The sequence below is a fragment of the Rhinolophus sinicus genome, chromosome 3 (genome assembly GCF_057876585.1).
Source record: "Rhinolophus sinicus isolate RSI-liver-muscle chromosome 3, RSI-T2T, whole genome shotgun sequence".
NCBI classification, from domain to species: Eukaryota; Metazoa; Chordata; class Mammalia; order Chiroptera; family Rhinolophidae; genus Rhinolophus; species Rhinolophus sinicus.
Window position 1 is genome coordinate 93,727,408 of NC_142503.1, and position 126,637 is coordinate 93,854,044.

The window sequence follows — 126,637 nt, forward strand, 5'->3', positions numbered from 1 at the left end:
GTGGAACAGCTGCGCTGCGGTGGGCAGCGCGCACGCGGCTGGCGGAGTGGGAGCGTGCTGCCGGTGCAGGGAGGAGCGGTGGCCTGTGCTCATTCCACCCAAATGCAGGACCCAGCGGCGTACACGGACAAGGACTGACGTCCAGCGGTGCTGGGTGGCGGAAATCCGACATCTGGAACCTGCCGGGGCCCAGTTTTCCGATTGCTCAGAATGTTCCAATGCAATATCAGCTCCCATTGGGTGGGCTCCTGCGCCCTGGAACCTGACGTTTATTATCAGGGAATTCTAACAATGCTGCAAGACGTTAATTACTCCCATTTTGCAGAGGAGACAATTGTCCCTCTATAAGATGTGACTCAATTTCATTTCAGAGAAATAGATACTTCAGATTCACAAGAGTTTTCAGCATTCTTTTGGGCTGGTTTTCTACCTATTGAACTAATCTTTTCTCCCATAGCCCAAATGTCATAATAGTAATACGAGGTGGATATTCATATTATTCTCGTTTTACAGATGAAGAAACAGGCTTGAGAATCATTAAGCAATTTGTCCAGTGTCATTTAGATTGCAAGTGGTGGAGCCAGGGTTCATTACCCACAATGCTGCCAAAGCAATTCGAATAAGATTATATTTTATTGCACTTACCACATTGCATTACAGTTTTGGGGTAAAAACTGGCTTTAATGCCTGAATTGAAGGCAAGGATTGGGACCTATTTATCTCTATCCTCATTGCTTAGCACAAGGCCTGGTGCACTGTAAATGTTGAATTGCAGGGTCTGTAATCAACAGTGAGGATCCACGTTTCCTGAACAGTTTGGGTGAGCTGTGAGGAACTGGGGTGCTTTCACTAGAGGACTGATCAAAGCCCCATGACTGTTTTCCTTCCATCAGCAATTAAAATCTGTATATTGTTAACATAAACTGCCAAATCTGTAATTTTTATGAATTTATTTGAGCCAAACTGGGGACAATTGCTGAGAAGCAAAATCTCAATGGAGAATTTGAGAAAATGCTCCAGAGAATGGCAGTTTTACAGCTTATTTTATACATTAGAATCAAAGGAGGAAGGTTATAGGAAATCTATTGGTGGTCCATTTAAAGGGGCGGGAAAAGCAAAGCAGGGAAATCTCTGGGATTGGATCAAAAGGCAAAATAGAGAAACATACTTCTTTATATTGGTGGGTACAGGCTAGTTAATAATTAACGTTTAAAGCATAGAGATGGCAACAAGATAACAATGAGGGGCTCTGTGGTCTCCTGCTCTGGTGCCAGCAGCTGTGCCTTGAGGGGTCTGGTAAAGAAGATTATGCTGACATTTCAAAGGTATGTTATCTTAGATGCAAAAAGACAACAGACAGGCTCACTTGAGGTAAAGAGTGACCTTTGTCAAGGAAGCTACAGGCCTGGGATGTGACCACCCAGCATGGCCTGCTTTCAGTTAGATATTTTTATGTTTAAACCATCCCGTGTGGTTAACTTTCGGTCTCAGTTTGTAAGGCCCACCATGTGGGCCTCTCCTGAGCTTGTTAAGTTTAGTATGTGACCCCTTTTTCATCCTCAATATATAACAGATGGAAGACCTTATCTTCTACCTGATTGATTAGTCATTCAAATAAATATGGGCCCCAGAATCTATGTTTGTTGTGATTGTCTTTCTATTTTTATCTTTTAGTTCCCTCCTGTCTTCCCCACCCCAAGAAGACTTGCCTGTTATGACAATTTATTGGGGAAGACAATATTGCTGTTATATTCATTTTTCATTTGTAAATTCTGTGCTTCGTCTTGAATGACATGGTACCTACGCTCTGATTCCTAGTTTCTTCCTTTATACATTGTAGGCTTGGAGCTGATGTGTGCCGATTGCTCATTCCAGTTACGCAGCCAGGCCAGCAAGGTCCCAGCAGCAGGCACAATTCACAATTGTGTTCCATGAAATGAGATGAAAACATGTGCTTCCTCATTCTTTTCAAGTTATTGCCAGTCGGGCAGGAACCTCAAATGACTCAAATTCTGAAGCAGTTTGTTTTAATAATGGTAATTTAAAAAGTCTCCAGGTTCAGAACTTACTCGGTGTTTTTTTTTTCCTTTTACATGATTTGGAAAAAATGCTTGAGGTTGGCAGTCTCTCTTCCATTCCCCTTTGAACTGATGGAGCCATCGCATATAGTTTTTAAATCACAATTCACAGATCCTTCATTTCTCTGAAGGAGAAAATGTAAGTTTTTCTTGAAATAATGAACTTTTCTTGAAAGTCTCTTTGCCCTCTTGGGATCGTTCCCATGTGGTAATAGTCATACTTTCCTTATAGTCAGCTGTGACACACACACACCTCCCACCACATACACTGGTTGTTTGTGACTAGAAACTAAACATTTTCAATAAATGTCGAAAACTGTGTGCCATTCTTTCCCCTTTCATGGTTCTTCTCCAAAATCCCCTCTCTACAAGAGGTCTGTTGGTGTTCCTGAGACTCTGCTTTCACTGATGTGCTTCGGATGCCAGGAGAATCAGAGAAGGAGGTGACCTTTGGGGCAGAACTGCACTATCAGGGCATTTTTCTTTTCTCTAGATCCAGCGTTCTGTGACCTGTTGGACTTGCGCCCAGACAAAGCTTACAGCTTAAGAACTCCAGCACCCCCTAGGGCCACACAGAGTTAGTGAGTGTTGGGAAACCACAGGCTCTTGTGAAAGCAAGGATGAGCCAAAGTGAATTCCTATTCTTCCCACCAAACAAATCTGAAATCCCAGGAAATTGAATTCACTGCTAGGCTTAGCTCCCAGACTGTCTTCTCACAGAGGGCAGTTAGTTGTACAAAGGAGGAAAGACTAGAAAGGAGATGCAATTGAAAACAAAATCCTTTACCTAAAGCCAGAGCCTTCCAATGAAATTATCAAATAAGACAGGCAACAAATCTTGGTTAAAATGACACCTTGACTAAAATGACATCGTTAGATTATAGCTTAATAATCTAATTCCACTGTTGCTGGATGGGGTTGAAAATCTGGTGGCATCCCCAGATCAGGAAAACCGGACATGCCTGCTTTCCACCCACCGGCAGCCTCCATGGGCCCAGAAAGTTAAACCTGCTTGATGCTGTTTGCCTTGTTTACACTGAATTTTTAAAAATTCATTTGTTGTTTTCCAGTAGATTTCTTTATGAATTTTAACTATTTTTTTTAAATGGTGATACTATCAGTGAAATAATTGTTTTTTTTTTCAGGCACTTCAGTGTTCCATCCCGTTAGTTTTTCTGACATTCTTACTAGCATTTTCAATATTAAAAAGTTATTGTTGTCGTGAAAAAGCATATATCCTAAATATATCTGGTATAAGAATTTGTCATTTGGGTAACATTTGCTCTCAGGAATCACTCTGATTAGATTTGTAGAATTTGGAAGCTGGTAATCATTTAGCCTGATTTTTGGTCTCTGTCTTTGATAAATACAGACTCAGTGCCTATAGCTACCAGGGCAAGCTTCTGGCCCTCAAGGAGCTCCCACTACAGGAGGGAAACACACACCTAGCAGCCAATCACATGTTTACTTAATTATAAGTGTTAGAAAAGGCATTGATTAGTTGTTAGGATATCAGCAATGCGATACCACCCCACCTGGGAGATCAAGAAGGGCTTTGCTGGGGACTGTCCTTTGACCTAAGATCTGAACCCTGAATCTGAGATCCGAGCACCTGTTGACTTTGCCTGGGTGGTACCTCCTAATACCCTCCCTGTCTCCCACCACTCTCTCTCTTATAAGCCATCTGGCACTGGCCCATGTGGGAATCGAACCAACAGCCTTCAGCATTAGGAGCACGGAGCTCCAACCATCTGAGCCACGGGGCCGGCCCCTGTTTATTTCTTTATTGAACTTATCCACAATCTGTAATTATCTGGGTTTATTACCTTGTTTATTGTCCCCACCCGAATGGCAGCTCTTTGAGAACAGGAACTCTCTGTCCTGGTCACCACTGTACCCCTTTGCCTGTGGCTGGCCCAGAGCAGGTGTGCCATATGTCCTGAAGGGATGAATGACCCAATGACGGCAAGAGTGGAGCACACAGTGGCCAGAAGGAACTGGGATGAGTGGGAGTCGGGCTTGCAGAGATGAGTCTCATGCAGGACTAGAGCAGTGAGCCCCTGGAGGAGGCCAGGTAAAAGCTACACCACCTAGTTAATCCTTTAGATCGCTCTGGTGCCATGAGGTAAAGGGTCTGAGGGGCGACAAGGAGCACATGGAGGAAATGTGTGTAGAAGTGTTTGTTTTTGTTTTATGATCTTTTAATCTCTAAATTTTAAATTATAAAACATTTCAAACATACTGAAAATAATATCAACATTCACACACTCACCATCAAGATAGATGTTAAAGTTTTGCCTCCTTTAAAAAAAAAATTATGTATACTGCTAAGCTCTTCCCCCTGTTCTTTCCTCTTCCCTTTTCCACTCCCACTCTACAGAAGAGGAAACTGAGGCATAGAAAGGTCAAGCTGTGGTCTCCAGCGTCTATTGGTGAGTAGGGGGTAGGTAGAGTCTGGATCTAGACTAGGTGGTCAGAACTCAGGGCCTGTATGTTTTATATACTTTTGTATTTTGATGAGACATAGATTATCTGTGACCGTGATGTACTATTGTTTGGTGGGTTTTAAATTTTTTCATAAATTAAATCATTCCATGAATAACTTTCAGTTTGTTTCACTTAGCATTATGCTTTTGAGATTTATCTATATAGGTCTATTTTATCCTTTAAAATGTAAACTTCAAGAGAATAAAAATTATCTCTTTTGTTCACTGCCTGGCACAGAGTAGGTACTCAATAAAAACTTGCTGAGTGAATTCGTTTGTTTTCTGTCATACAGTATTGTCATTGTTTCTGAGACAGTTTCTCTAGGATAGATACCTAGAAGTGGAACTGCTTGGTCCCAGGTAAGGGCGTCTTCAATTTAATTAGGGTCATTAGAATGATTTTCTGGAGGTCTCCAGATAAATCCTCACAGAATATTCCGGGTCAAGGTAGCGTAAAAAACCCAAGTCCTACAAGGCCTCTTACGTTTTACCTTCATGCAGCTGTCTCTCTGATCGCCCTTCCCACCATCCTCACCCTCATATACTCGATTCCAGCCACACGGGCCTCCTTGCTTTAAATGAGAAGGCCCAAGCATAGCCTCACCTCAGGACCTTTGCACTCGCTCTCCCCTCAGATGTCCACATGGCTTTCCCCTTGTCTCATTCTGGTTTCTGCTTGGTGTCACCTCTTCATTGAGGCTTCCCTGCTCCCCTCCTCCCATCATTTCCTTTCCTCCCTACCCTGCTTTCCTTTTTCTATAACATATAACTTAGCTGATCATGTATTATGTGTGTATTGTGTGGACATGCCCCTTGGAATAAGTTTCATGATGGCAAGGAGTATCTCCATTGTAGCCACCGCTGGTGCCTTGCATTGTGAGTACTTGGCACTTTGCAGATATTGATAAATATTTTTCAAATGAATGAATAATCTCAGGGAGTTTCAGGAGTACAGATATGATGAAGGAAATCAAAATTTTATACTGGTATTTTTTTGTAGTACTCAATCATTATATATTTGATATGTGGAGGATTTGAAATGCTTATGAGAACTTGGCATACTAATGTTTAACGGGAACTGTATGATTCTAATTTAAAATTGAATTTAAGCAAGTGATTTTAGGTTGAAATCTTACTAAACTTAAAAATAGTATTAGGATATCTAAGAGAACTTGAGAGTCAACATATTACAAGTTTAATTTATTAGATTTATAAGATATATTTAAGTACTTGGAAGGTTTGTCAGATAAATGATATTCTTAAAAAGGAAATCAAATGTGTTAAATTTGTAAACATAGCTTAACATGTTTCAGAAAATTTAATTATATTGTATGTAAAAAGACTTTAAAGATTATTGTCAAAATTTGCCAGAGTTATAAAAAGAAAAATTAGATTTATAAAGTGAACTTGAAAGCTTGAGGAAAAACAAAGTTTTTCAAATTTGTAAACTTCACAAGTTAAAACAAAGTTTTAAAGTATCATTCCAAATAAACTTTGCAATGCACAAAAGTTGTCTCAGGGCCCACCAGAAAGCTGACATTCTCACAGGGTGGGTGTTCCATTTGTGTCCCAAAGGGTTGTGCTAGCATACACTCCTACCAGCAATACCAGGAGGTAATTTTTGAAAGTGCTATTCAGTGGTCCAGTACTATTATTACTATTATTATGGATGAGGAAACCATGGCCGCTGAGATTCACTGAGGCCATGCTGTAAATGAGTCAGGTGGGCCTCAAGCCCCCAGCTCCCCACCTCAGGTCTGCTCCTTCCACCTTGGACAGCTGCCTCTCTGCCTGCTGTCCCGTGTCCCCTTAATGAATCTGGGGCTGGTGACAGGCCTGTAGAGGATCAGTAATAGTAACTAACAACTGGCCCTGGTAAAGGGGCTTTATGCTTTTCCTCGCAACCCCTCTGTGAGGTTGTTATTGTGCCCATTACAGATGTGGAAACTGAGGCACATGCTACCCCAGGTCTCTCAATTAGTAGGAGGTGTAGCCTGGATCCAGCCTAAACATCCAATCCTGGCTCTGTGCCCCTCGCTGTGTCTGAGCAACTGTTCTCACGTCTGCTTCTTTAGGGATATTTGGCCTCTCCAGGAGCTTCCTGGGGCCTTAGTGGCCTGAGGTTAAGGTCACGGTGTCCACAGAGGAGCCATACCTGCCACCAGAAATGTCCTCCCTCCATGTCTATGTCTGTCTGTCTGAGTCTCTCCCTGAGTATGGTGTGTGTCTCTGAGTAAGGATGTGTCTTGTTCCTGTCACCCCAGTGAACAAGGTCACAGGGGGACCTCCGGCTGGCTATCTCCACAGGCATCCCAAGGAAGGCAGCCCTTCCAACGAGGACAGGCCTTGCTATAGAGACCTGGATGTGACGCTCGCAAGGTCAGTCCACAAAGGACCAGCCCTGTGTGAGCGCTGTCCTGGGAACACTGCTCAGATCATGGTAGGAGATGCAAAAATTAGTTTGACGACAAATTCATAGTCTGAGAATCCTGGCAGGTGTTCAGCTGTCCCATGCAGCAGGGGTGACACCTGGAGAGCACAGGGAGAAAAGGGTCACTTGTGGCTGGAGTGGCTCGGGCTACACGGGGAGATGACCCGTGAGATAGGCAGGCCTTAGAAGGAAGCACAGCTCAAGTTTAAACCCAGAGCTCCCGAGCCAATGTGTCCAATAGGACGCTTGTTTTTTAAAGGTTTACACCCCTCAGCAGAAAAGCTCCAGTCCTGTCCCCCAACACCTCCTTGTTGAGGGGTAGGGCAGATGTCTCTACACATGACCCTAAGATGCATCTTTTAGAAGACATTGATTTTTCGTCACAAGGTGGCATTTTAGAGTGGGTGAGCCTGTTGATTTCAAAGACAGCCTGCCTGCTCTAAGCCAATCCTGATTAATAATACTTTACTAACCTCCCAGAGAACAAGCTATTCTACATACGCATAAATAACGTGTTCGGTTAAGTGCCCTCTGTATGCCAAGTTTTTCATTTTAACTATTCTGTTAAATTTTAACAACTGGGAAACTTTGAAAATAATTTTACACACTTCCTTGCCCTCTTAAGAAAAAGGGCACAGAATGTTTCATCATGCTTTAGGGTTATCACTGCAGAGGCCTCTTGATTTGTGTGTTGTGATGTGGGGATGACCTCAGGCTACGGGCGGGTGTGGGAGGGATTCTTTGCCCTACACTCTAGAGCCTGGATCATGGGACTGTTGGATTCTTTACTTCTAATTTTGTTCTGTTTGTTTATTCATCCACACTCTCCCTGCTTCCTGTTCTCAGTCAGCATTTCTGCCCTGGCCTCCCTGTGTCCACTTCTAAATCTGCTGAGTGATGGGGGATCAGAGCACAGAGCTCATTGCAGGTATGGTCAGTTATCCCTCCATCAATGGCAGATGAGCGACGGGAGTGCACATTTTTCTTTGTTTGCCAATCTGGTTTGGAAACTACACACACACACACACACACACACACACACACACACACACACGGTGCCAAAGAAATGTATACACATTTTAAGAAAGGAAAAAACTATATTAAAATTACGCTGATGGTAACCACTTTGAGCATCTCTTGTAATCGTAGAAGTCAAATGTGATTTGTACTCATTTTTTGTTATCAGTATATATTATTACAATTTTAGTAGTTTTTTCCTTTCTTAAAATGTGCATACATTTTTTGGCACCCTCTGTGTGTATATATACATATATATACACACTTATTACATGTTATATACACATTACATGTAATACATAACATGCATGTATATATAATTGCTGTTTTCATTTTCTTGATAAGCACATTAACGTGTGTTGACCTTTTGCATTTAATGTGTGTCATACTCTTCTGTGACTTGTTCATATGCCCATTTTTCTGTTCTGCACAAATTGTAAAGCTCTTTTGGAAAGTAATTTGTCAGTTTCTAGCAATGCTTCATAAGTATATATTCTTTGACCCAGAATTTGCTTCTAGAAACTTGTCTTACAGAAATGTTTACACATGTGCACAAAGATATCTGTACTAAGATATTTATTGCAGCTATTTAGAATGGGAGAAAACAAGGAATGAGACAAAAGTCCATCAGTAGTGGAATTGGTGGGTTATTTATGATGCGTTCCTACTGTACAATCACTAAAAACTGAAGGTCATCAATGTACACTGACTCCTGCAAACAAACAAAAAATCGCAGAGAAAACATAAGCCAAAGTATCTGAAAAGAAACTGTATGTCTGCCTGAAGCCCCGGATGTTAGCTGCGTCTCCCTCTGGGAGGACCACGCTCTGGAGGGGGCACTGGTAAATGGGAGGAGGTAAACTTGCATGGTTCACTCCGTGCATTTCTGTTAGTTTCAGTCTGCTACGAGAGGAATTACTTGTGAACTACTCGTGTCCTAAAATTTTTATCTCAAGTAAAAATTGTTCTGTCTAAAGTCTTGTACGTCAAGTGTGGTCCAGGGAGCAGCAGCAGCAGCAGCATCTGCTGGGAGCGGGTTAGAAACGCAGAGTCTCAGGAAGCACCAGTCAAGGAGTCGCAAGCCTGGCTGCACAGAATCACCTAGACAGTTTTACACCAATGCTGAGGCCCAGGTCCACCAAAGAGGTTCTGGTGTAGAAGGTCTGGAGGCCCGCGTGCACAGCAGGGCTGAACCTCTGCTCTAAGACGTCGATAAATGCAGGGACGGCAGTGTGAATGTGGGTCGGGGCACTGTCCCACCGTGGGGGCCAGGACAGGCCCTCCAGGCTTCTCTGCAGGTCTTTTTTTTTTCCCTTTCTGTTGGGCTCTCTGTTGCATGGGATATTTCAAGTGCTAGATCAGGGAGCCCATTTAAGCTAAGAAGTCTTATATACTGAAAAAAACTACATGTTTACACAGGATCAATTAAGAGGTTGATTAATTGCACTTAAAAAAAACCTCACCTAAGCAGTTTGACATTTCTTTCAATAGCAATCTCCCCAGGATATTATTTCTCAGCGTGAGATCATACCTACCATTTCAGCACCTCCACTGGGAATGGGGCAGTTCACCTGGATCCAGTCTGGCCAGGTGGTGCTGCAATATTGGGGTGTAGTTGGTGTTTTTCCTAATCCCAGAAATAGCCAAGCTTGGGTCTCAGGATCTGAAGAAGATGCAATAAACATTTTAGGGCCGGCCCGGTGGCTCAGGCGGTTAGAGCTCCATGCTCCTAACTCTGAAGGCTGCTGGTTCTATTCCCACATGGGCCAGTGGGCTCTCAACCACAAGGTTGCTGGCTCAACTCCTGGAGTCCCGCAAGGGATGGCGGGCTCCGTCCCCTGCAACTAAAATTGAACACAGCACCTTGAGCTGAGCTGCCTCCTGGATGGCTCAGTTGGTTGGAGCACGGGCTCTCAACCACAAGGTTGCCAGTTCGATTCCTCGAGTCCTGCAAGGGATGGTGGGCAGCGCCCCCTGCAACTAAAATTGAACACGGCACCTTGAACTGAGCTGCCGCTAAGCTCCCGGTTGGCTCAGTTGGTTGGAGTGCGTCCTCTCAACCACAGGGTTGCCTGTTCGACTCCCGCAAGGGATGGTGGGCTATGCCCCCTGCAACTAGCAACGGCAACTGGACCTGGAGCTGAGCTGCGCCCTCCACAGCTAAGACTGAAAGGACAACTTGAAGCTGAACGGCACCCTCCACAACTAAGATTGAAAGGACAACAACTTGACTTGGAAAAAAAGGACTGGAAGTACACACTATTCCCCAATAAAGTCCTGTTTCCCTTCCCCAATAAAAAAAAACCACACACAAAAAAAACATTTTAAACAAAGCTTAGTCCCAGCATGCCCACTCATGCGCACACACACCACATTCTTTGGGAAGCCTCCAGGTTGTCAATTCCAAGAAGGTTATATCTCACAGACAGAAATGTTTTTCTCATATCTGAGGCTGTTGGTTTCAGGGTGTAACTTTGAAAGTCCTCCCTACCCTGTGAGATTCCACCAAGACTGCCGCTTATTATGCTCCAGGACATATCCTATGGGCACTAATGTACGCGCAGGCTGTGGGGTGAGGACGTGGGGGGACACGGAAGAAACGAGTGGTGTACAGTGTGAGTAAGTACGGCATTAAAAGAGCGGGGTATGACATCTAGGGAGCAGATGCTTGAAAGTGAAGCATTCCATGGGCAGGGGAGAATCAGAGATGGCCACAGACACAGGTGGTAATTGAGCTATGTCTCCATCCATCCATCCATCCATCCATTCTTTTATTCAACAAGTGTTTACTTAGTGAACAGGACAAGAGTCTCAGTCCTATCAGAGTGTGAGATATGGACAAGGAAGGGCTTCAGCACTGCAGGTACTAAAATAGGAGCAATCCCAGGCTGTGGGTAGGGGGAAGAGGGACTCCGAACCCAGATTTGGAGGGAAAGCATCAGGGACAGTTCTTGGAGGGCCTGATAACTGAGCGGGAGCTATTCTCCTGAAGGGAGCCAAGAGATGGGGTGGCCCTGGGTTCCAGGAAAGGGTGCAGTCCATGCAAACATCTGGAGGGGTCTGATTGACCAGTGAAAGCCCACAGGGCTAAATTCATACCAGGTGGAGCAGCTGGACTAAACAAAGGGACAGTACCATGAAAAGGTACAGTTTGGGGACCGGCGGAGACTCCACAAAGCTGAAACAAGGGGTGCCCAGAAGCAGGAAGGGCAGTTGAGGAGGTGGAGAGGAGGCCGGGCACTTCTGCAAGTGCCAGGAATCTAGTCCTAAATCTCAAGCTGAGGAAGGGACCAGGATGATTAGGAAAATGGCATGCAGCAAAAGGGGAAGGAACATCCCCACTCGCTTGGAGGGCGGGAGTTCCAAATCCGGTCTTTAATCAGGGGTACAGGCTCTCATAACACCCCCGCCCCCGCCCCCCCCCACCAACCTATAGAGGAGATGGAGGTGGGCGGGTCCCAAGCAAGCATTGTCCTGGAGGTCCCCACTTTGGACAGCCCCTGGTCAAATACCACCTCTCTCCCACCACCCGCAAATATTTACATCCTGTTTATGCCGAGGCCTCCCAGGGCCTCAGTTTTCATGAATAAAATATGAGTTTTTAGGCCGAGCCAAGAAGGGAAGAAACACAGCCAGCTGCTAGGGACTAGAAGCAGTTTAGTGTTTTGGTTGCTGTCGCCGCCCGCGTGGTATTTGGAAGACATTTCAATTGGCTGGTCAAGGTGACCAGAGCGGGAGAATTGGCGTTTTCTACACTACCGGAGGGGGGGGGGGGGGGGTTGTCCCTGGAACTAAATTGCTTGCAGCATACATTCACATTCCTTGGGCTGTTTCCTGAGAAACTCAGACTTTCACTCGTTTATCCTTCCAAAATGTTGTTGCAGTAAAGTCAGGGTACCTCATAGCCAGAGGAGGATGTTCAAGCCCAATGCCTCACTTTAAAGATGAGAAAACAAGGTCAGAGGGTAAGGGGCTTGCCCAGGGCCACTCAGCTAATCAGTGATTTTCTGTCAGGGTTCCCATCACCTCATCCCAAGTTCTTTCCACCCTATCACACTTCCTGCAAGTACACAATTCTTAAATTAATAGACTGTATTTTTCAGAACAGTTTTAGATTTATAGAAAATCAAGCAGATAGTACAGAGAGGTCCTGTATACCCCTTGTCAAGCACACAGTTTCCCCTATTATTATATTCTTGCATTAACGTGGTACATTTATTACAATTAATGAACAGTGACACATTATTATTATTAATTAAAACTCAGAGTTTACATGAAGGTTGTCTGTTTATGTTCATCAATTTTATGGGTTTTCACAGATGTATAATATCAAGTATCTACAATTACAGTATCATACAGAATAGTTTCACCACCCTAAAAATCACCCCTGCTCCACCGATTCAATCCTCCCTACCACCTCTCCCAGCCTCTGGTAACCACTGATCTTTATACTGTCTTCATAGTTCAGCCTTTTCCAGAATGTCACGTACCTGGAATCATACAGTATATGGTCTTTTCAGACTGGCTCCTCTCACTTGGCAATATGCATTACATACATATATTTAAAGTGCCCATAGAAACTTCTTCATGAGTAATGGAGACCTTATGGGTTGGTTGAATACCTGACATTCTTTGTCCAAGTTGTGCTCTTTCCAAAGATGTGGAAATTCTTGGAAAATGACACAAAATTCTTCCTTAATTATAATTGGAGAAGGATTCAGGTTTGTGCCTTGACTTACTTCTTTGAGTTTCAGAGTTTTTTCTCCCTTGTCTCACTGATGCCTTCTTTTAAATTTTTTTTTCAACATAAATTTCTTCTCATGATTTTTTACCTCTCCCTTCGTCTTGTTCTCTGTTCCAACCACCCTATAAAACCTCGATTGGGAGTAAGTTAGGGAGAAGTTTTGTTTCCTTGGACATGGAGTGTTTTTCCCATACCAAGCTCTGTGCTAGAAGCCATTTACTGTGACATTTTATCTAATGTCTACAAGTCTACAGTGAAGAAATTCTGCAGGTACAGGAGAGAACTGATTGAGGCCCTGAGCAATTTGTCCAAAGCCAGGCAGCCAAGTGCCTCAGGGGGGTTTGAACCCAGGCCATCAGGCCAAACCACGGCTTTAAACCTCCACTGTTTCCTTGGGCAGTCCTGCATTTTAATTTTAATCCAAATAAAAAGTGTCCCAAATTTCCTTTGTCTTCAGAGTGAGGCGTCAGTAACCTAAAGAAATATTTTCTATGGGAAAGTTCTGGTTGGGAACTGCTGGTGGAAAACAAAACAGGAAGTCAAGCATTCCAGCTTAAATGGATCATCTGGGAATCACTGGATTAGTCCTGCCATAGGCTAGGACTTCACCTTGGGCTCAGGGGAGAGAGGAGACGGGCTAGAGTCTGCAAAGATCCCTGGGCTGGATCTGCCTTCCTGGGGAGGGGGGGGTCAAAGCTGGGGGCATGAGAGAGAAGAAAGGAAGGCAGGAGCACAGGATGCCACCTCCTAATGGGATGCAGTGTGTGTGGAGGGGGGACAGACACAGGGCTGGCTGGGGTGGATGGATCAATCTCAGGGCATTTGGAGAGTCTGTCTCTCTGTCTGGGCCTGGGAAGGCCCTTGCAATGCGCTGGAGTCATTCTCTCCCAGGGACCCCTGCCCCTGTGTTTCCCTAGTCTCTGGTGCAAACCCTCGCAATCCCTGCTCGGTGAGTGTGTAATCATTTGCTCCCACAGAGTACTTACAGCATACCAGGTGCTGTGTGAAGAGCCCTACAGAAAATGCTGTCTCAGAGAGGGAAACTGAGGCACAGAGCAGTGAAGTTTGTCCTGCAAGGTCACACAGACAGTACGTGACAGGACCAGACTTCTAACGGGGGTGGGGTGGGGGGGGTGGAGGCTGATGGTCCCAGAGGATGCATTACCTAGCCCTATAGCCTCTGTGTTTGCAAAGACACCCTCGACCTCCTGTGTTTTCCCAGAAAGTACACCAGGACCTGGGTCTGAGGTGTCATCTCATCTCCTACCTGAGGCAAGAAGGAGGGAACAGGGTTAAGGGGTTCCAGATGTCTGTGGCCTCAGTCTGGTTGGTTGGTGGGAAGGAGCAGGAAGGGGTGTTCCAGAGAACCAGCTGCAACCATGAGAGGGGGTCCTCCTAGGGAAACAGGATTCATGGATCCCATCCCTGGGATCCTTGGGCTGGGGTCTCCAGGCTGAAAAGCTGGGAGGGTCCACGGGGCAGTACCCTCCCCACCCCAGTCCACACCTGGCTGCTGACACCTGGAAGCTGAGCCATCCAACTGGAAGACAAATGGCCGTATCCACATTGTAACAGACAGCCAGGTGGGAAGAAAGTCTAGGTGGAGTTGGCAGGGACCCTTACCTCCCTGCTAAAGGCGGTGCCACTGCAGGCAGGGCTAAAGAGGTGAGGGAGACCAGACCCAAAGGGCACCTTGGTGACCTGTCATGCCAGGCCCAGTGGCAGGGCCCAGGGTGGGCAGGAGGTCAGACACCCCACAGGGACCAGTCCTTGGATGCAGGTCCCAGGCTGAGGTGGCCGCGACCTGTGCCAGCTCACAATCAGTTTCACGTAGGCCACAGGAGGACAAATCGCCATTTAGGTTTGAGGAGCCCGTGTAAGGGGAGAGAATTCCCTTAGTGCCCCCTCTGCTTCCAGGCAGCTCTTCATCTTCCCGGGGCCCGGCTGTGGGATTCTTGCATCTCAAGAGCTCCAGAAAATGGATCTTAGTCTCCTATTTCATAAAATGAGGAAATTCGGTCAAAATGTTCCAGGATCCCATAACATTCCAAAATACCGTGATTTTGTGTCATTTATACATTTGCTGTTTAAAACTAATACTAAGCTTTACTCAGTTACTTTCCCTGGAAACTTGGATTAAACATATACCTATATTTTAAATGCAGAACCAGAGCTTGTTATAACATTTACCAATGTTCTGAAATTATTTCACAAAGCAAAGAATCATTTTGTAAAGTGAATTAATTACTTTTAACTGAAAAAAAAAAAAAGTGACCAAAGAGGAGAGCACCCTGGAGCCTGGCCTGGTTTGTGATCTGAGCCCTGGGTGACCCTGCGCTGCATTTGCAGAACTTCCATTGATTTCTTCTTCTGCTTTTCTGAGTTTCATTGTTGTAGTTGTTGTTGCAATAAAGATTCAAGTATTTAAACACTGAGCATTACATGTTTACTTTGTTAACTATTGAAAAATGTGTAATGTTAGTCTCCATGGCAGGTAGGTCTTTGATTTATGATAGTTTGTCCAGAAAATTTTCTTTAAGGAAAGAACTGGCCCTGTAAGGGGTGGGCATTCTGTGTGGGGATCCATAGGTGGCTTCTTTTGAACAAAGAGCCGTGTTGCTAAAAAGTTAACTGAAAATCTCTGATTTAAACAAGGTCCCAAAAACTTAAACTGTGAGAAAAAAAAGAAGATGGTAAATTTTACTATATTCGTATTAAAAACTTGCCCTTTCATAGACATACAATAAACAAAGTTATATGGCAAGCCACAAATTCTTCCAAGCAATACAGAAAAGTTGTCTAGGATATATAAGTAATCCTACAAATAGTTAAGAAAAAAGGTAAACTACCCAAAAGAAAATGGACAAATGCACAGACAACTATTTCACAGAAGAGGAGACTCGTATGACCTACGAACTTTTGAAAGATGCTCGGCTCCATTTGTAATCAGGTTTTGTTGGTTTGTTTTGCTTTTTCTGTTTTTTACAACAATCAGACCAACAAAAATGAAAAGGTCTGATTATACATAATGTCATCATGGATATTGGACAAAAAGAACTTACATGCTGCTGTGAAAATGTAAATTGGTCCAACTACGTGGAAAAACAATTCGACGTTACCGTGTAAAGGTGAAGGCGCACGTTCCCCAAGACTGTCATTTCCCCCCAGCTGTGCACCTGAGAGACACCTGTGCAATGAGCACCGTGAGGCAGGGGCAAACTGCAAACACAGAACAAAACTAAACAAGACCCCAAACTGGAAACAACCTAAAGCTCGGTCAATAGGAGAATGAGTACATTGCGGGATAGCATACAAGGGGACACGCTGTGGCCACCCTCATCGGTGTGGCCGAATCCCAAACACTTTGCAGCACAAGAGAAACTGCAGGGGAATAGCTACAGCATGCTGCCATTTACGCGTAGGCTGAAAGCATGCAAAACGAACACAGCATTGTTTGAGGGGTATATACATGCGAAGAAAAACAAAGCAAAGGAGGAACCCAAAATTCAAGAAAGCAGGTACCTTTGGCGAGGGGAAGGGATGGAACTGTGCTTGTAGAGGATTCCAAGTTCCTGGGAAAGTTTTATTTCTTAAGCCAGGTGTTCTTAACATAGGCATTCAGTTTATTATCTATAAGTCATGCCTACAAATGTATTTCATATGATTTTATAAGACCAAAAGCAATTTACCATGTACCTCCCCCATTTTTGAACCAAAGACCATGATGTGGGGAGGAGAAACCTGCCCAAAGTGACACAGTGAGTTGGGGGTGGAGCCCAGGATTCCATCCTGATCTAGAGACCCCCCATCCCACCTGGACCCTGACCCACAGACTCCCCCAGTACAGGAAAACTCCCGGTGTGTCTCCTTACTCACACGATGCTTCACTTCTGACAGCAGATGTGTGGATTTCCCACACCAAGCAATTCTCTGCAACACTAGCTGCGTGTCCTACAATTTCATTCAATTCTGACACCATCTATCTGGAGTTAGTGCAGACCGTGTAGATTAAGGGCTCAATCTCACAAGACTGCCCCTGTCCCCAACCTCAGATGCCAGTCACTGTCCAGTTTGTCACCTCTGCTTCTGATCCACTGGCTGTAAAATCAGAGGTTCCCATGACCTCTTTCTTGGGTTCAATCATTTGCTACAATGGCTCACAGGACTCAGGAAAATATTCACTTATGATAACTGGTTTACTAGGTAATAAAGGATATGATAAAAGATACAGATGAACAGCCAGACAAAGAAATGCAAAGGGTGAGCTCCAGAAGCGTCTAGAACACAGGCATTTCTGTTCTTGTGAAGTTGGGGTACACCATCCCCCTGTCATGTGGATGTGTTCTCTGAACCCCAAACTTTCGGAGTTTTATGGAGGCTCCATCACATAGGCGTGATCAATCATTAACTCATCTCCAGTCCTCCCTTCCTGGAGGATGGGGGTGGGGGGGTTTAGGGGCTCTGCCACGAACCAGGGTCAAAGACCAAGTATGAGAACAAAAGATGCCCCAGTGCTCTTATCACCTAGGAAATTACAAGAGTTTTAGGGGCTCTGTGCCAGGAACTGGGGACAGAGACTAAACGTATGTTTTCTATTATTTCACACCCACCCATCCCCACCCTGATCTAGAGACTACTCCACCCCCCACCTAAAGCTCCCCTGCTCCATTCCTATCCCCAGCCTGACCTATAGGCCCTGCTGTGACTCTGATCTCCGGTTTCAGGAGGCTCCAGTAAGAAGACCAGGGTCAGCATGCTGATTCCAAACCCAGGGCAAAGATGCCAGTCGGTCTTTGGCCGGTGAGCTGTCCCCAATGCACCCTTATTTGTGGGGAGCTGTTCAGACACGACAGTGGGGAAAGGTGGCCCAGAGCAACACACTGGCTTTCTTCTCTGGGCCACAGCAGAGATCCTTGTGGACAAGAAACGTGAGAAGACAGCAGCTGCAGGCTAGGTATGGGCAGGCTGGCGCCCTGTGATTTGGGAGACAGGGGTCCTTTGGTAGACAATGTTGAGTGGCCTTTGGTAGATAGCACCCTCTTAATTTGTGCAGTCCCTCTGACTTCCTCCAGGGCTCTGGGGACTTCAGTTGGGACTCAGGGTTGGCTGGGAGGCTGGAGTTGTAGAGAGGAAAAGGAGAGTGTGGGGGGAGGTGTGGGACCTGGGCTCCACGCCAGCTCTTCCCCTCGGCTGCACAGGCCACCAGCCCCAGGACCTCATGGGGAAGACAGGGTGGAGCTGACTGAAAGAGAAGGAGGGTGGTGGCGTGGTGGGGAAACTGAGGCACATGGCAATTACATGTATTCCGTATGGATCCCCTGGAGGGTTCGTGCAGAGGTTGCTTTCAGCTCCCCAGCCTGAGGGAGGAGAAGAACCAGCTCACTGATGACATTTGCAGACACCCTCCCTGCTGCCAAAGGCAAAAAATGTTCCTCTTGGCCCCATCCTCCTCTCACCCTTGGGAAAGCTTTGACCAGAATGGACCATTCTGGACTAACATCTCTGCTTCTGCCTCTCCTTGCCCCAGCAACACAAAGGGACAGGTGTGGCAATGCTTTGTACAGAAATAGCCCGACTGCCATAAGTCTCCTGGCACACGTGCCGTCTTCTTAGCCTCACCATTGAGAATTAGATGTGGCCCCAAGCACCCCAGCCACGCTCCCATCAGAGTGCTTACGGCTTGGACTGAGTCTCTCTGTCCTTGTGTGTGGAGATAGAGCCTGTCATTCCCATTTACCAGACAAGGAGACTGAGGCTGGGACCTGAGTCCCTTGTCCAGGGGTCACGTAGCTGGGGCATCACATGCATTGAACGAAGCTCAAGGTTTGCAGCTTCCCAAGCCTGTGCCTCCTTTTCCACCACGTACCCCTCCCAGCGCTGCTTCTCCAAAGTGAAAGGCACATTAGCATCATTGTAACCCCAGCTCCAGAGCGATGGGCAGCCAGGTGCTCCCCACACCTGATCAGGACCCCTTGGAATCAGCCCTGTCTGTGGCATGACTTTTCTTTGGATTCAGCCCCTATTCCTGAGGGTCACAGGGAGCTCTGTCCTCAGAGTGGACACAACAGCCCTTCCGGGGCACGTGGAGGAGGCAAACTTTCACGGTAGGGCAGCAGGCTTGCAAAGCAAGTGTGCTCTTGTCCCTGGCCCTGCTTTCTTAAACAGGCAGGTGAGGTGCACCCTTCCCCCCAACCATAGGCAGCAAACCTCCCCTCCGCCTCAGAGGCGGCAGGGGCTGGGCTCCTCCTCTCACCTGGAGGAGCTGGGAGCCCGTGTGGAGGTCCCATCCTCTAGGCTTGCTCTTTCTCAGCCCACACCCGCCAGGCGTTGAGGCTGGTGTGGCTGAGCAGCCATGCTCCTCATCTCTGTCCACAGCGCCCCCTCCCTGACTGCCCTGCTCCTCCAATCTGTCACCACACTGCTCCTGCAGAGCCGAGGGAGCCAGGTTCCAGGTCTAATTTGCATGCCCCTCCCCTGCCTGGAGCCCTCCAGGGCTCCCCACCTCCCATAGAGGAAAGCTCCACTCCACAGCCCAGCCTTTGAGGCCGTCCCTGACTGATGCCTGCTGCCCCTCTGCCTTCACCCTAGCCCCATTCCCTCGTGTCCCGGTCGCCTGAGTTCCTCAAGGTTCCTCCCAACATCACCTTCGGGCACTCACTCTGCCTGCCGCACACTTATCCTTTGAGACACATCTAGGCTATGACTGCCAAGTGACACACATTGGCCCCACACACTGAATTAGATGTGGCCCAAAGCACTCTGCCCATAAGTCCATCAGAGTTCTCATCACTTTATACTGTGTATCTGTCTTTTCAAAGTAATTTTGTAGCCACACACTGGGCAGAAATAGGGCTAAAGGATTTAAAAGCAGTAAAAGGGATTTTGTTGTTGGGACACCAGCAGTTTGAATATGAGCTCTAACTTTTATATAGTATACACACATGTACCACATCTGTGGGATGACGCTACAGGGATAAGCTGTAGAGACAGGATGCTGTGGTTTTTAAGAGGGCTGGTGGCTTTCCTAATGGTGCTTAAATCTAATGGTACTTTATCTTTCCTGCTGAAAAGCAACAGGGATTGGACAAATGACCTCCTAGCTTTTCTCCAAACATCTGGCTCACAGACACTGAAGCCACATCCAAGGCTCGGGGGCCACATGCAGAAGGGGTGTGTGTGGGGGGCGGGGGCGGGGGGGGGGCGATGGAAAGGCATATGGATTCGTCAAAGAAGAGCCAGACCAGGCAGTGCAATTAGGACATTGGTTCCCAAACGTTCCAGGAACAGCTGCCAACCTTGACCAAGAGCTCTTCCATCAGCAGCAAAGTGAAAAAGACTTTTCCAGAAAGCCAGATTTACTTAATTTAAAGAGCTGCCCTGTACTCCAAAATGAGGTTCTTTCCTTTATCTGGTGCTAAAACATCCTTTCTTGTAGGACATGATGGCAACAGAACCGTTATTTTTTCCAGTGTTATTTCTGGTAAAATAACAAACTGGTAACATTCTGTTAGTCTCTAATTTTTGTGTTTTTGGTGGGGTGACTGTTGATTCGTGTGACTTCTCAGAAGGATCCAAAAAGACCCAGAAGAGATGTCCCCGTAGGCCTGTGTTGCAGAGAACGTGTAGCCTGGTGAGGGGCAGGCAGCCTTGGAAGGAGCAGAGGTCAGCGGGCAGTGTCCTGGGGAGAAAGACACTGGCAGTGTCCCCAGGCAAAAGGCTCACAGTAACACAAAACAAACCCGCCTCCAGGGTGAGTCACCACCTCAGCTGAGTGATGCAATATACAGATGGGCAAACTTGGGGGATAAATGAGGAATAACCCTGGAAGGAAGGCCTTGGAGGGACTGAGAGAAGCCCTGCGGCCAGCACCTTCTAGAGACTTTCCTTGTCAAAAGCAGACTTTCCTTGTCAAAAGGGTGCCTGCAGACCAGCTCAGGACCCATGGAGGAAGGAACCCAGGGGCAGGGTAGTGGAGGCCCTGGGGATTGAGGCAGATTTCCACCCCAGTGGCAAAGTCCTTAAACGTGTATCCACCTGACCCTTAGTGACTGAGTATTGTCCACGCAAGCAGGGGGTGGCATCCCCCCATTTCCAGGGCCCCAGTTGAAGCCCATTTAGGAGTTACTCCAAAAGAAGCAACCCATCTTATCAGACCTCAGCTGAGCGTTTATACCACCTGAACTACTGCAGGCGCCCACCTGTTGCCCATTCACAGCCACTGCTTCATCTGAGAGGCAGTTCTGGCCCCAGGCAGCCTGGATTCCACATGGCGCCACTCCCTACCTGCTATGTGAACATGGACGAGTTTCAGACCCGCATCTGTAGATGAGGCAGGTAATGGACCCTCCTCATTGGTGTCCTGAGGAGTTTACAGAAACTCAGGTGCTTAGAACCATCCCTGTAATAAGTCAGCTTAGAAATGCCAGCTTTTGTTCAGCAGCCCTTAGGAAATTGGTGGGGCTGCATGGAAAAAGGCCCCCAAGACTTTGGCAAGTCCCAACAGGAAATGCCCATACCACCCCGTAGCTTAGACCTTCTGCTACTGCTGGGCTCCCTCCACCATAGTCTATATTGATTGAATGGATCAACCCTTAGAAGGTGCCCAGAGAAGGCAGAACAGGACTCTGGAAAAGTCCCCAGGTTTGAGAGTGGGGTGTGGCCTGCAGAGTGATGGCCTCAGCTGATGTCTCCATGGTGATGTTGTTCCCAGCCCCAGGCCACTTACAACATCCAAACAATCATTTTTTGTGCTTTCAACAGAAAGGGGCTTGGGTTTACATTTCTTTTGTTTGTTCTAAAAGTAACACATGCTTGTTTAGGAAAATCCAGAAAGGGGGAGGAAATAAATCCCGTGGGTCCCCACCACCCAAAACCCACCAGGGTGATCAGTTTTTACCCTGTATAGTTTACAAGGGTGAGATTCTACCGTATCCACAATTTTATGACATGTGTTTCATTTGACATAAATACAGAAGTGTTTTTCCATTTATTACAAATTCCTTCTAAACAGAGATTCAGAGACTATAAAATAGCCCATCAGATGGGTGTTCTTTCAGTCCTAAAAAATGAAATCAAACAACAGTCTATGAGAGAGGCAGCAACCTTCAGGCCAGGCCTTACCTGTGGCTGCCCCACCACAGGCCTCCGGGACCTCTGCCTTGGCACCCAGTTATTTCCCATAAATCTCCCCTCTTGTAGGGCTGCTGGTCATGGCCAGGGTCAGCAAGAAAATGGCCAAATCAGCACTTTTTGTAGAGACAAAAGCCCTGAGTGAGAGGTCTACTGGGCGACAGCCCTCCCCCAGTCCTCTTCAGCCCCCACCCTCCCATCCCCAGGGCTGACACCCTGGGCATCATGCCCAGCTCCACCTTCCATGTCTATACCATTTGTTCAGCTGCAGGAAGCAGAAAACCCAAATCCAAGCTTCAACAAGCTAGAAGTGTATCTTCTCTCACCTAGAACAAGCCCAACAACAGGAAGGGCAACCGATGCTCCTCTCAAGGTGAGTCATGCCTTTGCCGCTCCACCTACCCAGTCCGGTAAGGGGAAGCTACCCAGTCCACCTAAGTACTCTGAGAGAACTGAGGGCTGTCAGTGAGGGAAGGGGCCGGTGGGTTTTCTGCCCACCTCCTGAGGGCAGGAGGGGTTGGTTGAACCTGCTGGGTGGACACAGGTGAGCTCAGGTGCCTCATGGCAGAATCTGTGTGACCTGAAATCCCTGCTTCTCTTTAGACCTCATTTCCCTACCTATGCAACGACCTATGCAACGAGGGGCCGGGACGAAATAATGGTTTAGTTTCTAACTAGGAAACTTCTTAGTCCATCCCTGATGGGCTGATGTCCTGGGAACTTTGGCTACTTTCCTGGTTCCAGAAGCCTCAGATATGAAAGAAGGGAGAGGTGCCCTTAGGACCCACATGCCATTTGGTCTGGGTCAGGAACCCACCCATTTGGGCAAGTCGCTCTCTCTGCTACATCCCACCTGCCCTGTCTTTTCTGAGCTCTCTCTCCTGCCCTAGAACCTGTATGTACAGACCAGGTGGGGCTACAAGGGGTCTGAGTACTGCCTGAACCTGTCTGCAAAACTCTGTGTGTGTGTGTGTGTGTGTGTGTGTGTGTGTGTGTGTGTGCATATCACATGTTTCTGGAGAGTCTCCATGGATTTCGGTCTCAAAGGGGTGTATGACCCTAAAATCTGACCTGGACTGGCCTCTCCCTGTTTTCTTTACTGCTCCTGCTCCCTTACAGTGTCCCATCCCCCCACCTTTGGCTGGACCCCCACAGCCTTCCAGCTGGTCTCTCAGGGTCTCAGCCTGCCCCCATGAGTTGCCAGGAGAACTTTCGAAATGGTTTCTGATTGGGCCTCACCTGCTTTCTGTCATCAGGACCCTCATGCCTTTGCGGCCAGCCTGGGCTCCCTTCCCTCCACTAATTTCCAGGAGAGCCACCTGAAAAGTACTGTCCTTCACTCTTTGTGCTTCTTCCTCTCCATGGTGAGAGAAGTCCCTGTTAGAAATCTCCCGCTCACAGGAGAAAACCCAAACTCCTAATATGCACTCAAGCCCTTTGACGACCTTGCACTTTGAAAAGAAGTTCACATTTCTTGAATGCTAACTCCCTACTAGGTGCTCATTGTTCTAAGCCCTTCCCATAGATTAATGTGTTCAACCTTGACAACAACCCTAGGAGGCAGTCTAATACCAGCTCCATTTCGTAGATGCAGAAACAGAGGCCCAGAGAATTGCCCATCAGCTAGAGGTGATGGAGCTGGATTCTTACCAGTGCACTATGCCTTGGACCACCCGTCCCAACCACGTGGAACGATTTTCTCCCTGGCTCCTGAACACAGCTCTTTCCACCTCAAATGCCATCCCTTCCCATGGGGTTGACACATTCTCCAGAAGGCTGCTCTCCTGGGGGCTCACTCTGCACCCTCCTCCCCACATGGTCTCATGTCTGGCACTGCTCACCAGTGGGGGCCAACTAGGGCTGGCCAGTGCCCAGCCTCCATTACACGTTTGCTGTGTGAAGCGAAACACCATCCCCAATTTACAGTTGGGGAAACTAAGTTCCAGAAGTTAATTCATTTCTCAAACATGGACACCAGGGCCGTAGAGGGATGGTTGGTGGCAGCTTAGCAAATTTATTCATTCAACAATCGTCATTGAATGTCTGCCCTTGACCAGGCACTGTGCTGGGTGCCTTAGTAGATATAAACAAGACTGTGCCTGGTACCTGCCCTCTGGAGTGAGTCCCACTCTCACTGTACAGACCATAACCTCCCCCAACATAAGCAATTCCCACGCTCAAGGAAATGGAGGTGAATTGGAGCTGGGCTTTGCAGGGGAAGGCTGATCTGTGAAACAGAAAAGGGAGAGAGCACTACTGGTAGAAGAACCAGCAAGATAGAGGCTCGAAGAACCAGCCAGGGGAAAGAGGACAGAAAGGCAGAGGACAACCACAGCCAGGCACCCATGGGTGTTGGGATTTATTTACTTCTCGTCCCTGGGCTGCCACTTAGCCTCTGTCCCACCACTCAGGGGGGTGGCCCAGGCAGCTGTGTCAGCACCTCTAATATTGCAGGAGAGAGATACTGTCCCAGGGAGGAGGGTGCAAGTTTCATCTGTGTCTTGGATACCATGTTTTGCAAAGACATGTTGGGAACAAATCACTAAGAAAACCGTGCCATTTATCCGCAACTCCTTGGCTTTGGGACAGCTAAGTAAGACCTGGAGTTCACACCTCGATCACACCATCCCCTCCTCATCTCTTCCTGTCCAGTCCAACGTCACCTCCTCTGTGAAGCCTTCCGGGAACCTCCCCATTCCTCCCCCTGCCTCACGATTTTACATCACTTCCAAGGTCTGGGACACCCTTGTGAGCGGAGCAAGGCTGGAGGATGCTCTTTCACCAAACACGACTGAAGCGCCAATAGGTGCCCAGCGCCAAGGTGGGTGTAGGCGCACCCCGGACACCCTCAACTGACGAGGTTACGCCGCGTTTTCCTCCCGCCCGCCCACTGGCGGCTGGGAGCCGCGGCCGGACAACCGCGAGGCCGCGCGCGGCGTGCCCGCCCCCGCCGCGCCAGGCCCCGCCCTCGGGCGCCCGCCCCAGCGCCAGCCCCTTTTGTTCCCTCCCGGAGCCGGGGCGCTCGCTCCGCTCCTCTCCTCTCGCTCTGCTCGGCCGCGGGGCGCGCAGGCGGCGGCCGGTCTTCCTCGGTCAGCGCCTCCTGCTTTCCCACCGGCTGCCGGCCGCACACGCGCGGCCCGAGACCCGAGCCCGGAGCGCGAACGCGGAGTCCCGGCGCCAGGAGGTGCTCCATCGGAGGGCTGCGGGGAGCGGCCGCAGCATCCTCTCCCCCCGCGGCGGCCGGGCCGGCAGAGGAGGAGGCCGGCTCCGGGCTGCCGCCGCCGCTCGGCCTGAAGCTGGAGGGGCGAAGGTAGGAGCAGCGGGGCGACCCCGAGAGAGGGGGCTCGCTGGGCAACAAAGGACCGAGGGATGCGGGAGGCGGCGGTGGCCACGGCCTGGGCAGAAGCGGGCCGGCCCGGGGGCATTGTCGCGCGTGGGAGAGGCCCTAGGGTTGGGACTGGCGGGTGGGCGTGAGCACAGACAGTCCTGGGGTGCACCCCAACTTCCCCCAGCCTGCAGGCGCGGAGGGGACGCTGCTGGCGTTGGGGGGCGCTTCTTGGGCTTCATGTCCCGGTGGTGAGGGCATCCCCAGCACCCCCTGTTCCCCTCCCCACAGACAGGGGTTCAGCACATCTGCTGAGGGCCCGCCCGTCCCCTCTCCCAAGGGCAGTGCCTGGCCGCTGGACACGCCACAGGGCTGTGGGCTCACAGGCCGGGCGGGGGCACAGCCTGGTGGGCGAGGCGCCCCAGCTCCCTTCTCCAGACCCGGGATCTGGGAGAACAGGGATCCCCCGCCCGCAGGCTGGAGTCGCCTGGCCTATGCCCTTTGCAAAACTTGGTTGAAGTGCATGGTGGAGAAATTTGGAGGAGACTGGGGCAGGGGTGCCCCCGCAAGCTGGCGCTGGTGGCTGGTGAGGCAGCAGATTTTCTGCCCTCCCCATAGGGAGGGGCCGCGGCCTTGGAGGATGCTTCGCTGGGCCTGCAGGACCCGCCCGTTTGGGCCCTTCAGGCGGGGCCTGCGCAGGGCGGGTGCCCGTGGGCACTGCCACGCAGACCCCGGCCCCACCCGCACTATGGGAGGATGGGCAGAGGGGCACCTTGAGAGCAGTCTCACATCCCCCTGCGCATCCCCCAGTCTCTAAGACCCTACCTCTCCTTTCTGGGTGAGAAATGGGATTCTAAATAAGGGGTGCAGCCCTCACCCTTGTAAGATGCCCAGGGGAGGCTGGTGGGGTGGGGCTGTCCTAGGGCTGCTGGCAGAGGAGGAGGAGGGTGCAGGGAGCACCACGTGGGGGCCGACTCATGTTGTCTGTGTGTGTGTGTGTGTGTGTGTGTGTGTGTGTGTGTGTGGCAGACTCCCCACCAGTTGTAATGTAAACAACGAGCCCTTCATTCATCCAGCTGCTGTCACCTGGGCCAGCACTGCCAGGGGCTGGCAGATACACAGGGCGGGGCACTACTGCCCCCAGGGAGCACTGCTGACCCCAGTGCAGTGGTGGGGGAGGAGGGACACCTGGAGGTCGGGGTGGAGAGGAGGCTTGATGGAGCCCTGTGCAGAAATGTGCTGCCAGTATGCCAAAGGGGCTTCAAGCAGGGAAATAGCATGGGCAGGGGGGCCAGGGCTCAGAGAAGGGGACAGGAGGCCTGGTGGCTGTTGGGTTAGAAGAGCAGCGAAGGATTTAGGTGATGGGGCTTGGGATTTAAAGCAGGGAGTTCTGTTGAGGGAAGGGATTGTCCTGTCCTTCCTACTTTCCCACTTGGGGCCCTGCAAACATCCTCCTCCATGAGTTATGAGCCCAGGATGCATTGAGTCTGCAGCACCTGGCCTGCAAGTGATGTTGGGGTGTAGGCTCTGAGACAGGTGGAGGGGGTTGAGATGGAGAGGAGTTTCACAGGAAGAAGAGCCTGGAAGTTTGGGCCTGGGGGGAGCCTCAAGCCCACGAGTGTGCACCTGTAAGCTCCCAAGTGCACCCGGCAGGCTGCGGAGGTGGTGCCTGGACTTCTGCACCCGGAGCCTGACATCCCAAGTGGGGGATTCACCCTTGGACACCAATCCATTGTCAGCATCTCCTGTCCACTTTGGCGACTGAGAGTTCAGATGCGGGACCCTGATAGCCTGGGTTCAAATCCCAGCTTTGCCACCTACTAGCTGTGTGACCTCAGATGAGTCACTACACGTTTCTCTGTCGCGAATTTCCCATCTGTGAAATGAGGATACTTATGATATCTACCTGTTAGGGTTGTTGAGAGAATTGAATGAATGAATGTGTTTGAAGCGTGTGCGCTGTGACGGAGGGAAAGCCTAGGGTTTGTTATTGAGGCTGTGCCAGATGGCCCTCCAGCCTACACCCCCCCACACACACACACGAGTGGCTCATCCCCTCCCCAGCTGTTTGTCCACTGTTAGACAGTCCTGCCTATTAGGCCCACCCAAGCCCTGCTGGTCTCTCCCTCACGCAGCGTCCTCCCTCGGCTTCCCCCTCTGCTCTGGCTGCGACCTCTGCCATTGATCAGTCGTGTCACCCTGGGCAAGTGGCTGGACCTCTTCATGCCTCAGTTGCCCTTGGTGATGGGAAAGCCACCATCCCCACAGCCTCAGCCATCCCTGCTCCCTCCACTCTGGCCCATGGTGTGGGGGACAGTTGCCTTGTGGCCTCCCCTCCCTGGCCCTGCCACCCTAAGTATTGGCCTTGCCCTCTTGATGCCATCTCCAGACCTTTGCTTCCCTGCCCAGAGGGGAGCTGCATTCTGGACCCTCCTGGTTCCCTGCCGTCTTAGGCCAGGCTGTTTTAACAAAATACTACAGACTTATTATCAATAACAGGAATTTATTTCTCACAGTTCTGGAGGCTGGAGCTCTGAGATCAGGGTGTCAGCATGGTCGGGGGAAGGCCCTCTTTCAGGTTGCAGACATCTCCTTGTTCGGTCACACGGCTGACGGGGCTAGGGAGCTCCATGGGGGGTCTATTATAAGGGCACCAATCCTTTCGTGAGGTCCCCACCCTCATGACCTGAGCAACTCTCCAGGACCCCACCTCCTGATACCATCACACTGGGGATTAGGTTTCAACATATGAATTTGGGGGGACACATTCAGACCATAGCACCTGCCCAGTGGTTCTTGGGGAGAACATCAGCCTTTGTGTAGTTTAAAAACAACAACACATACTGAGTGCTTACGGTATGCCAGGAACTGTTTTTAGCTCTTTAAATGCATGTGTTAGTTCGTGGATGTCTTAATAACATCCCCTATGTTTTGCAGAGGAGGAAATGAAGGCACAGAGAGATTTCCCTGTTTGCCCTGCATGCATTTGTTAAGCGCCTACTGTGTGCCTGGGGGACACGCCCCCTTCCTACATGCCATCTGACTCACGTACCATATTCATTTCCCTAAAGCACCATTTTGGCCGTGCCTCCCTCAGACACCTGCACCCATTTGTTCACGTACAAAGTCCAAATGCTCTCTGGCTCTAAGGGCACCACTGCCTGTGCCTTGCCTTCCCAGCACCGCTCTCCAGTGCCGGCTCTACCCAGACCCGTCTCACCTTATAAACTGAGTAGTGGGCATGGCTTCATGAGCGGGCCTGCCCTTGAGGGGAAGGGGGAAGGGCTCTGACCATGTATCTGGGATAATTTTGTTGCAGGGGACAGGAACTTCCTCCAATTAGGTTAAGTGAAAGGGGAGTTAAGAGGAGGGAAAGGGAACTTGTGCAGCAAACAATTGCAGGCGGCCGGCTCCCCCAGGACAAGGGAAGCTGGCAGGCAGCCCCTCCTCCAGCTTTCCTCTTTGGACTGTGGTTTCATTTTCTCTGCCTGTCCCAGTGCATCTGTCCCTTCTCTTCTCCCTTCAGACTGGCTCTCTCTGGGTTGTTGGCATGGCTGTCCCAAATGGTGGCTTCAGCTTGAGGCCACAGGACCTCCCAGAGGCGCTCCCCTCCCTCTCGGGGTGCCAACAAGACCAGTGGGCCTGGCCTGGGTGAGGGTGCCCACCCCATCCACTCAGCTGGTCTCTGGGGCTGGGGGTGGGAGACAGTGCTGGGCACAGCTTGTACAATGTCGGCTGCATTTATGATGCATGGTATATGCTGGGGGAGGACGGGAGAATGGGGGCATCACCATCCTTGAGAGCTCTCGATCTGCTGGGAGAGGCAGACCCATGGCCAATTTACCATGGTGCCACAGGATACGGAGTGTGGGTCTCCACCATTCAGCAGGATGATTCATTGGGAGAAACTGGTGCACTGATTTGGCCAGTTTAGGGGAAAGACGGCATGGCTGGAGCTGTGCCCCATGGGCCTCCCCCAGCTCTAGCTCAGGAGCCTACTCTGCTCCTGGAGACTGGGTGTCGCATTGCCAGCATGGGACCTACCTTGTCCCACCATTCCCTTTTCTGGCCTGCACTGCCAGTGTGCACAGAAACAGTAATACAAAACTCATGTTTTCCAAAGAAATGCTTCAAAATGATAGTGAAATATTTCCCTTCTGAATAGAAAGCAGAGCAGGTCAGGTGGTTTTGATTGACAAGGGCCTTGTCCACTTACCTACCAGCTTCCGATTTTGCTGAGCAGCCCTTGCTCCGTTCCTGGAATCAGACCTTTGACTCCAGCTGCAGCTGAAAAGACACCCACTCCCCTTCCACTTCCTTATTTGCCCTTTTGGCCTCTATGCCATGAGAGGGTGGAATTTTAGGCTCACGAGGAGTGCCTGGTGTTCCAACCTCCCTTCCCTAAGGAGGCGATCCCGTGGATGTCCAGGGCCGATCTGCTCCTGCTGCACCTAGCCTGGCCCCAGCTCTTCCCTGGGAAGCCCCAGGCCCTGCTGTCCCAACATTTGACGTTGAGGGTGGCAGTGGGTGATGGCTTCAAAGGAGCACAGTGCACTTGAGTTTCGGAATTGCCTTCGAGAAACTTTTACTGAGTTAGGATGACATCAGCCCCCTTCCTGAAAATATAAACAAGAGCAGTACCTTTGAGAAACATTTTAAGGCCAGAGTAGAAGAGATGCCTCAATGCCCAATGGGGTCATTGCCCTGACAAGGGGTGCAAGTCCTTCTAAGTGTCACTCAGGCAGGCAGGGCCCTAGGTGGGTGGGATGGCCTCAGGGGCTTCCTGGAGGACTAGGTCTGGGGCTGCATCTTGAAGGGTGGGTGAACTTGGGGCGGTTAAGGAGGGCCTTCCTGATGGGCTCAAAGGGAGAAAAATGAGGGAGAACTTTGGGCGCAGGAGGAGAGTGGGTGGGTGGGAGCTCAGCATGGAGCTCCCATTCTTCCAAGTGGAGTGTCTGGTTGTGGGACCCAGTGATGAGGGAAGGAAAGACATTTGGCGTCTTTGGATTTGTTGCTACCTTGTGTCCTGATTCTGCTCGGGTCCTTTCTAACATAGACTGTTCCCTTATAAATTTGTTTGTAGGTTCAGTCACTCAGCTCACATTTAGCTTCTTTCAGAGTAGCGGCAGTGCTGGGCTCAGGGGAAGCAGATGAGAGAAGACATCCGAGGGGGCCTTGTGTGTTCTTTGTATGATTCCAGAAAGGACTTGAGGTGATTTGCAAAGATAAACGCAGTAAAATGAGATGAAAAAGACATGGGAAAATTGCGGTGAGAGGAAACCCAGGGTAGAAAAGTCAGATGAAGCTGGTGGGAGTGCTGCAACTCCGGTGGAGGTAATCTGACTCCGAGCTTTCTAGCAGCCGGGTCGAGAGGGAAACAGGAGTTTAGAGTGGCTTTGTATCATCACATTGTCTCGTGTAAGCCCATGCTGTACGCAACGCAACAGCCTAAGTGAGAGACAGACAGCAGCTCCAGGGAGGAGCCGGTCTGTGTGGTCCTGGGGCAAATGGACATCCCGGATGGGGGGCGGGGGCGGCAGACCCTCTTATCCTTCTCATCCTCCTCGCGGAGGGTCCTGGCCAGCAGCTGATGCTTGCAGCCAGCCCCCTCCACAGGTATGTAATGGGCTGTAGGGGTGGGTGAGACCCGGTGAACCAGGAGCCAGGCTGGTCCCCGCCCCGAGAATCCCTGTCCCTCGAGGACGTGTGGGAGACTGGGATTCAGGCTGTGCAGACAGCTCTGGGCACACCTGCTCAGCTCCAGGAGTTGGCTAAGGGGTAGAAGAAGGGGGTAGGCATTCCTGGCAGGACAAGCGACGGGGTAGGTGTCTCCGTGAGCAATGAGAAGTTCAGGGAGGCTGGGATGCAGGGTGCTGCGGGGAAGGGGGCCCAGGAAACAAGGCCGGGACAAGTGAGGACCGGGTCCCTGGGCAGAGGTGCTGTACACTGGCCTGGGCACCGAGGGCTATGGGGTCACCTCCAAACTCTTACCTAAATCTCTGTCCTTTCCCCCGCAACCTGGTGCCTGGAGGAGAGTTGGTTCTGAGGAAGTAAAGAGAAGTGGGTAGGCACACAGGCTCTGTGGCCGGAGGGCCCGAGTTCCAATGCGACCTCTGCCATTGATCAGTCAAGTCACCCTGGACCTCTCCGGCCTCGTTGCCCCATTAGTAAGGTGGAGCTCATAGTAGCATCTTCTCCACAGGGCTGATGTGAAGATTAAATGAGTTAATATTTATGAAGCGCTTAGACTGCTGCCTGGAGCAGAACAAATGTTACAGATCTGTGGCCCCTTAGGCTGGAGCAGCTCAGCCGAGGGGGGTCTTGTCCCACTCCTCTCACTAAGTATGCCCACACGGGTTCAGAGCGAAGCACAGTGAAGAAGCACAGAGAGGTGTGGACATGGGGTCGCCCTTCCCCCTGCGGTGGGCCAGCCCTGGGGTGGGGGGCACTCAGCAGCTTCCTGTTGATGTTGTTTTTGACAGTAGTAATAGCTGCACAAGCTCCGGAGAGCTTCTCAAGGCAACTGTGTCAACTGAAGCAGAAACCTGCTCTGAGAGCAGGCCTCAGTTTCTGCTTAATCTCCTCTGGTGATGGGGGCTCACTGCCTGCTTTGCTCAGTGGACCCACAGCCAGTGAGCATCCACTGTGTGCGTGGAGCGTGCTTGGTGCTGGGTTTCCACCAGGATGTGAGTCATTCAGAAGCTGAGCTGCTTCTCTCTGTCTTCCCCAGACATTGCCTGAAGCCAGCCGGGTGAGTGCGTTGATGGGGTGTGAGCAAGCTGCTATGGGCCTCCCACTGGGCTTGGGAAGGATGAGGGTGGCTGAGGAGGGCATTTTCATTCATTCATGTGTTTATTAAACATATTTTGAGCTCCTGAGTGTGCTAGGCGCTGTCCTAGGTACCCAGAGCCCAACAGTGAACAAGATGTGCGAAGAACCTGCCCTCTTAAGCTGCTCTCAGTGAGAGCTGAGGGAGTTTGCCAGCAGCCGAGAGGAAGGGCATTCTAGGCAGAGGGAACAGCATGTGTAAAGGCCTGAAGATGTGCCAGTGTGTATGGGTATGGGTGGGTGTCGGCATTCTGCCAGAATTTGGTGGCTGGGGGCCGTGGGGAGTGGGGGTTGCCTTTCTGAAAGCAGTAAAAGAAACTACTGATTTTGAGGTCTTCTTAGTGACGGCCCTACTCCTGGGGCCACCAAATTCCGCCCTCCTCTACCCTCCAGCAGCCCTAAGTTGCCTTTCAGAGGTGTAGATGGTACCCCTGGCCCCCTGGCTGGTGCATCCTTTTTGCAGGCTGCTGCACTGTGGCCCTGCCCCGTGGGCCCTGGGTTGCATCTGCTCCCCTCTGTCTGGGCCTCTCATGCTGCGGGGGGGCCAGGCCTGGACCTCAGTGGGCTTTGCCTCCTACCTGCCCCCTGCAGGGGACGGGTCAAGTGAGAGGAAGCCCCGGAAGAAGGTTGGTGCCCAGGAAGGTTGTTCTGTGAGCACAGTACCACTGTGTGCCAGACCCTGGGCACTTGAACTCCCTGGGGGCTTGGGCCTTCCTGCCTGGAGCTCCCAGAACCAGGGGAAGACAGAACTCCCGTAGGTCCACATGCTTAGGGGCCACCGGCTGAGGCAGTCTGATGGGTGGGAAGGCCTCAGGGCAGCAGGGACCACCCTTGCTTCTTATTTTTAAACTTGTTTTTTGAAGTATAACATCCATTCAGAAAAGTGCTCATGTCATACGTGTACCACTTGGAGAATTTTCTCAGCGTGAAATGCTGTGCACCAGCACCCAAATCCAGACTCAGAAGCCGCAGCTCCCCACAAGTCCCTCCTGTTTTCACTTCTGGTCAGTACCCCCTGACATAAGGGTGACCGCGTCCCTGATTTCTAACACCATCCATAAATAAGTGTTGCCTGCCCTTGAACTGAATTTTAAATGGAAGCATACAATCATACTCCAGCTTTTATATCCGGCTTCTTTCACTCAAGATTATAATTGCAAGGTTCATACACGTTACTTGTAGTTGTAGTTCTTTCATTCTCGTTGCTGTACTTTATTCCATTGTGTGCATCTATTTACACACATGACTAAATGACAACTTATTTAGTCATTCTAATGGTGACGGGTGTGTGGGTTACTTTCAGTTTGGGAGTCATTTCCCCTCTGTGGCGTGCCCCCCTCCCCCACTCTCAGTGGTATCATTTGATGCACAGACGCTCTTAATCTTACTCTTGTCCAATTTATCCATCTTTTTCCTTGTTTTTAGCACTTTCTGTGTCCTGTTTAAGAAATCTTTGCCTACTCTAATGTTATGAAGATATTCCGTGTCTCCTTCTAAAGACTATTGTTTTACCTTTCATGTTTAGACCTGCTATCAGGAATTGATGATGTGTGATGTGAAATAAGTGTATTAGTTTCCGTTTGCTGCTATAACAAATGACCACACACTTAATGGTTTCAAATAACATAAATGTATCATCTTAGGATCCTGGAGGTCAGAAATCTGAAATGGGTCTCACCAGGCTAAAGTCAGGATGTCAGCAGGTCCATGTTCCTTGTAGAGGCTCCGGGGAAGATTCTGTTTCTTTACCTGTCCCAGTTTCTAGAGACTGCCCACATTCTTTGGCTGGTGGCCCCCGCTTCCATCTTCAAAGCCAGCAATGAGTCCTTTGCACACTGCCTTCTCTGATTCTTTCACTCCTGCCTCCCTCTTCCACTTATAAGGACCGTTGTGGTTACATCGGGCCTGCCTGGATAATCCAGGATACTCTTCCCATTTCAAGGTCAGCTCTTTAGCAACCCTAATTCCATCTGTAACCTTAATTCCCCTTTGCCATGTAAACTAACGTGTTCACTAGTTATATGAGGCCATCAATGGGGGGCATTATTCTGCCAATCACCGGAGGGCATGTGGCTATCCAGTTGAGTCAGCACCACTTACTGTAAAGACTGTCCTTTGCTCAGGGGTAATTTTTAGCTGCTTGTGCAGATTCTGACCCTAGGGAGGAGGCCTGACAGGCTGGGCTGGGGAGGAAAGCCCAGGAGATGGGGTGGCTTTCCTGCAGCTGCCTGGCCTAGATGTGTTGGATGGAGCTGCCACAGAAAGCACAAGTGGAGAAGGCAATAGTGAAAGACGACAGGGTCAGTATCGTGGCCTGGGAGGCAGGATGCTGGAGCCGGTCCTTCCTGTGTGTCCTGCTCGCTGGATGACCGCAGCAAGCCCCTCTTCTCCCTGGACACAGACTCTGTCTGGTCTCGGGGACCCTCTTGCCCAGCACAGGTTTTCTTCATTGGAGCACTTGAATCTTAATATCCTGTTCACTTGCTCTGTGACCTCGGGTGAATCACTTCTCTGACTTGGGCCTTCGTTTTCCATTCTTTCATATGAGAATAAAGGTGGGTCAGAGGACAACTTGAGCCGTGTTGTTCCCAAGCCTCTCTCCCCAGGCCTGGTGGGGGACCCTGTCCCGCAGGGCGTCCTGGGCCAGTGAAGGAGGGTTCCAGTTCTCCCATTGGCAGGGCTATGGGGGCCTCACAGCCAGGGGCGGGCTCTGGCGCATGGCTGTGCCCTGGTTCAAAGCATGCCGTGTGTGTGTGTGTGTGTGTGTGTGTGTGTGTGTGTGTGTACGCACACCTGTGCACATGACAGGAAAATATATTGACATTTCTTTCCCTCCCTCAACCTGACAGCCCTGGCCCACTTTGTTCTTTGCTGGAAGACAGGATCCCTCCAAAACTTAGGGAAGATGGCCGGGCCCTGTGTGTCCAGCTCAGGCAGGACTGACAGGCTGGCCACTCCCAGGGCTCTGCAATCAGCCTCGGTTGTTGGCAGGACAGGGAAGATGCTGACTTTACAAGTAGCCCTGAGCTTGGAGGCTGTGAGGACGGTGGGCGTGCGGGGCTGGACCCAGGCTCTGGGCTCAGGCCCTGCTTGTTTCTCGTCTGCAGTTGCCAGAGAAGGGGGGAGCCAGCCGGGGCTCTTGGATTGGTCTGTCCTTCCCTGCCTAGCACCGTGTGCCCCTGCACTCCCGTCCATGTCGCTGGCACACCGTGCCCTGCCCTGCCCTGCCCACCATTCCCAGCTTCATTCCCCTCCCTTTCCTTGAAGCCTCATCAGCTGGTGGAGACCAGGTTCCAGCCACAGCTCTGCTCTGAGGCGTAGGCGGGTCCCTTCCCCACACTGGTTCTGGATGACTACCAGGCCCGTTTGTACTGCCAGGGCAACTTGGAACCCCAAGTAGGGCCCATCACCACCCCATTCTTCTTGAGGCCTCCTGTCTTCTGCCACTGGCTAGCAGGTGTGCTGAGTGTTGGGCTTGCACAGCCAGGGCTGGCTCCAGCTTTCTGTGGGATCTTGCTGACCCAGTGAGAGCAGAGGGTGGGTGTTGGGACAGGCACAGGCAGACAGTGCCATCTCCCCACCGCTCCCAGGCCAGAGGGGTAGCTGATGTGAGGCTCAGAGCTTTGGCTTCTGCCTCAGGCTGGCAAGACTCAAGGGAAGAGCCTGTCCTGGCCGCCCTGCCGTGCTTTGTGCTGTGCCTGGGGATTCTAGCTTCCCCACTGGGTGTGATTCCCTGAGCCTCTGTCAAATGCAGACAGAATGAACCTCCCTTCCAAGCTGGATGGGACAGGCAGTAGGTGCCAGCTGGGAGTAGACTTACGGGGACAATGGTTACATCTGTCACTGGGACCCCTGCGGATCTGGGGGTTGGGGTAACACTGGGTTTCTGGTGCAGGTGTGTCTTGTGGCACCCAGTGGGGCAGGACTAGCGGATCCCATGCCTCACCCACATAATTCGGGGAGCCATGGCCTGGTGGTCAGCACTGTGGGGGTTCACTCTGGGGACTGTTTCCTCTCCCCTCCCTTATGTCTATCTTTACTTTTTTATCGTTGTTTAAAAAGTGATTATGAAATATTTTAGGCACTCAAATAAAGGGATAGAGAGGATACAATGAACACCCGTGTACATCTTTAAGAAACAAATCTTATAAATAGAAGTGAAGCCCCAGTTATCCTGCCCCAGCCCAGTTCCCAGCCCTAAACCGCTTTCCCAGTTATTGCATGGAGAGCTGCGATAAGCACCCTGAGCGGCCTCCCGCCCTCCCTCCCGGGACACGCAGCCAGCTGCAGTTCCTGGCTGGGTCTCCTGCACCTGCAGTGTTCCCCCAGGCTGGGCCCGCCCCACCCCATCAGCCCTTGCTCCTTGGCCTTTCCAGCACTTGGCATCACCTGGCTTTTTGACTTTCCGCCCATCTGATTGGGTGGGAAATGGGAGCTCCCTGTGGCTTGGACCTGTGTTTCCCTGATGACTGGGAGGCCCTGTGGCTCTCCTGCCGGGCTCCTCTCCTCGAAAGCTGCCCCATTCATGCCCTTTTGTTGTTTGGGTGCCCTCTTCTTCCTCCCCAGCGCCTCGCGTTACATACCAGTGGATGCCCCAGGCCTGTGCCCCTCATTCTCCCCAGCTTCTGCTGTCCCCAGCGACTCTCCCAAGGGCCACGACCCAACACTCTGCCTCCTGTCCCCTGCCCCCCCCCCCCCGCCCCCAGGGTCCTTCATTCATTTCACACTTGGTATGTCCCAAACTGAGCTGCCCCTTCCAGCCCCTACCTTTTCCTGGGTCTCTCCTGGTAGGTCCCTCCCAGTATGAGAGATTACCGCCTGCTGGAACCCTGGGCGCCCCCATGCCCTTATCATTTGTCAGCTCCTGCTCTGCACCTTTGCCCCCTCTGTTCCCTCTAGCCCTGCCTCCGTCGAAGTGCAGGCCTCCCTGTTGTGTCCCTCGTCTGTCAGCAGCCTGCCTGCCCCCATCCTTCCCATCGTCCTCAGCAGCTCCAAGAGTGGTTTTGCCAGTGTGCACACCTGGTCTGTCACACCCCTGGCTCACATCCCCCGTGGCTCCTCAGCCCTCGGCCCGCTGCTTGGGCACCACTGGGAGACTCTGAATTCCACCCTCCCCCCCACCCCACACACACTTTAGCCACCAAATCCTCAGCTGTTTGGTTGACTTGGCAGAGTGTGGTCTGTGCCTCGTCGTAGTTTCCCCCACATTGCCCCCAGCCCCCCACCTCCTGTTCTGTTACAGAGCCTATTCCCCATCCCCTCCCCACCCCCCAGTGCCTCCGTCTCACCACCTGTAAAGTGGGGTAAAAGTGTTGCTGCCTCGTGGGGAGCATGGCCAAGTGAGTCAGAGGACACAGCCCACAGGAGTTGTGGGAAGGGCAGCTGCTGCTCCTGTCCGGCGTCTGTTATGATCTCCGAGGGCCCACGGTGCCCACGCCGCTCCCCCACCACCGCCCCCAGGGACTCGGGCCCAAATGAGGGCTTTTGGCGAGTGGGCAGGGGCCATACTGTAAGTTCATCTCTGGGTATCATGTGGACCTACATTCTGGTTTCAGGCTCAGGAGAGGAGTGGGGAGCTCAGGTACCCTGGCTGCCAGGACCCCTGGATGGGGAGGAGGAGGAGAGGCCACTGTGAGGGGGAACAAGTGTCCACGAGGTCTGGGCCATGTGAGGTCCACCACGTGGCCTCAGCCAGCAGCAGTGTCCTGCCACAGCGCTGCCCTCCTCACAGGAGGCCCAGGGGGTGAGGATGGCTGGGTCCCCCAGCAGAGTCTGGCCCGGGAGCCCCCTTCCTGGTGCCACCTCCCTCGCCCTCTAGACATGCTGGCACTCAGAGATGGGTTTTCCACTGCCCTATTTGGCACTGGCTGCCCTTCCGTCGGGGCCGCACCCTGGGCTGCCGATTGGCAGAAAGTTCTTGGTCCTCATCTCCACTGAAACTGTGGCGCGCCACCCCCGGGCAGCTGAAATGGAAACCCTGAAATGCAGCCTGGGTTTGTCTTCAGTAAATGGCAACTGAGGGCAGCACAAAGGGGGCCTGTTAGTCTGAATGCCATCCGCTCTGCCCCGCCTCCCACACCCGCCTCGTCTGGGCCCTAGTCCCTGGGGGGGTATGGGGGGGCGACGTGGGCACTGCAGGCCCTTGGAGATCATAATAGACGTCGGACAGTAGCAACAGCTGCCCTTCTCACAGCTCCTGTGGGCTGTGTCCTTTGACTCGCTTGTCCGTACTCCCCACGAGGCAGCAACACTTTTACCCCACTTTACAGGTGGTGAGACGGAGGCACTGGGCCAAGTTCCATAGCCACTGGTGGAGGGTCTGGGCTTTAGATCTCCACGAGATCTCCACTCCTTCCCCTGTCTCCCGGGCCTCCCCCATCAGCCGCAGTGTGGCCAGAGGCAAATTTATCACCATGTCCCAGCTTTTTCCAAGAAACCCCTTCTCTTCCTCTACCCCATGAGCAGGGCTGAGTCACAAAGGCCAGTTGCCCGAGGCCTCCTCCCCCTTTTCCTGTTCACTGTTTTTCTCTGTCTCCCCTTCCCTATGCTCCAGCTTTGGAGGCCCACGGGGTGGCTGCTATCCTCTTCTCCCAGCTCTTCTTGCACCCTCAGCAGTGGTGGATGGACCTGAGTCAATGCCGCCCTGGTTCTCTCCTGCCAGCAACTCTGGTCTCCTGTGTAAGCGAGAAATGTGGACGCTGTCCTCAGAGGCAGGGGTCTCACAAATGTCATTCCAGGCCTGGGCCAGGCAATGGGGGGAGGTGGACCAGAGGCTAGTCCCAGCTGCTGAGTTGTGTGTGACGTCGGGCGAGGCCCTGAACTTTTCTGAACTTCAGGTGCTCCCCTGTGAGATGGCCACTGCCCTATCAGGGCTTGTTATGGCTAATGAGTCCACATTCCTGCAAGGCCTGGCACACAATAGGTTCTTCGTACTGGAGGCTTCTGGGATCATCGGGGTTAGGGGAGTCGAGAGGGTAACTGTGGGAGCCTCCGGAAGCCTCTCCTGGGAGGAGTGTCTGTGGGGATTTGTGCCCTTGAAGGCTTTTGTCCTCTGGCCATCGCAGGTGTGCTCGCTGCAGTTTCTGGATCACGGGCTCTGGGCCAGGAACCACTCTAGAGCTGAGTTCTCAGGGAGAAGAGACTATGGCTCCACCCGGGGTTGCCCGTGAGCTCTCAGAAGGCAAGATGAAGGTAAACGAGAACAAGGTCCTCCCTCCTGGCTCAGGGTGTGATCCTGAGGTCTCTGTGGGCCAAAATCCTGGCAGACTTCCTGGAGGAGGAAGAGGAAGCACCGGGCTAGGAGTTCCGTAGGTGGTTGGAATAGGTGAAATAAAGCAGGTGGGAGAAAAGGCTCAGGCATAGTCCGGGAGGTGGGAAAGTGTCAGGTAAATCGTGAGGAAACGCAGGGTCAGCAGCAGCAAGGCTGGTTGGGGAGCCTCCAGTGCAGGGACATGGTTATGACCCCGGGTCCCTGACTCAAAGGACACATTGACTACATGAAAAGCCATGGCGTCAGACAGCCATCTGGGCTGGTCACCACAAGCCACTCAGTCCTGAGTGCTGGGCCCTGCAGAGGTGAGGGGGTCCTTCTGGGCCTCTTACCCCATGGGCCAGCATCATTCATTCGTTCAACAGTGATTTATTGAGCTCCTGTAGGCACCAGACACCCTTGTCAGGACTAAGGATACCACAGTAAACAAAATAGACCCTAGTCCCTGTCCTCGTACAGTGGAGGACTGGGTAGGGGTTGTAATCTTAGAAGGGCTCACTGGAGCGGATACTTAAAGGAGATAGCGGTACATATGGATATTTGAGGGAAAAGCATTTTAAGCAGAGGGAACAGCATGTGCAAAGGCCCTGAGGCTGGAGTGTGCTTAGTGCTGGAGGCCAGTGTGGCTCGAGTGGAGTTGGTGAGGGGGAGTCGTAGTGGTGAAGTGAGAGATGAGGTGAGGAGGCCCTTGAAGGCGAAGGCTATCGCACTGCTACACCAGCTTCACTAACTTCTATAGGGAGCCTTCAAGGATATTTTTAAAGTTGAGGCTTAATTTACACAACATTAAATTCATCCATTTTAAGTGTTATGATTTGATGACTTTTATTTTATAAATTTTATTGGGGTGTAACAGTGTGTTTCTCCAGAGCCCATCAGCTCCAAGTCGTTGTCCTTCAGTCTAGTTGTGGAGGGTACAGCTCAGCTCCAAGACCAGTCGCCATTTTCAATCTTTAGTTGCAGGGGGTGCAGCCCACCATCCTTTGCGGGAATTGAACCGGCAACCTAATTGTTGAGCATTCATGTGCTAGCTCCTGCGGCAGCTCAGCAGCAGCTCTTGTTTTCAGTCTGGTTGTGGAGGGCGCAGCCCACTGGCCTATGTGGGAATTGAACCGGCAACCCTGTTCAGAGCTCGCGCTCCAACCAACTGAGCCATCCGACCACCCCCGGATTTGATGACTTTTAGTATCCACGTGTGTTGTGCAGCCCTCACCACCATCCAGCTTTAGAACATTTCTACCCTGCCTGAAATGTAGAGAGAAGTTCTCTCACGCCTGTTTTCAGTTCATCCCTGCTCCTACCCTCAGGCAACCACTGACCTGCTGTCTGTGTCTATAGTTTTGAAATTTTATATAACTAAAATCACACAGTATGTAGTCTTTTGTGTTTGTGTCTTTCACTTAGCATAATGTATTTCGAGGTTCGTCCACGTTGTTGCATATGTCAGTAGTTCCTGTTACTGCCGAGGGCTACACTGTGGTGTAGGTGTGCTGTTGTATGTTCCCCAGGTGATGGGCATTGGGGTTGTTACCGTTTGGGGGATATTATGAATAAAGTTGCTATGAACATTTTTTTATAAATCTTTGTATGGATATACATTTTTATTTCTCTTGGGCAGTTGGGTCATATGGTAGGTATGTATTTAACTTTTTAAGAAACTGACAAACTGGCTTCCAAAGCGGTTGTACTGTTTTTCACTTCCACCAACAGTAAGCGTATTCCAGTTGCTCTGCCTCCTCACCGGTACTTGATGTTGTCGGGGTTCCTGTTTTGAGCCCTTCCAGGTGGTGTGAAGTGGTTTCTCCCTGAGGTTTTGATCCTCGTTTCCGAATGACTAGTGAGCTTTTCCTCGGCTTATTTATTGCTGTTTGCATTATCTTCCTTGGTTGTGAAATGGTATTCAAATCTTTTGTTCGTTTTTCGTCAGGTTGTCTTCTCATTAGTGAGTTGTAGGAGTTATTTATATGTTCTGAATACAAGTCCTTTATATATGTATATATGTGATTTGCGGCTTTTTTTTCCCCCCGGGAGGATCTTGGGCAGGGAAGGGGCCATGGGTATGGGGAAGGCTCATTGCACCTCGCTTCAGTCCCAGCAGTCCACTCTCCTCTGCCTCCGTCGTGTGGGGCTCTGAGTGCAGATTTCCCGGGTCAGTCTCTAGGCTAAGCCACAGGAGCAGGAAGCCTGTTTGGCCACCCACAGAGTAGTCACCCATCTGCTGTCACCAGAGACCACTCTCACATGCCTGTTGGCTCAGTGAGTCCCTTTCAGGCTTGGGGATGCCGACACAGCCTAACCAGGCTCACAGAGAGAGACGTCTACGAACCACAGGGCACTTCCCCGGTGAACGAGCTTCCTGGAGTGCTGGGTTCTGGGAGCAGGGGACCAGCCTCGTACCCCAGCCTGACCAATGACCTGGGGTATCAGTCGGGATCGTAGTGTTCAATTTGGCAGGCTCTGGGTGCCAGCTCAGGGTTGGCAGGCTGCCCCATTCTCCTGTTGGCTCACCTGGGCTGGTAGGTGTCACCACTATGTGCCATGGGAAAGCTTATTTTTCTCTGCTATTGTGGCTGACAGCCCCACCTGAGGAGCTGGTCCTTCCGGCTGTGCCAGGACAGGTAATAGTGTTGCCAGCTCATCTTGCTGGCTTGAGAGCCATTCTGAGGACACTTTGCATAGTCCTGCTGTGAGCATTGTGGGTTGGCTTCTGGATGAGTCAGAACTTTTTTGGTTTCAAACAACAGTGTTCCTCAAATAGGTTTTGGGCAAAAAGAGAAAACAATGCACGTGTGTGTGAGGATTTATTGGCTGATGTAAGTGAGGGGCTCAAGTGACCAGCTGCAGGCTCAGCTGGATCCAGGCCCTCCAAACCCAGTGACTCAGCTCTGCTTTCTCTGTGTTGCCATCATTCCTGGCAGGCTCTCCCATGTGGTAACTGGAATGGCCCTGTAGCTCCCGGCATCCAGCCCACATCCAGGCAGCCCCAGAGCAAAGAGAGAAACTCTTCCTAAAGATTCCAGTGGGTCCAGGCCCTGATGCTTTTTGGGTCACGTGATCTTCCCTCAGCCAATCACAGGGGCTCTGACCAGGCCTGGGTCATGTGTCTACTCCAGGTGTGCATGTGGGGTCAACCCACACAAGTCCTATGTATCAAGAGTGGAGGGTTCTCTAAAAGGGAATAACATTCCATGACAGAGGGTGGCTTAAGGATATGGCAGGATGGGCTGAGGCTGGGCCACCCCTGACTGCATCAGAGTAGAGTGCCCAGAGGGCATTGATATCCCCGGTTCTCAAGGTCCTGAGGCCGTGATGCTTTCGCCCAGAATCCTCCATTCGTCCTGTGGTGCTCTGCGTTTCCTCTCCCCAGGACAGTGTGCTTCTTGAGGCAGAGGCCTGCGGCTCTGGGGCAGGACACGGCCTGGCCCGTGGGGCGCCCTCCACAGACATTGCACAAGGGAGGCAGGGCAGCGGGGAGGAGGCCAAGGGGTGGGAGGCCTGTCCTTTGTGCCTCTCCGCCAGTCCCCTACAGCCAGCCCCATCCTCCTTGCATCTGGTGCCCTTAACGGATCACCTAGGAAACCGGAGGCTTCCCTTCTCAGGAGTCCCCTTTATCAAATGCTAGTGCCCCGTATGTCGTATGCATCACACCCTTCTCTGTTGAGTCCTAAAGTCAGGGAGCTATAATGGTGGAAGGGCAAGCAGCGGGCACGTGAGTCCATCCTGGCACAGGACTGAGGCAGGTGCAGGCCTCTCTGCGTATATGTCCCCACACTGGGTGGAGTGGACAGGTACTAGGATGGTGATCCCTAGAGTTGGAGTGTGGTCTTGGCAAGACAGAGCAATGAGCTGGTTGATGAAACTGGGTGTTGCTTTGTCTGGCCCATATCAGGAGGGATGTGAGTTACTGGCTGGTCCTAGAGAGCCCAGGGACCGATGGAGAGTAACCCAACAGGTTGCCATGTTTGTTAGAATCCACACTAGCCTGTGCTCTGGTGAGAGCCACACACAGCTGTGTGCTGACACTCGTGGTCCTGATAAGGGGCTGCTGCGGCTCAGACGGCACTGCGGCAGACCCCCAGCCAGTTTGCTCCTGATTCTCCCCTGCTGGGCCCAGGAGGCAGACAGAGAGTGCCTGCCCTCTGAGTCCAGTAGACCAGGACACTCGTTCTGGCAACAGCAGCGCCACATGGGGCCCACACTTGCTGCCACTGCTCTGCTCTGTACCTCAGTTTCCCTATATTGAAAAAGGGGGTGGTGATGGTCCCTACTTCACAGGGTTGGCACTGCCGGAATTCCGTTGTGTTGATATCGGGGTGATGTTATGATGTGATCGCTCCTGTTCTCTGTCCACAGGTGAGTGACGATGGCTGAGAGAACGTGACCTGCCCGGGCCCTTCTCTACCCACTGAGTGGCACCACCATGCAGAAGCCCAGCGGCCTGAAGCCCCCCGGCCGTGGGGGGAAGCACTCGAGCCCCATGGGCCGGACATCTACTGGGTCAGCCTCAGCCTCTGCCACGACGGCGGCCACTGGCTCCAAGGAAGGTGCGTGGGGATAAGGGTTGTGGGTGAGGGGCCGGGCAGGGCAGTGGATTTCCTGGGAGAGCCGCCCTGTGGCCAACCTGGAGGCCAGAGGTACATGGAAGTTCTTTCTGTCTGACTGTGATCCCTTTAGAAATGAACTAGTGACAGTCTCTGATGCATGCTTTATGTTCCTTTTCATGCTCCCCCAACCCGAGAGCAGGTATCACTGTTGGCTCCGCTTAGGGAAGGAGAAATGGAGGCCCAGGGAGGCCTGGAACGTTGCCCAAGGTCTCTCAGCCAGTAAAACAGCTGAGATTCAAACTCCAGCCTTTATCGGCCTCCCCACCCCCACTTGTTTCCCCTCCAAGGTCTGAGATTGTCCGAGTGGAGCCAGCCCCATCTCCCCACCAGCCTTCTTGTCTGCTGCCCAGAGCCACGCCCTTTAACCTTTCTTTATCTGACCTCAAGTCTTTCTGCTGGTGGGCAGAGGGCGCCCTGGCTAGAGGCACCAGCTCTGAGGGCAAATGGTAGAGAAGAGCTGTTAGTTACTTGCTTTTTATGATGTTAAAAGTAAGATAGCCCCTGTGGGATATTTGGGAAGTTTGATACAGGGGTAAGATTGCCTGTAATTCCACACCCTGGAGGCATTTATTATTTTGATTTATGTCCTTCCACTTCTTAACTGTTTGTAATCATGTTGCATAAACAACTTGCAAATCTGCTTTTTTCCTTTTAATATGATCAGGTGAATATTTCATGTTATTAAAACTTCACATGTTCATATTTAATGGCTGTAAAATATTCTGTTCACTCAACAAATATAAGTCAAGGGCCTGCTTTGTTGACATGGTCCTAACCCCTAACCACCGGAGCTCTCATTCTGAGCAAAAATGGATGTGGCCCCGGCTCTCAGGGGGGCTACCAGTCTGGTGAGGGAGGCTGAGTGTCATGAGACCCTATAAGTGGGGCCTGACCTGGGCCTGAGAGGGCAGCAAAGCCTTCCCTGCGGAGGGGACGCGTGAGCTGGATGACGGTTCGCTAGATGAAGAGGGGAGGGTATTCCAGGCAGAAGGAACAGTAGGTGTAAAGACTCAGTGGCGGAAGGGAGCATGGTGAGTATAAGGGAGGGAAAGAAAGTGAGTGAGGCTGGAACACGACCAGTGAAAAACATGCTGGTGAGATGGGGGTAAACCAGGTGAGGGCAGGTGGACGTTTCACTTCCATCCTAGTAGCAGTGGAAGCCACTGGAGGGTTGTAAGTCAAAAAGAATGTGATAGAAGGATTTGGAAATTTTTTCTTAACCAGTTCTTTGCAGTTGAAAATTGTGATTGTTTTTTATTTTTCACTTTGATAAATGATGCTGTGATGGACGTCTTTAGCCACAAATTCTTGATTTGATTATGCTGCAGCCATCAATGGGAAACACTGTCCATCTCCTCTGACTGGTGCAGAAGTTTGGAGAGACAAAAACGGCCAGAGTCCAGACTAGGAAATCTGGGCCCTGGGTGGGGTCAAGGAAAGTTTGAGCCAAAGGTATGGGCAGTTGGCAGAGCCAGGTCGCTGGCAGAGCCAAACAACCAGCATGAGAGGGTGAGGAAGCTGTGTGGTGCAGCCTGTGGGCAGACCTACGCAGGCAGTTCTGCCCAGTACAGCCACGTTTGAAGGTCCAGACTTCCCCCTCGAAGGTGGCAAATCCTCCTTTACTCTTGGGAGGCACTCTTGCGCCATGGGAAGCCAGGTGAGAAAAAACAAGTAGGGAAGGATGTACCAGGTGGAGAGAGCAAGTGATGCAAAGGTCCTGAGCAGGAATGAATTTGGTTTAAGAAACATAAGGAAGGCAAGCCTGGGTAGAGAGGAGTGTGAATGAGATTGGGGAGGGTAGCAGAGGCAGGCTACAAAGGGCAGGGGTTTGGGTTTAAGTGTGATGGGAGCTGTTGGAGGATGTTACCAGAGGAGCAGTGTTCATATCCCTCAGGCCACCATGTGGAGAACGGGCTGTGGGGGTTAAGAGCAAGGACGGGGAGACCAGTGACATGTGGTCACCCAGGTGAGGATGGCTGCACTCACTGCCAGGGCTGTGGGAGGTCGGGGCTGACCACCATGAGTGAGCCATCAGGGAAGGCTTCCTGGGGGAAGCGGGAAAGAGCGTAGCCTTGAGAATGGAGGGCATGTCAGTGGTGGGGAGGCGGAGGGCCTGCAGGAAGTGGAGAAGAGCAAAGGCACCAAGGGGGATGACCTTGTCCAGGGGGGTGAGGGTGGTGGTTGTGTAGCCCACTCTCTGGAGAAGGGCACTTGCCAGGCCTGAGCCCGACCCTCTCTCTACTGGAGAGAGCCCCGCAGCGCCTTCTGGGTTCCTTCCTCATTGCTCCTTCCCTGATCAAGAGAGGCCTGAATGTGGCTCTGATCCAGCTCTAAGGTGCGCTGCCCCTGGAAGAGTTACTTAACCTCTCTGGGCCACTAATGGGGTAATAATAACATTTGTCTGATGGGATCGAGTCAGTTAAGGAATGTGCAGTGCCTGCAGGTACAAAACTCATTATGGAGTAATTTCTTTTCCTTCCACCCTTCCGTAATCTCATTACCGAAAAGCTTGGAAGATATGAAAGAAGAAACACCAGTTACCCCTCCACTGAACCTGATCACAGCCACTCCTGTGATCAATTTCCTGCCATTATTTTTCCTGCTGCATATATTGTTGTACGCGGTTAAATCTTGGGTTGCACCCAGATTTGCATCTTTTCCACGTTCGATTACATTCTGTGGGAAGTGCCTTTGCCGTCCTTTTGAGTGGCTGCGTAGTGATCCCTCAAGGGAATGGGCCTGGAGCAGAGTGAGGCCTGCTCGTTGCTTCCTAGTCATGCTGCACAGCAGTGTGGGAGCCCCTGAGGGTGGGGGATGGGGGCCTGACTTGGCCTGGGCCCCCGCAAGGCTGTTGCAGAGAGAGGAGGTGCCACTCGGAATGCCCGATTGATTGCAGGGCCATGCCCCTGTGCCCAAAGTGCTGGGCTTGGTGGTTCCCCGCCGGCCGGCACCCACTTCCTTTGCAGACGTGCAGGCGGGGGAGGGAGCAGAGAGCTGCGAGCAGTTGGCTGAGGCAATGAAACCCTGAGAAGGGAAGGGAGATTTCTGCCACCCAGAGCTGCTTTTGTCCCTGCACCGGGTCTGTGGAGAGGGGGGCGGGTGGAAGCACCAGGGGGGGACGGTGGCACCGGCGCTCGTGTGACGCCTCAGGCTCCCGTCCCATCCCATGGAACTGCTCACGTGCCCTCTGAGGCGCCACCCCCATCAAAGGCTAGGGCCCCCGTGAGGAGCACCAGGGCAGTGAGGGATGGGTCTGGGGGAGGCTGGAGCCTGGTTGGCAGTAGGCGGTGGTAAGAAGCTTCAGTTTGTGCTGGGAATCAGGGCAGTGGCTGCCTCCCAAAGCATGAGCTCAGCCTCCGGGCAGAGGGTCTGGGCAAAGGCTGGGCCTGGGCTGATTCCCTGGCTCTGCCCCATGAAGGGCCCCACAAGGGTCTGTGTCGATCCCAGAGCTGTGACACAGGGAGCAGCAAGGCCAAGGGCTGTTGCAGGAGGTCTCTCATACCGGGAGGTGGCCCAGAGGAGGAGGAGGAGGCTTGCAGGAAGGCGCTCTGGGACACACCTGTGGGCAAAGGCCTGCGTGGCACAGGAGGTCACGGGCAGCCCAGCCAGGCAGGATGGGCACTGCTGGAAGCTGCCTCAGATCGGCCTTCAGGGAGAGTCTCACCAGGAGGCGACATTGGTGCAGAGTCTGAGTGACAGGAACCAACCCAGCAGAGGTTACAAGAGCATCCAGTCAAAGGAAATAGGGGCTAAAAGGCCCAGAGGCTTCAGAAGACTGAGGAGTGGAGAGCAGCTTGAGGGGGCAAGTGGGAGTGTCGAGAACAGGCCAGGGCAGGCGCCAGGGCCTGAGATGGAAGTTAGCGAGCTGGGACAGGGCTGCTTAGGGGTGTGGAATCTAACCTGGGCCTGAGGGAGAAGGGGGTGCAGGCCTTCAGGCTGGTGGCCCACGACAGCTGCTGGGCTATGGCCCTTACTTTGTGTCAGGAACAGCCTGCAGTGGTCAGGCAGGGTCTGGTATTGCCCTGCAGTCGTGGAAAAGAAGGGGCCGAGGCAGGCTATGAACAGGGGCCCTTAGCCCTTCCATGGGGTGTGCTTCTGAGCCCGCTAGGCCAGGCCATGGGTGTCTCTGGGCCCCAACAAGAAGGTCTGGTTGCAGTGACCTGGGGAGGACTCAGGGCTGCTGAGTGAAGGGACAGAGCACGGTTGAGCTCCCTCCAGCCCTGCCCCTCTGCTGGGGCAGGCAGGTTCTTGAAGGGCCTCTCACATCCCTTGCACTGTGGTCCAGCCCCCGAGATATTCCATCTAGGAGGGATGGCATCTGATGCTTGCTGTGTCACAAGCAGGCTCTGCAGAGAGCATCTTAACAACATTTCTCTCTCATTAACAACCCAGTGAGAAATAACTGCTCTTCTCTCCATTTTAAAGATGAGAAGACTGAGGCTTGGAACTCTCAGCTGAGTTGCCCAGAGTTACAGGGCCAGAACGTGACTGGGCTGGAGTTGAGACTCAAGCTGGGCTGGGTTTAAAACTGGCTCAGGCCACTGGCACCTGCTGTCCCACGCCAGGGGTGGGGTGGCTGGGGCCCCAAGTCAGTCCCAGCTCCACACACTTAGCTTATGCCTCGGGCAGGTGGGCCGGGTAGGAGGAGTGAGCTGTTACCATTAGGTTGGTCACAACTGTCCCCCAGTGTGCTTTTGTCCTTTCCTCATACTGCCGACCCAGGACACAGGAGGTGAAGGCCGAATGCGTGGGATTTCCCCTCAGACAGGGAGCAGGCCACTTGCGGTGGGGCCCACCTCCTATATCTTGATCCCCAACAAAGGGCCCACAGAGGGCTGGTCCCAGAGCTTTCATTCTGGCTTACTGAGCTGGGGCCTGGATGCCCCTGCACCCTGTGGGTGCTCCAGATATGGGAGCCGGCCAGACGTGCCCCACGTGGGGCCCAGCGTGGCAGCTGGCTTCTCGTCTTATTAGACACTGACCTCACCCCACTCCGCCCCCAGAGGATTACGTCTTTCACCCTGGTACCCCTGTTTCCGGGGAGGGCAGGAGGCATCATCCCCATTTTAAGTGACTTGTCGCAGATGCTGTGCAAACCTGGGTGGAAGCAGGGCCACTTCCAGCCCTTGCTCCTGCAGAACCAGCACGGCCCCCAGGCAACCCTCACTCCTGTCAAGGTCACCCTCTCCTGCTCTCCCTAACCACATCCTAAACTTTGTAATGGCATGAGGGTGGGGAAAGCCAAGCCGAGCTTTTTGTGGCTGGGCTGGGAGGCTGGCAGGGGGCAGGGCAGCCTCCCAATGCTCCTGACGTTGCTGGTATTGATCCAGGGGGCGGGGGCTCAGCTGCCAGCACTGCCTGCCTGTGGCCGCAGCAGGGTTTCTCCATGGGGAGCTGGCTCTGCTCTTTTCGGGGTAAGCCACCTACGTCTTTCTCCCCTGGGTCCCTGGCTGATTCTCCTGGGTGGGGGCTTCTGAGTTCCATTTGGCTCAGGAAGGACACAGCAATTCTTTGGACTGGGGCCGTGCCAGAGTGGCTGGTAGTGGGTCTGTTCTCCAGGGACGAATGGCAGGGATGAATGGCAGTGTGGCAGGGTGATGCTGGCCTGTGGTGACCAGAAGCCATGGCCCTGCCTTGGTCAGGGTGGGCTGGGAGGTGTGGACTCAGCCCTCCCTGGAGGCTGTGTCAGTGGGTGCCATCAGAGGGACTGGCCTCGGAGTGGACTGGGCTGGGGAGCTCACTTGGGAAAACTGGCTCCCCAAGGAATGCCATGGAGACCTCATCCCTTCCATTGTAACCTGTGTCTTGAGCACCTGCTGGGGAGGGATGGGGGCTCAGAGCACAAAGCAGCCTCGGGGTTTGTGGGCATTTATATATGTTGCTTTCAGGCCAGCAGGGAGGGGAGTTCAGCGTCATGGCCAAGGCTGCATTTCAGCCTGGTTCCGAGGCTCTGATGATGGAGAGGGGTGTTGGGGTGGGCCCCATCTCGCAGAGCTTGTGTTCTGGGTGGGGTGGCAGGCTGTCTAGAGCAAGGAAGCATGGAGCCCCGTGGGGTGGCTGCCGATGAGGGCAGGCAGGGTTTCCATATTCTGCCTGAGACAGCCCTGTGGTCTTGCCATGATGCTGTATTAATAACACCTCCTTTCTCTCCAAGGTGTCTGGTTGTGGCTGACGAATCCTGTGGTCACCTTATTTATAGCCCCTCCTAAGCAGTCAGTGCTCATTAGCATCAAGGCTCTGAAAAGTCCTGCAGCAAAGGAACCTTAACTTAAAGCTGCTGGTTCTCCAGCCTGTTTGAATTTGGAGATTAAAATTTTTTTTTCATTATACCTAGTAACGCTCTGTGGAACATGTAGGGTTGACTGGCTCCGTGAGGGACCGGTCCTAGCAAAGGTAGGTACTCCTTGTTAGAGGGCCAACTTCACGGCATATGGTCCCTGTGGGTCCCTGTAAGTCCCTGATTGTGTTTTTATTAAATTGATTCCTTTTTATCCTGTTCCCTATATTCCCATTCCCCCAGGCCCGGGCTTTCATGCCTGCATGCTGTTTGGGACACTCTTGAACCCCGTTTTCTCATCAAGTATCACATCAGAACACTTTCCCTTCTAACCTAAAGATTGTTTTTAAAGATTGCGTGATAATCTGAAAGACCTGACCATAATTTATATCACTGCCGGGTCCCCTATTTTGGGGCACTTAGATTCAGGTCTTGTGTTTTGTTTTGTTTGTTTTGTGAATGACAAGACAGTGAGTCAGTTTTTTCTTTTTAAATTATTTCCGTGGGAAGTGGGCCAAAGATTACATTCCCTATTTTAGTTCTTCTTTTTGAAAGCATTGCATTTCATTTTTATTACAAAAGTAACATGGGCTCATTATAAAAGTCAAAGGTTAACATAAAATTGATCCCTATCTAGGGATTTCAAATGGATTGGGGGAGTGATGATGAGATTGGGTTTGCCTTGCGGAGGGCTTGGTCTGACGGCTCTGGAGGAGGAGTGGGAGCAGAGGGCTGACTGGAGGCTGCTAAGCTGGGCAAGATGTGAACTCTCAAGGGCCTGATCTTGGGAGGGGCCTCTGAGACCCTAGAGGGAGGTACAGATTTAGGAGTTATTTTTTCCGTGGAATTGCTGAATCTTGATAAGTAACTGGATTGAGGGGAGGGGTAAGGAGCAATTAGGGTCTGTGGCCTGAGTAAATGAATGGGGGGGGGGTTACTTCAGAGATGGGGAGGACAGAGGAAGAGCTCATGGTGGGGGGCCGTTCAGAATGTGAGATTCTGGGGGACATCCAGGAGGAGGCAACTGCTGGATGCGCAAGTCTGATGTCCAGGGAAGGAATCTGGGCTTGAGGGAGCAATTGGGGCCCAACTTCATTCTGTATCTTCCTGTGTCATCTCCCAGAGAGCCAGGTATTTTACAAGAAGTGTGTATTAGAGTGTTTTAGTGTCTTTTAAAAAGCAGAAGTGTGTCAGCATGCAAGCAGTAGCTAAAACTTTGGGAGAGGGTTGGATCATAGGGGAGCATAGTGTAGACCAGCGTTCCGCCAGCATTGACCAGAGGAGGGCAATGTCTCCTGCCTCTTGCCCCCTCCCGCTCTGCTCTGTGTGTGCAGATGGGTCAGGGACTTGGTGCTTCTCTGTCTCCTCTTCCTGTCTTTCCTTTGTGGGGTCTGTAGAGAACTTGTATGGGTCTCGGATGGGCTGGGCCATGCGTCCAGGGTGTGGGCTGGGCTGGGGCTGGTGCTGTGGTGGCACCAACCCATGCTGGTTCACAAGAACCAATTGTGAAATTTCAGGAATTTTGCAAGCTAGATGTTAAACACTGCCATTATTTTACACTATCAGATTGTATGAACTTAACAATGAAATAAACTCTGTTAGAAACATAGGTAATAAATACTCAAAACACATGCCTTGTAGTAGTACTTCTAGTACTGTTTATACCACAAATACTTCTATTATTTTAGTACTGGTAAAATACTACTATTTACTGCTAGTAAGATTTTGTAGTATCTGTGTTTTTGAGGTTATTTATCCCATGGTGGGCTTACTACATAATCTCTTCCAACTCCATGTTCAGTGACATGCTGGTAGCTTGAAATTGGCCATGATGGGAGAATTTACACCATGGAAATTGGGAAATGCTACAGATGAGGGTTATTTATTTATTTTCCCTCAGAGAGCTAGTTGTTAAGCCTTGATCAACACACAACCAGCCATGACACAGATGGAGAGAGGAGTGGATGGAGACAACCCCGTGGTGGGGTCACCAGGGCGGCAGGGGTGGAGGAGGCAGAGAGGCCCCCAGTCCTGTCACTGGGGCAGGGAGCCTTTGGGGGAGGGTGGCAGCAGAGCCGGGCACCACAAGACAGGCCGGGCCCACTGCCCTGCAGGGAGGAGGCCATGGCAACCACCCACGAGCAGTGTCCACAGCGGGAAGGGGTCAGGAGTGGAGGGTCAGAGAGGGCCTGGGAAGCAGAGTCTCCTCTGCAGATGGAGCCACTTCCTTCTAGACACTGCTGGGTGGAAAAATACCCACCTCAAGGAGTGCAGAGAACCAAGGAGTATCAAACTGTGGCCCCACTTGTGTTTTTAAGTATGCAGTATACACACACACACACACACACACACGTATATACACACAGTTATATAGTATGAACAGGCACAGGATAAAGCCTAGAAAAACATGCGTCAAGGTGTTAACTGTATTATGTTTGTATGACAGAACTATAGGTGCTTTAATTTTTTTCAAAATCAGTAACCTGTGTTTTCTAATTTTTCTGCAGTGGACGTGAATGATCTGTGTAGCAAACATTTAAATAGAGGGAGAAAAGCTGGTGTGCTGGGAAGGAGAGTAGGTGACAGCCAGAGGCGGGTACTGTGGGGAAAGCTGCTGTTTTTGTGGGCTGGGGACGTTGATGCCACACAGATGGGCTCTGTCGGAGAGAGGGGAGAGGGGAGGGGACAGGGGGGTGGAGGTTTGCCTCTGAAAGGAGAAGAGGTTCTTAGCTTTCCTCTAGAAACCCGGGGAAAACAGGGAAGTACCTCAGGGAGGTACAAAGGCAGAAGGAGACCAGGCGAAGCAGAAACCTCCTGGAGTGAGCCTCCGTTTGTTTCCTTGATAAACGGCAGGTGAACAACTCCTGCAGCTCAGGATGTGAAGATGCCGTGTACCCAACACAGCCGTTGTGGCTCCTGCTTCTGCAGCGGGACCCCGCTCTGAGCGACAGCGCAGCTGGCATTGTGAGGGCCTGCTGCCTGGCGCCCGGCTGGGAGCTAGAGAGGAAGCAAGGCCCCTTGAGCTTTGGATTAAGTCTGGGAGGCAGACATACATGGGTGAAGATAGGGGACACATCTCTGGGAGAATAAAGGAGTAGAGGATGAAGCTGGCGGGCTGGCTCTTAGATGAAGCAGTCAGGGAAGGCGTGTCTTAGTTGGTGAGGGAGCAAGCTGTGTGACCCGCTGGGGCAGAGGTTCTGGGAGGGGCTCCCAAACCCATCAGCCGTGAGCCTTCTCTCCCCAACCCCAGGCACCTACAGATCTTGGTCCCTTCCTCAGCCAGGCAGGCGGCCAGCCACGTTGTAGCCGTAGTCCTGTCGTCCTCCCCACCCCAGCCCCGCGCTGCGCCTCGTTTGGCCATGCCTGGCACCCCAGCATCTGACACTGGATGCTCAGCAAGTGGGGTCCCTGGCGGCTGAGATTCCACAGGTACGGAAAAGACCTGTGCCCGCTTCCCCAGGAGAGGAGGATGCCGTCTCATCTGGGCCCCCCACCCACTATTGGACCAGGCCACCAGCTGCTGCCACTCCACACCATGTCCTTCAGCCCTTTTCATCCAAGTTCTACTTTGAACTTGAAACCAGCAATAAATTCCCCCGTGCCTGTGTCTGGGGAAAGGACCAGCTGCTCCTGTGAGGCTGAAGTCTTGTCACTGCCCTTTGCTTTCCTGGGGGTTTTTGAACCACTATTGCTCTGTGTAGGAACTCGGAGGGGGTAAGGCCCAGATCCTGGCTTCAGGGAGCTTCCAGAGCCTCGGAGCTGTGAGGGTGTGGCCCGTCTGAGAGCTGGGTACTCACACCAGCTCCTCGGGGAAAAGAGGTGGCACCCATAGGACATCAGTGCTGGCCCTGGCTATTTCTGACCGAGCTCTTTGTGTCCCATGGGGAAACTGAGGCCCAGGTAAGGGAAGGGGCTTGGTCAAGCCTAGCCAGTGTGTTATAATGGCTCCCTGGAGGGAAGAGGGCTCTGTAGGGGTTTTCGACACCTTCCCAACCTCAGGCGGCTAAAAATTCCCCAGTGTAAGAAGGGAATTTGATGAGGGTTTGTCCCTGGGAGACTGGGGCAGCCGAGGGCACAAAAGAGAAAAAAATGGAGCAAAACACCCAAGTGTGGTTGCCACAGGATTTTAGCAGCTGTCGAAACAACTGGTCCCTGGGCCTGTGGCCCCTGGAGGGGGCGAGGGAACAAAGGAGATTACCTGAGGGTCTGCCTGGGTGGGAACAGCTGGGAAGGAGAACAGCTGAGTAGGCAGATTTTTGCCCAGAATAGGCACATTGGGTCTTTCTCAACCTGGGGCCCTCCTCTGTGCTATAAGCAAAAGGACAGGTAGGGACCAGCTCTTACCTGGGCCACAGCCATTCAGTTAGCAGACATCATCGAGCCCCTCCGCACAGGGAAGCATTCTAGAAACGGATATGGGAAGGGCACCTGCCATGCATGTGTGCCTTCTAGGGGCGCCATCGAGAGAGTGCTCTGAGCCAGAACAGCTGACCTGTCCCCTGCCTGCTGACTTTGGGCATGTTTCATACCCTCTGTTTCCTAATCTGCAAGAGAAGAATGTGACGTATAAAAAGTATCCAGCTGGCACTTCATAAATGGTAGCCACTATTTTAATAACAACAGCATTGACACCTCGCTGGTGACGGGCTTCTTGGGCAGTGTGACGAGGGGCTGGGGGCTGGGCACCATCCAATGTGTGGCTTCTGCTTCTTCTGACTGCTTTCCAGAGCCGCTTGCCTGAGGAAGGTGCTCACCTGATCCGGTGAGCGGGAGAGCCATGCGGGGGGTGGGGGGTGCTCACAGATCCCCGCAGAAGCTCCTTGTGATACTGGATTGTCCTGGATCAGGACTGGAGTCTCCCAGGAACGTGGCCCGGTACAGGGACCAGCAAGATGGGAGGATGGGGTGTGTGTGAGCCAACTTACACTCAATGTTTTATGTCAATTTCAGAGGACTTGGCTGCCCCCCTTACCCCCTGTTTTACTCAGGGGTGCAGCCACTTGCCCAAGGTTACCAAAACCTGCCTGGAAGCCCTTTTGTGGGGTTTTTTTCCAACCAACATCGCAATAGTCAGCCCTGTTGGGCACAGGTATGGGGCATGCACTGTCCTGTCACTGCACAACAGCCCAGGACAGAGGTACAGGTGAGGAGACCCAGGTAGGGCTGAGGGCAGCTGGGTTCGAGCACATGTCTGCGCGGCTCCAGGGCCTGTTTTCTCAGCACTGTGGCCTCTGCCTCATGGGATCTCGGTGGTGAAAAAGAGCCTCGGGGGTCCTCAACTGGAGTCCCACTCGGGGTTCATCTCTAAACAAGAAATGGAAGGAGACGTCCTTAAGTAAGAAGTAAAAGATGAGGTTTTTCCCTGCTTTTAGGGAACTGTAGAGTTTAGCCAGATTCTGTGAAATGGGCCATTCAGAGCAGTCCAAGATTTGGGGTGATTGTAGTTTGGGCATGGTGGTGGTTTGTATACATTTGTTAGATGAATGAAAGTGCCCTGCACAAAGAGCCAGAGCCCTTTGGCCAGAGTTTGGCTCTGCTGCCTGCTGCCTGGGAGCCTAGAGAAAGTACCTGTTATCTTTGAGCCTCAGATTCCTCGCCTGTAAAACTGGGAGGACAAAATCACTTGACAGGATGAACTATGAGGGTCAGATGAGTGGCTGTGTGTCAGCTTCTTAGCACAGAGCATCAGCTAGTGGGTGTGATGACTGGTTGTTAATCAAATTCAGCAGTGACGCTCGTTCGTCTCCCAGGAGCCCAGCTCACAGGTGAGAGGCAGCCCCTTCCCCCCACCCCAGTCAAGAACCCCATCCAGCTGCCCAGGCCCTGGGTGACCACATGCTTTCCTACCACTGCTGCCAGTGCCCAGACGAGAGCCTACCTGCTTGGCCTTGTGTGTTGGGCCTGCCTTGGAATTGTGGCCTCCCGGTTCCCCGGAAGTTCTGTTGTTAAGGGTTGGCTTCCAGTCCTGAGATAGCATCCAGCCAGGCCCGGGGCCCCTTGGCTGAAAGGAGGGTGTGGGTGGGAGCCGCTGCCCGGTGGCACCCCCCACTGGTTGCCCATGGGAAGGGCCAGAAACATAGGCAGTGTGATGGGGGTATGTATGGCAGCATCTACTTGCTTCCTGTCTCCATCTGTGTTTCACAAGCACATCAGCCACTGGAGTAGAGGCGGAGAAGGATGAGACCTTCTCTGCTTGACCCTTGGTCTGTCTGACAGGAAGAGGGGGCAGCCTCCAGACCTTGAGGTGCAAACAGGCGGGCTTTCTGAGTGCTCACCTGCCCCAGAGGCCCTATGTGGGGCCCAGGAGCCAGACACACATGAAGCATGGTGGGGGTCGAGCCCTGCTTTGTCATTTCCTGAGTGAGCTTGAGGAAGTTGCTTCCCTCCCCTTCCTCTTTGAGGTCTGGAGCGCGTCGGAGCCCAGGCCTGGGAGGTAGGCCCCCTCCCAGGGTTTGAGTCCCATTTCTACTGTGTGACTTTGGGCAAGGTCCTGGCCTCTCTGAGCCTCAGCGTCATTCTTCCTATAAGGAGGGGCTGGATCAGGGAACCCCGTTTAGGCCAAAGAGCCTGGCGTTCAGTCCTGGGAATGAGGTTACATACTTGCTTCTGCTCCTGCCCTCTTCCCTCCCAGTTTTCCTGGTCTGTGCAGCCCTGAGGCTTCAGGCTGCAGCTTGGGAATGGGGAGGGAAGGGAAAGGAGGCTTAGGAGTGGAGGAAGAGGGTTTTCCTGGTTCCTTCCTTGAACCAAGATGTTTGTGGCCAGCTATTAAAATAGATTGGGAGCCTTTTGGGGACCTAGAGCTGTCCGAGGAAGAAGGGTGGGGGCCACAGAGACCACTCACAAGATCTGAGTCCACGGGGTAGGGAGATGGCAGCTTATAACCCTCAGTAATGGGTTCGTTCCTGTCCCTTGAGTTTGAGTGACCCTGAGCCATGGAAAGTGTTGCTTCTGAGGAGGCACTTTCCTGAGTTTTTAATTCTTAGAACTTTCCAGAGGGGCTGGAAGAGTAGGGAGAAACCTAGGGATGTCCAAGGCCCATGAGTGATGAGACCCGCCCAAGGCCACACTGCCAGCCGTGCCTGCCTCAGTTTCCCCGTCAGCCAGCACCGGCCCCGTCCAGCTATCACTCAGCCCTAACCACTGCCTCTCTCCTCACCCCACAGGCTCCCCGCTGCACAAGCAGGCCTCGGGGGGCTCCTCCACGGCTGTGCCCGCTGCCCCTGAGAAGCCGGGAGCGAAGGCAGCCGAGGTGGGAGATGACTTCGTGGGAGACTTCGAGGTTGGCGAGCGCGTGTGGGTGAACGGCGTGAAGCCCGGCGTGGTGCAGTACCTGGGCGAGACGCAGTTCGCGCCGGGCCAGTGGGCCGGTGTGGTGCTGGACGAGCCGGTGGGCAAGAACGATGGTGCCGTGGGTGGCGTGCGCTACTTCGAGTGCCCGGCCCTGCAGGGCATCTTCACGCGGCCCTCCAAGCTGACCCGGCAGCCCACGGCCGAGGGCTCGGGCAGCGACACCCACTCGGTAGAGTCGTTGACCGCCCAGAACTTGTCGCTGCACTCAGGCACGGCCACACCCCCGCTGACCAGCCGCGTCATCCCGCTGCGCGAGAGCGTCCTCAACAGCTCCGTCAAGACGGGCAACGAGTCAGGCTCCAACCTCTCGGACAGTGGCTCCGTGAAGCGGGGTGACAAGGACCTGCGCCTAGGAGACCGGGTGCTGGTGAGTTCCCCCCCACCTCTGCGCCTCACATGAGGGAGCGGAATCCCAGGGCGGGCAGGGAGGGAACGCAAGGGACTCAGGTGGGGTCCAGGCTGAGGCACCCACTCCTCTTCAGAACCACACACAGGGACCAGGGAGACAGTTTCAGTGGGCTCTGGAGACTGTCAATGTGTGGCCCTGGGCAGGTGTCTGAACCTTTGTGGGCCTTAGTCTTCCCATCTATAAAATGGGAATTTTTATACTACCTGCCTTATAAGTTGAAATACGTTAATATTTGTAATACCTTTAGATGGTGCCTGATACTTAGTGAGTGCCCCATAAATGTTACTACTATTGATATTATCCATTGATCTAGCCCACCAAGGTGGATATGTCAGGCCTAGACTGGAAAAGACCAGGGACTGCAGTGCTCAAGACCCCTGACCCAGGGATGGGTGTTTCCCACACCTAATTATAATGGACGGTGATCACTGTTGCTGTGGAGGAGACAACTGGGCTCCGGCTGAGTCTTCCTGCCAGGGGTCCCTCCTCTCCCATAGTCCCAGCTGTTGGGGCCAGGTTGGAAGCAGGCAGTGGTCCCCAAGTCCTTCTGAGTCTGGATTCATCCTCCTGCTGTCTGAATGCGGCAGTGTGGGCCTGCCCTGGACTGGGGGTTGCAAGGTACCCAGGAGGGGTCATGATACACAGTACCAGAGCCAGTGCTGGGGTGGTCGACGTAGCCCCGAGCTGACTCTGCTCTCCAAGAACCATAGTGTTGAGTAGGTGAGAAGAACACACAGTGTAGTCCCGGGAGGGTGTCTGGCGGGCCTGGGGTCTGAGGAGTCAAGGGGAGGAGGTCAACTGGTGGACGGAGAGGTTCCTGTGCTCAGGTCAGAGAGGCTTCCCAGAGTGAGGGGTTTTCACCTCGAGGTGGGGAACACATGCCCGGAGCTCCAAGGCTGAGTGGGCAAAGGTTTGGGGGGCCCTGGGGTCCCAGAATGGGGACCCCATGAGGGCATCACTGCCTGGGATCCTCCCTCCCCACTCTGGAGACCTCTTGCAGGGCCATGGTTCCTCCTGGAGGCTTCTGGGAAGAGCATTTAGGATGGGGGGGTGGACAAGAGGGAATGTTTATACCCATGGCCCCACTAAATCCTCAAGCCGCTGCTGTGATGTAATTTTATCATCCCCACTTTGTGGATGGAGAAACTGAGGCTCAGAGAAGTTTAATCACTCGTGTGAGATGACAGAGCAGGGCCAAGATGCAAACCAGCCCCCAATGCTCACCTTCCTGCACTAAGCCATGTCTGTCTACCTGGCTAACCTCTATGGGTCTGCCCACCCCCAGGGCCAGTTTGTCAGTCTGGGTCCCTGTGGACAGAACTTCCCCCGGGGTGATGTGGTGGGCATGGTCAGACTTGGTCCCTGCCCTCAGCCACTTATAGTCCATTCGGAGAAAGACCATGATTCGTGTGATCGCAGACATCAGTATTTCCTTATAGACTCTGGTGAGTGCCGCGAAGAAATGATACATGGTGCTTCGAGAGCCAATCATGGAGGGAACTGGTTGGGGAGCTTCCCTGAGGAACAGTGTTAGCGCTGAGATAGGGAATGGCCTGGCGTGGACTGGCCACCGTGGGGCAGGAGCATTGCACCGGCAAAGGCCTGGAGCTAGAGAGACTAAAGAAACAGAAGAACAGGGAGGCCACGCAGGTGGCAAGGGAGCAGAGCAGGACTGTTCCCAGGAGGCTGTGGGCCGACCCTGCAGGGCAGGGCTGGGGGCTGGCATGGCTTTGCTCCAGCACCAAAGGCAGCTGTGGAGGCTCTGCAGCAGCGTGAGCAGAGTCACATTTTAAGCACATCTTGCTTACTTACTGCTTGGTGGAGACAGGATGAGAGGGGCAAGAGTGCAGCAGAGGGTGTCGGGGCTGCTCTGGCAGCGCCGGGGGTGGGGGAGACGACTCTCGGGGCCCCTGTGTCTTCCTATCCAGGAAGCCTGTTTTGATGCAGTCACTCTGCTCTTCCTACTGTAGCTCCCTGGGAGGCCATCTCCAGCCAGCGGGACCCAGGCGAGGCGGCTTGCGGTCTTACTGAGCTGTCCTTGGGGATGCCCAGGTCTAAGAGCACCTGCTGGCCTTGGCCGCTGCAGGGAAATCAGGCCCAGATGTGTGCCCTTTCTGCTCCGTCTCAGCTGGGCGAGTCACTTAACTGAGCCTCATCCTATTCATTCGTTCGTTCATTCATGCATGCATGCATTCATTCATTCATTCATTTTTTTTTCATTCATTCATCATCTGTCCGTTCAGCAAAACAGCCTAGTTAGCACTCATGTGATGCTTTTTAAAAAGTAATTTCTTTTTCAGTTAGCTGACATACACTATTAGTTCAGGTGTACAGCATAGTGATTAGACACTTACATAACTTACGTAATGATCAGCACGATAAGTCGTAATCATCTGGCAGCGTGTGATGCTTTTGCTGGGAGCACAGAGCGAGCCAGTGGATGTGGGAGCGCTTCCCAGTTACGACGAAGGGCTCTGGCTGTGCAACGCCTGGCTGGTGTCATGAGGGCCCTGGGTGGGGTCTCCGACCTCTTTGGGGTGGGAAGTGTTGGCTCTGGGGAGTCTTGACCAGCCCTGATGAGTCTCCAGGTTGGGGAGTAGGGGGATTAATTCCAGGAACGTCCCCTTGCACCTGCCCCCCTTCACAGAGTGGGAGCTGGACGTGCTGGGCAGGGGTCGTTGAAACTGGCACAAGGCGGGCAGTGCTCCAGAAGTGTCCACCTGTCCCTAGCCCTCCAGCAGAGTTGGCAGCAGTAGCAGCAGAATAATAGGGAGGCCAAGCAGATAGCGAGGGAGCCAGAATTGCGAGCCCACGAGCAGGTTGCATCCTCACTGAGACACTGCTTTCTTGGGGGCATACCCCACTCTGGGTACCATGCCTAGCACTTTCTGTACCTGGTTTCTTTGGGTCCTCCCCTCTGCCTTATGAGGTGGGGGTTATCGCCCTCCCTCTGTTTTACAGATGAAGAAACTGGGCTCAGCCCCGGAAAATAGCCTGCCCAGGGTCACACAGCCAGGAGGTGATGGGCCGTTCATTTCTTTATTCCCTCATCAACTCTGCCTGTTCTGATGGCCTTGGATTCTGGGTGGGGGAGAGGAATTTGAATGAGGGATTTGTTTCTACCCTGTGGATCAAGCCACACCTGCCCTCCACCCCACCCTAGTCTGCAGCCCCTTGGATTAGTCCTCCAGCCTAGTCCACTGCACTGCCAGGACCCAGCTGGTATGGCCGACCCCAGAACTTGCTTTTCTCCCCTGAGCGTGCTGTAAACACCTGAGAATATCACCTTCTTGTCTCTACTCCACCCTTAAAAAATTATATCCTGGATGTAGGTGACTCTAGAGGCCTAAGCTTATATAATTCGAGGATGGGGGACTCTAGGAAAAACAATATGAAAAATTATGCTTTTGCAAATTTTATATATCATGCGGTCCATGAATGCATTGTCAGGGCCTCAGAAGAGGCTGGTGCAGGCTAAGGGCCCTGATTCCTAAGCTCTGTTAGCTTCACAAGCCACAAACCTGCTTCTGACCTGGTTGAGGGCCTGACAGTGTTTGTTATTTATGAACATAACCAGCAGTATTTATGTTCATTAAGTTGTGCTGCTCATCAAAGATACCTCTGGATCCTGGTTTCGTTTGGGTCTCAGCACTGCCCCATGAGGTCAATGTACTAGCTAAGTAATCATGGGCAAGTCATTTAGCCCCTCAGTGCCTCAGTTTCTTCACCTGTAAAATGGGGATATTTTGCCTGCCTCGTGTGGCTCCGAGTAAGCTCTGTGAAGTGTTAGCTAGCGTCAGCATTAAGTCTGTGAGGGGTGGGTGTTCTTCTCAGCTGTGGGGTCCCAGGTGCAGTGAGGGGTGCAGAGCTCAGAGCCTCCCCGATGTCACACAGTGGCCCACAAAGACCTGAATGTCCTTGGCTGCCATTGTCGAGTACTTGCTGTGAGCAGAGCCATGTGCCGAGAACTTTACATGCACAGTCCATTTCCACTTCAGCCCTGATGGGCTCTTGTCCCTGGGGGAGCCTCTGGAAGGTGAGAGGGAGACCTGGGGACCACAGGAGAAACATGCCTCACCTTTGTGGAACAGTGTTACTTAAATATTGGGAGTTTTGTCACGCACCTGTCTGAGCCAGATTTTCAGGGGTGCCTTGGAGTTTTGCGCTGGGCTGCATGGATGACCTCTTGTTCTCACAGTCGCCTGTGAAGCATAGGTTCCATTTTACAGACTGAAGTCCGAGACTCAGAGACCTCAGTTCCCCACAGCACCTAGAGTGGACACGGCTGAGCTGGGCCAACAGGCTACCTGTCCTGCCTCTGTCCTTTCCCACCTTCTGCCCCCTCCCTGACCCTAACACACACACACATAACCTTTTTCACTAATGCCTGAAATTCCTCCAGCAATGACCATTCTATTCTGCCCAATTTCCTCTTCGAAAATTCTCCCTCCCTTAGTTCTCTCAAAGCTTGGCCTGCGTGAGCTGGGGTCTTTCTCTGGATGAGCATTCACGGGTCCTGGGTATCTGGGGTGGGGGTTCCTGGCAGAGGTGGAAACAGACAGGTGAAGTGACTTGTCCAAGGTCACACAGCCTTTTAGAACATGCCAGGCAGAGATGAGACAGGACCTGGGCCAGGTGAGACCATGGAACCCCAGGCCACCTTTCCGTTTCCTTCTGCCTGGGGAAGGCCTCCACTGCCCTTGGTCCCAGGCACCTGCCAGGCCCAGGGAGCATGTGGGGGCACTTGGCTGCCTGGCTGGCCTGAGACAAGGGAAACTGCTGTGTGTGTCCCCCTCAGAGCCTACAGGAGCCCCAAGGTATGGTCCTGAAAGTCCATCCCAGGAGGTGGGTTTGTCTGCATGGGTTTTAGGGAAGTTGGTTTTAGAGGCAGCATGGCCTGGTGTGGCAGGCTCAGGACCAGCCAGGCAGCCAGCAGTGCAGGGTTGAGGTCATGGAAGAGAGAAGGCATTCCAGGTTGGAATTACAGAGCAGTAAGAACCAGGAGTGCAGGTTGAGACCTGGTGACAGAAGGGTTTGGGAAGACACCACCTGAGGGTCATTGACCAGTGAGAGCCAATGCAGACTCACAGACAGGCCTGCTGGGGCAGAGACTACCAGGCCCTAACTACTGTATGGGTGGGGATGGTGAGGCTCAGAGAGGGCAATTACTTGCTCAGAGTCACACAGCAGGGCATGGGGAAGGCTGGGATCGAGGCTCTGGGCTTGTACCCACCAGCCAGCCCAGGAGTGTTCCCTGTATCCCCCACCCCCAGTGTGTGCAGCAGTCTGTGTTGGGGGCTGGGAATGTCTTGGTCAGCTACAGTTGACAGTATGGGGTATAATTAGCAAGGAACAGAGAAAGCTGTCTCAGGAAGGAAGAGGCCTAGCTGGCTGCTTGTACCTCCAAGGGGAGCCCCAGGGCCAGAGCCCCAAGGAGACAGATGTCAACGTGGGGTGATGGGAGAGCTCTCTGACCCCCAAAGACGTCAGATGGCAGATAGGTTGCCATGGCAGATCGAGTTCTCCAGAAATAGTTGCTGAGGTGGGTTTGGGGTGAAATATTTATTAGGGGTTTTGATATCTGTGAAGAAACTGGCAGAGGCAGAAGTCAGACTGCAGTGCGGGCTGGACAGAGCCTCGGCCAACCAGGGGTGCTCTGGAGAGAGGTTGTCCGTCACAGGGGCATTGAGCCCGTGCCCGCCCCTCTGCCCCTGCCACACTCAGTTACCAGGTGTGGCTGCCCCAGGAAGGGCGTTAGCTCAGGCAAGGGGGCTCCCTCAGCAGGACAGCAGTCTTCCTTGGAGCATCTCTACTTAGGTGAAGTCTCTGTCCCTTCATGTCCCTTCAAGTAATGGCCACAGAGGCTTCCCAAGAAGGGTGGACCAAGCGACCTTGCCAGAGAACCACCTCTATCTACTATGGGCTCCCTCTCCCAGCACATCTCAAAGCTCAAAGCCAAAGCCAGAGCCAGCCTTGCCTTGCAGATAACCCAGAAGGTACCAGCCCACGAGGAAGTCTGACCGGTCAGCCGACCCTTCCCCACGGGCTGGTCGGTTCTCTGCAGGGCTGTGTCCCACCAGACAGCCCCTTGGCAGCTGGCCTGGTTAGGTGTAAGAGCACTGTCCTGAGAGATTAGGAATGAGGTTCTTTCTCTGCCGGTCGCCCCGCCTCCACACTCCCGGTCAGACACCCAGCAGGGGCCATCCCTGGTGTGGAGGGGGCGAGGTGGTGGGAAAACAGGCTCAGGGGTTATCCAGGCCTGGGTGTGAGCGCGGCTCTGCCCCTCACAACAATGTGACCCTGGGCAGGGGACTGGGACTGAGCTTTAGTTTCCTCACCTTTAAAAAGGGGCTGATAGCGGGTGGCCGGTTAGCTCAGTTGGTTGGAGCGTGGTGCTAATAACACCAAGGTTGCCGGTTTGATCCCCATGGGCCACTGCGAGCTGCGCCTGCCTTAAAATAAATAAATAAATAAATAAATAAATAAATAAATAAATAAATAAATAAATAAATAAAAAAGAGGCTGATCGACTCATTTTGCAGGATTTGTAAAAATCTACTAAGGAAGAGTTGTGGGCCCTGGGGAAATCCTGGTGTTCTTCCTCTGCCCTGGATCCCATTTATTCACCCCAAGTCTGCCTGGCGGAGGGATACATACCTTGAGGTTGGGTGAGACCTAGCTCTAGCTGGGAGGGGCTTGTAGGAGTGGGCTGGGACCTCTCCTGGGGGCTGGTGTGCTTGGGGGCGGGGGCAGAGGGACCTGGCCCCGTTGTAAGGGGAGAGGGATGAGCCGGGGAGGAGACTGCTCACTAACTCACATGGCCGCTGGGCCTCATCTTCCAGCTCCACTGGTGGGGAACAGAGCCGGGGAGGGTGGGGAGAAGGGGAAGAGGACTAGACCTGCCCCGGCCCCCTCTCTGTCACAGGACTTCTCACTGCATGGCCCCAGGCCCTGGGCGCGGGGCAGGAGCTCTGGCCGTTGGTCTTCCCTTTAGCCCTCCCTCTTCCTCCCCAGAGGAGCAGAGGTGGGACCTGTGAGGTCAGGCTAAGAAGGCTCCCTTTCCCCCAGGGTCACAGGGAGGAATTCTAGCATGAGTCTCAGTAGTAACCTATGTCTGGCCCCTCCTCACCTTTTCTTTAAAGTACACACGTACCTGGGTTGACAAATAACCAGTTCCCCCCATGTGCAGGGCTGCAGAGAAGACTGACTCAAGGCCCACAAACCTTGGGGGAGTCAGCTCGGCTACTCCTACCTGCTGCTTTGCCTCAGTTTCCTCTTTAATATTTTTACTCAATTTATTGGGATGACATTGGTTAGTAAAATTACAATTCTACAAAACATCATCTATATATTCCCTCTTCTGTAATATTCGCAGCATCTTCTTTGTCTCTCCAAAAATTCCCAGCACCTGCCCCTCCCCCACATTCTAGCTGGTGATGGTTCTGTGCTTCCTGGGAAGAATAGAGCCGTGGCCTACCCCTACACCTGCCAGCATCTGCACACTCTCCCTTCTCTCCGCCTAGTTCTGTCTGGGGCCCCAACTGCCAGCTGTTGTCCCAGGCCAGCCTCCCCCACCTGCCCCGGCAGACAGTCCCCTTTCTCTGCTGCACATTTCCCCTTCCCAGTCTTTTCATTCACTTGCTCCAGCTTCTCTTAAAAACAACCTTAAAAATAAAATGCTCCCCCGCAGAACTGGCCACCGTCAGTCTCTCCCTGCTTCCTAGAAGCACTTTCTTCTCTTGACTTCTAGGATTCTGCACACTCCCTGCTTTCCTCTTACCTCCCTGGCCACCACTCCCTGCTATTCCTCTTCCTGGCATGAGGTCAGAACACTGACCTGACCTCGACTTGTCTGTCCCTGTGCTGTGCCCTTGATGGAACCATCCAGGCTTGTGACAGTCCAGGCACATGTGAGTGTCACACTGCCTAGGGTTGGATCCCATGTCCTGGCCTCTCTCTTGAACTCGCGTCTCATATGTCAAGCTCTTATGCAGCATCTCCGCTTAACGTGTATTAGTTTCCTGTGGCTGCTGTAACAAGTACCACAAACTGGACTGCTTAAAACAACAGAAATCTGTTCTCAGTGCTAGAGGTTAGAAGTCTGAAATCAAAGATGTCAGAAGGGCCATGCTGTCTCTGAAGGATCAAGGAAAGAGTCTGTTCCATGCCTTTCTCTTGTGTTCTGGTGACAGCAGCAATCCTTGGCTTGCAGCTGCATCCTGCCAATCTCCGCCTTCGTCCTCGCATGGCCTTCTTCCCTCTGTGTGCATATCTGTGACGCTTCTCTTCTTACAAGACCTCCAGTCATATTGGATTAAGGCCCATCCTAATGACCTCATCGTAACTTAATCACTTAATCTAAAAATCCCTACTTCCTATTAAAGTCACATTTGCAGTTACTAAGGGTCAGGACTTCAGCATATCTTTTGTGGGGACACAGTCCAATCCATAGCTCATGTGCAAAACAGAACTCAGTTGGTCGTCACCCACCCCCACCCCCAACCTGCTCCTCCTCTTTCCCATTGCAGTAAAAGGCACACCTGTGTGTCCAGCTGACCAGCCAGGAACTTGGGAGTTGGCCTTGCCTCTGTTTCTGTCTCCTCCCCCACACGTGGTTCCTCTGCAGGTCTCTGGTCCTACCTCCAAAATACACCCCAATCCATCCCCATCCCACCACCTCCATTGGCAGCTGCTCTTTCTTAGACAACAGAGCAGCCTTCTCCTGGGTCTCCCTGCCCCCAGTCAGGTCCCTACACCCCAGAGGCTCCCATCTCACTTGGGATAAACCCACCCACCTTCCCATGGCCCCCAGACCATGTGATCTGCCTGCCCTGCCCTTTATCATCTGACTGAGCCCCTGCCCGTCATCCTGGACTCTGTACGCCTGCCATGCGAGCCTTCTTTCCTTTCCTCCAGGGTCTCTACCTGGGACACTGTCCCCCAGGCTTCCCATGGCTCACTGTCCCCCTGTTAGACCTCTGTGCCCCTGTCACTCCTCAGAGACAGAGGCCTCCCACATCGCTGCATGTGTTCCATATGTTATTCACTTCCTCCTTTCCTGTCCGTTTCCCCGCCCCAACCAGGAGCTCCACGAGGAGCGTCTTGTCTGTTTCCTTCCCATGGCTGTGTCCCCAGTGCCTACAACAGCCCGAGAGCGAGCGGGGCTCCACATGCACGTCGGTGCTCCACAGATTAGCTGAGCCCCAGCTACCCCTTGATAGCTGTATTCAGGTCAGCGACTGTGGACGTTGTCAGGGACCGTCACTGACGAGTGCTGCCTGCCTCAGTCCCCTCATTTCCCTGAATGTGGCCCAATGCCACCTGCCCTTCTCACCTGGCCAGCATCCTGCTAGCACTCCTGCCCCTCCCCCACCGCTCTCCAGCAGGGGCTGCCTCAGGCCTGGGACATGAACCCCTCACTGTACCCTCACAGCAGCTCTGGTCCAGCCTCCTGATGACAGAGCTGGGCAGCTCTGATGCCCTGTTCTCTCACTGTGTGGGTGAGACCCTGATCTGAGGCACATTCGGCTATTTTAAGTGACTTCCTCCAGTTTTGACTTCCTCAATGGAAAGCCCCTGAGACATGGATGAATTCAACCTGCCCACCACCATTGCTTTGTGGGACCTGAGATTTAGTTGCTGTTTGGCCCAAGCCAGAAGGGACTCCAGGCCCACAGGTGACCCCCAGGTGGTGGAAAAGGGAGGGATTGGGGCTCATCCCTTGGAAGACGGGGGCCTGGCGTACAGTGGGGGTGGACGTGAGGGGGATATTACCTTAGTGAGCAACAGGAACCCTCATGCATTACTGGTGGGGATGCAAAATGGTGCGGCCACTTTGGAAGACAGTTTGGCAGTTTCTTATAAAAGTAAACTTACCATACGATTCAGCAGTTGTGCCCCTTGGTATTTATTCAAATGAATTTAAAACTTATATCTACACAAACACCTACACACAAATATTTATAGCAGTTTTATTCGTAATTGCTAAAACTTGGAAGCAACGAAGACGTCTTTCCATAGGTGAATGGCTAGATAAACCGTGGTATATCCAGACAATGGAATGTTATTCAAGGATAGAAAGAAAAGAGTGGTCAACCCATGAAAAGGCATGCAGGAACCTTAAATGTACATTACTCAGTGACAGAAGCCACTCTGAAAAGGCTATATACTGTATGATTCCAACTATATGACATTACATTCTGGAAAAGGCAAGATTTGGGAGACAGTAGAAATATCAGGGGGTAGGAGGGGAGAGAGAGATGAAAATGGGCAGATCACAGGATTTTTACAGCAGTGAAACTATCCTGCGTGATCCTGTAATGGTGGATACATGGCATTATACATTTGTCAGAACCCAAGAGCGAACCATATGGTAAACTATGGACTTCAGTTAATACAAATGTTGGCTCATCGTTGTAACAAATGTGCCACACTGATGTCAGGCGTTAAGAGGGGAAGCTGCAGGGGTGGGATGTGAGGGGACATATGGGAATTTTCCGCTTAAATTTTCTGTAAACCTAAAACTGCTCTAAAAAATAAAGTGTATTACTTTTTAAGTTAAAAATGTTAAATAGTATAATAAAAATAAAAACAGAGAAGGGGCAGGCCTCGCCACTGTGGAGGGTGCACATGGAGTGGGGCCCCAGTGAGGAAGCCACTGCAGAATCTCAGGGGCTTCAGGAAGGTAGGTGAGCTGCCCAAGGTTGTGCTGACCTGGGCGGGAGTCAGGCCCATCTCCGCTGGAAAACTTCCCGTTGTTTCTGCTTTGCTCCTATCTCTGAGAGGATGCCTGCCTGTCTCTGTCCCGCTGAGGATGGAGGGAGGGACAGGGAAGGATTTGGAGGCAGCTGAGAACTGAGGCTGCAGCAGCAGCTCCCTGGGGCCGGGAGGGTTTGTTAGTGCTGTTATAGCCAGAGACCCCACCCGAGGGGAGAGGGGACACCGGTGGGTAGGGCCTGCGATTGAGGAGGCAGCAGAGTAAGGCCCAGTGGGCTCTTCTACTCGCTCACTACTCTGAACCTCAGTCTCTTCATCAAGGAATGGGGTATGCTGCCCACCTTATGGAGTTGTGAGGTTCTGAAACCATGTCTTCAATGCCGCCACATAGTTGGTCCTTAAGAAATGGTGGGAGTGGAGCGAGTTTTAATTAGGGAGCTGGTCCCTTTCATGCACACTTGGGGCATACTTAGGGGTGACAGAGAAAGTAACATTTAGAAAGTCATACTTCGGTTCAGATAAACAGGGTAGATGCATTTATTTTCATTCTCTCCTGAACCTACACTAGAATGATGGTGAAGCGGGTTTTTAATTTTTTTTTAATAACTGATATTCAATTTATTAAAAAGGTTGATGTAAGCATCTGCAGTGGTGACTTCAACCTCAACTCCTGAACTCCTGGCTCAGTACTGACAGACGTATAATAATATGCTTAACACTCTCAGGAGGACTGTGCAAGTCACTGAGCTGCTTGTGGGTCCTCATCTGAAAACGATCCCCAGTCTTAGAACCTTCCCCTCAGGGAGTTTCCTTGTAGTGATTCCCAGAGTCTTGGTCAGCGTTCCAGTTGGTCCTTTGCCTTTGAGATTCTTTTCCTTTGCGCCTCTGATCAAGTCAGCACACACTTTCTCCAAGGATTTTACATTTCGTCTGGTTAGAGTAATTCTAATTCAGTGAATCTCACCACCTTGGGTTTCACGGGTGTCTTTCCGGTATCTTCAAAAGCTGCGGTTTCCTGGCTGACTTGTTCCTTGGCGGCGAGAGCTGGGAGGGCGAATGCGGTGAGTCAGGTGCAGGAGCAGATGGAATGTAGCTCTGTTGGAGCTGCAGCCGCATCTTCCTCAAAGAACGAAGGGAGTTTTGTTTTGTTTTCCAAAGGTATCAATCCCTCAAGGACAAAGAGAACAGGGGAGAAGGCGGCAGCAATAACACTGGAAATCCTGTGTTGCCGAGTCCACGTGCAGCAGGAGGGAAGTGGAGAAGCACTTGATGTTTTCTTCAGAAACCCCAGAAGCTAAGGAATCAGCTGCAGGGCGGCCTCTGGGAACGGGAGAATCAGTTGAAAAATCTTCAGCCTCCCGATCCCTGTCGCTCTGCCCCCTCTGCCTGGTGACTGTCCCTTCAGCAGACATCTGGGATGATGCTTGGTCTCCTGAGGAGGCCTTTGGATGAGGGAATCCCAGGCAGGTTGGACTGAAAAAGGATGCGATGAACGTTTCTATCCTGGAGGCTGAACTCCTTTCCCCACCGGCTTCTCCCTCACTTGACTCCCGGGATGCTACACCTGTGTCCTCCATGCTAGAGAGAGAGCACAAGAAGCTTCTCTGGGACAAACGGCCGATCCTCTGAGAAACAGGAAACTAATGTAGGCATTAAATCCTAACAGAATGCCATTGAATATATGAATATGAATATTCAGTGAACAGAAGAGCTCTGGGAAATGAAAAATCTGATCACAGATATAAGAAACTCCACAGAAGTATCAGAAGATGAATTGAAGGGAATCTCCCAGAAAGTAGAGCCAAGAGATTTATGCAGAAGAGGAGAGAAGAATGAAACTATCAGAGTTTCAACTTCCAGTAGATCCAACTTCCAAGTGATAGTGGTTACAGAAAGAGAACAGAGGAAAAGGAGGCAGGAAGCCAAATAAGTAATCCAAGAAAATCCCCCAGGACTGACAAGGGTTTCTTGGTTGAAAGCGCCCATGAGAGCCCAGGAAAAGGGAGGGGAAGAGGCCCACACCAGTGCACTCCATCGTGACACTGCACAACCCTGGACAAAGAGAGAACCCTGCAGGTTTCCAGGGGCGGAAGAATGGCTCACATAAAGGATCAGGATTCAGAATGGCCTTGAACTTCTCAACTGCAAAACGGTGCCTAGAACACACAGAGGGAGCCCTTGAAATTCTGAAGGAAGAGACCCAGCCAAACTATCGTTTACGAGTGAGGACACCAAGAGAATTGCAAACAGATGTCCGTACAACTTGGGCATGAATATTCACAGCAGCATTATTATAATAACCAAACAGTGGAAGACACCCTGCGTGTCCATCGCTGGATGAATGGATAAACGAAAGGTGGTATAATCCATACAGTGAAATATTTGGCCATTAAAAGGAATGAAGTGTTGATACTGATAAACATGGATGAACGTGGAAAACACTATGCTAAATGAAAGAAGCCAGACACAGGTCACCTACTGTGTGATTCCATTTATAGGCGACATCCAGAGCAAGCAAATCTGTAGAGACAGAAAGTAGGTTAGTGGATGACAGGAGCTCGGGAGAGGCAGGCAGTGACTGCTCTTGGGTGTGGCGTTTCATGTTGGGGTGATGAAAATGTTCTGGAATTAGATAGCAGTGATGGTTGTGAACGTATTAAAAGCAACTCAATTGCACACTTTAAAATGGTGAATTTTTATGTTATATGAATTTTACCTCAATTTAAAAAAACGAGGCTAGAATAAAAAATACTTTCAGGGGCTAGCCCGGTGGCTCAGGCAGTTGGAGCTCCATGCTCCTAGCTCCGAAGGCTGCTGGTTCGATTCCCACATGGGCAGGTGGGCTCTCAACCACAGGTTGCCAGTTCAATCCCTCGACGCCCGCAAGGGATGGTGGGCTCCGCCCCCTGCAACTAAGATTGAACACGGCATCTTGAGCTGAGCTGCTGCTGAGCTCCCGGATGGCTCAGTTGGTTGGAGCGCATCCTCTCAACCACAAGGTTGCTGGTTCGACTCCCACAAGGGATGGTGGGCTGCGCCCCCTGCAACTAACAACAGCAAGTGGACCTGGAGCTGAGCTACGCCCTCCACAACTAAGATTGAAAGGACAACAACTTGACTTGGAAAAAGTCCTGGAAGTATACACTGTTTCCCAATAAAATCCTGTTCCTCTTCCCCAATAAAAATCTTAAAAAAATTTAAGACATCACCCTGTAGAAAAGGGTGGAAAGCTGGGAAGAAGGTGTGAAGCAGTGGTAATACCTTCCTTTCCTTGATAGGAAGTTTCTTAATGGGAAATTGATGGATGACATGCAAAATTGAGAAGGCAAGAAGCAACAATGTAAGCGTGTTGTTTAGAAATGTGGAAGTATATACCAAAGAATTCAGCTTAAAGCATAAAATGTTTGATTCTAGGGAGAGGTAGAGAAACTTCTAGGGCTTTTTAAATCTATAGAAGTATTCGACCCTTTATGTAATAAATAATATTTTTTAATTTAAACTGTTTTTTACAGTAATATTCATACTTATTGCCCTGTCCTGTGAGTTTTTTTAACTGGTAGAATACACATAACGTCAAATTTACCTTCTTAAGCATCTTAAGTGTACAGCTCAGTAATGTTAAGTATATTCACATGGTATGCAACACATCTACAGATCTTTTTCATCTTGCAAAACTGAAACTCCTATTAAACAACTCCTCATTCCCCCCCAAACCCCAGGCCCTGGCAACCACCATTTAAACCATTTTTAAGGATAAAAACTTATTGAGACTAGTATGTGCCAGACACTGCACCTACAGTACTTAATCCTCACAAAAACCCTTTCACAGATGGAGATGCTGAAGCTCAGAGAGGTTAGGTAACTTGCCCAAGATCACACAGCTTGTAAGTGGCAGAGTTTGAATGCAGGTCTATCTGTCTGCCTCCAAAGCTCTTGCATGGGACAGCCCTAGGAAGCACTGGTTATACCTGTGTCCCTCTCAGCTGTCCTTAGGCCTCTCTGCCTCCTCACCCCTGGCTTCTCTCTCCCCTGCATACTGGAAGGGAGGGATTGGATGAGCCTGGGCACGTGGGTGCCTGTGCCATCTCTGTCTGTGCCCATTGCATCTTCTGGACCTGAGTCTCTCCGTGTGCCAACAGGTTGGCGGGACGAAGACTGGCGTGGTACGGTACGTGGGGGAGACGGACTTTGCCAAGGGCGAGTGGTGTGGCGTGGAGCTGGACGAGCCCCTTGGGAAGAACGATGGGGCGGTGGCGGGCACCAGGTACAGCGGGCTTCCCCGGGAGTGTGGGAGGGGACTCCTTTTCATCTGGGATGTGTGCAGGGGATAGGGATGGGGCATCTGAGGAAGCCAGTGTTGTGTCTGATGCCACAGTGTAGATGCTGTCCCTTCCCTTCTGTCACAGCAGCCCACAGGGGCAGGTAGCGGGAATATCATCCCCATTTTACAGATGAGATCAGAGGCCAGAGAGGTCATTGCTCAAGGTCACACAGAGTCAGGGGCAAATGCTAGGAGAGGCAGTGGTCCCTGCCTTTCTGGGGTTCCCCTGTGATACAAGGTGTAATCAAACAATATAGTGAATGTTTAAATAAAAAAATTTATTACAGTAAAAGACACATTGCCATTAACCCCCCTCAAAATACTCCCCCCCTCGCTTTGAATACACATCCCATTGTTCTTGTCACTTTCTGAAGCAGTTCTGGAAGTCCTTTTTCATGAGTGTCTTCAGTTGCACTGTCATGGCTGCCTCGACGTCCTGAATCGATTCAAAACGTTTACCTTTCATGGTCATTTTGACTTTGGGGAAGAGCCAGAAGTCGCACGGTGCCAGATTCAGTGAATAAAGTGGATGAGGACACACCATAATGTTTTTATTTGATAGAAATTGCTGTACCACAAGCGATGTGTGACATGGAGCCTTTCCATTGTGATCACAAAATACGGTGAATGCTGCTGCCAAGTGCCATCCAACAGAAAGACAGGGATCTTCAATATGGGAAGTGGTGCATCGAACCTTAGTAACAAGTGTGTGACAAGTTTCAGCTTGTTCAGTGCAGTCAGTTGGGTGTGAGCTACGGTTGAGGGAAGGTGTGTTTTAAAGTGTGCCATAAATCATCATCATGACAACGCTCCATGTCACACATTGCTTCAGGACATCAAGGCAGCCATGACAGTGCAACTAAAGACACTCACAAAAGAGGACTTCCATAACTGCTTCAGAAAGTGTCAAGAACGGTGGGATAAGTGTGTTCGAAGTGAGAGGGAGTATTTTGAGGGGGATTAATGGCAGTGTGTCTTTTACTGTAATAAATTCTTTTTATTTAAATATTCAGCATATTGTTTGATCACACCTCGTGTAAGATGTAATCACACAGTGGCTGGTGCTCTACAGCAAAGGGTGGGATCACAAGTGGTTCCAGGTTCTATGTCGTTTCTGATTAAAGGGAATTGACTGCCAGGAATACTGGGTCGAAGGTGTAAGGCTCTGTCTGGGTTGTTGGGGTTGGGGAACATGATGTGATGGGTGAGCAGTGTCAGGGATGGGAGACTAAGTCCAGGTGGCCTTCATTCCTATGATGGCTGTCCCTGGGCTAGAGTCTGTAGCCCAGATACGGCTGTGACAGCTCGGAGAAGGAAGGTGTGCTAGGCTGTGGGGACAGCCTGAGCGAAGACCTGAATGTGGGAAGAGTCAAGATGGGATGACAGTTCCAAGATGAGTCAGAAACTGGACAGGACTAGCTCCCCTGGTCCCATGTGGAGTCCATGACCCGAGAGGTTTTAAGAGAAGAAGACCACTCAGTTTCCATTGCAACACTTTACCTTCCTATTTTTAAGATGGATATTGCTCTCAACTCACTAGCTTTCAGAATTTAGGGGTAGGTTGAGCAGCACCCCCAAGGTGTCTATCTCAGACTTTTGTTTCTCTGTGTGGGGAGCCCCACGGGCAGAAAACCAATTGGGTTTCTTGGGTCTTGGGATGATCCAAGAGCAGCCGTGAGAGTGGGGCTGCAGATATGGCTGGGGGCCTCTGAGTAATGTGTGAGAGCCAAGCATAGTCAGCTTGGGAGCCCAGCAGGCTGGGGATGGAGGATCCAGTACCAGCTTTGCCACTTAACCAGCTGTGTGACTGTGGTCAAGTTACTTAACCTCTCTGAGCCTAAGTCTCCTCATCTGTGAAATGTAGATAACAATAGAGTGGTTGGGGGGTTGAAATGAGCATTCATGAAAAGGGATTGGTACAGAGCGGGTGCTCAGTAATTGTTATTCCCCCCACACACACAAAAGTGAAAAATATGCCCAAAGGATATTCATGGCTACAGAGAAACTCAGACCCTACTCACCTCTATCCCCTTTCTGGGAGTCCCATGTATTGGTCTTGGGGTATGGGTGATGGAGTCCCAAGGATGAGCCTCTGTGCTTGGCTCTGAAGAGGTGGAGAGGCAGGGGAAGCTCCAGGCTCTTCAGCTGTGATAGCAGCATGAATATCTCCTGCTTCCCCAGGTACTTCCAGTGCCCACCCAAGTTTGGTCTCTTCGCACCCATCCACAAGGTGATCCGTATTGGCTTCCCATCCACCAGCCCGGCCAAAGCCAAGAAGACCAAGCGTATGGCCATGGGTGTCTCAGCACTGACCCACAGCCCCAGCAGTTCCTCCATCAGCTCTGTCAGCTCTGTGGCCTCCTCTGTGGGGGGCCGGCCAAGCCGCAGCGGCCTGGTGAGTGTGGGGTTGGGGAGGGATACCCAGGTGGGGGTGGGGGTGGGGAAGAAGAGATCCAGGTGTCCCAATCTGCCCCTGACTTGCTCTGGCTACAGGCATCCCTCATTTTGCAGTTTTTGAACAAAGACGAAAGTGCTTACCTTTTAATAGGGAAATTTATCCATTTACATTTATTGTTATTTTTAAATTACTGACTTATCGGTGACCTAAGCCCTTCCTTGGGAATTAAGGAGGCTCATATAGATGCAGGGCGGGTCATACAGGTACGGGGCAGGGGGTTAAAAAAGACTACCACAGCCACCCTGGGTGAGGGAAGAAGGTGAGGCTGTACTTCTGGGCAGAGAGCCTGCTATCCAGGCTTAGATGGTGGAGCCCACCATGAGGCAGAATCCCAGGAGCTGTGACTTTCCTGGGAGGAGGGAGTTCCCTGAATCTGAAATAATACTCTGCCCCCTGCATAAGTAGGCAAGGGCCAGAGTGCCTACGGCCCTGGGAGTGAGGCAGTTGGGTCCCCCCACCCCCGGGTAGCCATGGGTTATCTGGGTAATGCTCCAGGTTCCTGAGTCCTGCCTGCACCCACGCCTTCCCGCAGCTCACGGAGACCTCTTCGCGCTACGCCCGCAAGATCTCAGGCACAACTGCCTTGCAAGAAGCGCTGAAGGAGAAGCAGCAGCATATCGAGCAGCTGCTGGCTGAACGGGACCTGGAGCGGGCCGAGGTGGCCAAGGCCACAAGCCATATCTGCGAGGTGGAGAAGGAGATTGCCCTGCTCAAGGCGCAGCACGAGCAGGTGAATGGGCGGGGGCAGGGGGCAGGGGGCCCCCAGAGGGCACCAGCAGCCCCCTCGGGCCAGGCTTGGAGGCCACTCACGCTCAGAGTGGGGAACTCAGGTGTGCAGAGACTAAGATGCATTACCAACACCCCTCCTGCTCCTCCTGCTGGTGGATTTCCTTCCTGTGGATAGGTGCACGTACTTTCAAAACCCGGATGTAAACTGTATCCTGCTTTTTGCGACTTTCTTAGTGTGAGCATTTTCTAGATCAAGGAAAATTCTTCACCGTTTGAATGGCTGCCCTGCCATCTGTCATGGGCTGTGTGCTTGCTGACATGGCCGATCCCCTATTTGCTTCCAATTTCTCACTTTGTCTCAATAATACTCATGTACACATTTTTTTGTATACAACTTTCCACATTTCAGATCATGCTTTCGAGCAGATTGGGGCTTCAGGGAAGGAAGCTCTTGCTCGAAGCCTTGAGCTGGCTGCTCTGCCATGTCTGCTCTTCCCTGATGTTAGTCACCTGCATGGAGTTGGCTCACCTCTTCCTCGGGTGTTAGAATTAATAAGGCCAACCTCACGTGTGCGCTCTAGGTCCCTTGTGTGCTGTGTCAGGGGCCCTCACAACACAGGGTTTTAGGCCGTTGGGGGTTGAAGGAGGTGACAGATATTGGGGTGCTAGGTATGGGGGCAGGTGGACCTGAGGTTCCGGTTCCCACTGGGTAGGGCACTCAGCTGAGCCCACCCCCCTCATATTAGGCCTCGGTCCACACCAACGGGGCTGGCAGGGGAGGAGGGGTGGCTGGGGTTCCAGGCCCGACTCCTTGCACCATCCCTGCTCCCGCCAACCCCTCCCCCACCTGTCCACGGTCCCCCAGAGGAGGCTGACCTTGTCCTGGCCCTTACTCGGGCCCAGTATGTTGCAGAAGCAGAGGAGAAGCTGCATCGGGCCCGGCTCCTGGTGGAGAGCGTGCGGAAGGAGAAGGTAGACCTGTCCAACCAGCTGGAGGAGGAGAGGAGGTACGCACTGCCCCTGCCCTGTCCCAGGAGGACGTGTTCTCGGAGCCTCTTTAAGGCTGACCAGGAAGAGCGCAGGCTCAGGGCCAGCAGGCTCAGGTCCAAATCCTGCCTGCGCCACTTGCAGGCCGTCACCCAGACTAGTGACATGAGCTCTGCAGGCCTCAGTCTTCTCATCTGTAAAACAGCGTGGGGATCCCCATCTGTATAGGCTGTGGCAGGACTTACGAGATAATTCCAGTAAAACGCTGACATGGTGCTGAGTATGTGGGGACCCAAACATGTTTGCTGCTTTCCTTTCCAACTGTGTGAGGTTCACTGCTCCTGCCCAGCTCAGCTCGTGCACGCCCGAGGGGAGGGTACTCATGCCTGGTGCCCCTGGGGAGACATGCACCTTGAAGAAGATACAATGTCCCCACCCCTTGAACCAGCTCAGGTCCACAGAGCACTCTCGGCCAGGTCCCGTGCATGGAGATCACAGCTTATGTCTAAAAGCTCTGTTCCCATTTCACATGTCATGAAACTGAGGCTCAGAGAAGCAGCAGCAAAAGGATGCTTAAAATGCCTTGTGCCCAGGTGTCAGCCCCCCACGCTGAGTGCTTTGCTGCATCGTCTCTCAGTCTTACCATTAGCTTGGGGGGCAGGTATTGCCCCCATGTCACAGATGAGAACACTGAGGCTCAGAGCGGGAAGGGATTTGCCCGAGGCCACCAGCCTATTAGTGGTGCTGCTGGTTCTTTCCGCCCTAGCACAGTGGCTCATGGGATTTGTAGTTCCCTCCGTGTGGGGACTCTGGCCTGGCTTGTTCCTTGACCTGGTGGGACACAGCTGACAGGGGACGGAGTTTCCCTTGGTCCAAGAGATTTTGTCTCCTGGCTGACACACAGATTTCTTGGGCTCCCTACCCTTCCCCGCACAGTAGACAGCTCTTGGCCCCCCACCCTGGGGTTTGGGGCTTTCAGCAACACATGTGCTGCACCGGCTGTTGCCATCTGACTGGAGACAGGAGGGCTTATTTATATCTGCCTGAGACGCTTACTGGTCAGGGCCCACACATACGGTTCCCATGGCAATGCGTCTATGCCAACAATACAGAAACAGATCTTTAAGATATTGTGGGAGTTGTGTTCAGTAAGGGACTGGGTAAAGGTCCCAACATTGCCCTGTACTTGCTGGATGACCTTGGGCAGGTCACTTGTCCTTTCTGAGCCTCAGTTTCCTCATCTGTATGCTAGGAACTGTCAGGAGGCCCTAGTAAGAACAGCTTTGTGAGCTGTACTGTGCCTGCGTCTCTCCAGCGCTATCTTAGCATGTGGGTGGGTCAGTGTGTCTCCCTGAGAGTGGCCCCTCCACATCAGGGAGCGGTGGGGATTAGGACTCTGGCCCCTGATTCTGAGGCCTGTGGATGAGAGCAGGCTCAGCAGGGGAAGAAGCCGACCCTCCTTGCCCACAGATTGTTCCATGTGGGTGTCTGTTCCTGCAGAGATGAAAACAGAGTGGTCCCTAGCACCACTCTCCTTCCGTATATGATCATTCCATCATTTATTCCCACAGCCACCCTGGGAGGAAGGATGTTGCATTAAACACTCCCATTTAAGAGAAGCCGGTGGTCTCTGCATGGAGCACAGGGAAGTTGGGAGGGCTGGAGGTTTGCAGGAGGCTCTGCCTCACCAGCCATGGGGCCCTGGGCACATCCCCCTCTGCTGGGACGGCACCTTCTGCGTGGTCTGAGTGTGAACCTGGGCCATCTGTGGCCTTGCCTCTTTGCCATCGCTGACTTGGGGAAGCCACCACTCTGGGTGAAGCAGCTCAGCCCCCTCTCTGCACCCACAGGAAGGTGGAGGACCTACAGTTCCGAGTGGAGGAGGAGTCCATCACCAAGGGAGACCTGGAGGTAACAGTCAAAGGTCCCGCCCCGGCTTGCTTGGTGCCCCAGGCCTAGCCCTTGCAGGGCAAATGGCCCTGAGGACCTGGCAGCAACTCTGGGCCCCCAGGGAGGGGGCTGGGGGATTTCTAGGGAGAAATAAGGAAGAGTGAAAGGTCATGCCTGGGGATAGTGGGAGGGGTTTGGTCATGAGACTCCGAGGTCAGAGGTGGGAGTGGCTCAGCTCCAGGAGCTGAGGGGCTCTCCTTCCTGTATCGGGCCACTTGGTGGGATGGACCAATGGTCCGTGCACATGGCTAGGCCTACAGACATATTGGCTGATCTCTCCTGTCCCTGCTTTGTTGGGTGATAGCCCTAATGGTATCCCTTCGGTCCTTAGTTCATCTTGGATTCCATGTAGAATTTCGGCTGAAATTAGCTTGTTGGTGAATCACAGAACTTGCAGATGGGAAAACAGGCTCAGAAAGACAAAGACCCAGTCATGGAACAAGTCAGCAGTCCGCGGGACCAGAGACCATGAGTCCTGACTCCTGAGCCAGCCCGTAAGGAAGGCCAGTTGTAGCACCTCCTTGGTTCTAACACCTGCACAGGTGGACCTTTACTCTCCAATCCCACCCACCCTTACAGAGCTCAGGGATGGGGGTGCTCGCATTAGTCAACAAAGCACTCCACCCGCCAACCCCAGGCCCCCTCACCAATCCATGCAGGGACCGCAGGGCTCACGAGGCCAGTTGGTTGGGCAGGAACACCCCCTGCTGTGGCCGCCCTTCTTCCTGGGAGGTGACGAGGGACAAGACCTCCTGGAGCTGTCGGTCGGGGCGGGGGACAGTGAGCTCAGTCCCTGCCCACAAGCTGACCTGGCCCTAACTGGCTCTGGGCAGCCTCTTCCCTCCCCACGCCTTGGTTTGATCTTCTGTAAAATGAGAAGGTTGAACTAGGTCAGTGATTCTCAAACTTGACAGTTCATCACCTAGACGGCTTGTCGGGTCACAGAGGGCTGGCCCCAGCCCCAGACTGACCGTTTAGTAAGTCTGGGTGGAACCTGAGAATCTGTATTTCTAACAAGTTCCCAGGTGATGCTGGTCTAGGGACCACATTTTGGAAATCACTGCCCTGGAGCATGCTGAGCTCAACTCAGAAACTGCAGCTCCTGATTTTGTAAAAGAGCCACGTTAAGACCCCTATAACTTTCAGGGCACAGCAAAAGTTTGCTTATGGTTGTTCTGTCCCTAGATGACCCTGGCTGGGGGAGGGACATGTGTGATGTGTGTAGGGTCACTGCCAGCTGCCCCTGCGGGAGCAGGTTTTGCTGCCGAGCTAAAGGATGGATGTCAGGGCCCAACCTGGTATAGGAGCCCCAGCCCAGCGTCAGGATGTTCTCGTGGGTGTTTCCCTCTTAGCCAGGGGGGCAGGTCATGTAGTTATGTTTGGCTGGCTTTCCTGCTGGTGGCTGCCTCCTGCAGGGGTTGGGGTGGGCTTCTGGGAAAAGTTCCTGTGGGTGCAAGGAACAGAGACCCCTCCTCCTAACTCCAGTCAATAGAGGGGAAAGGCTACAGGAAAATCTCACAGGCAGTTCAGGGAACTGGAACAAGAAACGACATCAGGATCTAAGCTTGTTCTCTCCCTCTCAGGGTCTTCCCTCTTCTCATGACTCCTGGTCAGGCTGCGTGTGTGCCTGTCTCTCTTAGTATGTTTCCATGTCCCTTGGCACATCTGCCCGCTCTCCCTGCTACCCACCCACCCTCCTGGTCCCACCCAGCCTCTAGCACCCACCATTTACTAGCTGTCTTCTTGAGAGAATCTGATTGGTCCCAGGCTAGCCAATGAGCTGGCCGGCTTTGGATCAGCTGTACATCACATATCCAATTGGCCCTGGCTGGGAGAATCGGGATGGGACAGTGACTGACAACTAATTCAGTTCAAGGGCAGTAGAGACCCGCTGCTGCTGTTTTTATTGTGACCATATTCATTACATCTAGAAGGCAAACTGACTCAAAGTTCCACTCATCCCCACCCACCTTAATAGTAAAGTATACACCCCAGAACACCTCCTTGCACTCTTGGTCCCCCTCCAGCTATCTCGCCCCATCTCTCTGCATGTCCTCCTGGCCTCACTGCCCCACCACACGAGGTGCCCATTCCAGCCTCTCAGCCTCCTTCCTGACCTCTGATGTTGGCCTGTCCGAGGGTTCAGTCCGGGCCCGTTTGCCTGTAAGTCTACACTCTCCCCAAGAGCTTCCAGTTGGTGGCTGCTCCGCGCCTGTATAAGTCCGTGCTTCCCCAGCGCTCTGCACTGGCACACCTGTTGGACATCTCCAGGAGGAGTGAGTGAGTGAGAGGCACCCATAGCACTTACCTGGGGCTGCAGTGAAAAAACAAACTTACCACAACTCATTGGCTCAAAACAACGCAAATGTATTCTTTCACAATTCTGGAGGCCAGAAGTCTAAAACCAAGGTGTGGTCAGGGTCGTTCCCTTTGGAGTCCCTGAGGGAGAATGTTCCATGCCTTTCTGCAAGCTCTGATGGGATTGCTGGCAACCCTTGGTGCCCTCAGCTTGTAGCTGTGTCACTGCCTCCATCATCACTGCCTTCTTCCCTGTGTGTTCCTATGTCGCTTCGCATGGCCTTATAAGGACACCAGTCGTTGGATTTCCGGCCCTAATCCAGTATGACCTCATCTTAACTAATTACATGTGAAAGACCCTGTTCCAAACAAGGTCGTGTTCTGAGGCTCCAGGTGGGTATGAAATTTGAGGAGTGCCATTCAACCCAGTACAGCATCCCACATGTAACAAGTCCCAAACAAATCTCTCTGTTTGTTCCTGTTTCCCCCTAACACCCCACCCCCACCCCGTCGTTCCCATCCCAGCAGTTGGCCCTACAATCCACACAGTTGCTCAGGCCCCACAGCTAAAATTCATCTTGATCCTTCTCTTTTCCTTATCCCTCCATCAGAAATCCTTGCCTCCAAAATTATCTTCACCCCATGGCCACCTGCGTGGGCCAGGCCACAGCACTTTTGCTTGCACAACTGCATAGCCTCTACTTAGCTCCTCTGTTTCTGGTCTTGTTCCTCAACTGTCCATTGTTCACACTGAAGCCAGATAGACTTTTTATATGTAAGTAGAGAGGATGGCGTCATGAACCCCCATTATGTCACCCAGCTTCGATGATTTTCAACTCATGGCCACTCTTGTTTCAGCTACCCCCCGCCTTCAGCCCCCTCTCATGTTATTGTGAAGCAAACCACAGATGACATATGACCAAATCTTTTAAAAATGTAAATCAGATCCATTCCCCTTTCCGCTCACACAGCTCATGCCACCACCCAAGATAAAACCCAGGCTCTGTAGGGCGGCCCAGGGAAGACCCTTGAGACCCAGCCTGGCTGTACTCCTCTGCTCCAGGCCTGTGGTGCTCCTCTCTGCTTCTGGAACACCCCAGGCTCTGTCTGCCTCTGAGCCTCTGATTCCTCTGCCTGGCTCGCTTCTCCTCCACCCCCTTTCTGGGTCGGCTGGTTCCTGCTTCTCCTTCAGCTCTCACCTTAAACTGTATTTCTTAGAGGCCTTTGCTGCCTCCTCGTTTTACCCCCATCCCACTTGCCCACCACCTGGTGCTCTGTTCCTAGCCTGAATCTCAACCTGAAGTTATCTGCACTAGTCATTTATGATTTGTGTCCCTTCCCAGAATGGAAGTCCCCTGGAGGTGGAGACCCTGTCTGGCTTGTTCATGGGACTCCAGTGCTCAAACAGGGCAGGAGCATGGTCAGGTGCTTCTCCAGGAGTGGAATCCTGGGTCACAGGCTGGGGCCGTGCTTTGTGGTTCTCAAATTGGTATGGTTGCCATGTTGCATCATGAAAATGTGTGCCACTCCCTGCTACCACCTGGGGGCATCCATAGCCTTAGACTTGGGGGTAGTATTGTTTAATCATCCAGGCGGTTAGTGTTATGATTTTATTAATTAAGTAGCATCTCAGGGTTATTTTTCATTTGCATGGAAATACCCATTGTAACAGAAAGAGCCAGTTTTATGAACTCAGAATCAGCTGTTTGTTGAGAAGGCTTTGGTGCCAGGCTTGAAGGGACATCAGAGAAGTGACATGTACCCATCACGTTCAGGAGCCCCTTGAGCATTTGAGGAAACTCCTCCCCCAACTAATGAGTAATCATTAATGATTAAAGCATAATAGAGCCCTAAGGCACGGCTGTGTGCTTTCAAGGGGGGGTCGACACCCCACTCCACGTGTGTGAGGAGAAGGAAAAGAGCTGTAGGTCAAGGGCTCAGGCAGGGCTGGACTGAGCTTCCAGAATTTTAATGGGGGCAGAGAAACGGGGAGTCCCCCACTTGCAAAGCTCTGTGTGACACCCCTCTGCAGAGTCAGGCTGGTTAGGGAAAGAAAGGCACTGGTTCTGGGACCCAGAGGTCTGAGTACGGGCCTCGCGCTGCCCAAAGCCGCTGCATGATCCTGAGGCTTTCTCTCTCTGGAGTGGCGTCTCTCCTGTGAGATGGGAAGACTGCCTTAACAGTGTTTCATGAACATGAACTCCAGGGGACCTGAGAGGGCCTGACACAGGAGTGTGGTGGCCCCCACTCCTTACCCCCCGGGCAGAGTCCCTGGTACAGAAGGGAAGGCCAAATCGTCCACCCCACCTCAAATCTAGCTTCTAGGGCTGTTTCCCCCCAAGCTCCTATGTTGATTTTATCTTAAGTAAGCACAGAAGCAACTCCACTGGGATCCCCTGTGCCCCCGTGCAGACCCCAGTTCTGAAAGTGATGAGAAAGAGTCCTTTTGGGGGGCATCCAATGAGGTTGCCCTTGAAATTGTGAAACGGGCTTTTTCTTGCCCGGGGGGCCACCAGTATGGCACTTATGGTCATGCTCCATCTAGCATGGGTCCCTGGGCAGAGCTGCTGTGCCCACCATGGGGGGGGCAGGACACGGCCCCTACGAGGCCTGCATTGAGGTGCCATGGTCAGCCTGTAATTTTCTGAAAGAGACTGAGCTTGGCTACTTGTTAGCAGTGCAGCATGCTGCCCCCAGAGACGGAGGGAGGGAACTGTTCAGTTGTCCCTTTAGGAAAAGTCTCAGAAATAAGGTCATAGGTCAGAGGGCATGAACATCTCTGTAGCTCTTGATGAACTGCAAGAGTATTGCTGGGACAGGTGGTACCAGTTTCCAGTGTCGTCACCACCTCCCTTGCGAGTGAGTGTCGGGTGTGTTCTTGTTTTCACACTTGTATGCCATATTGCTAAGCCCTGCCCCTTCAGAACTGCCACACAGATTCAGTTCACCTTGTCTCTCCTGGATGATGAGGGGACAAGCAGGAGGATGAGGGGCCCCTCTCCCTTCTCTCTATGATGGTCCTGGTCTCCAGACTTCTCTGGGTGCTCGCAGATCTGTCAGGGAAACCCAAATGCCAGTCTGGACACCCAGAGAATGTCGGGCTTTGTTAGCATGTAAAGTGGCGGTTTGTGAAGCTGGGACAAAAGTGCCCTTGTGCTTCTGGGAGACCAGGCGTCCTCTGCAGGACCCTGGGGGGTGGGCACTGACAGGGCCAGGCTGGGGCTAGGTGGTGGGAGGCACAGCTGGCCTCCGCCAGGGGGGCCAGGCCGGGGGAGTCATGATGGTGTGAGTATATATTTTTAAACCTTCCATTCATTTGGTTCATCCCCCTTCAGCTCAGGCCTGAAGGCCAGGAATTTGGGGTCATTTATTCCTTCGTCCATCCTGTGTGCAGGATCCTGTGCCTGAAATGAAAACCAGCCCTCAGGCTCCCAGTGTGGCATGGGAGCAGGCTGGGGCTTCTCCCCAGGAGCTGCACGGGGAAGGGCCACCTGTGGGTGACAGAAGGGCCCAGGGTGCCCATTGCCACCTCCACCATGGGCCAACTTGGGCAGGGTTGCTGCAGCCCGTCCTGTGCCCTTAAAGAAACCCGTGCAGCCCACTGAGGGGCGGGAAGCAGGCCCCCTTGTCGCACGCACCCACACCTCCTCTCTTTCCCCGAGCCACCTCCTCTCCTTGGCCTGCTCTGTCTTGTTCACGGTAGATGACGCCGCCTCTCTCTCTTTCTCTCTTCCTCCGGCTTCCTTTCCCTGTGCCCTCTCCCCTGACCCCACCTCCCCACCCGCCCCGGGTGGACCAGACCCAGACGCAGCTGGAGCACGCGCGCATTGGGGAGCTGGAGCAGAGCCTGCTACTGGAGAAGGCGCAGGCCGAGCGGCTGCTCCAAGAATTAGCCGACAACAGGGTAACGCGCCCGCCCGCCGCCTCCAGCCCGCCCGCCTGGCCCGTTGGCGCCCGTGGGGCTCCTCTGTTTTATTATTTTCTCTGTCCTTGACTGCTGTCCTCATTTTGTTTCACTTTTGCGCCCTTTCTAGGAGGGAAGTAGAGGTTCAGGAACATGCATACACTGCACTGCCAGCTCCACTGCCACGTGATGCTTATTGGGGACGAGGGGGCATGGCTGTCTATGACTTTGCTCCCCAGCTGGTCCCATTGACTGGCAGTGTCCTGTGAGACCGCCCCCTTTCCTCCCTCCCCATGCAGTGCTGTGACAAGGCTTTGTCACGTTCAGAAGTCCAGAGCCTCTTGAGAATGTTCTCCCGCTTCTGTGGGCAGGCACGGAGATGACCTATCATGCCTCCCTTCTCCCAGCTGGAGAAGGCTGGACGTCGGGGACTGTAGATCCAGGTGTTTCTAACCTGGGGGTCGTAAAGCCAGCCTGAAGGGCGTGAGCTGGGGGAGGGAGGGTGTCCCCGGTACATGGGTTTTTGTGTTAGCCCTGGGGTCTGGCTGTTGTGATATGATAGGTCAGGGATAGGTCCTAAGTGGTTCCTAGGCTAGGGAAAGCTGTTTGGGGGTAAGGTCCCCCTGAGCCCCGGGACCTGCTTCTGAGTCCAGGCTCCAGGCCCAGCTGGCCCCTCCATAGCCACCATGCATATCTAAGGGCTGGCCCCTTGTGCAGACGCATATATCAAACAGCTGGCTGGCCTAGCCCCGTGGACAGCCCAGCAGGACTTCTCCCGGTAGCCGAGCTAAACAGCCAGCGAGCAGTGAGTGGGACGTAAATAGTGTGTGTGGGGGGTGTGAGTGGCAGCCAGCTTCTGCACTTCAGCCTCAGCACACGCGGGGGGGTGTGTGCATGCGTGTGGGCATCTGGAGACCCACGGAGGTTCCTTTGCAGACCCTGACTGTTACCCAGTGACCATGTGTGCTCATGTAGTACACAACACGTGTGGACAGAGGCTACTTGCAGAAACTGACCGTGTCACAGTTGACAGGGTGGAGCCCCCACAACGAGGACAAGGACGAGGCATCTTGATCTAGGGTTCAACTTGATTGAAAAAACAAAAGCAGGTTTATTGAACTAAAGGTCAGCTTCAGAAACAAAATCTTTTAAGCTTGTAAAAGATTTAAAACTTTTATATATATTGTTTCCAAATCTATAACCACCGACGTGATCAAGGTATAGGTTTTTGGAGGGTGGAGTCTCTGATCTCAGAGTTCTCCATCAGAAGGCGGGTCTGGTAGCTTTAATTTTGTTCTGCTTTGAAGCATCCAACCGACCCCTCTTCAGCCATTCCCTCCAGACAGCCCTTCTGAATCAGCCCATTCTGGCTGGGCACCTTTCTAGAGCAGGATAATGCAAAATTGTCTCTGCCCTTTAAAAATGACACGAATTGAAAAGAAGCCATAACCTAAAATATGGTTTTAACCACCAATCTGTCCCAAGCCTAGGGCAGCAGGGACAGCTGAGTCCCCAAATTACTGGGGTACAAGCCAGGGGTGTCTTGCTGGGAGCTGCAGTGGGCAGGGCGGCTGAGAAAAACCGGCATTCAGGTAGGGGTGGACGCCCATGACCTTCCCCCACTGGGGCTGGGGCCCTTGAGTGGTGAGACACTCCCCCCCCACCCCCGTGCCCCTGTTGTGTTCCTCGCTCTCCAGCCGGCCCGCTGACCGCTCCCTCCCTCTCTCCCCGGTAGCTGACCACTGTGGCTGAGAAGTCGCGGGTGCTACAGCTGGAGGAGGAGCTGACCCTGCGACGTGGGGAGATCGAGGAGCTGCAGCAGTGCCTGCTGCACTCGGGCCCGCCGCCCGCTCACAACCCCGAGGCCGCCGAGACCCTGCGGCTGCGGGAGCGGCTGCTGTCGGCCAGCAAGGAGCACCAGCGGGAGAGTGGCGTGCTGCGGGACAAGTACGAGAAGGCCCTGAGGGCCTACCAGGCGGAGGTGGAGAAGCTCCGGGCCGCCAACGAAAAGTACGCGCAGGAGGTGGTGGACCTCAAGGCCAAGGTACAGCAGGCCACCAGCGAGAACATGGGGCTCATGGACAACTGGAAGTCCAAGCTGGACTCCCTGGCCTCAGACCACCAGAAGTCCCTGGAGGACCTCAAGGCCACCCTGAACTCGGGCCCCGGCGCCCAGCAGAAGGAGATCGGGGAGCTGAAGGCTGTGATGGAGGGCATCAAGATGGAGCACCAGCTGGAGCTGGGCAACCTGCGGGCCAAGCACGACATCGAGACCGCCATGCACGTGAAGGAGAAGGAGGGCCTGCGGCAGAAGCTGCAGGAGGCCCAGGAGGAGCTGGCCGGGCTGCAGCAGCACTGGCGGGCCCAGCTGGAGGTGCAGGCCAGCCAGCTCCGGCTCGAGCTGCAGGAGGCCCAGGACCAGCGCCGTGACTCTGAGCTGCGGGTCCACGAGCTAGAGAAGCTGGATGCCGAGTACCGGGGCCAGGCGCAAGCCATCGAGTTCCTCAAGGAGCAGATCTCCCTGGCCGAGAAGAAGATGCTGGACTACGAGCTGCTGCAGCGGTCGGAGGCCCAGAGCAAGCAGGAGGCCGAGAGGCTGCGGGAGAAGCTGCTGGTCGCCGAAAACAGACTCCAAGCTGTCGAGTCCCTGTGCTCGTCCCAGCACACCAACGTAGGCGGCCACCCTTCCTGCCGGGCGGTGTGGGGGGCCCGTGGGCTCCAGGACCTGGCTGGGGAGGGCCTAGCTGCTTCCTGACCTCTTTTTTCCATCCCAGGGAAGCATCCTCCATGCCCCCAGGTACATGCCCTTGCAGGACTGGGGGGCTCCGGCTCAGAGGAGGAGCCCCTCGTCTCTAAGGGCAGCTGGCCTGGGTGACCATGAGGACCCGAGGTGGTCTGAGCTGACCCGGCTGGGTCCCCCGACCAGGCCTGGGAGAAACATACCTCAGAGCCCGGAATCGGCTTCCTCCTAGGCCCCAAGGCCTGGTGCACCCAGACTGTGCAGGCTCCCTGAGGCTGGCAGGGACGTGAGGTCAAGCCTGCCCACCCCCGGGTCTCCCATCTCCAACTTGATCATTGACCTAGGAGATCTCAGGGTGGCCTCCTTCCTGCCAGTCCTAATGAGACTGAGCAATAGTTTAGGAGGTCCCCAGAGTGGGGTCTGGAAGGCTGGAAGTGGGTGGCTTTGGAGAGGCTGCTGCCACTAATAGCAGTGTTTTTCCAAATCTAGAGATCCCGCTAAGGATACTGGTAGCATGGGCTGTGTCCACTCCTTTGAGTGGCTCCAGGCACCACACTTGTTGCCAGGCTCTGTGTTGCTCCATCTCCCCTTCACTCCCTCTAGGACAGTACTGGCTCCATTACATAGTAGGTGAGCCGACCAAGAGCCCGAGACAGAGTAACTTCCCAGGGTTTCTGCCCACCAGTGGCAGAGGTCGTGCCCAATCCTGCTGCCAAAGGGCTGACAGAGGGTACCTAGGTTGACAAAAGTCAAATCTTACATGAAGAGACAGCTAGCAGCACGATCATTGCCTTTTCACAGACACCACGGGTTCTTGAGCTTCCAGGTCCCCTTGTAGTTTTAAACTAGTATTTAGCGTTCAAGTAGTAAGTCCTCAGGAGTTCTGAGTACAGGGTGCCTTTTGGTAAAGGCCTGTGTCATGCCTTGAGGTCCCACTGCAGCAGCCTTCCCGCCCCCTTCTCCCAAAAAGTGACCGTTTTTAGCAAGTGCTCTCCCAGGATCCTGGGCAGAGCGAAAAGGAGGCGTTCTCGGTAGCTTGTGTGCACATGGCCTGACTGGTTCCTCGGGGCAGTGGGGCCAGGCCTGGGACCCCAGGATCTGGATTCCCTTAGTGGGGGAGGTTTGAGGCTGTTGTAGTTCCACAGAGCGTGGGGGGGACAGAGGCCTGAGGGTGACCCCTGCACCTCCGTCACAGACCTCGGGCTGAGGAGTGGGTGGTGACCTCAGGAAGACTTCTTGATTTCCACACACACAGGGCCTCCATCTGGACCCACATGCCTTCCAGATTCAGAGGTTTAAGTCCAGGGACGACTAGATTTTTGATCTTATATAATAAGATAGGAGTTTTTAAAAAATGTTTTAGTGTGTACCCCATTTTCCCTGCCATGTATGTAAGTAAATATCTAGAGGGCTTAATCACAGCCAGCTGAGACTAAAACGGGACTTGGGGTGTATGGGAAGCAGTATGAGGGGCTGGTTGACGGAGGTGGCTGCCTGCTCACCTCTGTGTTGCCCTAAGCCACTGTGTTAGCTGGCAAACTGCAAGCTCAGAAGGCAGCCAGCATGGGCAGGATGCCAGAAACTTCTGCAGCAAGAAGAAGTGAGAAGCTAGTTGATGTTTGCCATACAGATGTTTTTTCTTAATCAATTTTTCGGCCTCTGGGTTTATTATTTAAAAGACGCATTGGAGAGAAAGGAAGTAGTCCAGTCCCTTCGGGAGGCGGCCTTGGGCATGCTTTGCACACGCTGTTCCATGGCAGTCTATACTTGCTTCATGGATGGGAAACCGAGGCTGGAATGTTGATGAAAGCAGATTCTCGGGATCCACCTTTGTAGGCATCCCAGGGGAGACATCTGTTTAATACAACAGACATTTGTATTAAGACATTTTCAGCAGAGTAAGGGGGAGGTGGTGTTCACGTGGGAGCTGCACAAGCAGCCTTGAGGGCCCTGGGAAGGCGGCGTCCTCTGTGGTCGGGGGCCAGACCAAGGACACCTGAGCTCTCTCCCAGACAAGTCCCTGAAAGTCACCGTGTGTGGGGTGGAGTGTGCTTGCCGGGCTGGCTGGGCTGGGGGCGGGGAGGGGAGGCGAGCGTCCTCCTTACAGCCTCTTCTTTCAGATGATTGAGTCGAACGACATTTCAGGGGAGAAGATCAGGATGAAGGAGACAGTGGAGGGTGAGTGGCCGCTGGGCAGGCGGGACGCAGGGCTTTGGGAACAGGCTGGTTGGTTCTGCCTTCGAGCTGAGTCGCACTTAGTTTTGCATCATCTGCCGTTTGGTGAGAGGGGCCTACGGCGTGCACAGCAACTCGCTCTCCATTGAGTGTCAGGCATTGTGTGAATATCTTGTTATTTGTTTGGTTTTACTTTATTTTTAAAATAGGTGTAAAGTACAAATGGTTCAAGGGGCATAAGGTAAAGGGTCCCTTATTCCCTGTTTCCCTTTCCAAAGGCCAGCTTCTGTCCCCACGTAAAGATAGTCATACAGGTAACAGATGGCGCCATACCTCCTTCTCTGGCCCCTTACTTTTTTCCACTTAATAATGTATCTTGGAGCCTCTTCCTTATCATTACACTGTTTCCCATGGTGCAGAATATTCTATTGTGTGGAGCCACCATCGTGTATTTGGCCAATTTCCTATTGATGGGTTGTAGGTTGTTTTCAGTCTTTGCTTATTACAAACCCTATTATTTTCTTCTCTGTTGGGCTCAACCAATTTTAACTCCCACCCGCTGTGGTTGAAAGTGTGTTTCCCCACAAGCCTTTGATGAAATAATGTTTCATCAGACTTTGTGATTGATCCTCGCCAGTCTGAATGGTAAAAGATAAAAGATGTTCCCTGATGTAATTCCAACTCACCATCATCTCACTGAATGAAGCTGCATTTCCATTTCTACTTGCATCCTTTGCCCATTTCCCCCCCTATTTGGTTGTTGATCTTTGTGTTCATTTTTAGAAACTCTTTATATATGACATTGCAAACATTTCCCCCCGTTTGTGGTTTGTCTTTTGACTTTTATGGTGGTGTTTGCTGTGCAGATTTTTTTAAATCAATTTTGTTTGGGGTCGGGGCTTTTGGGTTTATTATTTTTAAAATGTATCCCATGGTTTCTCCTAGTACATTTTAGTTCCATATTCTATGCTTAAATTTCTGATCCATCTAAACTTCATCCTTCTATAAGGTGTGAGGTAAGGATCGATTTTTATTTTTTTCCTAAAAGAGCACCCACTTGTCCCAACGCCATGTTAGAAAAACTCGTCTTCCTCTCTCCACTGATTTGAATTGCCAACCTGATCATCTTTAAATTCCCTTATGTAACTGACTCTATTTCTAGACTTTCTATTCCTTTCCAGTGACCTTTCTGTGTTCATTAATGTTTTATTTATTCAAGCTTTGTTTGTTCTTTAATTACTGGCAAGCCTGAGTCTTTTACTCTGCTTTTTCAAATTTCTCTTGGCCATTCTTTTTTTTCTCTTGAGGCAAAATTAACATAATATTAACCAGTTTAAGGCAAATATTCGGTGGCATTTAGTACATTCACAGTGTTTCTGCAACCACCACCTCTGTCTGGGTCCAAAATGTTTTCATCACTTTAAAAGGAAACTTCACACTCATTACCAGCCACTCTCCACTCTCCCCTCCCTCCAGACGCTGACAACCACTAATCTGCTGTCTGTTTCTATGGATTTGCCTGTTCAGAATATTTCATATAAATAGAGTCGTATGATTTGTGGCCTTTTATGTCTGGCTTATTTCACGTAACAATATACTCGAGGGTCATCCGTGTTGTAGCAGGAGTCAGTACGTCATTCCTCTTTATGGCTGAGTGACATGTCACCATATGCATAGACCACATTTTGTTTATCCGCCCACCTGTTGATGGACATTTGGACTGTTTCTACCTTTTGGCCATTGTGAATAATGCTGCTATAAACATGCTTGTATAGGTACTTGTTGAGTACCTTTTTTGGGGGGTATGCACCTAGAGTGAAATTGCTGGGTCATATGGTAATTCTGTGTGAAACTTTTAAGAAGTTATTGCCAAACTCTCTTGGCTATTCATGCTTACTTTTCCGAGATTTTCGAATCAGCATATCTAGTTCTACAAACATTAAAATCTTGTTGTTATTTTTATTGGTGTTATATTAAATTTATAAATTCATTTATGGAACGTTAGTATGTTCCCAGCACTTTCCGTGCATTATCTTTTCTATGACTGTCTGAGGCCACCCAGTTCTCAGTGCACACGACCAGTGATATGGGCACCGTTATTATGATCTTCATTTTTCACTCGAGGAAACGGAGTTAAGTTGCCTGAGACCACAGGGAATCAGAGCCTCTGATTCAGAGTGGGGCGGTGATCACTGGACCACAAGTGTTGAACCTGGAGGATTGATGGCCCCCATCTCTCCCTCCTCCCCTAGGCCTGCAAGACAAGCTGAACAAAAGGGACAAAGAGGTGACAGCCTTGACGTCGCAGACTGAGATGCTCAGGGCCCAAGTAAGTGGTAAGTTTCCCTCACGCAGGGCAGATGTGGGGACGTCACAGGCCAGTGGCGCATGGAGTGTGTTGGCACTCAGCCTGGAGAAGAAGGTGGCCTGGGCCAGGTCTCTTACACTGGACTGCCACTGGGCAGCAGCGAGTGGGAGAATAGTAGCCCACCCGTGGTCTGTAACACAATTGGGAGCCCCAGCCAGCTTCTCTTGCCGGAGGCTGTTCCATGCTCTGAAATTCCATCAGAACTTTTTGGTTTCTCATCGGCCACTTTGATATAGCATATCTGCCCCCAAGCCCTAAAGGAAATACGAGGATTTTAGAATCGGGGCCTGGGGGCAGGGGGAGGATGCCAGCCACAGCATAGGGCAAGGCACAGGGGAAGTGAGGACAGAGGGGGACCTGGGGAGAGGCAGGGGGTCTGGAATTTGTCATTTGGTGACAAACTGGCCCTGCTTCCTGTCCACCAGAGTGCCAGTGGTGGTGTGCATGAGACGGCCCCCATCCTGGGGACTGGTTCCCACCCCTCCTTCTCTCCAGTATCCATTACGTTCACGTGGCGTAGTTGGTCCAGACAAAGGTCAGTTGACCTCACATTCCTCCATGGCTTAGGTGGAGCTTGAGCTTTCCCTTGTCCAGGCAGCATTGTAACGCCAGGCCCTGTCTTGGGTGGACTGCTTCCCGCCACCACAGGGCCTGGGCTGCTGTGTTGGGTGCCCTGGTCTGCTTTTTGTGGCTGTTCTCTCAGCCCCAAGCTGCCTGGCTCTGGAAAGACAGTAGATGTGTCACTGTGACCCCCCCCGGGAAAACCAGCTTCCTGCCCGGACCTTGGCCCTCAGGTGGGACACGTTCCCACTCTCTAGATCCTAACCCTCTCTATCTTTCCTGCCGGCTGACCCTCAGCACTGGAGAGCAAGTGCAAGTCGGGAGAGAAGAAGGTGGAGGCCCTCCAGAAGGAGAAGCGGCACCTGGAGTCGGAGCTGGAGGCCGTGTCCCGGAAGACCCACGACGCCTCAGGCCAGCTGGTGGTCATCAGCCAGGAGCTGCTCAGGAAGGAGCGGTGAGTCAGCCGTGGGCTGTGTGGTCAGACCTGCCCTGCCCTGCCACCCAGCTTTCCTCCCTCTGGCCCTGACCCTCACTCCACCTAACATTAGCCAGTCTTCTCCAGAGGTGGGCACGGATGTACTGCATGGGTGGCTGGCATCACCAGTGATCACCATCCTCTCCTCTGATATGCTCAGATGAAGCCTCAGAATCCTTCTTAACACAGTTCTCCAAACAGAGCTTATAAGAAAGATTAGTGGTTCCCAAACTTCTTGTTCTCAGGGACCCCTTTAAAACTCTTAAAAATTATTGAGGATTGGGGCTGGCCTGGTGGCTCAGGCAGTTAGAGCTCCATGCTCCTAACTCCGAAGGCTGCCAGTTCGATTTCCACATGGGCCAGTGGGCTCTCAACCACAAGGTTGCCGGTTCAATTCCTCGACTCCCACAAGAGATGGTGGGCAGTGCCCCCTGCAACTAAGATTGAACACAGCACCTTGAGCTGAGCTGCCTTCGGATGGCTCAGTTGGTTGGAGCGCGGGCTCTCAACCACAAGGTTGCCAGTTCGATTCCTTGACTCCTGCAAGGGATGGTAGGCAGCGCCCCCTGCAACTAAAGGTGCCCTTGAGCTAAGCTGCCACTGAGCTCCCGGATGGCTCATTTGGTTGGAATGCGTGCTGTCAACCACAAGGTTGCCGGTTCGACTCCCGCAAGGGATGGTGGGCTGTGCCCCCTGCAACTAGCAAAACGGCAACTGGACCTGGAGCTGAGCTGTGCCTTCCACAACTAAGACTGAAAGGACAACAACTTGACTTGGAAAAAAAGGCCTGGAAGTACACACTGTTCCCCAATAAAGTCCTGTTCCCCTTCCCCAATAAAAAAAAAAATCTTTAAAAAAAAAAAAAGAGAAAAAAAAAGTTATTGAGTATTCCTAAAGAGCTTTTGTTGATTTATTCTGTATTTACCATATTAGAAATAAAAACTGGGGAATTAAAAAATATTTACTAATCCATTTAAAAATAATAAACCAATTGCATGTAACATAAATAACAGGCTGTTGATGAAAAGTGTTTTCCAAAACAAAAAATATCTAGTGAGAAGAGTAGCACTGTTTAACATTTTGCAAATGTCTTCATTGTTGGGCTTAGTAGAAGACAGCTGGATTCTCATATCTTCTTGTGCATTCAGTCTTTGCAATTTGTTGTTTTGGTTGAAGTATATTACGAAAATCTGGCTTTACAGAGATATATAGTTGGAGAAGAGCATATTTTAATATATTTTTCAGATAATTAATATGCCACGTGGCCCCAAGAAAAATATCCATTGTATGCTCGTGAGAAATGACAGTGAAAATATTTTTATCATCACTGTGAAAATAGTTTTGACCCTTGGGCCCCCTCAAAGGGTCTTGGGGACCCCTGAAGTTCCCCTGTACCATGCTTTGAGAACCGCTGAGTTCCAGTCAATAGACATGATTTGTGGGAGCTGTATGTTGCTTTAAAAAAAAGATTACCATTCAAAAATCAGAAGATTTCACATAAAATAGAGATTTCTCCAGATTCTCTTAAAAAATTGGAAGTTCTGCCAACACTAGACTGACATCCAGCGTGGCAACGACCAGCCATTGCTGGGGAGCACCTGCGCCTTTCAACGAGTGGGGCCCTCTTGGTCTCCCACGTCCCCCACCCCCTTCTTTATTTTACTTACACCCACTTCATGGACATGGTTCACAGCCCCTGAGTTAAAGGAGTCTTGTTGGAGTACAAGCATCGTGTTATAAAGGAAATGCTGTCTCCCTTCCTCCCCTCCTGTACATCTGATATACAAATTGGGAGTGTCTATGCTAGATTTGTGTCAAACCTAGCAGCTTTCTAGAAAATATGGCCCTGCCCAGGAGGGAGATAAACGGGTACACCCGGGGAACATTCCTTCCCAGCATGAACTAATGACCAGCCAGGCCCTCCATCGTCCCCACTGCTCTCCTGCTCCCCTGCTCCCCATGCCCTCGCCCGTCCAAATCGGGTGTTTTGTTCTCGGTGTTTAGCCCAGTCTCGCCTCCTCTGAGGAGTCTGTTGTCCTGCTGTCAACCGACTCATTCCTCCCTTCATCTCTCGTCACTTAGGCAATTCTTACCTTCTTCTTTCTGGACATTTCACGAAGTCCAGTCCATTCTTCAAGGCTTAGCTTATGGCCCATCTCTTCCCTGAAGACTTTCTTGATTGAAAGAGACCACTTTGGGTTCCTCAATGCTCCTATGGTGCTGAGGATGGGAGTGGGAGATCAGCTAGGAATGTGTTGGCAGATTGAGCGAGTAGAGATTTGTTTTTCTCACATAACAGGAAATCTGGGAGTAGTTATGGCTGACAGTTGGTGCAGTGTCTCAAAGTAGCAGTGCCAACAGCTTTGTGGTTCTCTTGGACTCTGCCTCATGGTTGTAAGGTGGCTGCTGAAGCTCCAGTCATCACATACATAGCAGGAAGGACGAGAAAAGGGAAAGGGGCAGGGCCAGCAGACTTCCATTTTGTTCTCAACTACCCATTGCCACCAGGTAAGGGAGTTTTCCCCTCCCCTATAGTAGGTGCAGGCAAGGAAAAGGCTTAAAAGGAGTGTGCTCTAATCTCTTATCCTGTGCCCGTGGCAGACATTGCTAAGTGACCACCACACTCTTTTCTGCAGAGCCTAAATGAGTGGCCTCAGAATCATTCTCATCCCAGTCCTCCAGGCAGCTACTGCTGGTTGATTAAATAGTTGACATGGGAAACAAGACTCATTTGGTATCAGCTATTTAAAATGCCTGGCTATATAAGCTCTCTTGGATGAATATTTTTTTCGCTTTGCTTAATTTTTTAGTTAAACAAATACTCTCTTAAAAAAAAACAAAAAACACTTTAGAAACATTCTAGGAAAGGCCAGGTCCTCTTGACTGTCCTGTCTCTAAATCCTGGCCCCTCTTGGGTTGTGATCAAATGGTTCATGCCTCATGTTTCCACTCTGGCCCCTCCTGGTGCAGATAATGTATATATTTTTAAAAATATTTTATTAGTTTCAGGTGCACAAGACAAAGCAATACTTAGACGTTTATCACTTATATCCCGCACACTGTGTGATCCCCCCCCATCCACTATCGCTCTGACATCGCACACGCCATTACATTTCCACTGTCTCTATTCCTAATGCTGTACTCCGCTTCCTGTAACCATATACATACAAATATATACACATACATATATATATATATTCATGTAAAATTATAGTTGGCATTCAGTATTGTTCAGCTTCAGGTGTACAGTGCAGAGATCAGGCATCTACATCACCCCTGAGGTGGTCTCCCTAATGGGACACATGTCCATCGGGTACCCTACAAAATCTTTACATTATTGATTACGTTCCCCAAATAAATTTTCAAAATCCCGTGGCCATCTTGTGGTTACCGACTATTTTTCTAAACCTCTCACCTTCCCCTTATCCCCCCCCCCCACCCCTCTAGCAACCCTCAGTTTTTCCTACATGTTTCCAAAACTGTCTCTGATTAGTTCATTCACTTATTCTTTTCTTTAGATTCCGCATATAAGTGAGATCATATGGTATTTCTCTTTCTCTGTCTGACTTATTTCACTTAACATAATGTTCTCTAGGTCCATCCATGTTGTTGCAAATGGTAAGATTTCTTTCTTCTTTATGGCTGCGTAATACTCCATTGTATAAATGTACCACAGTTTCTTAATCCAGTCATCTACCGATGGGCATTTCGGTTCTTTCCAGGTCTTGGCTGTTGTGTATAGTGCTGCAATAAACATAGGCGTGCATAAAGATTTTTGAATTGGAGTTTTGGATTTCTCCGGATAGACACCTAGGAGTGGGATTGCTGGATCATAAGGTAGTTCCATTTTCAGATTTTTGAGATACCTCCAAACTGTTTTCCATAGTGGCTGCACCAATCTGCAATCCCACCAACAGTGCACCAGCATTCCCTTTTCTCCACATCGACGCCAGCACTTGTTGTTTGTTGATTTATTGATGATAGCCATCTTGACTGGGGTGAGGTGGTATCTCATTGTGGTTTTTATTTGCATTTCTCTGATGGTTAGTGAGGTTGAACATTTCTTCATATGTCTGTTTGCCATCTGTATGTCCTTTTTAGAAAAATGTCTCTTCATGTCCTCTGCCCATTTTTTAATTGGGTTGTTTGTTTTTTTTGGAGTTGAGTTGAGTGAGTTTTTTAAAAACTTGTGATATTAACCCTTATCAGATATATCATTGGCAAATATCTTTTCCCATTTCAATAGGATCCCTTTTTGTTTTATTGATGATTTCCTTTGCTGTGAAAAAGCTTTTTAGTTTGATGTAATCCCACATGTTTATTTTTTCTCTTACTTTCCTCGCGCGAGGGGATATATCAGTAAAAATCTTACTCCGGGTAATGTCTGTGAAGTTTCTTCCTATATTTTCTTCTAGGAATTTTATGGTTTCAGATCTTACATTTAAGTCTTTAAGCCATTTTGAATTTATTTTTGTATATGGTGTAAGGAGGTGGTCCAGCTTCATTTTTTTGCATGTGTCTGTCCAGGTTTCCCAGCACCATTTATTGAGTAGACTGTCTTTACCCCACCGTACATTCTTGCTTCCATTGTCGTAGATTAAATGGCCATATAGGCATGGATTTATTTCTGGACTCTCTATTCTGTTCCATTGATCTATATGTCTGTTTTTATGCCAGTACCATGCTGTTTTGATTACTGTAGCCTTGTAGTATAATTTGATGTCAGGTATTGTTATACCTCCCACTTTGTTCTTATTTCTCAAGATTGCTGAGGCTATCCAGGGTGTTTTATGGTCCCATATAAATTTTAGGATTATATGTTTTATTTCTGTGAAAAACATCGTTGGTAGTTTGATAGGAATTGCGTTGAATATGTATATTGCCTTAGGCAGTATGGACATTTTAACTATATTAATTCTTCCTATCCATGAACATGGTATGTGTTTCCATCTATTTGTATCTTCTTTCATTTCTTTCTTCAGTGTCTTATAATTTTCTGAGTACAGATCTTTTACTTCTTTGGTTAAATTTATTCCCAGGTATTTTATAGTCTTTGGAGCAATTGTAAATGGGATTGCTTTTTTAATTTCTCCTTCTGATGTTTTATTATTGGTATATACAAATGCAACTGATTTCTGAATATTAATTTTGTATCCTGCTACTTTACTAAATTCATCTATCAGCTCTAATAGTTTCTTGGTGGAGTCTTTAGGGTTCTCTACATATAGTATCATATCATCTGCATATAATGACAATTTTACTTCCTCCTTACCGATTTGGATGCCTTTTATTTCTTTTTCTTGTCTGATTGCTGTGGCTAGAACTTCCAGCACTATGTTGAATAGAAGTGGAGAAAGTGGGCAACCTTGCCTTGTTCCTGATCTTAAGGGGAATGGTTTTAGCTTTTCCCCATTGAGTATGATGTTAGCTGTGGGTTTATCATATATGGCCTTTATTATGTTGAGATATGATCCCTCTATTCTCACTTTCTTAAGGGTTTTTATCATAAATGGCTGCTGGATTTTATCAAATGCCTTTTCTGCGTCTATTGATATGATCATGTGATTTTTATTTTTCATTTTATTAATGTGGTGTTGCAGATGATATTTTAATAGCCAGTGTCCCCCTCAAACAGCCAGTCTCTAGGCACTTGGGATGTGGCTGGAATGTGGGAGCAGAGGGACCAAGGCTGACTGTAGCTGTTCTGTAATCCCCACCCCCCTACCCTCTCCAGGAGCCTGAACGAATTGAGGGTATTGTTGCTGGAGGCCAATCGCCACTCCCCAGGGCCTGAACGGGACCTGAGCCGCGAGGTCCACAAGGCTGAGTGGCGGATCAAGGAGCAGAAACTCAAGGATGACATCCGGGGCCTGCGTGAAAAGCTGACTGGACTGGTATGTGGGGAAGGATGGTCTGGGGGCAGGGGAATACCAAGGTGGGGCTGCGGCTGCCATGCTATCAGGTCATAGAGTGGTGACCTCCTAGAGCTACCCCAGGAACAGCCAGGCCACAGAGAAAGTTCAGAATCCCCCAGAACCACAGGGTCAGTGACATAGCTGGTGGAGGGGCCATGGATGGCTGCTGTTGCAGACGTATGGCTGGCTGTGTGACAGTCTGGATAATGCATTGCAAAGGGAGACTTCCTAAGAATCTGACTAATTCAGAGGTAGGATGGGCTACTGCTGGGTGGTGAGCTCCCCATTCAGGGAAGTAATCAACCAGAAAGCACTCCTTGTTTAGGGTCCTGCATTGGGGACTGACACACGACTGTCAGGAAGGAGGGGGCATGTTTGTGTGGCAATGAGGCAGGTGTGTCTCGGCCCCATGGTGGATGGGGCAGCTGTGTCCTGCTGCGTGGAAGAGGAGGGGTAAAGGGGCCACTATGGCAAGGGGTGAGATGGCTGGAGGTTAAGAAGTTATGAGGCTGACGGTCTGGGGGTGAAGATGAGGGACCCACATAAGACAGTATGGAGGGAATAGGGGGGAATTAAGAAGGAAAGAAGGGAGGAACCTGGATTTGGGGACTTGGAGGATGTGAAGTACCTGACAGAGCCTGGGAATTCAGGGCCAGGACAGGGAAAATGCTTCTGTGGGGACCCTCAGGTGAAGGAGGGAGGCCTGGGGGGCGTCCCGGTGATGTTCAGGCCTGGCTCAGAGATGAGGTGGGGCCAGAAGTTTCCCATCTAGTGGAGAGGCCGCCCTCCTGCGACACACACGTGCACACACAGACGCACACACACCCCGACACTCACTCCCTCCCTCCTTCACTTGCGCTCTGGCTGCTTCCAGGACAAGGAGAAGGCCCTGTCGGAGCAGCGGCGCTACTCCCTCATTGACCCGTCCTCAGCACCTGAGCTCCTGCGGCTGCAGCACCAGCTGATGAGCACAGAGGATGCCCTGCGGGACGCGCTGGACCAGGCCCAGCAGGTGGAGAAGCTCATGGAGGCCATGAGGGGCTGTCCCGACAAGTCCCTGGTGAGCCATGGGCCAGGGTGGGCTGACCAGGAGGCAAGCCAGGGGCTATGTCCTGGGAACCCTAGTCTGAAAAGGGAGGCAACCCTGTCTGTTCTGGGAACCCTGTTCTGAGAGGAGAGACACAGGCACGCCCTCTGGGAGTCCCTTAGCATGAGGGTATCTCAGCCTAAGAGGGGAGACGCAGCTGTGCCCTGAGAGCCTTGGTTTCCCAGCGTCCTGGGACCTGCATTCTGAAGGGCTCTGGTCAGTTTGGAGTCTGAGATGATCCGGTCAGGAAGACCTCTCCACCTAGTGGACGGACCAGGAACTGCTGCCTGGTGAACCTCACTCAGCCTCTGCCCATGCTTGACTCTTACAGGCTATCGGCAACTCCGGTTCTGCAAATGGTATCCACCAGCAAGACAAGGCCCACAAACAAGAGGTAAGGGGCACCCTGGCCCCTGGGAGACACACTGGCACTCCCATGGCCCTCCTGTACAGGCAGAAAAAAGCCTGAAAAGTCACCAAAAATACAAAGATGCTTCAATCTTGATTCAATATCCATCCTGCTTTTTTAGCCTTGTTTCCCTTTTAAACAAAAAAGAAAAGAAAAGAAACTTTTATTATAAAGTATTAATGCCTCTTGGGAAACTTTTGGGAGAAAAAAACCCAAAAATATATAAAGAAGAAAATACCAGTAGTCCTGTGACCCAGAGATGACTTCATGTTTTTAAGTGATATCTTTCCTGAACTTTCCTAAGCATGTGTGTATGTGCATATATGTGTACATCTACAGTCAGTTCTCATTATTCACAGATTCCATATTTTCAGACTTGCCTACTCACTAAAATTTATTTGTAACCCCAAAATCAATATGTGCAGCAATATTGTGGTCATTCTTGGACATGTGCAGAGCAGAGCAAAACTTGAGTCACCAGACCTGCATATTCCCGCTGAGGGGTGACAAGACCGTTCTCTGCCTTCTTGCTTCAGCTCATACTTCAAATGTGTCCGTTTTGCAGTCTATTCAGTGCCACATTGTTCACATTTTTGTGTGTTTTTTTCTTGGTAATGTCTGCTGTTTAAAATGACTCCACAGTGCAGTGCTGAAGTGCTGTCTGGTAAGAAGACAGCTGTGTGCCTTATGAAGAAAATCCATGTGTGAAATAAGCCTCTTTCAGGCATGAGTTAAACAGTAAGCTCTCACTTAATGTCATTAATAGGTTCTTGGAAACTGACTTTAAACCCAGTGACATAACGAAACCAGTTTTACCATTGGCTAATTGATATAAGCAAGAGTTAAGTTCCTACAGCATATTCCTGGTCACAAAAACATCACCAAACTTCTAAATAAAGACCCAACACACGTCTAATATTAAACATTGAAATAAGTGTGAACTATACATACATTTAAGAAGATGAATAAAAACAAGTAAGCTGATTATTTTCCGAGCTGCTTATTTCAGTGCAGGGTTGAGAGCGGCCCGAGCCTCTCCCAGCAGCTCAGGTTCAAGGCTGGACCCACCCTGGACAGGGTGCCCTTTCATCGCAGGGCCACTCACACCCACAGTCACTCAGGCGAGGATAATTTAGACACGCCAATTCTCCTAGTGTGCACATCTCTGGGATGTGGAATGAAACCAGAATACCCAGAGAAAACCCACACAGACCTGGGGAGATCATTACAAATGCCACGCAGACAGTGGCCCTGGCTGGGATTCAATTTATTGTTGTTCTCATCAACGTTATAATGAAATGATGTTATTCAAGGACCAGCTGTACTATTGGCCTTGAGTTCATTGTTAATAAGTCAGCAGTATACATTAACTAAGGTGTCTTTGCACAGAATCACACAATAAAACATGGCTGTGTATTGACCAATGACAGAAACATTGTGCTTAGAGGTTCACAGGAACCTAACCCGGTATTTCCCCCGGGAGCAATGGCTCAGGGTTCAATAATTCAGCGTTGGTGGTGTCTTTATAGAACAGAAATACTATGAATAATGAGAAGCTATTATATGTGTATGTATATGTATGTATATGTGTATATATATTAGCTTTTATTTGGCAATAATTTCAAAATTACAAAAACGTTGCAGGAATGGAAATAGTACCCAGAATGTGATATACCCTTTCCTCCATAACTTTGTAAACATTATGCCCCATCTGCTTTATCTTTTGCTCTCTATATGAAGATGTGTGTGTAATACCTGTAATTTTTTTCTAAACCATTTTGAGTATAATTGCATGTGTCGTGGCGCTTAACACTTAAGTCTGTATTTCCTGAGGAAAAGGACATGATTTTACATAACCACAGTTACCTATCTCAGCAAATGTAACGTTGATACTAGGTTTATATCCAGTCTGCTCGCCATACTCTCGGAGCGTCTTCCATCTTTATCCCCTCAGTGTAAGATTCAGTCAAAGGTTGAGTTAACTTATTGCATTTAATTATGTCTTTCTAGTCTTCTTTAATCTGGAACATTTTTTCAAATTTTCTTTGATTTTTATGACACTGACATTTTGCTGTATAGTCCCCACGCCCTTTCTTGATGGGAGAGTCCTCATTTAGGGCTTGTCTGATGGGTCCCTGTGATCAGCACCGGCTTCTACATCTCCGGCTGGAGCACTTTGTCAGTGTCGGGCCTTCTCCGGGCATCCGACCTGGGGACATGACGTCTGTCTGCCCTTCCCTCCTGATGTGAATTTTGATCACCTAGCCAGGGAGGTGTCTGATTTCTCCACTGTGTAGTTATTGGTGTTTCCTAATGAGCAGCCTGTGGAGAGAGACTGTACAACCATGTGAATACCCTGCTCTACACCAACCCTTCCCGCCACACACACCAGTTCAGCGTGACGACTCTTGCCTGAGCCAGTCTTTACTATGATGGTCGCAAAGCATCACATACATCATTTTAATGTACGCATACTCTGTATTCAGTTGTACCGCCTGTTTTTTTTTCACTGAATATTTTAAGCATAGGTATTTTCTCTCTTCCTTAAGCAATCCCTATAAATTCTACATTTTATAAAAGTATGGGTGTAAAATTAGTTTTCTAGAACTTCATGGGCCTGAAGGGAGCCTGTGACTCCCATGATTGTCATGTTTGTGCTGGACTGTTACGTTTTAAGTGTGTTTCCCCCACACCCCGCCCCACAGTTAACCCCGGGCCTTCACCCACAGTCTTATAGGCACCCACCTGGTGGTGCCAGCCTGGTTAGGTGGGAGGAGCCCAGCCCTGGCTCTGTCCCTGGCTTGCTGAGTAACCCTGGGCAAGTGAGGATGGAGTGGGGGAAGCAACTCCTCCCTCCAACCCCGACAGGAGAACCCCGGGCCACAGGTGCTCACCTAGAGACACGAGAACCTTGGCCACAGACGCTGCCAAGGGCCAGGCCTGTGGGTGAGGGGCAGTGGGGAAAGGAGGGCACCCACCCTGCATCGGACCTGTGAGCAAGGTGCAGGCGTGGAGATGTAGGGGGAAGTGGCAGGGTTGTGTCTGCCGCCTGTGCCAGCAACCCTGGGAGCTGACATCCATACCTTGTGTAGCTTTGTCCTCCCAGCAGCCCTGTGAGGCATGTGGGGTCATCCCAATTTACAAACATGAAAACCTCCAATTTTCATTTTCTTGGTTCCTGCCGCCACACAGGCACTCAGGGCTCTTTGTAAACCCATCCGCTCTTGCCTCTTCCCCTCACCTTTCCCTAAACAGCTCCCACCCTATCTCCTGTCTCACCATGCCTCAAACACGCGGCAAAGTGACTTTTCCTGCCTCAGGCTCTTTGCCCATACTGTTTCCTCTACTTGGCACAGGGAGGCTCTCTCCCCCAGCCCACCCTCCCTTTCCTGTCTCCCCCACCCTCCCACCATTCCTGGAGACACTTGATGATCAAGCCCTTGCTCTCTCCAGGACAAGCACTGACCCTGAGGGACACCTTGGAGCAGCCCAGTTGGCACCAGAGCCCCTCCGTTCTGCCCCAGCGGCACCTCCTCCAGGCAGGGGCCAGGACTGTCACTTTGGAGGCAAGAACAGTGTTTGTAACAATAACGTACCCACTGCTGTGGACAATCCCCCACCCAGACCCCCTGCCGGACCAGGAGGCTTCCTCAAGCACGACCTTCTCCAGAAAGCGGTACAGCCCTGGCCCCGGACCTCCAGCCTGGACACCCAGGACAACCTGGCAGCATCTGGAGTTTGGAGGCTGAGCAATCTGGCCAGGCCCTTCTCCCCGGAATGAGATGACCTGAGCACCATCGTGGTGCCCTAGGCATGTCCCTGCCCTCCCTTTCTTCCCCTCCTTCTTCTGGGTCCCCGTCAGACCCCAGAGAGCCACTGTCCCAGGAAAGGGTCAGAGGAGGTCCTCTCCTTGCAGGCACGTGGAGGGAATCCAGTCCTCAGAAGCCGGAGGACCCCCTTTTCTGTAGCCACTTCCAGACAAAGGCAGTGCCCAGGGCTGTTTGTCCCCACATCCTGAGCCTCCTTCAAGCACTGGCACAAGTTCCCCGTGGCCCATCTGCCCAGTGAAATCCCAGGTTCAAGGTGTTGGGGAGCAAGGCTCTTCATCCCTCCAACACCAACACACACTTACACACAGCTCCAAGCTGCTGGCCAGAGGGTGGTCACCAAGGCCAGGAGCCACAGTATTAGGAAAGTTTGGAAGCCCCTCTCCTCAACCCCCCGCCAGTGACCTGGCTTGAAGCTGGAGCAAGGCGGCCCCTGGGGAGCCCACAACAGCTCCAGGCATGTTTTGACTGGTCAGTAATACGGTGCCCTGTGGGCTGATGTTCCAAAACTGGGCTTCTCTCCTGAAGGTGCGCCCGTGCAGGCCCTGGCATATGCACCCACTGACCCTTGGCACACACACACTCAGAGGGGTCACATGCACACGTGGGCATGCAGGTGGGGTGTTTGTAGTCAGCCATGCTCAGGCCACACAGACGCACACACTTGGGTTCCAGGACTGAGCCTCAGGCCTGGCAGAGCTGTGCCCGCACACACCACAAGCATTCCTGCAGCTTGGCTGTGCACATGTGGGTAATGTTCAGGGGTGTGCGTGCCAAGCACATGCCTCAGAGTGCACAGGTACCAGCATCCCCCTTTCAGTCTTACCAGGCACCCGCCCAGCACTTCTTAAGTCCTGTTCTCCAGGAAAAGAACCTAAGGGATGTTGTTGGCAAGAAAAGTCTAACCGTCTCTCCCTCTTCCTCTCAAGCCCTGCTGAGCTTCTCCAGGCCTGTGCGTGGCGGGGAAAGCCAGCCTTTGCCCTGCAGCTCCCACCTCCATAGCGAGAGGGCCCACAGGTTATGCCTTGTGCCGCAGCAGCACCACCGCAGAGGGCCTGACCTGCCTCCCCAGCTCAGGGAGAGTTTTCACTTGGGGTCCCACCCCAGCGGGGCTCCAGGGGGCGCCTGGCATCCCATCATGGCGTTCCCAAGGTGTGCTAGGGTAGGTATGCAGTCTGTTCCTGGAGCAGCCCCGGTAGCCTCAGTGCTCCTGGGTACAGGTGGGTGGTGCCCATCCTAGGGCAGCCGGTTAATCCCATCGGCCCCCTCCACTCTCCCCATTGGCTTTTGGTAGCTCTCGCATGCCGTTTTATTAACAACAGTCTAGAAATGATGCTTTAGTGGCCTAACAGAGTCAAATACTATTTCCAGCAAAATCAGGCAGCTCGTCTACCCACAGGAGGCCTGATTAGTCTACTAACAGCCAAAGGCCCTCACCCGGAGGAGCTGAGCCCCCGCGGGCTTGCAGGAGGCAGGGGTCAAAGAAGCGGCTTCCCTGTGAGGATCTGCGCCTGCCCACTGTGGACTCAGCCATGCCCTTCCCCAGGTCCTCCCCGCACCCCTCCCCTCCCAAAGTGGAATTGTTGAAGTGTGGCGAGTCCGTGCTCGAGACAATAAAGCTTGTGACTGAGGTCCAGGACGCCTGCTGTCGTCTGCTCCTCTCTGTTGGTGCCCTGGGTTCCCCTATCGTCTCCCAAATTGTGGGCACCCTGGTGCCAGGAGTTGGTCTTGATACTGTTCCTGGTGGGCTGTGTGACTCAGGTGTGAATGCCTGATGAGGGCCTGGCATAGAAGAAGTCCGGAGCTGAGCTGCTTTGTTTGGATTTGAATCTGTTCGAGTTATAAGTGGGCCTTAAGAGAAAAATAAAAAACCGCCCCGTTAGGCAAAATAGCGATAGATCGGCTGACAGTTTGTTGAGTTAGGTGAGAACACTTACAACATCGGTGAACTAATTCTATCACCAGCAGCAAGCTGGTGTCAACATTGGCAAGCTTTGTGGGCGTTTGACAGGCTTTGCAGGTGAGGGCGCCTCCCTGGGAGACTGAACAAGGCTCTGGAAGCTAACAGCTGAATGTCGGAAGCTTCATGCCCTTTCTCAGGAGCCGGACCGGCCAGTCCTGGAGGAGGAAGTGGGGCCGTGCAGGGAACAGGAGCTGAAGGAAAGGGCTGAGTGCACAGGTGTGGACAGGGCTAAGCGAGCCCACAAAGGACTGAGGAGCCATTGCTACCCTGAAGGGGCAAAGCAAAGGGGCTGTGACTGAAACTGGGCAAAAGCTGCTGCTGTGGAGACGACCCCAGCAGGTGGTGTGGCCCCAGTAGGGAAGGAGCAGGAGAAGTAAATAGCCCTGCCTCTCCTGCCCTCCTCCTGCCACCCCTCCCCTTAGCTGAAACCAACCCAAAGTCAAGGCAAGGGGACCTGTTGGAGGGCGAGACTCCTGAGGGGGGAGGTGGCCATGATAGACTGCTACCCAGAATGGCCCTCAGGGGCTCCCAGCCTCGAGAGCAGGAAAGCAGGAAGCCCTGGACATGCACATGCAGTGTCGGGGGGGCCTCAGGGAAGGGTGTGCAAGGACATGCGGTGTCGGGGGGCCTCAGGGAAGGGTGTGCAAGGACATGAGTGGGGGGGCCTCAGGGAGGGTTGTGCAAGGACATGCGGTGGGGGGGGCCTCAGGGAGGGGTGTGCAAAGCCCAAGGCCTGGAGGGCAGCCTTGGTCCTTCAGAACTGTGACCCTGTGGGGAGTCATCCAACACAACACGGACCAGCCTGGAAAGAGCTCAGACACTGGACACCATAGGGTTTAGCCCAGCCCACAACCTTCTGGCTGTGCAGGCCAGGTCCATTGCTCTACTTCCTGTGCCTCAGTTTCCTCATCTGTGAAATGGAGAAAATAAAACCAATCTCGTGCATGGTGGTGTCTAAAGGAGACCCCAGAGAAGGCCTTAGACTAAAAGCTCCGCCCATTTCTTTCACTCTCCCAGCCCAGGGGGAAGTTGCCCCTCTCCTGCAGGAGAGCGCCTGTGAGGCCCAGGGAGCCCCAGCCTCAGCTTGCTGGGCCCCTCGATGGCCCAGGTTAGGGTCAGCAGATCGCTGACATGATGTGAAGCAGCCCGGAGAGCTCAGCGCAGCTCCTCACCCCTGCCACAGCATCCCGGCCTTGACGCCCCAGGAGCCAGTGGGCAAGCGGCCCCCAGGGTCCGGTCTGGTCTATGGGGGACGGGCCTGGGGCCCGGCTGCTCTGGACAGAGGGCATCCACACAACACCCCTGCATTGACTTTTCTAACTTTTAAATTTTCAGGTAATTCCAGTCTTTAAAGAACTGTAAAAATAGTAGCGTTCCCATACACCCTTCACCAAGTTCCCCTCATGTTACCCTCTTGCACAACCACAGTGCAATGATCCAAACTAGAAAGCTGACATCGGTAGGATACTATGGACGAGAGTACAGACTTTATTTGGGTCTCACTAGTGTTTCCTCTAATGGCCCTTTTCTGTTCCAGGTTCCCACCGAGAACCCTACAAGGGCACACAGACATCACGTCTCCTTACCCTCCAGTTGGAAACGGTTTTGCAGACTTTCCTGGTCTTTCATGACCTTGACACATTTGAAGAGCACTGACCAGTTACTTTGTTGAACGCCCCTCAGTTTGGCTTGTTTGGTGTTTTTTCGTGATTAGACAGAGCGTGGAGGTGATGTACCCCCTCAGTGCACATGGCAGGGGTACCGGATTTTGATGTCTTAGTACCGGTGACCATCACCTGATATATGCCAGGGTTCCCCACTGTCAATTACTCTTTTTTCCTTAATAATTCATAACTATTTGGGAGGAGATACTCTGAGATTATACAAACATCCATTTTCTCCTTAAACTTTCACCACTGATTTGTGGATCTTGCCTGAGGCAATTGTTACTGTGATATTCTAATAGTGATTTTCTAGTTTCCTCATTCTGTCTCCATTTTTGAACTGGAATTCTTCTGTAAGGAAGAGTTGTCTCTTCTCTCGTTTATTTATTTATCCAGTTATTTATTTATATCACTAAGGATATATGGCTATTTATTTTATACTTTGGGTTATTACCCAATACTACCATTTTATTTCCTTTGTTGTTCAAGTTGTGCTAGCTTTGGCCATGGAGAGCCCTTTCGGTTGGCTTCCCTGTGTCTTTGACATGCCCTATCCTTTTGTTTTTTAAGCACTTCCTTGTTTTCTGTACTGCAATATTCTCCAAACTTAACTTGTATTGTCCCTGCCACAGCCCTGGACTCAGTCACTGCGAGAGGAACCCAAAGCACAAGCAACCCAAAGAAAAAAAAAACAGACTAATTGGACTTCAGCAAAATTTAAAACTTTTTTGTGCCAAAGGGTACTTACCAACTGTGAGAAAATGTTTGCCAATCATGTGTCTGATAAAGGCCTAGCATCCAGAATATACAAGGAACTCTTTCAACGTAACAATGAAAAGACAAATAACCCAATTAAAAAATAAGCAAAAGATCTGCACACACCTCTTTCCAGAGCAGATATACCGATGTCCAAAGCACAGGAAAGATGCATGGCCTCATTAGTCATCAGGAAATGGAAATCAAAACCTCACTGAGATAACACTTCACAACCACTAGGATGGCTAAAAAGAAAAGATAGACACTGACGGGTTGGCAAAAATGTGGAGAAATTAGAACTCTCACACACTGCTGGTGGGAATGTAAAATGGTACAGCCACTCTGGAAAATAGTTTGGCAGTTCCTCGAAATGTTAAACAGAGAGTTACCATATGTCCCAGAAATTTTACTCCTAGGTACATACCCAAAATAAATTAAAACATGTCCACACAAAAACTTGTACACAAATGTTTATAGCAGCATTATTTATAATAGCCAAAGAGTGGAAACAACACAAATGTCCATCAACTGATGAATGCATAAACACAATGTAACATATTCATACAATGGAATATTATTCAGCCATAGAAAGGAGTGAAGTACCGATCCATGCTACGACAGGAAGAAAACTCCGAAACGTTATGCTAAATGAAAGAAGCCAGACACAAAAGGTCACGTACGTATGGTTCTGTTTGTAGGGAATGTCCAGAATAGATAACCGCATAGAGACAGAGCAGGGTCTGAGGGGACTGGGGACGTGGGGCGCGACTGCTCAATGGACGAGAGACTTACTTTGGAGTGATGAAAATGTTTAGGAATTAGATAAAGAGGGTGGTTTCACAACTTTGGGAATGTGCGGAAGGCCACTGAGTGCCTCTTTAAAATGATTAATTTTATGTTATGTAATTTTCACCTCAGTAAGTTATTTTTTTAAAAGAAAAGAAACTTTACATTATAATAACTGCCATGTTTCCACATATGTACCAGTAAGATTGTGGAAAGAGTGTGATTTGTTAATATTAACACCAACCTGTATTAGGAATTTTTGTTAAATAATATGTGAATATGCTTATTTGTTCATATAATTTCTGGGAAAAAATAAGTTGGTGCAATTTATCATTTTAACAGAAAAAAAGAGGGAAAAGTATCAAGAACCATTTCAGCAACTGCAATCAACTTGGGGTGAGGGGATAGCTGGGCAGGGGTGAATGAAACTTTTCTTTTTTTTCTTTTTTAATTGTGGTAAAAATCACAAAACATAGAATTTAACATCTTAACCATTTTAAAGTGTACAATGCAGTAGTGTTAACTATGTCCACGTTGCTTTTCAACAGATCTCTAGAGCTTTTCATCTTGCAAAACTGAAACTCTATTCCCCACCCCACAGTGGCAACCACCATTCTACCTTCTGTGTCCATAAGTTTGACTACTGTAGTTATCTCATATAAGTAGAATCATACTGAATTTGTCTTTTTGTGACTGGTTTCCTTCACTTAGCATAATGTCCTCAAGGTCCATCCATGCTGTCACAAGTGGCAGGATTTCCTTTCTTTTTAAGGCTGAATAATATTCCATTATATGTATATATAGCTTTTTTCTTTTTCCATTTGCCACTACCTATCATTTTGGTTTTTCCAGCTCTATTGAGGTATAATTTACAAATAAAAGACCATATATATATATATATATATATATATATATATATATATATATATATATACAGACACATATATATGTAAGGTGTACGACATGATGTTTTCATATATGTATACATTTTGAAATGGTTGCCACAATCAAGCTAATTAAACACAGCATAGTTACCACCATTTTTTGGTGTGATGAGAACACTTAAGACTACTCTCTTAGCAGATTTCAGGCATGCAATACAGTGCTATTAACCATAGTCCTCATGATGTACAGTAGATCCCCCAAGTAAATCCGTTTGACGTCACTTGATTTAAAAGTTATAAGAGATGGTAATCATTTTGCAATATGTACATATATGAAATCATCCCGCTGTATACCTTAAACTTACACAATATTATGTGTCAATTATAGCTCAATAAATCTGGGGGGGAAATGAAGACAATGATCCTTCTGGAAAAACATTTTAGTAAAAAATATTTTAAAAAGTTATGAGCGAGTCGAATGCAGAACTAGGGAGCAGTGGGGGCTCGTGCTCAGCTGACTTGGCCTGGCTTTGTGCTGGTGACTGTGGTCCCTCCATGTGCCCTGGCCATCCATGGGCAGCAGAGAGGGCCACCCTGCCAGATTCTGGCGAGGAGCAGCACCGTGAGCTGGAGGCTCTGGGGTCCACCACCCGCCTCCATCTAGCTCCAGGCCTGCTCTAGTTCTCTCTGTCAGGCTGTAAGAATGTGAGCAAGACCAGTGAAGACAGCTTCCAGTGTCATCTGGAATTACCAGGAAATCCCCCCACCGACACACACACACACACACACACACACACACACACACACACTTCACTGTTACTCTGAGGCTGGAGAAAATGACAAAGCTGCCCAAAACACATTCAAGTTGACATGCTGTGAAAAACACCCAGATGAATTCCCCCTTCGTGCAATATTCTCTAGAAAAGAATCTAGAAAACAAGAATGTCTCAGACATTTTAATATTAGCACCGTGGGCAGACGAAACCCTTGGCTTGGTGACGATTTTTACTGTAGTGTCGGCTATTCAAGAAAAATTAAATGAAAGAATAAATGAAATAAAAACCAGAAGAAGAAAAAAGACGGTTCAGAACAGAAACGAAGCAGGAGCCGAAAAGCAGTTATTTCGTGGTCGTCCGTTACAGTCGGCAGCTCCTGAAGCTGAAAGGCCAGGTTTGATGCAGGACTCTTGGAAATTAAAAAGAAATGAGTGAGAGAAGAACAAGGGAAAAATGAACTAAGTGGGAAACAGCAATTTGAAACAGATCGTGACCTCTCACTTACATGTGGACTCTAAAGAACAAAATAAACGAACAAAACAAAACAGAAACAGACTCATAGATGCAGAGAATAAACTGATGGTTGCCAGACGGGAGGGAGGTTGGGCAGCTGGGTGAAAAAGGACAAGGGATTAAGAAGTGAAGGCTGGTAGTTACAAAACAGTCATGGGGATGTAAATTATAGCACAAAGAATATAGTCCATAATGTTGCAACAACTGTGTATAGTGCCAGCTGTGTACTAGACTAGTCAGGGGGATCACTGCATAAATTATATAACTGTCTAACCACTATACTGTACACCTGAAACTAATATAAAATAATAGTGAGTGTCAACTGTAACTGAAAAAAATAAACAGAAACAGATTGTGATCTTCATGCGCTGACACCCAGTTGCAGGAGGTGGCAGCAAACACGTAAGGGGTGGGGGGGGCGGAGGCTTCGTGCCTGGAAATGAACGGCTGGCTCGGAGCAAGAGGACCAGGAGGGTGGTCCAGGCTATAATCCTGCTGACCAGAGAGTGACCAATCGCCTGTTCCCATCTGCAGGCTCAGCATCTGAGGCTACCCTGAAAGTGTTTAGATTTTCTATGTTTTCATTCTAAGAAAAAACAATTTTCAGGAGAATATTCTTCTGATAACTTTCATCATCAAACTTAATAAACTGACCTTAAAATTTCAAATGGAAGAAAGAAGTAAGGACTTTGGGGTTCTGGTGGAAAGCCCACAATACAGCCTCTGTCAACTCTCCAATATAATAACCACAAAAAGACAGATGATACACAGCGCTTTCAGGTTAGAGGTTTCCTAGGATGGGATGGAGTGGGAGACGAACCATCTACATCTAAGACTTCAGTGGGTATCACTGAATTGGGGTCGTTATTTTTAAAGTGTTCTGTAAAGTGATGGTCCTTTATAATTATTTGGATGTTTGGAATATTTCCTAATGAGTCTTAGGTTTTGTTTTTTTTACTGAGAATGAATTTACATGCAGTAAAGTCCAAAAGTCTTAGGTGTCCAGATTAATTAACAATTACATAAGTATACACCTGTCTAATCACTGCAAATCAAAAGCTAGGACATGTCCAACTCCAAGCAGGCACCTTGTGCCCCTTCCCAGCTACGCTCATCCCCGCCCCCCACTAAGAAACAACCAATATTTCTACCTCTGTCATCATAGATGACTTTTGCTTATGTAATTCGGGGTCTGGGTGTTTTCTTTTAGCTCACATTGCGCCTGTGAAATTAATCCCTTTCTTGTGTGTAGCAATAATCCCTTCTTTTCTTACTGCTGTGTGGTATTCCCTTGTATGAGTGTACCGTAATTTATGCATCCATTCTCTTCTCTGTTTTCGTATTCATTTTTTATTGAGGTGTAATTGACCTATGTATTAGTTTCAGGTGTACATGATTCGATAGGTGTATGTACTGTGGCCTGATCACCACAGTAAGTCTAGTTAACACCCATCACCCGCGTGCTCACAATTTCTTTCTTGTGATGGGAACTTTTAAGATCTACTCTCGTACATTTGATACCTATGTAATTTTACTAACCATTGTGACCCCAATAAATTTAATTTTTAAAAAAGATCAACTCCCTTAGCACCTTTCAAATATACAGTACAGTGTTATTAACTATAGTCACCACGACTTGTTTATTTTGTAACTGAGAGTTTGTACCTTCTGACCCCCTTTACTCGTTTTGCCCACCTTCTACCTCCCTGCCTCTGGCAACCACCAATCTGTTCTTTGTATTTATAGTTTGGGTGTTGTTTTGTTTTGTTTAGACTCCACGTATAAGTGAGATCATACAGTATTTGTCTTTATCCATTCTCCTCTTGATGCACAACTGGGTTAGAAATATCATATGCTGTACCCATGAAGATATAGGGAAAGATGAAGGTCCGTAATAACACCATACAATGAGGTGGACAGACAAACTGACGCCAGTATCTGGGAAATCTGATGACATTAATCCAGCCTCTGAGTCCCCTGACCCAGACTTCAGGGAGCTACACGTGTGCTGGGAGTGGGGCCAACACCAAGGCAGCCCCACAGGAGGTACCGGATGGGAGGCCCAGCAGAGGCACACAGAGAAGGGGCTCCCACCCGCACTCCACCTGGAACACGGGACCCAGGAGTGAGCAAATTCAGGAGAGAGGGGGAAATACTCAGCAGTAAGACCTGTAAAAACCCTGCAGAACCAAAGAAAGGGAACGGCACTTGGGAGACTAGGAGCTTAAGAACAAACCTCTGAAAACCATCTCCCACAGAATCCAGAACAATTACAAATGTGTGCCTGAAGACACAGTGACATTTCTGTTGCTGACAACACATAGCAGACTACGCTTCATTTAAAAAATTCCTCTTGATATGATTTCTCCTGATGTAATTTGCCAGATAAAATACAACAGGCAGGCTTTTAAGCATATGCTGAGCTTGTAGGAAAGTACAGGAAATCCCTAACGACCGAAAACCAAGATCTGGAAACCAGAATGGTAAGCTGATGCGTGAGCTGCAGCTGCCTCAGGCATTTGCCATGTCGGAAACCCAAAGGCTGGGGATTTCATGGCCACAGGGGGCTCAGAGGACAAGGCTTTGCAAGGTGGAAAACTGGAACCAAGATGCCTGCCCAAAGTCAACAACTACAGAGCTACCACCTCCTTAGAAGTATGGACTAGAAAAACTTTGGCCTGGCAAAGGAAGGTGACAAGGAAACTTGTGTGTCTTGGCCTAGACTCTGGGTAGGGGAAAAAAAAAAATCACAGGAGACTTTCTAACAACCCATGCCTCATAAGAGATTGGAGTTTGAATTTATGCCACTGGAGTGATTCAAGAAATACTAAGCCAGAGGGGTGGCCGGATGGCTTAGTCGGTTAGAGCGCAAGCTCTGAACAACAAACAGGGTCACCGGTTCAATTCCCACATGGGCCAGTGAACTGCGCCTTCCACAACTAGATTGAAGACAACACTGCTGAGCTGCTGGAGGGGTGGCCGGATGGCTCAGTTGGTTAGAGTGAGATTGCCGGTTCAATTCCCACATGGGATGGTGGTTTACACCCCCTTGCAACTAAAGATTGAAAATGGCGGGCCAGCCTGGTGGCTCAGGCAGTTAGAGCTCCATGCTCCTAAGGCGGCTGGTTCGATTCCCACATGGGCCAGTGGGCTCTCAACCACAAAGTTGCCAGTTCAATTCCTCGAGTCCCGCAAGGGATGGTGGGCAGTGCCCCCTGCAACTAAGATTGAACACAGCACCTTAAGCTGAGCTGCCGTTGAGCTCCTGGATGGCTCAGTTGGTTGGAGTGCATCCTCTCAACCACAGGGTTGCCGGTTTGACTCCTGCAAGGGATGGTGGGCTGCACCCCCTGCAACTAACAACAGCAACTGGACCTGGAGCTGAGCTGCGCCCTCCACAACTAAGACTGAAAGGACAACAACTTGAAGCTGAACGGCACCCTCCACAACTAAGATTGAAAGGACAACAATTTGACTTGGAAAAAAGGCCTGAAAGTACACACTGTTCCCCAATAAAGTCCTGTTCCCCTTCTCCAATAAAATCTTTTTTAAAAAAAAAAAAAGATTGAAAATGGTGACTGGGCTTGGAGCTGAGTTGCACCCTCCACAACTGGATTGAAGGACAATGACTTGGAGCTGATGGGTCCTGGAGAAATACACTGTCCCCCAATAAGAAAGAAAGAAGGAAGGAAGGAAGGAAGGAAGGAAGGAAGGAAGGAAGGAAGGAAGGAAAAAAGAAAGAAGGAAAGAAAGAAACAACAAATCTCTCTTGTTGATTGGCCATAAAAGCTGTAGTGGCAACAAAGATTTAAAAAAAAAAAGAAAAAGAAAAAGAAATACTACTAAGCCAGCAAATGACTTTAAAGTGTTCTTGGTACAGAGCAGAAGCCAGTGTGTCCCCCTTCTGACGGAATGTGCTGTCATCTGAGGTCCCCGGATTTCGCGGGACATAAGCTCACAATCCAAAATGTAACAATACACAAAGCAAAAGCCAACAAAGGAACTTCAGGTACTGCGATTGTTGGATACGAAATATGAAATGCTTATCTTTAAGGTTTAAAGAAATAAGATTGAATTCAAAACAGGAGCAAGAAACATGATACTATCAAGGAAAAAAAAAAAAAGACCAGACTAATTTGAAAAGATCTAATTAAAACTTCTAAAATGAAAAATTTCATCACTAAAAGTAAAATTCAATAGATATTTAAAACAAAAGATTAAAGAAAGCTGACGGGGACCTGGAAAATTAGAAGGTAGATCTGAAGAGATTACCCAGAGATGGAAAATGCACAAGAGAGTTTACCTGGGTCAAATGTCTACGATTGTGTCTGACAGCGTGCTCAGAAAATATTGGCTGAATAAGTAAAAGACAAAGAGAATAAAAGAAAGGCTAATACGTGTCTCATTGGGTTCCAAAAGAAAATAGAGAGAATTGAAGAGAGACATTATTTAAAGAGGAAACAGCTGAGAAACTTCCAAATTGACAAAAGATATAAATGTGAAATACAAAGAATCACAAGCATTATAAGTAAAAAAAGTCCACACTTAGGCACATTTTATTAAATTTGAAGAATGCCAAAGACAAAGATCCAAACAGGACTCACAGGATATAATCATAACAGCAAATTTATTTTGATTCCCAATTTGTTATGAAACCTGTTCAAATGGGGGATCTCCTGCCCTTGACCCTGCACGAGACCTGGGGAGGCCCCTCCACCTCAGCAGGCACTCAAAGTCACTTTCATTGTAAGCATAGTCTCAATTCACGACTCAAATGTTGGGCACCCATCTGCTGTGTCCCCCAACTTCAAGGAAGGCACAACAAGCTCTTCAAGGGGTCTTCCTAAAGCCCCTCCTGTGAGGCTACAGTTAGGAGGTAGCAACCCCACCTTCACCAGCCAGGTGGGACTCACCGCACAGCTCTCTCCAACCCAGTGGTTCTCAACCCAACATGCATTTCCCCCTAAGGGACATTTGGCGACATCTTGAGACTCTCTGGTAGGATGCTACTGGCATCTGGTGGGCAGAGGCCAGGGATGCTGCTAAGTACCCTGCAATGTACAGGACAGCCCCCAGAACAAAGAACCATCCAGCCCAGAAATGTCAGTAGTGCTATGGTTGAGAGGTGCTGCTCTAAAGCAGTCCTCTGTTCTTTCCCGTTTTCCATGACTGGGGCCCTCTTTTGCACTCCCGCTGGGGTGAAGCACCTCATCGCTCACAGAGTCCTACATTCGTCATCAAGAGGCAGCGCCGTGCAGTGGTTGAGACCCAGCTTCCACCTCTGACTCGCTTACCCATGTGGCCCTGGACGAAGCCTCAGTTTCCTCTTCTGTAAAATGGGGACCATGATCCCCAGGTATTGGGGTCACAGAGAGAAATGTTGGGAATCACGAGTTGGCTGGGGTTCGGAGGAGCGTCCTTCTCTGGGTCACTCCTCCTGGGATAGAGTCAGACGGCTCCCACCTTTCGAAGATTAAGTAGAACCTGGAGCAGCAGCGTTCGGGTGTGGGACTGATCCACTGTGGGTGGGCTGCAGCAAGCAGCAAGGTGTCCTTGTGACGCCTCTGCCCCATGCACACAGCACTGGCCCCTTGGGACATGAAAGGAACCTGAACGAGCTTAGGTTGAGACCATCTGGGCTTGAATTCCAGCTCAGTCACTTACCTGGCTTATGACCTTCACCAGACCCCTAAACCTCCCTGAGCCCATTTCCTCATCTCCAGTCTGGTTGGGACAATGAAATACATTGCATGTTGCTGTTGTGATGATCAGATGCGACATTCCCTCACCCCAGCACAGGGTCTGTCACATGGGTGTGTCAGTGGTCTCAGGAACTGGAACTTCTCTTATCCCACTTCCCCTCTTTGCTCTGCCTGTTCTGAAGGACATCGGTCGGACCATCTGAGGTCAATTGGGAGGCCTTGGCCTTCTCCTCCTGAGGAAACTAGGGGTGAAGCTGGAAGGTGGAACACGCACCCACCCCTGGCTCCTTGGTGAACCATCAGCCAAGCCTCGCCTGTCATGCTTCCCATTTACCACCAGGTGTCACCCTCAGCCCTTTCACCACTGCGCATCACGCCACCATTGATGGATGCAGGGGGAGACAGGCTCACAGCGCAGAAGGCACGTGGCCACGTTCCCAAGCCAGAGCTAGATGGGCACCCAGACGTCCCAGCTCTTAGCCCTAGAGCTCTCTGCTCCTGTGGCCTCCCGGACTTGGTTCCGGCCCCTACACAAGAGTATCCATCTGAGACAGAGGCCAACTAGCAGGTGGGTGTTGATTCCATCTCCAGGACCCCACAGACCAGGACGTGATCCACTCTTCCTCCTCCCATCACCGTGGCCTCCGCACCCTGTAGGACCTCGCGTCTTGATGTGCGCCTCCTGACTCCAGGCTCTGCTCCTCTCCATGGAGCTGGTTCCAGCGCCTGGATCTCTGTCCTAAACTCTCTCATCACCTCCCCCTTGCCAACCCCAACTCTAGGCACTTACCCTGCTGCCTCTCTTACTTCCCAGGAGTGACTGGAAAATGTCTTAAGACTAAAATTTGGACTCCAGTGTAAATTCAGGAGGCAACGTTGGATAGGGCAAATAACCAGGAGACTTAGCTCTGGAACCTTGGGCACAGCTTTCTGCTCTTTCCCTCAAGCATACCAGCGGAGGGAAGAACCTGCTTCCCCAGGGCTGCCCCAATGTCTATCTAGATGCCCTCACAGCCTCCATCTCCCAGCTGCAGTGGCCACCCTCCCCTCTGACTCCACGGACAACTTGGGGTCTGCTTTCCCAGAATCCTGGAGCCTGAAATTTACCAGGAGCGTCTTCATTTTCCCCTTGCGAGGTGCACATCCCTGGAATTCATTACGTTCATCACTTCTGTCCTTTATCCCCCCTCCTTCCTAGACCTTCCTGGGGTACCCCTACCCCCTTCTCTTAGCTCAGCCCCCAGATCCTGGCTCAAACCCCGTACCTCCAGAGAAGCCTTTCCATGTGAACACACACACACACACACACACACACACACACACACTCCCCTAAATCTTTCATCTTCCCCTCCTCTTTGTCATCTTCCCTGAGCTCCAAACATTCCCAGATTTGCCCTCCATTCTGAAAAATGTTCCTTCTCCTGAAGCCATTTACAAGTCATTTCATTGTTCTCATTTTTTTTGTGTGTAATCTGAGTTTATTTGACCATCTGCATCTGTAATCTTCAAGCTTTTTGTTATTGTTTCCTTTAAAATAAGTTTTCGCTTAGTCATCTTTAAAGTTTACTTCTTGTTTAGAAGATAAACATTACTGGCTTCATTCTTAACGTCAGTTCTTCACCCGCGGTCCTGTCCACATGGGTGGTCGTCTGCGTCTTCTTAAACTCTTACATCTTTAACTTTCATATGTGTAATCTTTTAATCTCAGACTTTAGGCTTTGATCTTCTAACTTAAATCACATTCATTTTGTCACTTTATTTTATCATTATTTTAAACCTGCTAACTTTTATCTCTTGTTAAGTGTAAGTTTTAAGCCCAACTTCCTGGTTTTTCATTTTAATTTTGTATTTGCTGATTTTAACTTTGCATTATATTTTAGCTCTCTGCACATTTATATTTCAAAGCTGCCATCTCATTGGTCCTACTCTTTTCTTTCTTTCATCTTGAAATTTTTTCATTATTTAAAAAAAAAATTCTTCATTTGAACTTTTTGCTGGCTTTTGATTTCCTCAGTTTAAAATCCTTATTTATCTCAGTGATTACTTTTTAATCTTCCAGGCATTCAGTCCTCACACATGCAATCAGTGTTCTATGATTGTCATCAACCCTGTTTTGCCGATGAGCAAAGGAGACCCACGGAGGTTAAGCACTTACTCCAGGTCAAGGTGGCTAGTCAGTGGTGGGAGGGATGGCAAACCGGCCAAGCCACCAAGTCTGGGTTCTCTTTCTCTCTGCTTCTGGTCTCCTGGTTCCCGCCTCCCCTTCACCCTAGGAGCCCACAGTGCCCTCCAGGAAGGCCAGGGGCCTCACTCTGGCTGCCCCTGGGTCTCCCTGACCTTTCACAAGTGCTTTTCCCAAAAACCTCCTTCCAAGCCTGAGTAGCCCCTTTGTGCAAACATCACTCTTGATTTACTGAAGCATGTGGTTGCCTTGAATCTCATGCCACCCAAGCTTCCTCTAAGGACCTGCATGTTTTAGAATCTGTGATCTCTGACCCCCACGGCCATTGGAGCAGAGGGGATTATGCCAGGAGGACGCCAGGAACCTAGAGGGGGCACTGGGCATGAGGTCCCACCCTGTCCCCCACCCTCTGGTGGGACCCTGGCCTGACCTGATGCTGGAGTCCTGAGAGCTGGCAGGAGGGAGGACAGGAGAGGTCCAGGCTACTGGCCCAGCTTCATGTCACGCTGCCCTGATACACCGATTTCCTGGATGGCCTGGTCCTGTCCCCCCACAGGCTGTGTGACAACGAAGCAACCATGCTGCACAACTCCAGGAGGTGCTGTTCACATAGCGCCATACGGAGATACGGTGTGAGGGTTCTCCTGAGGGGCTGAGGATAAGGAGCAGTTGGCTCTTGCAAGGTTTACCCCAAACAGGGATCATCTTTGGGGTCACCTATGATTGGTTCACACATGGGCTCCTGACTCAGGCCAGACCAGTTAGATACTCCATCCCATCCCAGCCCTTTCTCGCCAGGACCCACACTGGTCACCAGGACCCCTTAGCATGTCCATCTGTCAGGTTTGTTTCACCTCTTTCCCACCCCTCTCCCCCAGCTATAAAGAAGAGAAAAGTAGTAGACAGTTGAAAGATGCCAGACAAAGCGGTACACACTGTAGGATTCCATGTGTATAAGGAATAAAACAGACAATGGTAATCTATGCTCTTGGAAGTCCAGGTACTTTTTCTCCAGGGTGATAATTAGCAGGAGGAGGTTTGAGGGGACTTCTAGGGGCCGGGACCATTTGATTTCCTGATCTGGGTGCTGGTTCTAGGGAGCTGCTCAGTTTATGAAACCCAACAAAAAAGGAAGCATTTTCCTGCAGACAAGAAATATGGCTTTCCCAGGGCCTGGACCAGGTCTGACCTGCCCTCTAATTATCTGTGTCAGAGGGCTCAGACCCACCATCCCAGATTACAACTAGGAAATGCTCAGATTTTACAGACTTTCAGGTGATGACCCATTTCAGCAAGTTGCCCTCTTGTGTTCTCCAGGCCTGACTTAGAGCCCGTTTACCCTGAATGGCCTGCCAGGAAGCCACATGCTCACCCCACGTCTCTGGTCCCTGCCTATGTGTTCTTCTTTGTGCCTCTTTAATTTTTCTTATTAGTTTCAGGTGTACAAAACAACGTAATAGTTATACGTTTACACCCCTCACAAAGTGATACACCCTCCCTCAATCTACTACCCCTCTGATATCGTATATAATTATTATTATACATTTCCATGGACTGTATTCCCTATGCTGTACTCCACGTCCCATGACTATATATACAGAGGGTGTCAAAAACAAGTAGACACATTTTAAGAAAGGAAAACTGTATTAAAATTGTAATACTCAATATATGCTAATAACAAAAGATGAATACAAGTCACGTTTGACTTCTGCAATTACAAGAGGTGCTCAAAGTGGTTACTATCGGCGTCCAGACACTTCTGATCACGGCGAACTACTGCTTGAGCAACGCTGACCTGTGTCCACTTGTGTACATTTTTTTGGCACCCTTGGTATATATATATTTAATTATAGTTGGCTCTCCTTTTATTTTTTTTAACAGCTTTCTTGAGATGTAACTCACATACCATATAATTCACCCATTTAAAGTGCATAATTCAAAGGTTTTTCGTGTAGTCACAGAGTTGTACAAACACCATCACAATCAATTTTAGGGCATTTTCATCACCCTGAAAAGAAACTCTGCCCTATAGCCATCACCCACCACCTGCCCCCCTACCCTCCACCCCATCCCTCCACTGACCCCAAGAACTGTTCTGTTTATCTGATAATGGTGTGCTTTTATCTATTACATAAAAACTGATCATGTTTCCCTCTGTGTATCAGTTGCCGAGAATTTCAGAGGAAAATGTGTGGCCCACCTCTGACAACTATGTCTGCCCTCACCTACGATTTCATCTTATTTTCTTGCCCTTATTTTTCCTAATTTCCTAACTCGTTTTCTTTTTGTTTTATTTTATCTTTGCATATATAATTTGAAAACCCCACAACAGGATTTGATTGGAGTGTCATTGAATTTACAGATTGATTTAAGGGAGAGTTATCTTCCCATCTGTGAGCATGGTATATCTTTGTGTTTAGCTAAGTGTTTTAAATTTTTCCATCTCTAAGTTAATTTCATGATGTTATCTATAAAGGTCTTGAATAGCTTTTACTAAATGTATTCCAAAATACCTTCTGTTTTGTTTTGGACTATTCAATAAACGATGGCTAGGACAATTAGCTGTCCATATGGAAAAAGGATAAAATTAGATTCCCACCTCCCACATAAGCAAAAATCAATTCCAGATGAATTAAAGAACTACATGGGAAAAGCAAAGTTGTGAAACTTTTAAAAGAGAATGTACACATAGGATAGGGACATGTATTACATTGGAAAAACCCAAAGCCATTATGGCTTAAGTAAGCTCTTTTATTTATGATCATTTCTGTCTCCGGTGTAATCACTCTAGAAGTAGGCAACAAAACCAAACCAAAACAAAACTACTATGACTGACTCACAGTCATATCATGCAATAGGCTTTTGACTTTGTGGCCTGCCATACTCAGCATGTTGCTTCCAAACTGATATCACCTCCAAGTCTAAGATGACTGCTGGAGCTCCAACCATCACGTTTACCTTCCAGATGGCATAATGAGGAACGTAAAGGAGGGAAATGTCTTAGAAGTTCCACAAAACATTTTCATTCACATTTCATTGGCCAGATGTCAGTCTAATGGCCACACTCAGCTGGAAAGGAGACTGGGACACGTAGTCTTGTAACTGGGTGCTATTATGTCCACCTAAAAACTGGAATTTTGTTACTAAGGAAGAACAGAATGGATATTAGACATCACCAACAGAATCGGTCATAGAAAGTTTTTCTGAAACAAGATGCAAAAAGCACAAATCTTTAAGAAAAATATTGACAAATGTTACTAAATTAAAATATAAAATTCCTGATAAATAAATTATGTGAATTCTCTTACTAACTAAATATTGGAAACAAAATGAAAGATAAACATTAGTTTGGGAAAAGATTTGCCATGCATATAACTGACAAAGGATTGGGATCTAGCATATATAAAGAATTCCTACAAATCAATTTTAAAAAGATAAAAACCCAGTACGTGAAACTTACCTGCATGCACCCAACAGAGACCAGAAAGGTTTGGTCTGGGCAGGTGTGCCAGACAAACCAGTCATATTAACACTGGGCTTCAGCGTGCACAACGGGAGACTGAAGCGGTGACCTGAAAGACCAAGCCCCTGCAACGAAACGATGTCACTTCATAATGCACAGGGTGACCCCCCACTGACATGAGTGTTGTATGTACATGGTTAAAAGTGGCTTTAAGTCCCTCTGAAACGAGGTGCAATTCAGATAACAGAACAAATGAAAGGATAAAGGTGCCACTGTTTCCCACAGACCCTTACATTCCGGGCGTCTCAACCTCTACAGCTGCAAACAATTCCCTTCCCCATGGCTCCTGCAGCTCTGCCCTCTTGGTGGCTCCCCCCATCTTGTCTGCAATACCTCTTCCCCTTCTTGACCAGAGAAATGGGAAATCCTGGCTGTCTTCTCTTGGATTCCCCAACGATTTAGGTGCAAGTGATTGGGAGGTGACACTCGGATGCCAGTGAAGAATGTGTTAGCGAGCAGGTAACCTCTAGGGCTCCATGTTGCTATGGACCCTCTGAGAGCTGGGGACAACATGCCTCAGGATCGTCCCACTGAGTGAGGGCTGCTGGGGGGGGGGGTCAGTCACCAGCTCCTGCCCCTCAATGGTTGAGGGTCCCCCAGGGTGTTCACACACTCACCTGGGGCCAGACATTGCCCTCAGAGAGAGTTATGGGAAGCTGTTGGCAGGAGACTCCAGATTGGCCAAGGGCATATGGGAAGGATACCAACAGTCTCAGCCAGGTGGGTAAAAGTGCCATGCCCCCTCCAACATTACAAGTGAGGTCCCCCCAACTCCAAGAGCGCTATCTCTTCCCTTTCCTGCCTTCTCTCCCACATTCAGGTCGAGCTGGACAGCTAACATTATTCTTGATCTTTCCTGCGCTGTCACCTGTCTCCTCGGTTGTGCTCAGGCTTTTGCCTCCTCCTGGCCTGGCCTCAGCTTCGTAGGTGCGGGTCAGACACTCAGACACTGGTGTCTCTCCCACCATGGCCTGCTACTTACTCTGCTCAGAGCATCCATCTAACTAACTGGTATTTATTCCTAGATGTGTCTGTTTCCCCAACTAAATTTAAGTTCTGAGAGGATGAGGTTGGTCCCATCTGCCTCCTCTGTGGATCCCAGGGTTTATCACTGTGCCCTGCACACAGCGACACTCCATAAAAACCTCATTCTCCAGACGAGGAGACACGGACCTGAGAAGCAAAGTGACCTAAATCCCCAAATGCTTTACTGAGTCCCAACAGTAAACTTAGCCCTACGGGGTAGGACTTGTTGGCCAAAAAGAGGAGATAATTTGGGCCCTGCCTTTGGCGTACATTCAGTCCAGCTGAGGAAAGGGGGACCCTTGTGGGCACCATTCACACATCCAGCGCACGTGGAGTGTCCTGCCAATTGTTGGAAATGCAGGCAGCCAGGGACTGCCAGCCCTGTTTGCTAAGCCACATATGGGTCTAGGAGGCAAGAAAACTAGGAATGAAGGGGATTCCATCCCTGTCCTCAGAGAAGCCCTGTCCAGCAAGGAGACCAGAGCACCCTGGGAGAAGAGGACCACCTGAGGGGATCAGGTGATGGTGCGCAACATGGACAGTAAGGGACAAAGTAGCTCAGAGAAGCGAGTGATCTGGGAAGACTTCATGAGGGAGGCAAATTGGGGCTGAAACCGGAGGAACAAAACAGGGTTTCCTGGCTGCCCCAGCCCTCAGGGACTGTGCCTCTGGCTTGCCTCACTTTTCCTATCATTTTGCAGTGGAGGTTTGGTCTCTCCAAATACCCTGGGAGTTCATAGAGCTCAGGAGACCCTACTGGGTGAGATGAAAGGACTTGGTCGAATTCCAACACCAAAGCCCTGAGTGACCTCGGGCAAATCCCTCTGTTTCTCTGGGTCTCAGTTTCTTCATCTGTTAAATGGGTTCATCCTCACAAGTTTGCCAGGGGAAAAGGAGACCATGCATGGTTTCTGAGCCAGGAGTGGGCAGAGCCCCTTAGAGATCATGCCACCAGCCCCTTCATTTCACAAATGGGGAAACTGAGGCACAGAGAGGCCAAGGGCCTGCCCAAGCACACTTAGTCAAGCTCAACAAGTCCTTGTCTGGGACTTGGCTTTCAGGACGAGGGTAGTATGTTCCTCTCCTGAGAAGCCGAGTCCCTCCAGAGTGACGGGGTCCCTACTTGGGGGTGTGTGCTGTCTTAATTGGCATCTTGAAAATGTTAATTGAGGCAAATTATGCAAAGGAGCCCAGACTGGAGATGCTCATTTGAATCTCAACAAGATGCTACATTAAAAATAGCAGGAGGAAGGAGGTAAGTTTAAGAGTAGAGGGAGGCTGCCAGGCCAGATGCCCTGAGAAGGTCCAGGTTCCTGGGCCTCTGGTGGGGAGACCAGGCCTCAGAGCCTGGTCGTCAACTGTGGCTTTAATAACCAGGCATCCCCGCTGCAGTTCTACTCCCACCAGTGCCTGCCACACACTGGACAGCCAAGCAGTGACTAACAACCAGGCATGACCATGTCACTCTTCTGTATGCAACCTGCCGAGGTTGCCCGTTGCCATCAGGACAAAGCTAAACTCTTAGTCCTGTGCTCAGGCCTGTCCTGCCTGGACCCTCAGCCTCCTGTCCCACCATGTCCCCAGCACTCCCCATTTCTCTAGCCAAGGGAGCGCCCATTCTCATCACGCCATCCTCACCCCGTCTCTGAGCCTTTGCACAGGCCACTCCTGGAACAGCACCGTCTTCTTTCCCACCAGGAGAGCTACGTCAGATTTCAGGCATCAGCTCAAAGGCACCTTCCCAGCTCCTTCAGGCCAAGCTGGCTGTTTCCAGCTCTGCTCTTCCAGAGACTTCTGTAGCACCTGCTCTTGGGATCAATGTGTCTGTGGGTCTGGCCACCCTGGGCTTCATGCTCCCCGAGGTCGGAGGCCACATCTGGGTATCCCCTGGGCTCTGCCCGACCCAGAACTGGCTCCCTGTCCTGCACAGGGAAGGTTTGGGGTGTATGTCGGGAAATGACCAAGGGCCGCCTCCCTGTGCCCTGCCTTGCACC

The 126,637-nt window shown here is 50.8% G+C and overlaps 1 protein-coding gene and 1 pseudogene across 3 annotated transcripts; one reads left to right on the plus strand and one right to left on the minus strand.

The window, feature by feature from the left end:
* Positions 1 to 24,575: 24,575 nt before the first annotated feature.
* On the plus strand, positions 24,576 to 106,507 carry CLIP2 (CAP-Gly domain containing linker protein 2). 3 transcript variants are annotated; one of them, XM_019754979.3, is made up of 17 exons: positions 24,576 to 24,706; positions 43,662 to 43,852; positions 57,353 to 57,906; positions 72,804 to 72,928; positions 75,167 to 75,380; positions 75,976 to 76,173; positions 77,076 to 77,179; positions 79,010 to 79,070; positions 85,207 to 85,311; positions 87,047 to 87,982; positions 90,172 to 90,229; positions 92,479 to 92,562; positions 93,453 to 93,609; positions 99,365 to 99,524; positions 100,420 to 100,605; positions 100,964 to 101,026; positions 104,495 to 106,507. In XM_019754979.3, the coding sequence occupies exons 2-17, from the start codon at positions 43,729 to 43,731 to the stop codon at positions 104,504 to 104,506; spliced, it is 3,141 nt and encodes a 1,046-aa protein (XP_019610538.2). In that variant the 5' UTR covers positions 24,576 to 24,706; positions 43,662 to 43,728; the 3' UTR covers positions 104,507 to 106,507. The 3 variants fall into 3 exon arrangements, with proteins under 3 accessions (XP_019610538.2, XP_019610537.2, XP_019610539.2); XM_019754978.3 differs by lacking the exon at positions 24,576 to 24,706 and adding an exon at positions 24,906 to 25,195; XM_019754980.3 differs by lacking the exons at positions 24,576 to 24,706; positions 85,207 to 85,311 and adding an exon at positions 25,057 to 25,195 and having other exon boundaries at positions 104,495 to 104,650.
* LOC109459972 (small ribosomal subunit protein uS10 pseudogene) lies at positions 69,264 to 70,241 on the minus strand (annotated as a pseudogene).
* Positions 106,508 to 126,637: the final 20,130 nt, after the last annotated feature.

Coding starts and splice junctions, on each gene's coding strand:
- CLIP2 (XM_019754979.3), top strand. CDS start 43,729: ATGCAGAAGCCCAGCGGCCTGAAGCCCCCCGGCCGTGGGGGGAAGCAC. Junction 57,907..72,803: donor GCCTAGGAGACCGGGTGCTG/GTGAGTTCCCCC, acceptor GTGTGCCAACAG/GTTGGCGGGACGAAGACTGG. Junction 100,606..100,963: donor GCTGTCCCGACAAGTCCCTG/GTGAGCCATGGG, acceptor TGACTCTTACAG/GCTATCGGCAACTCCGGTTC.